We start from the raw sequence: 136,823 nt of genomic DNA on the forward strand, positions 1-136,823 counted from the left end.
TCCCCCCTCGCTTGCCCAAATTCCCGAAAACTCCAACTTTGCATTTCTGAGCGCTCCGGGGTGGGGCCGGGGTCGCTCTGGGGTCAGCGGGGTCACTGCGGGTCACCGAGCAGCTGCTCCACTCTCAATCCCCTGGAAAATCCCGGGAATTCGGGAGGATCCGTTCGCATCCCGAATAAACTCCTCAATCACCGGAAATACTTGGGAAAAGGTTAAAAAAAAAAAAAAAAGAAAAAAGGGGGGGGATTTTTCCCACCCTTTTAGGGTTTGGTAGCACCAAACTCACTGTGGTTTAAAAACGTCCCAAAGGGGTTTTAAATTTATCCCAAATCTTTCTGTTTTATCCCAACATTTTCTATTTTACCCCAAATATTTTTAGGGATATTTTTTTGCTTCCCACAAGGAAAGGGAGTGGACAAAACCATTCCCTGTAAGAGGAATAATTCAACTGGGATGGGACTAATTCATTTCTAATCCAGTTTCTGGGGGTTTTCCTGGCAAATCCGTGTATCCTCCAGGATTTCTTTCCCTTTTTTATCCCAAATCTCTCATTTCCCCCTCGAGGGTGGGAAGGGAATGCCAGCACCCCTGGATTTGGGGCAATTTCTATTAATTTCCTCTTTCCTGGGATCCAAATGGCTAAGGGGGGAATTTCCCAGGTGAGGATTGTCCCGGGAATATTTCAGGGGTTTTCTTGTGGCCTGGGAGGGTTGGGAATGTGTGAATACAGAATGTATTCACATTATGTATACATTCGCATAAATGTATATATAAATAAATGCATATAAAAATAAATAATGTGTAAAAGCATAAGCGTATACATAAAATAAATTACATATTAGATTTTAAAATAAATAAAAATCAATTACATACAAATATATAAACTTATATATAAATATATAAACAAATATACAAATACAGAAGTTCAGAAACACCCAGACGCACACACCAATAAATACTCAATTATATGCATAAATAAACACAAATACTTGGATATTCCAATATTCGGATATTCAAACATTTGGATATTCTGATATTCAGATATTCAAATATTTGAATATTTGGATATTCAGATATTTGAATATTCCAGTATTTTGATATTCCAATATTCTGATATTCAGACATTTGGATATTTGGATATTCAGATACTGCAATATTCAGATATTGGGATATTTGGGTATTCAGATATTCCAATATTTGAATATTCCCATATTCAGATATTGGGATATTCCAGTACAGACACTTCCAGGTTTTCTGGCCGAGCTCGTTCCCCAAAAAAGTCCACCCCAGGGATCCCTCAGTGGGATCCTGGAAGATCCTAATCCTTGTCTGTTCCCATCTCCAAAAAAACCCCTAAAAGAGTAAAAAACCCCAGCCAAGAGTGAGCCGTGCATTGATAACGGGAGGTGCAGGGGACACGGAAGAGTCCTGGGGCCGCAACGCCAGGAATTTGACATAAAATGAGTTTATTTGATATTAAAATAAGTTTATTTGGGATAAAAACGAGTTTATTTGGGATTAAAATGAGTTTATTCGGGAAGCACCTCCCGCCCGTACCCTGCCCACTGCAATATAAATAGAATACATGAATTAAAAATAAGTATATTTATAAATAGAAAGCATTTCCATGTCCCAAACCGCGTCCCTACAGATACACCCCGCGTGGAATCCCGAGCGGAATTTCACCCTTTTCCCAAAAAATCCCCTCCTGGCGCTCCCAGATTTCCTGGGAAATGACGTCTCCACTCATCCCCCAGCCCCCTTCCGCTCGGGGGGCTCCGGTTGCTCCCCCAGATTCCCCCTCGGGAGTTTGGGGAGAATTCCCTGCGATTTGGGGTTTTCCCGGCGCCCTTCGGGATCCCCTGGGAGGGGCAGAATTCCCGAATTTTCCTCCCCGCTCCGCTCCTCCCTCCCGGCCGAGCTCAGCCCAAAGGTAAAATGGCTCTGGCTCGGTGTGCGAAAGGGAATTTAACCCCAGGATTCCCAGAAAAGCTCCAGCGCCGCTGAAAATTTCGGGAATTTTTCATCTTGGTGGCCCCCACACCCCTTTTCCCGAACAAAGAAGGATTTGGGGGTTTTTGTTGAAAAATTCCTTTCAGGAAATTCTCTCCTGTGCGATACCAGGGGGGAAATGTGGGGGATTGGGGTGGAAAATTGGGATTTTTTTGGTGCAGGGGAGCACCCATGGGTGCTGGAAAAAGGGGGAGATCCATCCCACAGGGATCCCTCTGGGATCAGCGGGAAAAGCGATCAGGTGATCCCCGCTCGCGGATTGGAGTTGTTTTTTTGTTTTTTTTTTCTTTTTAATTTTCTTTTTTTACACTCTCGCTCAGGAATGCGCTTCCTCCTCCTCTTTTCCTCCTCCTCCTCCTTTCCTCCTCCTCCTCCTCCGGGATCGTTGCTAATTTGGGATCTCTCGTGCTCCAAAAAATCATTATCATCAAATTTCAGATTAAAATTAAAAAAAAAAAAAAAATCCAAACAACCCAAAAAAAGCCCAGAAGGAGAAGAACAAACCAAACTTTTCATGCAGGAGACAAAAAAGGGGCTGGGGAGGGAGCGGAGCCGCCGCTTCCCTGCCCCCAGGAAGGTTTCCCTGGGAACAGTTTCCCCAAAATTCGCCTCCTGAGCAGGAGCTCAGACCCGCTCCAGCGGCCTCAGGTTCAGAGGGACCCGCCACAATGGAGCCCAGCGCTTAAAATTGGATCTTTTTTATTATTTTTTCTCATTTTCACCCCTTTTGCAAAGAGGAATCTGCAGCCTGGGGTTGTTGCAGGGATTTTTGTTTGGGTTTCTTTTCTTTTCGGGATTTTTTGTTTTGGTTTTTTGTTTGTTTGTTTTTTTTTTTTTTTTTTTGAGAGGGGGGGGAAAGCACCGCGGGAGAGTTGCTAAACACCAAAGGAACCTTGGGATTTAAAGTTGGAAATAAAGTTTAGCAGCTCCGAGGTGTGAGAGAGAATTACCTGTTTTTTCCCTCTATTATTTCCCATTTTGAAAATTTATTTTCCCCTCCCTAATTTTATTTTTCTTTTTTTTTTTTTTTTTTTTTTCCTTTTTGGGGTATTTCTTTCCAAATTTTTATTTTCCTTTTTTTTTCCTTTTTTTTTTTCTTTTTTTTTTTTTCTCCTTTTTTTTTTTTTTTTTTTTTTTCCTTTTTACCTTTTTTCCTTTTAACAAAGAATTCGAACGGAAAAAAAGGACACGAAGTGAATAAAGACGATGTGGGAGTAAAATACAAAAAAGGGAAAAAAAAGAAGAATACAACTCTCTCCTAACTCTCTTTTTCTCCACCGCTGTTACTGTGGACGCCAGCTAATAAATACAATTAATTAGCAATTAATTAATAAGCTGCAGGATGAATTGTGGCCGAGGCGATGACTTCGAACAAGCCGCCTAGAAGGAACATTTTTCGTGCTTTATTAAAAATATTCCTCCACACACCCATCCCAGAGGAATCCACATTTGGGAAGGCGCAGCGACCTCTTCAACCAACCCAAAAAACCATCGAAAAATCCATTTAAACCGCGGAAACAAAGCGGAGGCGCCCGCGCTGCCGCCACCTCGGAACCTCGGTGATTTGGGGTTTTCATTTGGGGTTTTTCGAGGGGGGAACAGCGGTGCGGGGGGGTCCCCATTGTGTGCACGGGGTTTGGGAGGGGGCGCGGGGGAAATTTGGGGTTTGGGGACACCCGATGGAGCCGGGGACGGTCGCGGGGGTGCGCCCGGAGGGAACGCGGGACCCCCCCGCGCCCCCCGAGCTTTGTCCGCTCCAGCTCTCGGTTGATTTACACCGATCCCCCCCCGCCCCAAAAAAGGGGATTATTTGGGGGGCGGAGGTGGGTGCGGGGCTGGCCCGGGCGATGAGAGATGTTTGACTTCTTGATTTTTTTCTCTTTTTTTTCCTCGCCGGGGAGGGGGCAGACGAGGAGCCGAGCCCTGGAGCAGGAATTGGGTGGTCGGGAGTTGTTGCCAGTCCCCAGCCGGAGCATTTGAAAGCTAGATCGGATTTTTTGGGGGTTTTTTTGGGTTTTTTTCCCCTCTTTTCCCTGTTTTTTTTTCACCTCCCCCTCCCCCTCTGGCCCCTCTCTGGAGGGATGTGTGTGATCAGCGAGTGGAAACACAAATGTCCTGATTTTCCCTGCCCCTCTTTGAAAGGGACAAAGTAAAAAACAACAAAAAAAAAACAACCTCGCAAAAATGTTCCTGACCTGCGAGGGGACCTTGGGGATCGTTCCGGCCACCATGGACTACAACGTGCAAGCCCGGCCGGGCCATTTCCACGCTGGCTACCAACAGATCGAAGGCATCAACTTGGGCTACTTACAGATCAACGGCACCCAGATGTTCGCGCTGGCCCAGGTGCTCAGCGACCTGTTCAAGGACATCCCCAGGACCACCATCAGCAAGAAAATGGAAACCTTAAAGATCAAGAGCCGCCGCTGCGACCTGGCCGAGCTGCGGACCCTCAAGGCCATCAACTCGGTGCCCACGCGCGCCGTGAAGTGCTCGCTCATCTCCAAGGCTGACCTGGAGGCTCTCTGCACCTCCTGCAAGAGCCTCCGCCGGAGGAAGAGGAGGAGGAAGAGCAGGAGAAGGGAGCAGCTGCTGCTGCCGGGCCCCGGGGAGTTCTTCCCCTGCCCGCGGCCCCCGCCCTGCCGAGCCGGCGGCTGCTGCGGTGCCCCCGGCCGGGCCGTGCCGCCCCCTAGCCCGCAGCAGCTGCAGCCCGCCCGGGGGGGGCTCTTTGGGGGGGTCGTGGACGGCTCCCCCCGGGACCTGGCGCTGCTGGGCCCCGCGGCCGTGCACCCCTGCGCTCTCCCGGTGCCCGCGGGCCGGCACCGGCGGGGCCCGGGCTGGCCCCGGGGGCTGCTCCCGCACGGAGCGGGGCCCGCGGCCGCCAGGAAGGGCCGGTGCCGCGGCTTCCCCGCCTCCAAGCGCCAGGGAACGTCCGCCGGCTACTCCAGCGACTCGGACTCCAGCCTGGACCTCGCCGCGTCCAGCCCCGCCACCTCCAGCGACTCCTCGGAGGAGGAGGAGGAGGAAGAGGAGGAGGAGGAGGAAGGGGACAGCTCGTGCAGCAGCGAGGAGGGCAGCTCCTCGGAGTCGGAGAGCAGCTCGCTGTGCAGCGGGGACTCGGTGCAGAGCACGCGGTACCGGCAGGCGGCCCTGCCCCGCTTCCAGCCCCCCCGGGAGCCGCTCGGGGAGGAGCGGCCGGCGGAGCCCCCCCCGAGCAAAGCGCTGCGCCCCGACCCCGAGCTCCTCTTCCTCTCGCAGCACCTCTGGGCCCGCACCCTGCGAGCGTCAACTTTGGAAAGTTTGAGCGCGGCCGCAGGGCCGGGGACTCAGCCGGGGCTGTACGCGAGGCACGAGGCCTCCCCTGCCTCCTCCTCCTCCTCTTCCTCCTCCTCCTCGTCGCCTCCTCCCTCCCCGAAAAGCAGCAGCACCCGCACCCCCGGGGGGGCCCCGCCACAAAAGGAGCGCGGCTTTGGGGACGCCGGAGGGAAGGATTTGCACAAAGATGCCTCGAACAAAAGCTCCTCGTTAGAGCGGCCCGGCGGAGCCTCCCCGGGGCCGGCGCCTTCCCCCGAACCGGCCCCGGAGCTGCGGGCGAGCCCCGCTGCCCTCGGCGAGCCCCGGCCGGAGCAGTTCGACCGCTTGATCCGCCAGTCCAAGCTGTGGTGCTACGCCAAGGGATTCAACGTGGACGGGAAAAGTTTGCGGCACGGCCGGGGCAGCCCGGAGCCCTGGAGGGGAGCGGAGCTGCGCTTCCAGTCCCGCGGAGGAACCGAGAGCCCCGCGGCGCTGCGGGGCCGCCAGGACGGCAACGCCAAACGGCGGCGCCTGGCCAGGGTCAGCGAGAGGCAGCGCGGCCCCTCCAAAGCCAGGCCGCCAAAAACTCCCCGGAGGAATTCCAGGAAGGGAAACGCTCCCTGCAAAGCCAGCCCGCCTCGGAATTCCTTCAGCCTGATGGGCAACTTCCCCTGCACGCCCTCGCTGGTGGTGGGCGAGGACGGGGACCTGTGCCCGGCCTCGTCGCTGGGTGGCAAAAACTCCTGGGCGCTGTCCAAGACGCACCCGCTGTGGCGGTGGCACCTGGGGGGCAGCGCCATCCCCGTGCCCCCCAGCCTCAAATTCCGCGGCTGCGCCAGCCTGGAGGATCCCTGAGCAGCGCAGGAAAAACCCCAGGATTGCGGGAGGTGCCTGGGATGGGAGCGGGGTCAGCCCAGCCCCGCGTGGGGAAGGGGCTGCCCGGAGGAGCCGCGCGGGGATTCGGGGCTGATTTGGGGCGATTTGGAGCTGATTTTGGCTCGATTTGGGGCGTATTTGGGTCTGATTTGGGGCCTATTTGGAGCTGATTTGGGCCCGATTTGGAGCTGATATGGGGCTGGTTTGGGTGCGACTTGGGGCTCATTTGGGGCTGATTTTGGCCTGATTGCGGGACGATTTGGGTCCGATTTGGGGCTAATTTGGAGCTGATTGGGGTCGATTTGGGCCGCGTGAGCTGCGGGATGTTGGGTTTGGGAGGAGTTTTAGGGTGAGGTTAAAGCGCGCGATGGAACCCAAACAATTTCCCAAAAACTCCGCGCGCCGCTGGAAACGAGGGAGTGATTCCCAGGAAAGGGATTTAGGGATGAAACGGCTGCTGGGAGAACTGGGAATGAGCTGGGAAAACTGGGAAGGAGCTCCCGCCGCCCTCACCTCCCGACCCTACTACAAAAAAAAAAAAAAAAAAAAAAAAAGTCCCAAACCCCAGACCTCATTTCTCCTTTTTCCTCCATAAAAATTGGATTAAAACAATAAAAATTCCATGCAGGAAAGAGAAAATTCCCGTTCCTTTCAGGGCCGAGTAGATCCTGGGGAAAATTTGGAAAATCCGGAAAATCCCGGTTTTCCAGCGGGGTTTTTGTGGTGGAGGGGCAGGGAGGAAACGCCAACTTTAAAAAAAAATCGGGAATTTCGAGAGGTCAGGAGAAAGCGGGAGAGGTGGAGAGGGGGTAACTTGAAGCTGCTCCATGGAAATCTAAAGAATCTTTTTAAAAAGTGGTGGAAAATGGGAAAAATGCGAGGAATTTGTGTGATAATCATCCCTGGAAAAGGTTTGAATCCCGGGAAGAAAATCCGGGAAAATCGGGAATGAAAGGATTTGATCCTCGCTGGAATTTCCCTCCCTCCCCTGCTTGAACTTTTCCAAACCTTTGGAAATTCCCGATGGAATTTTCAGTCCATCAAGGCCCACAAATCTCTGCTTTGGAAACTTTAAAAACCCCCCAAAATCAAAGCTATTTTGGGGTTCTTTGTTTTGTTTTGTTTTTCTTGGGCTGTTTTTTTTTTTTTTTTTTTTTTTTCAGGAGGAAAAAAATTTCCCGGCTCTCTCCGGGGGTCCCGCTGGGAAAATTCTTACTTTTCTCTGCAAAATTTAGGCCCAAAACCAAAAAACAAAACAAAAAATTTTCAAAATTAAAAATCGCTGCGAGGGAAAAGGGAAGGATTGAAAGGAAAATCTCCACACGCGGCCTGCTGGATTTATTCCTATTTTTAATTTCATTTTTAAATTTCATCAGCGCCTTAAAATATAAGGAAAATAAGGGCGAAAGGGCCGGCGGGGGGAAAGGGATTTTAAAGGCCAGGAATATTTAGGATCTGCTGGGCGCCGTTTTCTCTGGAAGTGGCGAATTGGTGCTAAAAGGGGTGTTTGTTTAATTTGGGGTTTTAGTGGGTTTTTTGGGTTAAATAGGGTTTTTTTGGTTGTTTATTTCGCCCCGTCCCGCTGAGCAGAGTAGCGGGAAATTCCCTCGGCAAAATATTGGGATTTTGGAGCAGTTATTCCCCCCAAAAAATCCCCCAAACAACCTGAAAACGTGGCGAGAAAAGAAGATTTTATGGGAGGTTTTCCATGGAATTCCCATGGAATTCCGGGTGGGGTTAAAAATGTATTTTCTATTTAAAAAAAAAGGAATTTAAAATTATTTGAGGGTGGGGTTGGAAAGCAAATTCCGGGACGCACGCTGGGAATGAATATTTATATTTATATTTATAATCCTATAAAAATCATATAAATATATATTACAAATAATATAACTATATTAAGAATCCTATATGAGTATAAATATAAATATATAAATATAAATATTTAAATCCAGCAACCTTCACACCCCGCAGCTTCCCCCCAAAAAAACTCAGGAATATTTTTCCAAGGGATAAAATCACCTCGGGAATTGCGGGGGGAGTGGCCCAGATTTTTATCCCAGTAAATACGGCTAAAAATTCACTTTTTATATTAAAAATTCACATTTTGGGCAGAGATTTTGTTCATTTCTCTGTTCGTGTATGGGGTTCGGATGTAAATAATTGTGAATATTTCTGAATATTTGTAAATATTCTGTAAATCTCAATAAATTCTCTGTAAATGTTCTGTAAGTATTTGAGGGGCTGAGAAAAAAAATTCAAAATACCTCAAAGTTTTCATTAAAAAGGCCCCTGGAGCAGCAGAATTGCCCAAACAATAATCATTAAAATAAGAATTATCATCCTGATGTTAATTATGATAATTCTTGCTTTGGTTTTGAAGTGTTTAAGGGAATTTAAGCTACCAAAGAATAAAAAAAATAAACTTTCAATGAGATAGAGTGAGGGGGATGGAGTGGCAGTGGAAATAAACAGAATAAAAGAAGTATAAATTTAAAAATAAAAGAAAATACAATTTTTGGCCTGGAATCGTTTGGTTTGGGCTGAAAATCAGCAAATCTGGGGTGGTTTGGGGGTAAAATTTCACTTCCAGGAGAGCCAAAGGGAGGGGAATTTTCATTAAGTGGGAGAAAGGAGCAAAAAATTGGATTTTTTTGGTCATAAAATCCATTCTTGTGTTCATTTTTGGTTGGGGTTGGAGGAAAGCAAAACAAAGATGGGAAAAATAATGGAAAACCCCAACTTTTCTCCTCTGGAGTGGACATTCCCATTTCTTTGGGGTAAAAAATTCTCATTCCTTTGGAATAAAAATTCCCATTTCTTTGAGTTTAAAATTCCCATGTTTGAATTAAAAATTCCCATTGCTCTGGGTTAAAAATTCTTTTTTTTTTTTTTTTTTTTAATTAAAAATTTCCCTTTTTTTGAGGGAATTCCCAGCTCCAATCTGGGATGCAGGGAGGGATCGGGATGAGCTGGAGAATGATGATGGCAAAGGCAAGAGCTGCAGAATCCCATTGGGATGAGCTCCAGGCTGGGAATCCCAACGGGATGTGGTGAGGAGTGGGAATCCTGGATGAGCTGCGGGAATGATGATCCCAGAAGGATGAGGTGCAGGAATGATGATCCTCATGGGATGAGCTGCAGGATCCCACTGAGGTAAGCTCCAGGATGGGAATCCCATTGGGATGCAGTGGGGAATGGGAATCTGGGATGAGCTGTGGAATGATGATCCCAAAGGGATGAGCTGCAGGATGCCAGTGGGATCAGCTCTAGGATTGGGATCCCACTGGGATCAGCTCTAGGATTGGGATCCCAGTGGGATGAGCTCTAGGATGGGGATCCCAGTGGGATGAGCTCTAGGATGGGGATCCCAGTGGCATGAGCTCTAGGATGGGGATCCCACTGGGATCAGCTCTAGGATTGGGATCCCAGTGGGATGAGCTCTAGGATGGGGATCCCACTGGATGAGCTCTAGGATGGGGATCCCACTGGGATGAGCTGTTGGAAAAGCTCAGTCTCCTGGGGTTATTCCCAGTTCCGGGAGGTTCCTCCCTTGCCCTGCAGACCCCAGGGACCGGAGGACACCGAGGGACACCGTCCCAGTGCCCCGGGGGGCTGTGGGGACACCCGAGCTGCTGGCGCCCTCCGCAGGGCTCCCTCCCACCGCCTGCCCGGCCGCGATTTTGGGGAAAAAAAGGGCATTTTTAAGCTTCTCCCAGCAGAGGTCCCTGGCTGCCTGCCCAGAGGCGCTCCCCGGGTCTCGGGGGAATCCTCCGGCCCGAGGGGCTGGAATGGAATTCCCGGGGAATTTCTAATTCCCGATAAATTAGAATTTATCCTCAAAATTTATTCCCAAGAGAAAGAGGAATGTGGCCAGGAAACTGCTCCTGGGTTTTCTTCTGGGTCCAAGGCAAGGGGAGTTTCCTGGGATATCCCAAAGGTGTCAGGACACAGATTTTGGGATCTGCAGGTCCAATCTCAAACAAAATTTTTCCCAATATTTCAGGATTATTCCACTTCACTCATTCCCTGAAAGTGTAATCCCATAAATAAATATTCAAAATATTTCAGGATAATTTCTCTCTACTCCTTTCCTGCAGGTGCAGCCCCATAAATAAACATTCCCTGTCCCAGGATTCAGGGATTTGCCACTTCACATCCTTTATTTGGGAAGGAAATGAAAGAAATAAATTTATTTGTTTTAAAATTTGGCGAAGACACTGAGGTTACTGAAGTGACAGAACCCTCGCGGGGGAGAATGCCCCCACCCCAACACCATAAGCCAGCAGCAGAAAAGGAGAAAATGCCCCCAAAACCCCCAAATCCATCCTGGCAGAGCGGACCCTTCACAGATCCCTCTAAGCCGAGCTTTGGTGCTGCTAATCTCAGTTTCAGTTTCAGGTCCCGTCGCTATTTTGGTGTTGCCGCTGTCACCAAGGCAGGGCGGAGCGGAGGAAGGGGAGAGCAGGGGTTTGTCTAAATTAGGAAATCACCCCAAAAATCTGCAGAACAGGGCCACAGCTGCTCCACACCCTGCTCGGGACTGATGGTTTCAATTTATCCACTAATGAAATTAATGTGAAGCTTAATTAGAGCTGGTTTTAGCACCCGTGGGAAATCCTCAAACCCATCCCAAACCCCTTCACATCCATTTTGGGTAGTTTCATCAAAACTTCCCATTCCTGGGACATGCAAAGCCCCAAAATATATTTCAGCCTCGGGATAGATGTGAGTCAGGGCTGAACTGATTGGTGTCACTCATTAATTACTCGTTAATGACTCATTAGTTTGTTCTGATCCATGCTGGAGCAGTGCCAGTGACTTCTTCCACATATTTTTGGGGGGAAACCTCGAAGATGCCAGAATTTGGCTGCTTTTTGTCTGCCAAAGGCCTAGTCATGATTAATTAATTAATTAATCAGCTAATCACTCAGCAATTACTAATTTCCGGGTCACAGCCCCAGAATTCCTAATGAACAACTGAGGGGAGTGGAAAATTCCAACTCATCCAAAATCTGTCCCACCTTGTCCCCACCCTGTCCCCTCCTGCTGGGGCTTTGGGGGGGCTCCGAGTTAGGAATTTTCTGGATCTGAGGAACTGAAGGATCCTGGACGGTTTGGATAGGACAGGACCTGAAATTCCCTCCAGTGCCATCCCCGCCATGGCAGGGCCACCTCCCCATGTCCCAGGATGGCCTAAACCCTGTCACACCTGGCCTGGGACACTTCCAGGGATGGAGCAGCCACAGCTGCTTTTGAAATTCCCAGCCAGGAATTCCTGCCCAAAATTCCATCCACCCCTGCCCTGCGGGAGTGGAAGCCATTCCCTGTGTCCTGTCCCTCCATCCCTGTGTCCTGTCCCCTCTCCAGCTCTCCTGGAGCTCCTTGAGGCCCTGGAAAGGCTCCGGGGTGTCCTTGGAGCTTCTACTTGCCAGACTGGAGAATCCCAAATCTCCAACTTGTCCTGAGAGAGGAGGGATGGGATCCATGGATGGATGGATGGATGGATGGATGGATGGATGGATGATGGAGGGATGGATGGATGGATGGATGGATGGATGGATGGATGGATGGATGATGGAGGGATGGATGGCTGAGGATCCAGATGTGCCTCTTGGAGGTTCCCCTGTGTCCCTCCACTGCTCGGGGCTGCTCCTCTCTCCACCCTCCTCCCTGCTCCACTCCCCCCTCTCCCCGTTCCCCTCCCCGTTTCCTGCGCCCCCGCAGCCCCGGGCCGGATGCGGCTCCGAGCCCGAGGGGCTGCGGGCGCTTCCTGCCCGCCCCCGCCCCGGGCCCGCCCCGTGCACAGCGGGCACCGGGGACCGGGCAACGGGCACAGGACACCGGGCACAGGACACCAGAGACCTGGCAACGGGCACAGGGCACCGGGCACAGGGCACAGGGCACTGGGCACAGGACACCAGAGACCTGGCAACGGGCACAGGGCACCGGGCACAGGGCACAGGACACCAGAGACCTGGCAATGGGCACAGGGCACCGGGCACAGGGCACAGGGCACCGGGCACAGGACACCAGAGACCTGGCAATGGGCACAGAGCACCGGGCACAGGACACCAGAGACCTGGCAACGGGCACAGGACACCGGGCACAGGGCACAGGACACCAGAGACCTGGCAACGGGCACAGGGCTCCGGGCACCGGGCACAGGACACCGGGCACAGGGCACAGGACACCAGAGACCTGGCAACGGGCACAGGCACCGGGCACAGGACACAGGACACCAGAGACCTGGCAACGGGCACAGGGCACCAGGCACCGGGCACAGGGCACCAGAGACCTGGCAACGGGCACAGGGCAACGGGCACAGGACACAGGACACCAGAGACCTGGCAACGGGCACAGGGCACCGGGCACAGGACACCAGAGACCTGGCAATGGGCACAGGGCACAGGGCAGTGGGCAGTGGACACTGGGGACTGGACACCAGGCAGGAGGTGTTGGGCACCAGGTACTGGGTACTGGCCACAGCAAAGTGGTCACTGGGCACTGGGCACTGGGCAAGAGGCAGCAGACATTGGACACTGGAATTTAAATGGAATTTAAATAGAATTTATTGGAATTTAATTTCCATTAAATGGGAATTTAATCCTTTCAAAGTTCAAGTCCAAGGATCTCCACGGACAAGGGAAGGAAGGAAATCCCGAATCTGATACCGGGACAATCCCAAATCTTCAGGATACAAAGGCCAGAATTTCTTAAACACAAAAGATAAAAGGAAAAAGGGGGGAAATCCTTGGAAAAAAGGGAGTTCAGGCTGAGTGAATTCCTGCCCCTGCATGGATTTTCAGGGATTGGGATAAAGGGAAAATCGTGGGTGGAATGCTTGAGGGGTGCTCAAAAAATCAGAATTTTTGGGCTTGGGTTGAAAGAAATCGCAGGATGGGCCAGGCTGAGATTCCAGAGTTTTTTGGGATGAGGAAAAGGAGGCTCAGGATTATGTTGGAAATGTTAAAATTATAGAATATTCAGAGCAGGAAGGATGAATGGTGGGAAAACCCTATAACTCCTCAGGAATTGTGGCTGATTTGGGATTGGAGTGTTTGGGGGAGAATGTTGTGCCAGGAAATCCATCCCAAAACTCTCCAGGAGTATAAGGGGTGGGGGGATAAAAGAGCCCAGAAAAGAAATATTCCAAATATTTAGGATCTTTTCACTCATTTCCAGCATGTGTAATTCCCTAAATAAATATTCCCAATATTTCAGGATAATTTCTCTCTACTCCTTTCATACAGGTGCTATCCCCTAAATGAATATTCCGAATATTTCAAAATCCTTTCTCTTCACTCATTCCCTGCTCACACAATCCCATAAATAAATATTCCCGATATTCCAGGATAATTTCCATGCTTTCCCTCTGATTCCCACCGCCCCTCCTGCCTCTCACAAACCCCCAAGGGGGGAAGGAACATTTTTCTTGTTCCCAAGGTGCCAAGGGGTTAAATCCCTTTTCTAGAGGAGTCTCGGGCCAGGACAGCCGGTGGCGCTGGCGGAGCCGGGATCCGGGAATTTCGGGATAATGGGATTTACGGAGCGCTGCCGGCTCACCCCGGCGGAGCGCTCCATCGGGAACGCATCCTCAGCGTGATGCCAGCCGGGCACAGGAGGCTGGAGGGGGGAAAAACCCCTAAATCCTCATCCCAAAGCGCTGGGGAATGGTTCAAAAAAATCCCCAAAAAATCCAAAATATCACCCGCGCGCAAACCCGCCCGCCCGGCCGCGCCGAGATTCGTGAACCGCAAATTTTACCGGAGCGTGCGGGCGGCGCCGCCATGATTGTACCGGGGAGGGGGGGGGACGGGGACACGGGGACAAACTGGGGGGGACTGGGACAAACTGGGGGCGATGGGGACGAACCGGGGGGAACGGGGACAAGAGGGGGGACCGGGATAAACGGGAGAGACGGGAATAAACGGGGGGGACGGGAATAAACGGGAGGGGAACGAGCAGAAAGAGGGGGACAGGCAGAAAGGGAGGTGGGGACCTGCGTGGTGCGGGGCCAGATCCGCCACCCCCCGCTGTCCCCGCGCTGTCCCCCGGTCCCTTCATCAGCCCCTCGCCCCGCCCGCCCTTGCGGCTTCTCGCTGTCCCCGCTGTCCCCCCCGGCGGTCCCCCCGGGAGAGGCGGGGAGGGGGCAGCACGGAGGAGGAGGAGGAGGAGGAGGAGGAGGAGGAGGAGGAGGAGGAGGAGGAGGAGGAGGAGGAGCGCGCAGAGGGAGGCGGGGGGGCAGGAAACCCTCCTGGAAGTATGAAGGAGATGGTGGGAGGCTGCTGTGTGTGTTCCGACGAGCGCGGCTGGGCGGAGAACCCGCTCGTCTACTGCGACGGCCACGGCTGCAATGTGGCCGTGCACCAAGGTGAGCCCGGCACGGCCCCCCCGAGCCCCTCCCCGAGCCCCCCGAAACCCCCCGGGGACGGGGCGGGGTGAGGATGGGGGCGGCGGCGGCGGGGGGGGGCGCGCTTTGTTTTAGCGCTATTGTTCCAAATAACGGTGTCGCCGCCGAGGTGGCGCGGCCGCGGAGGGGGGACACGGCGGGGACACGGCCGGGGAGGAGTTGGGGCAGCAGCGGAGCCCCCCCCGGGGGTGGCGAGCGGGGGGATTTCTCCGCTGCCCCCCCGGTTTAGCGGGGAGGGGAAGGGGGGGAAGAGGCGCTGCCGCCCCCAGCCCGGCCCGGGCGTGCTGGGGGGGCGCGGGGAAAAACCGGAGGGGGCGGCGGGGCCCGGAGCTGCCTCCTGCGAGGGTAGGGAGGGAGGAAGGCAGCCTCCCTCCTCCTCCTCCTCCGCCTCCTCCGCCCGCTGCTCCCGGCGACACGGGCGATTTGCATTTTAAATGACTCCGAGCCGGCCCCCAGCGCTCGGTAGCGGGCCCGGAAAGTTTGTCCTCGGCTCGGTGAACAAAACAAATCCGGATTAAAATCGGTATTCGAGGCAGCGGAGGAGTGGCGATCCCTGCTCGGTTTGTTTGGAATGCGCCCAGGGTTCCGGGCTGCTCGGGCCGCGCTGTTTTCCCGGCTGATGTTATCCCGTTCTTGTCCCGGTTGTTGTTTTAGCCTGTCAATTTCCCAGTTGTCATTTTATCCCATCAATTTCCCAGTTGTTGTTTTTTTCCCATCAATATCCCGGTTGTTGTTTGCCCATCCCTGTCCCGGTTGTTGTTTTTAACCCATTCCCGTCCCGGTGCATCTCCAGCTCCTCCTGCTCGCTCTCGTCCATTCCCTGTGCTCGCTTCTGCTTCTGGGTGTCCGTGGGTCCGGCTCCGTCCGTGGGTCCAGCCCTGTCTGTGATCCTGTGTCCAGAACAGCTTCAGAGGGTCAGGAACAGTTTGAGAGAGGCAAGAGCTGTTCCAGAGTCTTAGGAAGAGTTTTGGATTTTCCGAACCAGATCCAGAGGGGCAGGAACAGGTTCAGATTTTCAAGAACAGTTCCGGAGCATCAGGAACAGTTTTGGATTCTCAAGAAGAGTTTTAGAAGCACAGGAGAAGTTCCAGAGGGTCAGGAACAGTTTTTAAGGATCAGGAGCAGTTTCAAATTTTCAAGAACTGTTCTAGAGCATTAGGAAGAGTTTGGGATTTTCAAAACTAGATCCAGAGGGTCAGGAAGAGTTCTGGATTTTCAAGAAGAGTTTCAGAAGTGCAGGAGCAGCTCCAGAGGGTCAGGAACAGTTTCAGATTTTCAAGAACAGCGCCAGAGCATCAGGAAGAGTTTCAGATTTTCAAGAAGAGTTCCAGAAGCACAGGAGGAATTTCAGGGGGTCAGGAACAGTTTTTAGGGGTCAGGAGCAGTTCCAGAGTGTTGGGTTGAGTTCCAAATATTCAATAACAGCTTTTAAGGGTCAGGAACAGTATCAGATTTTCAAAAACAGTTTCAGACCATCAAGAAGAGTTTCAGATTTTCAAGAGGAGTTTCAGAAGTGCAGGACCAGCTCCAGAGGGTCAGGAAAAGTCTCTGAGCCTGGTTTGAGTCTCAGTCTGTGCCTGTGGGAAGTTCAAGGAGTTTATTTGGGGTTTTTGGGGGCCCTGCAGGATGTGGTGATTCCCCTTTTGGAGCCCAGCCCAGCCCCTGTGGCTTTGGGGAAGTTTTTATTCCCCAAATAACTCAAACCCCAAAAAGGAACCCTGGGGACTCAGAGAAAAACAGGGAAGAAAACAGGAAATAAACAGCAAGAAAAAAGAGGAAAAAACAGGGATAAATGGTAAAAAACAGGGAAAGAGCAGGGGAAAATGGGGAAATCAGGGGAAAATGGGGTAAAACTGGGAAGAAAAGTGGGAAGTAAACAGGGAGAGTGAAATTCCCGGGAAGCCCCGGGTCCATCTTTAGCCCAGGCTGAGAGCCAAGAACGAGCTCAGCTGGAGCCAGTAGGGGCTGCCAGGGGAAAACAGGGAAAAACAAGGGGAAAATGCAGAATATGAGCTGAAAATAAAAATCATTAATGGCCTTAACTCCTTTGTAGAGCTCTTGTTTTCCATCAGATAGTTCTGTGAATATCCTGAATTTTTAATGAAAAGTTGTGTTCCAAAGAGGAGAAAATCCCCAAAACAAGGGGCAAAAAAAGGTCAAAAATGAGCAAAAAATACAATTTATAAATGCTCTTAATCCTTTTTAGGGGCCTACATTTACCACTCATGGTTTCCTCAATATTTTACATTTTTATTTTATTTTATTTTGTTTATTTTGTTTTTTTTTTCTCTCAAGATTTCCTTCTGCTGAGCTTGTTTTTCTCCCTGATTTTCCTCCTGTTTATTTCCAGCCTGCTCCAAACATTTTTAAACCCCCAAGAAATCAAAAATGAATGGATTTTAAATTGTTTAATTTGGGTTTTTTTGCCTTTTCCCCCAGCTTGTTATGGAATTGTCCAGGTTCCCACCGGCCCCTGGTTCTGCCGGAAATGCGAATCCCAGGAAAGAGCCGCCCGAGTGGTGAGTAGGGAAAAATAATGGATGGAGTTCTCCAAGATTTTTGGGTGTGGGGCCTTTTTAAAAATTCAAAAACCCCCAAAAAGAAATCACAGGAGAGATTTTCCTACACCAGATTTTGGGGCACCCCAAAAAACAACCCCACACCCTCTCAGCCTGGATTTGGGGTGACACCAAACTCAACTACGACCATACAACCAAAACTTCTCCTGAAAACTGGAGGGAAAAAACCTCATGAGAGGCGGAAGGAAGGAGCAGAGAGAGATAAAAACTCAATTTCTTTTTTACTCCGAGTTGCCGCTTTCGGTTTTACTCCTCAACCACAGCCCCTAAAACTGGCCCTAAAAAAGCCCCAAAAGCAAAACTTTGCCCTGGGCATTTAAGTCAAATTTTTAGGGCTTTTTTTGAGATGTTTGTTCCCCATGACCTCCTCAGTCCTCATTCCCACAGCCCTGTTCTGGCAGCAGCTCCTTTTTGGGGCAAAAATAGGGATTTTCTGGTCCTAAACTTGGAATTAAATGGATGAAATTTGAATTTTATTGATTAATTTTTATTCAATTTGAATTTTATAGATTTAATTTGAATTTTATAGATCAAATTTTATTTAATTTGAATTTTATTGATGAAATTTGCATTTTTGGGATTAAATTTCAGTTTTATTGATTAAATTTGGATTGAAATTCAAGTTTTATTGATGAAATTTCAATTTTATCCATGAAATTTGAATTTTATTGATGAAATTTCAATGTCATCAATTAAACCTAATTAAACCTGACGGAATATGAATTTTATAGCTGAAATCTGACAAATTTTATTTATTAAATTTAAATTTTATCAATTACAGCTGATGAAATTTGAATTTTATCAATGAAATCGGGCGAATTTTGGTGGTTTTTCTCCCTTCCAGAGGTGCGAGCTGTGTCCCCACAAGGATGGAGCCCTGAAGCGCACAGACAATGGGGGTGAGCCATGGAATTCCCACCTGGAAAATCCCAAAATCCACCCTCCCCCTTTTGCCCACTAAATTCCCTTTTTGGAGCCTCCACCAAAGGAGGTGTTTTTTTTCCTGCCTGAGCTTGGATTGGAATAAAAATGAGCCCAAAACTGTGGGATTTTGGGGTTGATCCCACAGGAATTTCCCAATCTGTGGGATCACGGTGGGATCCAGGCCCCATCCCAGAGGATTTTCCATGCGGGATTTTCCTGCAGGTTTTTGGGGATGGAATTTTTTGAGATGGAGGTTTTTATGGAGACAGAGGTTTTTTGGGACGGGGATTTTGGGATGGAGGTTTTTTAGGCACAGAAGCTTTTAAGGATTGAGATTTTTTGGGGGGGGGGGGGAAGAATTTTTGGGTTCCATGCCAAAATAGAGGCTATTTTGGCATGGAACTTTTTTTAGGATGGAGGATATTTTTTGCAACAGAGATGTTTTTGACGTGTAGTTTTTTTGGCATGGGGTTTTTGGGGACAGAAGATTTTTCTGGCATGGAATTTTTTTTTTGGGGGTGGTTCCTGGACTGAATTCCCATTTTCCCATCCTTTTCCAGGCTGGGCCCACGTGGTGTGTGCCCTGTACATCCCCGAGGTGCAGTTTGCCAACGTGCTCACCATGGAGCCCATCGTGCTCCAGTACGTCCCCCACGACCGCTTCAACAAGGTAAAATCTGGGATTTCGGGATTTTGGGATCATCCCGTCTCCCCATGGCTCCTTCCCGGATTATCCTGACCCCACAGCTGCTCAGATTCCATTAAAAATCAAGGAAATCCCTGGATTTGCTAAGAAATTTTTGGTCTTCCCCATCTATCTTCCCCAAATTGATGGAATTTGAGGAATTTCTTTGTGGAACGATGGGAACCAGTTGGATCCATAGAATTCGCTGTTGGATCCTCCGTATTTTTGGGAAGAAAATGGGAATTTCAGGAATTTCTTGGTGGGACGACTTGAGCCAGCTGAATCTATGGAATTCTGTGTTGGATCCTCCATATTTGGATGGGTTTTGGGGGAGAAAATGGGAATTTGAGGAACTTCATGGTGGAACAAATGGAACCAAAGGAATCCATGGAATTCCGTGTTGATTCCAATGGGGTGGTTGGGATTTTGGGGAAAAAGGAGAAGTTTTGTGTATACCACCTGGGAGTATCTTGGAATTTTCATAGAAATCCCTCAAAATTTCCTCGATGCCCCAGAAATTCCTTGACAGGAGTGGAAGGTAGGAAAGGCTGGAACTCACCAAGCTTCAAAACCCCTCCTGACCCAACACATTCCATGAGATTTGGGAATCCTTGGAGGCTTTTCCTCTTGGAAAATGTGGTTTTTTTTCCCGTTTTTTTCCCCCCTTCCCAGACCTGCTACATCTGCGAGGAACAAGGGCGGGAGAGCAAGGCGGCCTCGGGGGCCTGCATGGCCTGCAACCGGCACGGCTGCCGCCAGGCCTTCCACGTCACCTGGTGAGATCCCCGGGAGCTCCCTCTGGAATGTGCCCCCAGCTGCTCCTTCCCTGCCCTGGCTCGGGGGGCTCGTTCCCTCAGGGTCGTGGGGTTTGGGGTTGATCCCCCCCCATGGGGTTATTTAGGACTGGAATTGCCCCTTCTTCCTCCTCACCCAGGAGACTTTTCCAGGTTTTTCCAGGAAGTTCCCAAAGTTCAGGAAATTCCATTGGAACCTGTGGAATCTGATGGATTTTCCTTTTTTTTTTTTTTTTTCCCCTGCTGATTTTTCTTTTTTTTTTCCTCCATTTTCCTGCTGATTTTCTCGAGTTTCCCCTGTTTTCCTACCAATTTTCCCATTTTTCCCTGTTTTCCCTGTGATTTTCCTGGACTTTCCCTGTTTTTCCTGGGATCAGTGCACAGATGGCCGGGCTCCTGTGCGAGGAGGAGGTGCTGGAGGTCGACAATGTCAAATACTGCGGCTACTGCAAATACCACTTCAACAAAATGGTGAGATCCAGGAATTCCAGGGATTCTGGGACTTCCCAATTATTTAGAGAACTTTTATTTATTCAGGGAATTTCATTTGTTTGGGGAATTTCATTTCTTGAGGACATTTTTTATTTATTTTGGAAATTTTCATGTATTTCAGGAATTTTTATTTTATTTGGTGGGTTTGATTTATTTAGGGAATTTTATTTATTTAGGGAACTTTCATTTATTTAAAAAAAATTAATTTATTTTTCTTGCCCTTTTCTCTCTTCTCCTTTTCAATCTTTTTTCATCCTTTTTCATCTTCTTTCCCCTCTTCCTTCTTTTTTTCCCCTTTCCCTCTTTTCTTTCCCCTTTCCCCCTCTTTTTTCCCTTTTTTCTCTTTTTTCCCATTTTCCATCTTTCCTTTCCCCTTTTCCCTCTTTCTTCCCCTTCCCCCTTTTTTTCCCTTTTTCCTCATTTTCCCCCTTTTCCCTCTATTTTTTCCCCTTTCCCCTATTTCCTTTCCTCCTTTCCCTCTGTTTTTTTTTTTTTTCCTGTTTTCCCCCCCTTTTCCCCATTTTCCTCCTGTTTTCCCCCAGAAGACCTCGCGCCATTCCGGGAGCAGCTCCTTCCTCCCGGGCAGGAGGAGCCGCTCAGCATCCCCAGCCCAGGAAAAGCACCTGTCCCACCACGAGCGGCCAAAAAAGGTGAGAAAATCCCCAAAACTCTCAAAATCCCCCAAATTCACAGGATTTGTTTATGGGATCAGGTGCTGGAAAACTGCTGGAATGGGGATTTATTAAAATTTCTTTATGGGATCTGGCACTGCCCTTCCCCATGTTGGGAATTCTGGCATTCCAGAGGTTCCTGGTTTTTTTTTTCCAGAGCCGCAAGGACAAGGAGAGACCGAAGCAGAAGCACAAAAAGCGGCCGGAGTCCCCCAGTAGCCTTCCCCCAGCACCTGTGGCCGTGGCTGCTGAGAAGGTACTGGGGAAAATCCCCCAGGAAACTGGGAAAAGGGGCAGGAAAATACACCCAGAAAATCCAGCCAAAAAAAACAGGGAAAGGAGCAGGAAAATCCACCCAGAAAATAGGGAAGGCCAGGAAAATGCACCCAAAAACCCAGGGAAAGGGGACAGGAAAGTCCACCCAGAAAACTGGGAAAAGGGCAGGAAAATCCACCCAAAAAAAACGGGAAAAGGGGCAGGAAAATCCACCCCGAAAACTGGGAAAAGGGCATTCTCACCAGGCCATTCCCACCCCCAGGCCCCTCTCCCCTTCCCTTCCTGAGGAAAAATCAGGACGATTTCTCCTGCTGAGCCCATAAATCCAGGAGGGTTTAATTCCCGCATCTGGGGCTGGCAGGAGAAAATCCCAATTCTCTCTCCCCAGAATTCCCCCATTCTCATCCCCTCAAATTCCGGGCACATCTGGCGCCTGCAGCTGTCGAGGGATTAAATCCAGGGATGGACTTGGATCCCAGGATTCATCCCAAAGAGGGCTCAGTCAGGGTCAGGGATGTCAGGAAGGTCCCACATTTTGGGCTATCCCATAATTACAGGAATATTTTTAATTTTGGTTGTAATGTTACCTAAAATGGGTGACTTTGGAGCCCTTGGGTCTGGATTTGAAGGGAATTGGGATTTGAGGGATCTGGGTTTGGGTTCATCCCTCTTTCCCCCCGGCTGAATTCCAATAATTCTCCCTCTCATCCCAAAATTCTGGATTTCCTGGCATCTGCCCAGGTTCTTCACCCTCCTGTCTCCCCTGGCTCCTGCAGCTCAGCTGGAATTTGGGAACATCTGGTGTTGCTCCAACCCCCGGGAATATTCCCAGCCAGAGCTTTGGGATGGCTGCAGGGATCCCAGGGAATCTCCTGTCCCATGCCAAGGATGAGGAAATTCCCCCAGGGAATCTCTGATCCCACCCCATTCCCAAGGAGATCCCCCAGGTGGGATGGGAGTGGTGGGAGCAGCACACCTGAGGCAGGAATCTGAAATCCCCAATGGAACTGGGAGGTTTCCAAAATCCAGAGGTTTTTGGAGCTGGAGACTCCGCTCCCTTCCCCCTTTAATCCCCTGCGGTTTCCTGGGATGAGCCCAATCCCTGGGATGGAATTCTCGGCGCCACTGAGCAGCAGGAGATGTCCCAAAGTCCCTTTTGTGCCTGGAGCGACCCGAGCTGAGTAGCCCTGGGTGGGCAGAGGGGCAATTCCCACTTCAGAGGGGGGAAATTGTGGAAATTGGGAAATTTGGGAAAAATGGGAAAATCAGGAAAATGGGGAAAAAAGGAGCCCCGGCTCCTTCCCCTGCAGCCAGCTCTGGTCCCTGGGGTCACCCCAGTGTCTGTCCCCTCCCAGGGCTCCAGCAGCCACCACGAGGCCACCAAGGAGAGCTCAGAGGTGGCCAGGGCAGAGGCCAAGGGCAGGAAATCCTCGAGCCACGGCAGCAGCCACAAGGGCAAGAAGACGGGAAGCGGGAAAAGCTCCGCAGGCTTTGGATCTGCCCCAGCTGGGGGAACCTTCCAGACGGCCGGTGAGGGGCAGGAGGAGGAGGAGGGAGAGGGAGAGGGAGGAAGAAGGAAGGAGGGGGATGGAGGAGGAGGAAGAGGAGAAGGAAGAGGGAGAGGAAGGAGAAGAAAGGAGAGAGGGGAGGGAGGAAGAGGGGAGGGATGAAGGACAAAGGGAGAAGGATGGAGGAGGAAAAGGAGAGGCATGAAGGAGGAAGAGGAGTGATGGAGAAGAGGGGAAGGATGAATATGGAGGAAAAGGAGAAGAAGGAGGGAGAGGGAAAGGTGGGAGAGGAGAGATGGGAGAGGAGAGGAAGGAAGAGGGGAGGGATGGAGAAAAGGAGAGGGATGGAGGAGGAAGAGAGTGATGAAGTACAGGAGGCAAGGGATGAAGGAGAAAAGCAGAGGAATGAGGGAGAAGGAGGAGAGCAATAAAGCACCAGGACCCCTCCCCAGCCCCTCGGGCTGACCCCACGTGTCCCCAGGCTCCTCCTGCGGCCCGCCCGGCTCCCAGGACTTCGCGCCCTTCCCCAAGCTGGAGCAGGAAGACGAGAAGTTCCGCAAGGCCACCAGCTCCAGCTCCTCCTCGCACTGCTCGCCGCTCTCTGAGGGCCCCAAGGCTGATATCTTCGAGCAGAAGGTCATCTTCTCCGGCTTCGGCTCCATCATGCGCTTCTCCACCTCGGCCGTGGGCCAGCCGCGAGCCCGCGACGCCTCGCCCGTGGACTACAAAGCCTCCAGCACCCTTGGTGGCCCCGCGAGTGGCACGGGTGGCACGGCTGGCGCCACCGGGAGCGGCCACAAGCGGATGCCGTCGCTGGGTGCCGAGGAGGGAGAGGTGCTCAAGGAGAAGAAGCACAAGGGCAGCAAGAAGAACAAGCACGGCCCCGGCAGGCCCAAGGCGGGCAAAGGCAAAGAGGTTTTGGGGGCCCAGCTGGCTGGGTCCACCTCCACCTCCTCTTCTCCCTTCTCCGGGGGATCCCTCATCAGCTCCAGTGTCGGGAATTCTTCCCGGAGCTTCAGCCACCCCGGGAGTCTGCCCAGCCTCAGCATGGAGTCGCCACTGCTGGGCTCAGGTGGGTCCCCCCTTGAGGGATTCAGGTGTGCTCAGATCCCTTTTCCCGCCTTTTCCAGAATTTTCCAGTGTGTTTAGCCATGTCCAGACCTGCCTGCACAGGGTTCTGTCTCCTGAATCCATAAAAATCCACATCCTCTTCCTTCACCCTGGAATCTCCCTTGGATCAGCTTCCCAAAAGTTGAGGAATCTCCTCTCCCTTGGGAGAGGCTGTATCAAAAGGAATCTCTCCCTGGGAGGAGGCAGGATCAGAAGGGATCTCTCCCTGGGCATTAGCGGGATAAATTGGAATCTGTGTCCCGCAGGGATCTACACGAGCAACAAGGACCCGATCCCGCTGGGCGCGGCGCTGCGGGCAGTGTGCAGCACGCCGCTGCCCTCAGGGCTGCTCCCGCACCAGGGTGGCGCCGCCCTGCCCCAGCTCAGCCGCTCGCCCTTCGCCAGCTCCATCCCCGCCTCCTCCTCCGCCGGATCCACCACGCAGGTGAGGCCCGGGACGGGACGGGGCTCGAGACTGGGGGCGCGCAGGAATGGTGACAGTCAGGACTGGGAATAGTCGGGATTGGGGACAATTGGGACGGGGAATAGTCAGGATTGGGAACAGTCGGGATTGGGGACAGTCGGGATTGGGGACAGTCGGGATTGGGGACAGTCGGGATTGGGGACAGTTGGGAATGGGAACACTCAGGATTGGTAAATTTGGGATTGGGAATAGTCAGGATTGGGGAGAGTCTGGACAGGGAATAATCGGGAATGGGGACAGTCAGGATTGGGGACAGTCAGGATTGGGGACAGTTGGGAATGGGAATACTCAGGACAGGGAACACTTGGGAATGGGAACAATTGGGACAGGGAACACTCAGGATTTGGAACACTTCCACTGGGAAGAGCAATTGGATCCACACCACTCCCAGGGCTCCTGGCTCCCAGCCAGCTCTGGGAATGTGCCAAGCTGCTCACCAGACTTCCAGGAGATATTTTTAACACGGGAGCTGGGAAGAGCTGCAATAACCAGGATATTTTCCTGCTTCCCGTGCAGGTGTTTTCCCTGGCGGGTTCCACCTTCAGCCTCCCTTCCTCGCACATTTTCGGGAGCCCGCTGACGTCCGGGCTGTCCCTGAACCCCCTCCTCAGCCAGCCGGAGAGCAGCCGGGCAGGTATGTGAACTCCCAGATATGTCCGGGTTGGCATTCCCGAGGGCTCTCCCACCAGGACAGGACAGGACAGGACAGGAGGCCGCCGCTGCATTTCCAGCTTTTCCAGCTGCTGTCCGTCGGGGTGACAGCCAGGGCTGCCATGGGGGGACAGGGATGGTGTCTTTGCCAACTGCACCTCGGGAGTGTCCCTGGAGAATGGGTGTCCCTGGATCATGGGTGCCCCCTGGAAAATGGGTGTCCCTGGAGAATGAATGTCCATGGATAACAAGTGTCCCTGGATCATGGGTGTCCCTGGATGATAATGGCTGTCCCAGGATAATTGGATGTCCCTGGATAATGAGTGGCCCTGGATGATCATGGGTGACCCTGGAGAATGGATATCCCTGGAGAATGAATATCTCTGGAAAATGGATGTCTCAGGAGAATGAATGTCCATGGACAATAGGTGGCCCTGGAGAATTGGGTGGCCCTGGATAATGAGTGTCCCTAGATAATGATGCATGTCCCAGGATAACTGGGTGGCCCAGGAGAATGGATATCCCTGGATAACTGGGTGTTCCAGGAGAATGAATATCCATGGATAACGAGTAACTCTGGAAAATGAATGTCCCTGGAGAATTGGGTATTCCTGGGGAATGCGTGCCCGTGGTTTGGGTTGGGTTAAAGATGGGCAGGGACACCTCCCATTACCCCAGGGTGCTCCAAGCTGGCCTGGGACACTCTCAGGGATGGATCAGCCACAGTTTCTCTGGGAATTCCATCCCAGCCCCTCCCCACCCTTCCCGGGAGGAATTCCTTCCTAAAACCCCATCTATCCCTGCCCTATTCCAGTATAAACCCATTCCCTATGTCCTATCCATCCCTCCCTTGTCCCAAACCCCTCTCCAGCTCTCCTGGAACCAATTCCAGCACTGGAAGCTACTCCAGGATCTTGCACTGGGAGATTCTGGCCACATCCAGGAATTATGGATATAATATGGATTATTCCTGCCTGGAAGAGTGTCTCAGTAGGACATTCCCAAAGAGCCAGGATCCCCTAGCCCTGTCTGGAGGAACTGCCCAGCCCCAGCTGGGTTTGCTCATTCCCAGCAGCAGCAGGAAATCCCTGCTCTGGGTATCCTGTTAGGAATCCCGGCATTCCCTGCAGGAGATTTCCCGGATTCCTGCACGTGGGAGTGTGTGGGAAAGGAGAGGAGGGGCAGGGAGGCAGCTGAGGCTGGAGCCACCACATCTGACAGGGCTCACGGAAAAGGGGAGTGAGCGTTCCAGGGATGGGAAGATAAATAAGGATTTATCCTGGATTACCCTTGGAATGGCAGATATCCTGCACATGTGCACAGCAGCCCCATCCCAGATTTCCTGGGGCACAGGGATGGCTCTGGAGGAAGGTTCTGGATGCCAAAGCTGAGCTGGGCACTGCTGAGGGCACAGCTCAGATCCTGGGGGCAGTTTTGTGATCCTCCCAAAAAGGGCATGGAGGGATTGGAGCGTGGCCAGGGAAGGGTTTGAAGTGCCAGGAGTGGCTGAGGGAGCTGGGAATGTTTATCCTGGAGAAAAGGAGGGTCAGGAGAGACCTTCTGGATCACCACAAGTCCCTGACAGGAGGAGACAGCCATGGAGGCTGGGGTCTGCTCCCAGGGAATGGGGACAGAAGGAGAGGGAATGGCCTCAGGCCGGGCCAGGGGAGGTTTAGGTTGGATATTGGGGAAATTTCCTCATGGGAAGGGTGGTCAGGCATTGGAACAAGTCCCTGTCCCTGGAAGTGTTCCAAACCGCGTGGATGTGGCACTTGGGAACAGGCTGAGTGGGAGTAGGGCTGGGCTGGGTTAATGATTGCCCTCCTGACCTTGGAGGGCTTTTCCAACCCGAACCATTCCATGATTCCCTTGGAGCTCCTTAGGGAGCACTTGGAAACCTCCAGGAACCCGGGCCGGCTCTGGGGGAAGGATCCTCAATCCCGGCTGACATTAAAGCTCTGCTCCAACCTGATTCTGTCACTCCCTGGAGACTGACAGCCGATCCCCTGGGATTACCGCATCCAGCCGGGGCCGGGGGCAGGGCCTGCCACGGGATTTGTCCCTCCTTCCCTCCCTGCGGCCCCGTCCCCCGGCGGCTCCGGCAAAACCGGCTCCAGGCTTTGCAGAGCTCCGCCTGGCCGGGCGCAGAGCGGCGCCGGGGCGACCTTGCCGGGGTGACCGCCCCGACCGTGCCGAGGTGCCAGGCGGTGCCAGTGGCTCCTCCCCGGGGGAGGTGCCGGCGGGGCCGCCCTGCGCAGCGCGGGGCCGGCGCTGCTCGGTGCGGTGCTGCCCGCGGCTGCTCGGTGAGGCTTGGTACCCTCGGTGCTGCTCGGTGCTGCTCGGTGCTGCGCGGTGCGGTTCGCTGCGGTTCGGTGCAGTTCGGTACTTCCCGGGACTGCTGGGTTCTGGTGCCGCTCGGCACCACCCGGTGCTCCCCAGCGGGCACTCACCGGGCACACACCGGGCACACACCGAGGACTCACCGGGCACCAGGCGCCGCTGACCCCGGGCCCTCTGTCCCTGTCCCCGCGCAGAGCCCGACCTGGAGGATTGCGGCTTCGGCTGCCGAGGGACGTCCCCGCAGGAGAGCCTGTCCTCCATGTGAGTGTACCTGGGGACAGCAGGGACACCATGGGGACAGCGGGGACAGGGCACAGCCTGGGGGGTCTGAAACAGGTCCTGCCCCGCTCCTTGGGGTGTGGGATGGGATGGGATGGGATGGGATGGGATGGGACGAGACGAGACGGGACGGGATGGGATGGGATGGATGGGATGGGAGGACCCGGAGGGCTGCGGCCACTCGGCGCCAGGCAGAGGAGCCATGGGAGCAGGGAATGGAACAGGAATGGAGAGGGAATTCACTAGGAATGGAGCCGGGAGTGGAGCAGGGTCCCCCTGACGCCCCCGGCCCCCCCAGGTCCCCCATCAGCAGCCTGCCGACCCTCTTCGACCAGACCGTGTCGTGCAGCAGCAGCGGGCAGCTGGACAATGTCCCGCAGGCCACCCCCAACATCGAGCAGCTCCTGGAGAAGCAAGGCAACGGCGAGGCCGGGGTGAACAGTGAGTGTGGCCGGGGGGCGGCGGGGCAGCTCGCGGGGCTCTCGGGGTGGGAGCCGCTGGGATTTTGGGGTTGTGCCCGCGGGCAGCGGAGCCGGGCGTCGACAAAGCCCCAGTGTGTGCCAGGGGGAAGAGGGGGTGCAGCGCTGTGGGGCCGGTCCCTCCCGCTCTGGAGTTTGATTGGGAATCCTGTGATCCCCTTTCCTCTTTCCTCCCTTCCCTCTCCTCCATTTGTTCCTGCCCTCCCTCCATCCCCCGCAGTTGTGGAGATGCTGAAGGCACTGCACTCGCTGCAGAAGGAGAACCAGCGGCTGCAGGAGCAGATCATGACGCTGACGGCCAAGAAGGAGCGGCTGCAGCTGCTCAATGTCCAGCTGTCCGTCCCCTTCCCCGTAGTCACCAGCAGCAATGGCCCGGGCAGCCAGTCCCAGTACATCCTGCCTACCAATGGTGAGGGCACCAGGGCTGAGGGCACGGGAGCTGAGGGCACCCAGGGACGTGTCCCTGTGCCCCGGGGCTGGCCGAAGGGTCACAGGGGGCAGGATCTGTCCCACGGCCACCTCAGGGTCCAGCCCTGACTCTGCTGCCTCGCCCCTCTCCCCTCCCAGTCTGTGGCGGTGACTCCCTGAGCATCAGCAAGAGCCCCCCGTGCAAGAATAGCTTCGGCATCGAGAACTCGCTCTCCACGTCCTCCGAGGTACAGCGGCCCCTGCGGGCACCGGCGGCCGGGCAGGGCCTCGGGCAGGGGCAGCGCAGCAGCCCCAGGGCTCGGTAGCCAGCTGGTAAATCCTGCTAGCCCAGGCTCAGAGATCAGGTTCTCCATGCAGCGGATAGAGTAGCTGAGAGCTGGAGCGCCAGGTGAGAGCGCTTCCAGGTGATCCTGGACATCCAGCAGGGCTCTGGGACCCCTCTGAGTTCTGGGACCCCTCGTACTCGAGCCACCCGAGCTCCCCCCTTCCCACCCCGAGCTGCCCCGGGGCAGCTGCCCCAGCCCGATGCTCTGTGTCCGTTTCTCCCCCAGGACCCTCACTCGGGCTGTCCCAGCAGGAGCAGCTCCTCCCTGTCCTTCCACAGCACCCCCCCGCCCCTGCCCATGCTGCAGCCCAGCCCCGCCTCGCTGCCCCTGCCCGGGGCGCAGCAGGTGAACGGCCTGGCCAGGGCGGCGGGCGGGGGGCTGGCTGGAGTCTCGGGGGGCAGCCACGGCCTCTCGGCGGTGCCCATGGTGGACGGCCTGCTGGGCAGCCTGGCCGGAGCCCAGCAGATGCCGCTCAACGGGATCCTGGGGAGCCTGAACGGAGCGCAGCCCGCCCCGCCTCCGAGCGCGGCCCCGGCCCTGCAGCTCTCCACCAGCCTGAGCAGGTGAGGACGGGTGGCGCTGCCCTCTGCAGCCCAGCTCAGCTCCGGGGAGGGAGGGAGGGAGGGAGGGAGGGAGGGAGGGAGGGAGCGGTTCTGGCCGCGCTGGCCGCTCTGGAGAGCTGTCCCCAAGCCTGGCTTGGGGAGCCTGGCTTAATGCCCAGTGTTCACCAGCCATTGTGTCCATAGGGAGAGGACCAGCGGGAATTTTAGCAGCCACTAAATTGGACCCCTGGTCCTTCACAAGCTGCAGAATTATCCATATATCCCTGGTGAATTTACCTGCACGTGTTCCAGCAGAGAGCTGGAGAGCTCAGCCAAGGCGTTTCCCAGCTCTTGCCAAATGTTGCTTCCCACAAATACGATCCTCCCTCACTACTGCACCTGGGATGCTACTGGGCATGGAAGGAAATCTTTTCAGCTGCTGCGTCTCTCTGTGTTCCTGCAGCGTGACCAGCCTGAGCCCCCTGACGGAGCAGCAGCGGCACGTCCTGCAGCAGCATGAGCAGCAGCTGCAGCAGCTGCAGCAGCTCCTGACTTCCCAGCCACTTAACCCGGTAAGGGACGGAGGGGAGGGGAGGCTGGTGGTGCTGGGAAAAAACTCAGAACAGAGAGGAAAATCTGAAATTAAAACTGGAGGTTCTCTCCTGTCCTTGAATCCTCTGAGCCTTTTGAGTCTGAACCCACTATGGGCTGGGTGAGGGAATTCAGAGCTGGTTTGGGAATTTAGGATGAGGAAGCATCCCAAATCCTGAGGATCAAAGCTCCGGGCTGGGGGTGTGGCAGCTCCCAGGGAGGGGAGGTGGGATTTGGGCTCTTTTTATACCAAAGGACAGAAGTTTAATCTGAGTTTGCCACATCCTGAGGGGGTGAGAAGGTGGGAGCTCCGGGAAATCGAGAAGGGGAAACCGGGAGAGCCGTTTTCCCCTGGAGATGCATCCCAGGATGCAAATCCTGCTGGATCCCAGGCTGGCCCCGGGCTCCCAGGTGTCCTGGGCCAACAGGAGAGGCAGAACATGCCAAGGACCCTGCTGGGGGTTAGAGAGAGATAAAACCTGAATTGTTTCAATCCCAGGCAGCTCAGCCGTGTGTGAACACATCCACACAGAGAGCTGGAGGTGCCCAGGGGGCTCCACAGCTGGCTCAGGGTTTTGGGGTTACTGAAAGGCCCCCAAAAGGTGGCTGCTCTGGGGTTCTTGGCTCCCTGCCTGCACCCCCTGTCCCGGGAATGGAGATGGAGAGGTGGCAACAGGTCCCTGAGGTGGCAAACCCCAGCCCCTGGCCTTGCAGAGACCTCGGCGCTGTCCCCACCCTGCCTGGGGTGACACGGGAGTGCCACCAGTGCTATCACCGGGGCTGGGCTGTGCCTGTTCCACCCAGGAGCCCAGCCCACTGCTCTGGATGCATTTCTGGGTCAGGCTATTTTTATATCCCAGGAGAAGCCAATTTCCGAGGGCAGCTGATGTCACCGTGTCACCCACGGGGACAGGACAATGGCAGCTCCAGCTGCCACGAGGGTCGATCGTTGCCATAGTGATTCCTGTGGTTTTCCCGGATTTCAGGGAGGTTTTCTTGGATTTCAGGGCATCCCTTGGGATGCAAGTGAGCTCTGAGCCTGCTTCCCCTGGGTCCCGCTCACTTGGAATTCAGGAAGGAATTCAGAGCCAGTTTGGGATTTCGGGACGGTGAATTCCACAGATTTGAAATTGCTGCATTGATGGGTTGGAATTGTAGAGGATTTGTGTCAGAGCACTCTGTCTCCACTGTGTCCTCTCTGTCCCTGCTGTGTCCCCGCTCTGTCCCCACTCTGTCCCCGTGCTATCCCCACTCTATCCCTGCTCTGAGCCGTGTCCCGGCTGTTCCCGCAGGAGCAGCAGGCGCTGGTGTTCCAGATGATGCAGCAGATCCAGCAGAAGCGGGAGCTGCAGCGGCTGCAGATGTCGGGCTCGTCCCAGCTGTCCCTGCTGGCCGCCACCTCGGCCCCGCTGCACCCCAGCCCCAGCGCGCTGCTGACCTCGGCCGCGCCCAGCGGGAGCTCCCTGCTGGCCTCGCTGTCCCCGCAGCAGCTGAACCCCGGTGGGGCCCTGCTGGCCCCCCAGGCCACCCCCCCGCTGGGCTCGGGGCCAGCCATGGCCCCCAACCCTTTCCTGAGCCTGCAGCCCGACGGCAGCGCCCCGAAAGGAACGGTGGGTAGGGGGCTGGCACGGGCTGGGGCTGGGGACAGGCTGGGAGAGGGTGGGGACAGTGTGGGGATAGTCTGGGGACAGCCCTGGGGACAGCATGGGAACAGCTGGGGAAGGATACAGTTCCTTCTTCCTCCAGTCCCTGACCCTCAACCCCTGTCCCTCAGTCCCTGTCCCCCAATCCCTGTCCCCTTGCCCTGATTCCTGTCCCTGCAATTCCTTCCTCCCCCAGTCCCCGTCCCGCCAGTCCATGTCCCCTCTGATCCAGCCGTGTCCCCGTTTGTCCCACAGCCCCTGGGTGACAAGGGCGCTCCCCTGGCGCAGGACAAGGGCTAGGACCCCCCCGGCCCCGAGCCCGCAGCCAATCCTCTCCCGGGGACCGCGGCTTCCCCGCGGCACCAGCAGAGCCCGGAGCTCCAGGAATGGCCCAGGAGGAGCCTCGGGAGCCACAGTGGCTGTCACTGCCCCAGTGCCACCAGGAGTGAAGGTGGGGTCACCTGTCCCCTACTCCATGTGCTGGAGGGGACTCCAGTGGATCCTGCCAGGAGCGTGGGGAGCGCCCACGGTACCAGAGACCCCCCAGAGCCTTGGGGAAGGACGTGGTGGCACCTGGAGGTGCCCAAGAATGGGACTCTCAATGTGGCCCTGCCAGGGAAGGATGTGGTGACACCTGGAGGTGTCCAAGGATGTGCACTGCTGGAGAAGGGACATGGTGGCACCCGGCAATGTCCCAAGAGCCAACACTGGATGTTGCATTGCTGGGCAAGGATGTGATGTCACCTGGTGGTGTCCAAGGTTGTGGCCCTGGATGTGGCACTGCCAAGGGAGGACGTGGTGGCCATGCCCAGGTGGGGACATCCAGATGAATTGCCAATCTGAGGTTTCCCTGCTTTTCCCACTGGGCTTTGCTCCAGCTGGAAGACAATCCAGCCTGGAAGGACAGATGGATGAGGATGGACAGAGGTGGGAAGGAGGTGGCACCACCTGGGAGGATGTTGTCACCTGTGCCAGCTGCTGGAGGGGCGGGGCTGTCCTTCCCTCCTGGAATTCCCGAAGGCCAACATCTCAGCTGGGGCCACAGCTGGAATTGTCCGAGGTCAGGAGCTCCTGGACCTGGGAGAGGATTTCTGGACCAGAGTTTGGAGATGAAAATCTTTGTGGGGAGGAGAATCCCAAATGCAGTCCCTGCGTTTTCCCACCCACCACAAATCATTCCCACAAAACCACGTTCTTCCACTGGTCCTGGGAAGAGGGATCTCCAAGGAATGGGACAGTGACCACAGTCCTGAGCCTGGGATGGCAGAAGTTCCATTGTTCTCCACCTTTTGACCTTGATTCCATCTCCAGTCTGGAATATCCACCGGGGATCAGCTTCCTCTGAGCTGGGAGGGATGGATGGATGGATGGATGGATGGATGGATGGATGGGTGGAAGGAAGGAAGGAAGGAAGGAAGGAAGGAAGGAAGGAAGGAAGGAAGGAAGGAAGGAAGGAAGGAAGGAAGGAAGGAAGGAAGGAAGGAAGGAAGGACAGTCAGAGCAGCTCTGGGAAGGGGAACACCAACACCAAATGCACCAATGCCCAATGCCCCTCCTTCCCTCATCCCTAGTAAATCCAGGGCTCCTAGGAATGCTCCAGCTGATGGAAACTCCTTTGGGAGAACCCCAAATCCCAAATTTTTGGACCTTCATGCATGTTTAGCACATCCCCACTGCCCTTCCTGCTTTGCACTATTCCTGTTATCAGCAGTGGGGCTGCACTGATGGTGCTGGCAAAGCTCGCCCCAGGAGAAATCCTCCACTGAATTTCCTTTTTTAAAGTTTATTTTATTTGTTTTTTTTTTCTCTAAGATTCACACCACAAGGGTTGTCTTAAAAAAGAAAAAAAGAAAAAAAGAAAAAAAAAAAAAAAAAAAAAAAAACCAGAGAAAAAAATAATACCAAACCCTTTCTGCTCCCAGCTTGGAGCTCTGAACAGGACAGAGCTGCTGGCTGCTCAGAAATAGAAATATATATTAAATATATAATGGGATTTATCTATCCAGAGGTTATAACAAGCTTTAGAAGCTGTTGGGGAGCCCCATCCTTTGGGATCCCCGTCCCCAAACCTGCTCCGGCACAATTCCCTTCTTGCACTTTGAAATTCCTTTGGATTTTTCTCTTTTTCCCCCCACCCTGAGCTGGGTCATTCCCCTTTCCTTGGCACCCCTGGAGGTGCCACCCAAAATCCTCCTGGCATGGGGACACCCCTGGCACAGGGACACCCCTGGCACGGGGACCCCAGGTCTCCTCCACCTCCCTCCTGAGGAGCCTCGGGCTTGGCAGTGATGGTGAAAGCAAATTTAGTCACAAACTGGGCTAAAACGTGGAATTTTGGGGCTGTCCCCCAGCCTGTTTTGGTGTGGGGTAGCTGTGCCTGCCATTCAGCAGATCCTCGGGATTTGGGGACAGCCAAATACCAGCTTTGGGCCAGCAGGAGGATGGGCAGGGGGCTCTGCCAGCTGGGTGTAGCCAGGAGTTGGGGTTTATTTTATTTTATTTTTTGCTTTTTATCACAAATCCCAAATCCCCGCATTGCTCTGGGATCCCAAATCCCTGGAGTGCTGCCCGCAGCCTCCAGCCCCATCTGCAGCCCCAGAAACCCCAAAGTTGTGCCCATATGTTCCAGTTCTTGCAAAATCCACCCTCGGGAGATTAGAGATCCCTGTGAGGAGCAGGGAAGGAGGGCTGGGAAGGGAATTGTTCCCCCAGGACACCCAAAATCCGAGTTGGGATCACCCCCGATTTTGGGTCGGTGCCCAAATCCGTGGACAAGCCCAAGGCACCAAAGGGGTCAGTGAGAGGCACTTAGGGCACGTTTCCACAGAGGCTGGAAATGCTGGAATTGGCTCCTGCGGGAATGCTGGGGAGCCCAGGCTTTGGAAGAGGAAGGAAAGCTGGGAATTTGGGGTTTTTTAGGCAGGATCACAACCAGGGGAGCTGGATCCCTCTGGCTCCCCAGGAATTCTGGGATTCGGGGATCAGAGACAGAAAGCACTTACACCTCTCCCTGTGCCCAACCTTCCAAAGGCTCCCAAACCCCGGGAATTGTCACCTCCAGCCACCCCAAATGTCCCTTGGGCAGAGTGAGAAGGGGGAGCTGGGAAATTCCAGGTGAATCCCTGTGGAAAAAAAAAAAAAAAAACAAAAAACGGGATAACAGGGGGAAGGGAAAGGAAAAAAGGAAAAGCTAAAGATGATCTGTGTTTCAGTTGCACTGGGGTACGTTTCTTTACCCGTTTTGATGCTCTCATTTAGGATTGTTGCATGTGTCCTTTTGTGTTTTTTCTTTATTTTATTCATTTTTAGGTTGTTTGGTGGTTTTTTAATATTAAATGAAAGAGAAAAATGTGTATATTTTTGTGAATTTAAGGTAATGTAGCTAAGATATATTTTTTTCACTCTGCTTGACTGGTCTTTATTATAATAAATAATATTAATATTAATATTAATTGCGAGTTGGTTTTTAATAAGGATAAAGGGGGCAAATTTAAATGGGAATGGGATTTCCCTGCCTGGTGCTGGGAATGTGTGAAGGAATCCCAAGCCAGGGATGGTACCCAGGTAGAAATGAGTGCAAAAAGGAGGAGTTTTCCCAAAGAAACCCCAATGATTGCCCCCATTAAATCCCAAATCCTCCTGCTGTGCTGGTGAGCAGCTCCTGAATCCTCCTCTTTTCCAAGGATTTATTCCTTGGAAGCCCCAAATCCACAGGCTTGTCCAGCCCCTGCTTTGGCCTCTTTCTTGCCCAAAATCGGGTCTGGAGCCATGGGATAAGCCACTCCCATGTCAGGATTCCGGGAATTCCCACTGGAAAAGCCACTCTCAGACCCAAAATCGGGTCTGGAGCCATGGGATAAGCCACTCCCATGTCAGGATTCCGGGAATTCCCACTGGAAAAGCCACTCTCAGACAGAATTCTGGGAATTCCCATTAAAAAAAGCCCTCCCAGCCAGGATTCCGGGAATTCCCACTGGAAAAGCCACTCTCAGACAGAATTCTGGGAATTCCCAGGGCCGAGGCTGAAGGCCCGAGGGGCTCCAGGGAGGAAACTGAGGCACAGAGAGGGAGGGATGTGCTCCTGAGCCAGGTGTTCTGCCTGGGAAAGGGAGCCGCACCGGGATCAGGACAGATTGGGATATGGGGCAGTGGGAGTGGGCACCGGGAATGGGAACTGGGACCCTGCACTGGGATTGAGATCTGGACGGGGACTGGGGCCCTGGGAGTGGGTAACAGGATTGGGCACGGGGGGACCGGGCACCGGGACCGTGCAGAGGGATCAGGAATCGGGATCAGCACTTGGATGGAGCAGCGGGACCGGAACCGGTGGTGGGAACGGGCACCGTGACTGAGAGCGGGAACCGGGACCGGCACTGGGCCCGGGCACTGAGATGGAGCAGCGGGACCGGGACCGGCACCGGCGGCGGGTGACGGGGGGAGCGGCAGTACCGAGCCCCGGGACCACTCGCCCGCAGAGGCAGCGGTACCAAGCCTGGCTCGGAACGGCCCCGCACGGGGCAGCCGCGCTCCCGCCGAGCCCGCTCGGCTCTTCCGGTGGCGCCGGGAGGAGGAGGAGCCGCACGGGGAAGGTCACCGGGAGCGACACCGGGACCGGCGCCGGGACCATGCTGCGGCCCAGAGCGGCCGCGCTCCTTTCGCTGATGAGGGCGGCAGGGAGCGGCCGCCGGTACCGGGACCCCTCGGGGGGGGCGCGGGTCCCGTCGCTCTGCTCCGCGCCCCCCCCGCAGCCGGTGATCGCCGCCAAGGAGCCGTTCCCGGTGGAGCTGCAGGCGGGGAAAACCTACGGTTGGTGCGCCTGCGGGCACAGCAAGCGCCAGGTCGGGCGGGGAGACTCGGGAGAACCGGGGGGGCCGGGAGAACCGCGGGGGGGGAGGGGGGTGGAAGAACTGGGGAGGTCCAGGAGAACCGGGGGGTCTAGGAGAACCGGGGTGGGGGGGACAGGAGAACTGGGATTCCGGGAGGTTCCAGGGCGTTCCCGGGTCGGGGACTTCGCGGTGGCTCCCGGGGGGCTCCGGGGGATCTGGGATTGTGAACCCCCGGGGGGCTCTGGCGGGTCCAGGGATGAGATGGGATGGGATGGGATGGGATGGGATGGGATGGGATGGGATGGGATGGGATGGGATGGGATGGGATGGGATGGGATGGGATGGGATGGATGGGATGGGATGGTCACAGTGGCCCCGCGGGAGCATCCGCCCACCCCCAAACCCCTCCTTGACGCCGTTCCCGTTTGTCCGCAGCCCTTCTGTGACGGTTCCCACAAGAAGGAGGCCCCGGGGCTGTCCTCGCTGCGCTTCACCCCCACCCAAACCGGCCCCGCGCTGCTCTGCGGCTGCAAACGCACCCGGAGCCCCCCGTACTGCGACGGCTCCCACCGGGAGGACGCGGTGCAGGCGGCGCCGCTGCCCCCCCGCTCCTGAGCGGGGCTCGGCAGCACCGGCAGCACCGGGATCCCCATCCCGACCTCGTCATGGCCGCACGGGGGGGAGGAGAGGCTCCAAACCCCAATGAAATCCTGATTCTGGAACGCCGGGAGCCGCCCCGGACCCCAAATCAGCCCCTGGACAGTGGGATTGGAGGGAGGGGCCTAGAGCTGTGAGAGCCCTGGGGTGGGGCACCTGTGGGGTTTGGGATGCAGAGGCCAATGGGATTTGGGCACGAGGAGCCTGTGGGGTTTGAGATGAAGGGACCTGCAGGACGCAGGGTTTGGCAGGAGGCTCTGTGGGATTTGGGCTCTGTGGGATCTGTGGGATTTGGAATGGAGACACCAATGGGATTTGGCAGGAAGCTCTGTGGGATCTTTCAGGAGGCTCTGGGCAGCTGCCCCTGTGGTGTTTGTTCATTTCCAAAGCCGGTTTGCAAAGGTTGAACTGAAGAGAAGCCCTGGAGAACGGGATTATTCCCAGGAATTGGGATCGTTTCCAGAGATTGGGATCATCAACAGGACAATAAACGTGACCCGAACACACCGAGCAGTCTGGGGTGTACTGAGAGGGAAACCGGACACCAAAACGCCCCCTAACCCAAACCCAAATCATGGCCCTGCCCAGCCCGGGCAGTGTCCCCGGGCCGGGCAGTGGAATGGCTGAATTCCACACGGGAATTGTTTAATTTCACAGAGGAACTGATGAATTCCATGGAAGAATTGTTGAATTCCACAGAGGAATTGTTGGATTCCCTGCAGGAATTGTTGAACTAGACACAGGAATTGTTGAATTTCGCAGAGAAATTGATTAATTCCATGCAGGAATTGCTTCATTCCCTGCAGGAATTTCCTCCCTTCCCATGCTCGTCCCTCTCTGGAGCCTCCTGGCCAAAAGCGCTGAAACCTGATTTTTATTTTTCTTTTCTTTTATTACAAACGCACCGTGAGGGCAGGAGGAGAGGCTGAGAAGGGCGATACACAAAAAAAAAAAAAAAAAAAAAAACCAAAAAACCAAAAACAAACAAAAAACCCAACAAAACAAAACAAAATAAAAAAAAAAAAGAAAATTGATATCATGGGAAACAGGGAGCAGCTCCATCCCAACCTTTGGGTGCCCCCAAATTTTCCTGGAGCCATCAGGACTTTGGGAAGAGAAAATAATCCAGGGGATTTGTGCTGCCACCACCAAGCTGGAGGAAAATATCCCCAAAACCCCCGAATTTACTGTGCAGAAGGGCAGAGCCCACAGGGAAAGCAAAGAAATCCCCCCAAAAATACCCAGGATGAGATCTGGGAACAGCTGGAGCTGCTGGAGCTGAGTGCTCCAAGGTGGGGTGTGAAAGCCCATGAAAAAAACAAAAAAACCCCAAAAGTGGGAAATAAAACCCTGCAGCAGAGTCCAGAGAGGCTGGGGGGTGGTTGGGGTTTTTGGGGTTTTGGGTTTTTGGGCCTTTTGGGGTTTTGGGTTCTGTGCTTGGCCCTCACCTGTGCAGCCATGGCACTGGTGGAGAGGGAGGAGGAGGAGAGGGAAAAACCTCTGGGAAAAGTGGGAATGTGGGAATGGAGGAACATGGGAATGTGGGAATTTAGGAATTTGGAAATGTGGGAATTTGGGAGTGTGGCAGCTCCCAGCTCCTGGGGTGGGATGAGGGAGGGGCCTGCAGCTTCCCCAAGTCAAAGCCAAACCTAAAAGCCCCACAAAAAAACCCACAAAACCAAACAAAAAAACCAAACAAAACCAACCCAAAGCACATTTAAAAATATCTGCCGCCATTTCTGCATCTTCTCTACGTTTTTAAATTAGAAAATAATTCTGTAGAACTCTGCTGTGTCCCTATGTACACACCCACATTTATAGAGGTCTGCAGAGGGTTTCAGGAATCCCTGGAGGGGTTTTAGGAATCCCAGGAGGATTTTTAGGAATCCCTGGGGGTTCTTAGCAGTCCCGGGAGGGTCTGCAGGAGTTCCAGGAAGATTTTTAGTAGTTCCAGGAGGATTTTTAGCAGCCCCTGCAGGGTTTTTCAGAGTCCCTGGAGGGGTTGTGGGAGTCCCTGGAGGATTTTCCAGAGTCCAGGAGGGTTTTCAGAGTCTCAGGAAGATTTTCCAGAGTCCCAGGAGGATTTTCAGAATCCCAGGATGATTTTCCAGAGTTCCAGGAGGGTTTCCAGCAGTGCCTGGAGGTTTTTAGCTCAGGGCCGAGCCCGCGCTGCCGTTCAGGGCGGTTTTGCGGCCGCGGGCGGGTGGCACCGGGTGGCAGCTGGGTGGCAGCTGGTGACAGTTCGAGGCGGAGCCGTTCAGGGCAGGCCCAGGGGGGCCGTGCCCGGGGCTGGGCAGGGCAGGGGGCGATGCCAGCCCGGGGGGCGACACCAGCCCCGGGCTCTGCGCTTTGTCACTGCCCGACTCGCACTCGGAGGCGCCGCTAGTGTTGGTGCCCTCGGATGGCAGCGCCGGGCACAGCTTGAGCCGCTTGCAGGAGGGCTGGACGCGGTACTTGAGTGCCAGGGGACCACTCTGGGGACACGGGGTACAACTGGCAGTGCGCGGGGACACCGTGGAGACACTGGCACTGCCACCCCCCATTCCCTGGGGACACCGTGGGGACACCAGCACTGCCACCGCCGATGCCCTGGGAACGCTTGCATTGCCACCATTTCCCCCCCCCCCTCTGGGATTTGTTATGGGAAAAGCTCCCCCGGGACCAATTTTCCCACTTTTCCTCTAGGACAGATTTTTCCAGGACAGGTTCCCTGTTTTATCCCCCCAAATCAGATTTTCCCAGTTTTCCCAGTCTAGATATTCCCAGTTTCCCCAGTACAGGTTTTCCCAGTATTCCCAGTACAGCTTTTCCTGGTTTTTCCAGTTTCCCCGTTTACTCACCCTCCTCCAGGGGTAGATGTAGGCAATGTCCATCAGGGTGTAATATTCCTTCAGGGGCTCATCCTCATACAGCACCTCCACCTGGAGAGAGGAAAGGATGGATCCAAACCCCAGGAAAAACTCCAAGAAAGGATGAATCCAGACCCTGGGAAAGGAGGGATCCAAACCCCCAGAAATTAGGGATCCAAACCCAGGGAAAGGAAAGACCCAGACTCAGGGAAAGGATGGATCTGGCCATGGGAAAAAGAAGGCTCCAGCCCCAGGGAAGGGACAGCCCAGCAGGAATATTTGGGACAAGCAGGAATCAGCAGTGGAGGCAACGCTGAGGAGACAAAACGGCCCCTCTGAGCTGAGCCAAGCATGGCAGAATCCACGCAATACCCCCCGAGCATTCCCAAGCACTCCAAAGCATTCCCAAGCACTCCAAAGCATTCCCAAGCATTCCTGAGCATTCCCGACCATTCCCAAACATTCAGAAGCACTCTCAAACATTCCTGATCATTTCTGAACGTTCCTGACCATTCCCGACCATTCTGGAACATTCCGGAACGTTCCTGACCATTTGCGACCATTCCCAAACACACATTCCAGAACGTTCCTGAGTGTTCCTGAACATTCCTGACTGTTCCGGAAGGTTCCGGAGTGCTGCTCACCCGGTACTTGCTGGGCACGTCCATCTTGTTGCGCAGGAACTTGGCCAGGTGCAGCACGGTCATGGCCGCGGGGCAGCGCAGGAACCGCAGCCCAGGGCTGGGCGGGCACGGCGGTGCCTGGGGAGGGACGGCTCTGGGGGACCGGGTCTGGGGGACCCGGCCTAGGGGGACCCGGGTTTGGGGTGTCCTGGGTTTGGGGGGATCCGGGTTCGGCGTGTCCCAGGGCTCAGTGAGCATGGCGGGGCCTGAGGAGCACCGGGTTTAGGGTGTCCCAGGTTTCGGATGACCCAGGTTTGGAGAGTCCAGGATTTGGGGAGTTCTGGGTTTGGGGTGTTCTGGGTTTGGGGTGACCCGGGTTGGGGATGTCCCAGGTTTGGGGAGTCCTGGGGATTGGGGGGTCCAAGGTTTGGGGTGTCCACAATTCGGGGAATGCTGGGTTTGGGGTGACCCAGGTTTGGGAAGTCCCAGTTTGGAGTGTCTAGAGTTTGTGGTGTCCCAGGTTTGGAAAGTCCTGGGGCTTGGGGAGACCTGGGTTTGGAGTATGTGGGGTTTGGGGTGTCCTGGGTTTGGGCTGTCACCCTGTGCCCCGCAGGACCCCTCCTAGGCAGCTGGGCACAAATGGCTCTGTGCCACCACAGTGCCACCGAGGTGCCACCTCTTGCTCACCTTGTCCTTGTCCAGGTCCCCGTTCTCCACGGCGCCTTTCTGCTCCTCCCTGGAGCGGGACACAGGACAGGGATTGGGGAAAGGGGGATCAGGGATGGCACTGCTGTGATCTGGATCACACTGGGATCAGGGATGGCACTGCTGGGGACAGGGAGCCGTAGGCGGTTCCAGGGCTCCAGGCAGCACCCAGAGCCCCGGGTGGTACCGGAGCTGGCCATACCTGCAGTCCCGGTGGAACTCAATGGACAGACTGACGATCTCATCCTCGGGCCCCACGCCCTGGTCCCGCTCAGCCACCTCGCCATGCTCCTCCTGTGAGCCCAGGGGAACTGCGGGACAGGGACACAGGCTGGGACATGGGGACATGGACACTGACACCTACAGTGTGACACTGACACTGACAGTGTGACATTGACACAGATACTGTGACACTGACACTGTGAGATTGACATTCACACTTGACATTGTGACCCTGTGACATGTGACACTGACACTGAGACATGTGACACTCACCCTCGGCCACCGGGTACGCAGCGTAGAAATCACGCCTCCTCTTCATCTCATCTGTGGTGACAGGGACAGGGACAGGGATGGGGACAGGAACAGGAACAGGGATGGGGACAGGGACATGAGTGGGGACAGCTGTCCCTGGGGAGGGTGACAGCAAGGGGGCACAGGGGACACCCCAGAATGGCTAGGAAATTCCTGTGGGAGCTCCAGCAGGAGCCATCCCATAAACCCTGGAGTGGCACCCAATCCTGAGGGGTTTTGGGTCCCCACACCCCAAATCCTGAATTTTTTCCCATTCCTAAGGCACTCGGAGCAGATCCAGAGCTCCTGCTCCCAGACTGTCCCAAAGTTTGGGATGGGTGCCATGTCCATGTGTCCTGCTGTCCCTGTGGGAATGGGAAATCCCTGGGAAGATCCCGGGAATTCAGGGGAATGGGAGTGAGTTACAAAGACCCCAAATTCCAAAATTCTCCCCATCCTTGGCTGTACCTTTGAAAAGCCCCGGGACAAGCTTGTACACGATGTCCTGGAGGGTTTTGTCCGACCTGGACAGGGGGAAGCAGGAAAAGTGGAAGAAATCAGTGGGATTCAGGAGCAGTTTTTGCACCTCTGGGCACAAACTCCCCCCAGCTCCCCTCTGGGTTTCCCATCCCAAACCCTAAATCCTCAATTCCCCATTCAAAATCCCCCAAACCCCAAATCCCCACTTTCTCACCCCAAAGCCTCAAATCTCCAAGTTTTCCCCACTTTTTCCCATTTTTCCCACATTTTTCCCCACGTTGGGACCATGTGGAGGTGCCACCACATCCCAGGACTCGGGGACAGTGGTGGCTCCATCCCCGCAGGAGGAGATAGAGACTCTAGAGGAGCCATGGGAGTGTAAATATTATAGCAAGCCAGAGAAAATGGGGGAAAAAGGGAAAAAAGGATGGATGGATGCATGGATGCATGGATGGATGGATGGATGGATGGATGGATGGATGGATGGACGGATGGACGGATGGACCAGTGGGGTCCAGGATCTCAGGAATGGACACAGGGCACCCATCCCACCATCTTTCTGCTGCCACACAGATGTCCCCAAGTGCTGCTCTCTCTGTGGTGGCGTCTCTCCCTGTCTCTACTCCCCTCCCACCTGGGACACAAATGGGACTGGGATGGAGGTGTCACAGGGATGGGGACACCAGTGGGACCAGGATGGAACTGCTCCTGGGCTGGCAGCAGAGCCCCAGGGTCCCCCTGCTCCAAGTGCTTGGGGCTGTCCTCTGGAACAGGAACAAGGAGTGAGTGGCCCTGTGAGCCCTCTGAGTCCCCCGAGCCCCCTGAGCCTCCTGAGCCCCCCAAGGCCCCCCAAAGGAGCCCCCCGAGCTCCCCCAGAGGAGCCCTTCGGGCTCACCGGATGCTGAGCAGGGGCCGGGTTTTGTGCACCTGCACGTCGCACATGGGGCAGTACTTGTTGGTCTCCAGGTAACGAACGATGCAGGTTTTACAGACTGTGGGGACAGAGGGAGCCTCTGTGAGTGGGGGGACAAGGGGACAGAGCCCCTGGGACCCCCACACCAGCGTGGGGACAAGATCCCTGCCCAGTGCAGCCCCCTGCAGCTCCACAGGGCCTGGCACAGGGTGGGCACTGTGAGAGGGGCTTTGGGACGCCCAGAGGGTCCTTGGGGACACGCGGGACACTCACAGGAGTGCAGGCACTCCACGATGGTGGTGGCGTCGATGAAGTAGCCGCCGCAGAGGGCGCACATCAGGTGCGGGTTCAGCTCCGTGATCTTTATCCGGGTGGTCCTGTGCATCTTGGAGCAGCCTCAGGGCGGATCCTCCCTGCGGGAAACCCCCGCGGTCCCCTCGGGTGGGACCTGCAGGGACCGCTGGAGGGGACGCGGTGGGGACTGTCACTTGTCACTCCCAGTCCTGCAGCCAGGCTCCAGGAGCCGCCCAGCCCCCTCTGCCTCACCCCTGGGTGCCCCCAAGTAGGTCCCCAACACGCTGGGACATCTCCGAGCAGCGACAAATCCTCCCTGTTAGCAAATCCCCACCTGTGGCTGTGCACACACACACCCAAAAAAGTGCATTTTGGGTTGTTTCCATGGAAAAGGCATTTCCAGCCAAAATTCCATGGGTTTTCCTACAGAAAATCCCCAAGCCCCGTGTCTGGCACCTCCCCCGGGCAGGGACGCCCAGCGGGGCCCGGTGGGCACGGCGGACGCGGGTGACACCGGGAGCCGCCGGCGCTTTGCCGGTTCCAGCGGGAGCCGCCGGAGCGCGGGATAGCCGTAGTTTCGTTGTTTCCATGGTAACCCCGACACTTGGAGAGCAGTCGGGATATTGTCACTGCCGCCCGAGGCCAGGCGACAGGCGGCGAGGAGCCCCGGGGTCGTGGAGATGAGCGGGACACGGCGGCGGCAGGGCCGTAGCACCGGCGGTGGCACCGCACGGCTGCGGGGACACGCGTGTGACACACGGAGACACAGAGAGGGACACACAGTGACACACATGTGACACACAGGGACACGCATGTGACACACTGGGATACACAGTGACACACGTGTGAACCCAGGGACATGTGTGTGACACACAGGGACACACGTGTGACACACAGGGACACGTATGGGCTACAGTACACATGCATAAGGACACCAGCACCAGGGATGGAGACACTGCTGGGATGTTTCAGGAGCAGGATGTCACTGGGACTGGGATTGGGGTGCCACAGGGACAGGGACACCATTGGCACTGGGATGGAGGTGTTGCAGGAGTGGGCACATCACAGGGACACCTTTGGCACTGGGATGGAGGTGCCACGGGGATGGGGACACCACTGAGACCGGGATGGGGACATCACCGTGCTGGAGGGACAGCAGCCAAGGGGGGCCCAGGAGCCCCGGAGGCGTTGGGGAGCCCCAGAACCCCCTCCCAGCCCAGCCCCCCTCCTCCGGGTGCTGCTCCCAGCCCCAGGGGATGGAGGGGGGCGCTGCCAGCCCCTCCCCGTGTCGGGGGTCCCGCGGTGCCCTGTCTCAGTACCCCCCGCACGGGACCGGGCAGCCTCGCCAGGCAGCGGGAAGCCACGGCTGTATTTTGGGGGGATTTCGCCGCTTTCGGCGCTCGCAGCCGCCAATGGCGGACCCGGGGCTCGGCGGGAGGGGGGAGCCCGAGCCTCCGGCGCGAACCGGTTCTAATAACCCGGACGATAACGGCCGCGCTTTCCCATGCCAGGGAGAGGGGGAACAAAGCCCCAGAGCCCCCGGAACCCCGGCCCCGCCGCAGCGCCCAGGGCCGTCGCGTTCCGCCGGTGGCTCCCGCATCCCCGGCCGCGACTTTCGGGCTCTTTTGTCTCCGTGGGCGGTGGCCCGGCGCGGTGTCCCCCCCTCCTCGAAGCCCCCGGGCCGGGCACGGGCGAGGAAGGGCGTTTCAAAGTCACCGCCAACTCGGGCCCCCACCCGCGGGACCCCCGAGGGCGGCGAGCGCGGGGCTGAAGAAATGCCCTGGGACGGCTCCCCCGGCACGGCCCAGGCCTCGCACGGCGCCCACGGGACCCGGAGCGCCGGGAAGGCGAGGGGACAGCCCCGGGAACACGAGGGGACAGCCCCGGAGGGCGGCCCTGCCACCCCCGGCAGCACCCGCCGGGACCCCCCTCCAGTCCCGGCGTGCGGGACGCGGCACCGGAGCTGCGGGGATGGGGAGGGAGCCCCGCTGGACACGAGTGACCACAGAGCATGTGGGGACAAGGACACGCTACACGGCACCGGGAGCGGCGGCGGGACGGGACCGCGGGGCGTGACACCCGGAGGACACGGACACGGGGGGGACACGGACACCGAGGGGGACAGGAACACCGGGGGGGGGACACGAACACCCGGAAGACACGGACACCAGGGATGGCACTGACACACGGGGGACACGAACACGGGGTGGCCTCGGCCACGCGTGCCCCGCGCTGTGCCCGGGGCATGCCCGGCCGCGCCCCCGGCAGCTCCCGCCGCCTCCGGGGCCGCACGGCCGTGGTGGGGCCGGGGGTGGGGCGGCCCCGGTAGCCCCGGGGCGTCCCCTTTGTACTCGGGGCCGGCTGTCAGCGCGGCCCGGCCCCTCCGCCCTCCCCGGAGGGGTCCCGCCGCGCCCCCCCGGCCCCGCAGCGGCCTCGGCGCGCCGGGCGCGGTGCGGAGGCGGCGCGGGCCCCCCTCGGGGCTCTCGGGGCTCCTCAGCCGCCGCCGGTGCGGCCGGGGGGGTCCCGGGGCACAAAGCGGGAGCGGCGGCGGCCATCGCCATCTTTGGGGCTGGCGGGGCGGGGGGGCCGCGGAGGGGCCCGGGCCGGGCGGGGGGCACTGGGGCCGGTCCCTACCTGGTGGCGGCGGCAGCGGCGGCCCCGCGGCCGCCCCTCCGCTCCCGCGGCTCGGCTCGGCAAGGCTCGGGCGGCGCTGCGGCCGCGGCCCTTTTTTATTTTTTCCCCTCCACTCTCCCTCTCCTTTTTTTTTTTTTTTTTTTTTTCCTTCTTTTTATCCCCCCCCCTCCTTCCTCCTCCTTTTTTTTTTTTTTTTTAATTTTTTCCTCTTTTTTTAAATTTTTTTTTTTATTTTTTCCCACCTCCAGCCGCCTCCAGGCCCCGCCCGCCTCACGTGACCTCATTCCTTTGGGGGACTGCGGAGGAGGGAGCGAGGGGCCGAGACTGGGGAGACCCCCCAGGAACCCCCCAGCCCCAGTCATCGCAGAGACCCCCGGGGGGGAAAAGAGCAAGCCCCAGAAACCTCTGGAACGGCCCCAAAATGCGGTCTCCGGTGGAAGCTCCGGGCGCGGTGTCCCCCTCACCGGGAACGCCGTTTTGGCCCCAAATTGTGACCCGGGACGAGCGGGATCCTCTGCGGGACCCTCGGGGGAAGGAAAGGGAAGAGGAGTAAAAAGAAAGAAAGAAAAAAAAAATAAAAGGAATTTCAAGAGGGAAAATGGAAAACTGGAGGAAGGGGACAGAAAAGAAGGGGGGAAAAAGGGAAAAAATAGGGGGGAAATGAAAGAAAGAAAAGGAAAAGGGAAATTGAGAGGGGGGAAAGGGAGGAAATAAAAGAAAGGGAAGAAAAATAGAGGGAAATTAGAGAAAGGGAAAAAGTGGAAAAGAAGGAGGGGAAAAGAAGAAAAACAGGGAAATTAGAAAAAAGGGAGAAGTGGACAAGAAGGGGGGAAAGGAAGATGAAAAAACCAAGGAAAATAAAAAATAGGGAAGAAAGGGAAAACGGGAAAATCGGGGGAAAAGGAATGGAAAAAAAGTAAGGTAAGAAAAAAATTGAGGGAAATTAGAGAAACATGGAAAACGATAAGGAGAAGGAAGGGAAGAAAACTGGGAAAATGAGAGGAAAAAAAAGGAAAAGGAAGAAAAAAGAACAAGACAAAAGGAAAGGAAAAAGGAAGAACAGGAAGGAGGGAGAGAAAAAAAGGCAGGAAAAGAGAAGAGAAAAAAAAATAAATTGAAAAGCCGGGAAGGAAATAAAGGAGGGGAAAGGGGCAGGAGGAGGAACGGGAGGCGCTGAGCGAGCGCGGCTCTCACATGCCCGGGATCACCGGCGGCTCCCGCACACCCGGGAGTACCGGCAGCTCCCCTCCCCGCCCGCTGCCGGCGCTCGCAGCCCGGCCCCGTCCTGGTGGCCCCGTGCCCGGGTGTTCCCGGTGAGCCGCTCTCCGTGCCGCTGTCTCGGTCCCGGGATCGCGGGGTCGGTGCCTGCTGGAGCTGTTACCGGTGCCGGTCTCAGTGCTCGGTTGCCCCGGTCCCGGTGTCCCAGTGCCGGTGTCGAGTGTCCCTGTGCTTGGGGCCGGTGTCTGGTGTCCTGTTCCCGCTGTCCGTTGCCGGTGCCTGTTCCCCATTCCCGTTCTTCCTTTCCCTGTATCCTGTCCCCTTATCCCGTTCTCGGTGTCCCGATTCCATTATCGGTGTCCCGTTTCCATTCCCAGTGTCCCATTCCCAATGTTCCGTTCCCTTTCCCGGTATTCCCGGTGTCCCGTTCCCGGTATTCCCGGTATTTCGTTCCCGTTCCCGGTGTCCCGTTCCTTGTGTCCCGATATTCTCGCTGTTCAATTCCCGTCACTGGTATCCCGTTTCCATTCTCGGTGTCCCGTTCCTGGTGTCCCGTTCCCGGTGTCCCGTTCCTTTCCCGCTGTCGCGGTCTCGTTCCCGGTGTCCCGTTCCCATTCCCAGTGTCCGGGTCCCGGTATTCCGGGTATCCCGTCCCCGTTCCCGGTATCCCGTTTCCATTCCCGGTGTCCCGTTCCCGGTATTCCGTTCCCGGTATTTCGTTTCCGTTCCCGATGTTTTGTTCCAGTTCCTACACTGACAGCAGTGCGCGCAAGGGCTCTCCAGCGCCGTCTCTGTGGCGCAATCGGTTAGCGCGTTCGGCTGTTAACCGAAAGGTTGGTGGTTCGAGCCCACCCAGGGACGCAGTTGCGTGTTTTTGCCCCCGCCGCTCCTTTTCCCGGGAGGAGCGGAACCGGACACGGAGAACGTTCTCTTGCCAGGGATCCGCTCCCGGTGCTCCCTCCGATCTGCAGAAGCAGCTCCCGGTGTCCCCAGACCATCCCCGCTGTGCTTCCACGAGGACGTTTTGGGACATTAAGATCGCACCTGGTTTTCTGTTTCCATCCAAATCCCGTATTTTGCCTCAAAATTAAACTGAAGGGGGTCCCAAGGGTGCCAGATCGAGCTTCCTCTCTCTGAAAACTCCAGTAAGTTCCATTTCTCTGCCCTGAGACGATGGAATTCCCGAACTGCCGGAATTCCTGTTAAACCCCTGGCACGAGGCCATGCTGGGATCGATCCCGAGGATTCTCCCCTGGCTCTGCCCGGGGCTGCTCCCTCCGGGCGGAGCGCGGGCTCCGGCTCCCGCCAGGTACTTTTTGTGACGGAAAACCCCTCAAAAATGAACTTTAAAACTAGGATTTAAAAATGAGATTTAAAACTGCAGCGGGCACGGGCCGGGCTCCGCCTGCACATCGAGGCCGGGATGTGCCGTGACCCCAGAGTGACCCCAACCCCCCCTCCCCGTGCCGGCGCTTCCCGAGGAGATTTTTTGGGAGAATCCCCTTTGGATCGGCGAGCTCGGGGCTGTGTCCCCACCCTTGGAGATACGGCTATGGCCCGCATCCAGCTGTGCCCCGATTGATCCAGCTGTTCCCCAATCCAGCTGTGCATCCATTGATCCATTTGCTCCCCATTGCTCCAGCTGTTCCCTCACTGATCCAGATGTGCCCTCATTTATTCAGTCCTGCCCCGATCCAGCTGTTTCCCCATTTTTCCGGCTGTTCCCATTTACCAGCTGTTTCCCCATTTTCCAGCCGTTCCCGTTTATCCAGACATTCCCATTTTTTTCCAGTTTTCCCCATTTTTCCAGCTGTTTCCCCATTTTCCAGCTGTTTCCCCCTTTTTCCAGATGTTACCCCTCCCGCACTCCCGTCATGCCTCGCGCGCTCACTGTGACTCGTCACTTTCCCGCCCCTCCCACCCCCCCTGCCTCAGCCAATCACCTGAGCGCCCCAGCCTCTCCCGCCAATCCCCAGCAGCCTCCGGCTCCAGGCGGCGGCGGCGGCCAATGGCGAGCGTGGAAGGCGAAATCGCTGGGGGCGGCCACCAATGGAAAGCGTTGGGGTGAGAGCGGCAGTGGTAGTGACCAATGGGAAGCGGGGAGGGCGGGAGCGGCGGCGGCGCGGCGCGGCCGGAGCGGGGCCTGGGCAGAGACCGGGCCGGGAGCGGAGCGGGGGCGGTGCGGGGACACGGCGGTGACACAGCAGTGACAGAGCGGTAACAGAACGGTGACCGAACAGCCGCCGCCATGGTGAGACTCGGGACGGCAGCTCCGGGGCCCAGCACAGCGCGGGACGAGGCCGCTCCGTGAGGGGAGGCCCCTGGGCAGCGGGGCAGGGAGCGGCTGGGGCTGAACCTCAGCTCGGGGTGGCGGTACCGGAGGTGCCCCGAGGGCCGCTCAGTGAGGGGAGGACCGTGGGGAGCGGGGGAGGGAGCGGTCGGGGCTGAACCCCAGCCCCGGCGGGCGGTACCGGAGGTACCCCGGGGGTCCGTCCAGTGTTCCTGAGCCGTCGCTCCGTGAGGGGAGGCCCGTGGGGAGCCGGACAGGGAGCGGCGGGGGCTGAACCCCAGCTCGGGGTGGCGATACCGGGACACCCCGGAGGCCGCTCCGGTGCCTTGAGCCGCCGCTCTGTGCAGTCGATTATGTCGTACAACGGCGGGGCCGTGATGGCCATGCGGGGCCGGGGCTGCGTGGCCATCGCCGCGGACCGGCGCTTCGGCGTGCAGGCGCAGACCGTAACCACCGACTTCCAGAAGATTTTCCCCATGGGCCAGAGACTCTACATCGGCCTGGCCGGGCTGGCCACGGACGTGCAGACCGTGTAAGTGAGGGCCCGGCAGGGCTGGGGATTTGGGTTAATGGGAAATAATGGGAATTAACGGTGCCGGTGCTGCTGTGCCTGGTTCTGCTGCTGGGAGAGGTTTGAAAATAAAGCAGCGTGATTGGGATCACGTCGCTGCTGGAGTTGGGATTTCACTGCTAGACTTGGGATTTTGCGGCTGGAGTTGGGATTTCACTGCAAAAATTCAACTTGCACCGCAGAAACGAAACTTTTACTGCTAAAACAGAACTTTCACTGCTAAAATTCAACTTTAACTGCTAAAATTCACCTTTCACTGCTGAAATTCAATTTTAACTCCTAAAGTTGAACTCTCACTGCTAAAATTCCACTTTCACCCCTGAAATTCAGCTTTTCCTCTCACAGTTCCAGCTCAGCTCCAGCAGCAGCTGTGTGTGCAGCCTTTGGTGCTGGTGTCTGTTAGCAGCAGAAGCAGCCAGGCCTGGCTGAGGGGAAGCAGCAGGACCCTGCTTTGCTTTAAGCCCAGCTCTGATCTCTTGCAGGGCCCAGAGGCTGAAGTTTAGGCTGAACCTCTACGAGCTGAAGGAGGGGAGGCAGATCAAGCCCCAGACCTTCATGAGCATGGTGTCCAACCTGCTCTACGAGAGGAGGTAAAACTGCAAAGCTGCAATATCTGTGTGGTGCCAAGGAGGGCTGAGGGTGCTGGGGTGGCCAGAGGAGCCTGGATCATTTCCTGCTGTCACCACCCCCTCCCTGAGCAGGTTTTTGTTCTCTTGGGGTGACATTTCCTCCCCAAATTCAAACAGAATCAGTTGTCAAAGCAGAATGAACTCCTGCTGCTTCAGGGTGGTCTGCTGTGCCAAAACCATTGCAGGCCTCTCCCTGAAAGGAGCTGTGGGATGGTTTCTGTGCCAGGAAAACATTTCTGAGGACGTGGGACTGCACCAGGGCTTGGACTGGGGACAGCTCTGGGGACTGGAGGGAATGTCTGGGTTGGAAATTCAGGGAAGAGAGGGTGAGCTCTGGGAATGGTGATCCCAAAGCTCCAGAGTCAGAGCTCCAGGAGTGTTTGGACACTGCTGCTGGGCACAGGCTGGGATTTTGGGGATTGTCCTGTGCTGGGATGATCCCTGTGGTCCCAGAAGAGCAGGGTGATCCTTGTGGTTCCTCCTGGGCTGTCCCTGTCCCCAGGGCTGTCCTGAGCCCAGCTGTGTCCCCAGGTTTGGTCCCTACTACACGGAGCCGGTGATCGCGGGGCTGGACCCGCTCAGCCACGAGCCCTTCATCTGCTCCCTGGACCTCATCGGCTGCCCCATGGTCACTGATGACTTCGTGGTCAGTGGCACCTGCTCCGAGCAGATGTATGGGATGTGCGAGTCCCTGTGGGAACCCGACATGGTCAGTGGGGTTGGGGTTACCTGGGATAGCCTGGGGTCAGCTGGGATAGCCTGCGGTCACCTAGGGTCCCCTACCTGGCATCTCCTGGGATCACCTGGGATAGCTTGCAGTCACCTGGGGTCTCCTGGGGTCTGTGGATTCAGGAGTTCTCCCTCCTGTGCTCACTGGAGACGCTTCATTCCAGCTGTGCCTTGTGCAGCCTGAGAGAGGAAGCTTGCAGGGTTTTGGGGGGCTTGGGTGAAATTTCTGGGGGGATGTGCAGCCCAGGTGAAGCCCTGTACTCCCTGTGTGCCCCAGGAGCCCGAGCACCTCTTCGAGACCATCTCGCAGGCCATGCTCAACGCCGTGGACAGAGACGCCATCTCTGGGATGGGCGTGGTGGTGCACGTCATGTGAGTGCTGGGGCTCCTGGGGGCTGGGCACTGCCTTCCCTTCCTTCCCTCAGGGATCCCCAAATCCAGGGCCTGGGCACTGTCATTCCTTCCCTCAGGGATCCCCCAAATCCTGCCCCTCCTCAGCTAGGCTCTGTTCCTTCCTAGGGTTTGATTTTGCTGGAGCAGTTCCTTGCTGGAGCCAAGAAATTACTCCTGGAGTTTGAGTCCCTCTGCTCAATTCCCTGGCTGCATTCCCATGGGATTGAGGAACTCTGCCCCTCATGAATACAGCATTAACTCTCACCTCTGTCACCAGCTGCCTTTGGAAAATCCCATTTTGCCCCTGCAGCAACCCAACCCTGGAAGCTCCCCACAATGAAGGGTTTATTTATTGTTGTCACAATCACCTGAGCTCCTGCCTGTGAACGTGGGACTTCTCAAGGCAGGACAAGCTCTAGGAAGGGTTTAAACCTGAGTTTAGCAGTAAATAATCTCATCTTTTTCTCTTTCCAGAGAGAAAGACAAGATCACCACCAGGACCCTGAAAGCTCGCATGGATTAGCCCAGCCCAGCTGCTCTGTGCCACTTGGGACTTTTTAAAATAAAACTCTGCCCTCAACTTCCCTTTTGGTTCCTTTGAGCAGGGTCAGGCTATCACCCTGGCTGCCAGGATACAGAGGTGGCTCCAGGAGTGTCACCCTTCATCCAGTCCATCCCTTCAGCACCTCCCAAATTGGGATGGAAATACAAATTATCCCAAGCAAGCAGAGGGAAAACCTAACCCTGTCCAGTGACAGGGACACCTTGACAGTCCCAGGGTGCTCCAGCCTGGCCTGGGATACTTCCAGGGATGGATCAGCCACAGCTGCTCTGGGAATTCCATCCCAGCCCCTCCCAGGGGGGGAATTCCTTCCCAAAATCCCATTCAAACCCTGCCCCTCTCCCAGTTTTCCCCCATCCTGCCTCCCCCCAGGCCTCCCCATGCTGGAGGAGCAGCTGAGGGTGACCCCTCAAAGAGCACAGCAGGGAGGACCCAGATGTACACAAAGTTTTAATTTCTTTTTTTTTTCTCTGGTTGGAGACTCATCTTGTAACATGCATGCATTTCAAAACAGTAACAGTGTCTCAAACTGCTCCTAGCAAACAGACAAGCACAGAGGACTTCAAATTCCTATTTAAAAAACAGCAGTGAAAAAACCTAAAATGTTCTTTTTTTTTTTTTTTACTTTTAAATATTTTTTTTTTAGTTTTTTTAGGTTTTTATTTTGTTTAGTTTTTAGATTAAACTTAATTTATTCACATTTTTTTCCTTTCAATTCAGTTTCACTGATTAGCCCTGCCCACCCTCGTGACCTGTGTGTGGAATCTGCTCTCTCCACTCCCATTCAGCTGCTTAGGCAGCCCCAGAGCAGCAGAAATTTTGAGTGGTTTCCACTAAAAATGATGTGTCCAGAGCTCTGCCATCCCAGTTATCCATGGGATCCATACCACAGAGCCAGGACCAAGGGGCGGGGGCTGAGGGGGACACTGGGAGTGGCTCTGCAGGAAGGGGACATTTGGGAATTTGCAGGAAGGGGACATTTGGGAATTTGGGGCTGTGGCCATGCTGGGGACACTCCCCTGGTTTTGGGGGAAAATTCTTCAGCTGGGGGTGAAATTCCAGGTGCAGCTGGAAGGGAGGCCTGGGAAAGGACTGCATAGTAGTCATGGATTGGGAATATCCACCACCACAACCTCCTCACCTCCCTGAGCCTGCCCTGGCTGGGAAAGAAGGGATTTCCTCCCAAAATACCAGTAACAAAACCAAATAAACAAAAAACCATCCAAACAAACAAAAAACTCAAAAAAACCCAAAAAAAAAACCAACAAAAGGAAATAAGACTCAGAGTGGTTCCGATTTCCTTGCTGATTGTGCTGATCCAGATTCCAAGCTGGGACTGTGGGAGTATGGCCTCCTCCTGCTGCCCCATGGGCTGAACTCTGTCCCCAGTGGGGTGAATTCCATGCCTGTGGGATAAATTCCATCCCAGCAGGATGAATTCCACCTCCATAGGATGAATTCTGTCCCCACAGGATCAATTCCATCCCCACAGAAGGAATTCCATCCCTACATGGTGAATTCCATCCCCACATGGTGAATTTGGTCCCCATGGGATGATTTCTGTCGCCAGTGGGGTAAATTTTATCCCCACAGGATGAACTCCATCCCCATGGGGTAAATTCCCAATTAATTCCATGATTGTGGCTCAGGATGGAGCCTGGGCCAGGCAGGGATGAGGAGGGACCAAGGGAAGGCTCCCACAGCTCCTGGGGCTGTTCCCCAAATCCCAGCCCTGGGGAGCCCCTGGAACCCCCAGTTCCCAGTCCAGTTCCCAGCCCAGCAGCTCTGCAGTGCATTTATTGCACTCCTGGAGCACAGCTGGCTCTGCCTCCCCTCTCCCACTCTGATTTCAGGGCTGTCCCAGCAGGGAAGATGGGAATTCCCAACTCAAAGCATATTTCGGGGGTTTTAAATCCCTTAGGAATGTGGATCCTGCAGCTCCTCCTGCCTCAGGCACTGCAGAGGGGGAGATGCTGCTCACTGATTATTTGGAGTTCCACTCGACCAAATTTTGCTTTATTTTGTCCAAAAAAACCCTGAATTCTGCTGCAAATCCTGTCAGTTAAATGTGTTCTGCAGGGTTCATGCTAAGGACAGGGACATCTACATTCAGCAAAAACTAGAATTAAATCCACACCAAAAACAGACAACAAACTAGCACAAGCAGTTGTAAAACCAGAACTGAAAGTGCTGGATTTTCCTTTTTTTTTTTGTTTTTTAAATACTTGAGTTAAAAAAGTGACCTAAAAAGATTTAAAAGAAAAAGAAAAACCCAACAAAACAAAACAAAGCAAAGCAAAGCAAAAAAAACCCCGAAACAAACAGAAAGAAAAAGTCCCTTTTAAAAACAAATCAAAATATTTGCAGCTTCACTTCTTGTTCTGGTAGTAAAAAATACTGTCTAGAAACAAAATTTAGCATTTTTAAGGTAATGCTACTTCTGCACATGTAAACAATATACAAAAATGCTTCTGTTAAACGAAGTTACATACCTGGGTAATACATCATTAGGTGAGAAAATTGCATTTAATCACTTTAATACACAATATGGCAACTGGACAGAAGGGGCAGAATCTTTGTGGGACACCCCCAGATTCACCTGGAACAGCCAAATTTAATCCCAGCAGGAGTTTGAAGTAAGAAATTATTTCCCGCTCTCAATTTTTCTCAGAACTCTGTAAGAATTTCTGCAGGAATTCCCTGGTTTTTGACTGGATTCCTTATTCATTATTCTGGAATTCACTAAAGGAGATTTTTTTGCCATCTTCACTCCCCTTTCTCTGGGTTTGCTCTGTTGTGGTGTTCACCCACCTCCTGCTCTCTTCCTCTCCCCTTTTTCTCCTCTTTATTTATTTACGTTTGGTTTTTTTTTTTTTTTTAATAGATGATTTCAAGATAAAACAACTTCCAAGCTACTCTCCCCAAAAGGAGAAGGGCAAACTTACCAGGTCAAAGTTGCAGATTCAATGCAGTTTTTTTTTTTTTTTTAACTGTCAGGAATAAAAAGTGATTGGTGTTTAATTCCTAATTAGCAGTAAACTTAAGTGCTTATTAAGAGAGAAGCAACCAACATAATGCCCACAAAATGAAGCTGATGATGCCCTCCAAGTCCTCCCTTTTTTTTTTTTCTTTTAAAGTATTTTTTAGCTGCATTTGGGTCGTGGCTTTTCCAGCTCCACAGCTTAAAACCCCTCCAGCCTCCCACACCAAAGGGGCAGCAGAAATTTGTGCCACGCCAAAGGGAAGGACCAAAAATCCTCAAATCCCATCAGGACTCCTAATTTTTCATTTCTCCAAAATTCTATTTACAGTGCACCCTCAGGGGCTTCAATTTCAGCCCCTCCCAAGGTGAGACCTGTGGGGGGATTCACATCAGGGGGGGAAATGGGGAGGGGGTGATGAGGAAATAGAAACCAAAAAATTCCCCCAAACCCCACATTCAGAATCCAGCCAGAGGCAGGGTTAATTTAGGGGAATTACCAGGGTGTGATGAGCACCAGTTATGTCTCAAAAAGGACCAAAATTCCACACAGCAAGAACTGTTACAGCACAGGACAGACACTCCCAACAGCTTATTCCCCAAACAAAGGCGTGTGTGAAAAACAGTTCCAAGGCAGATTAAGCAACATGTTTCAACTGCAAAGAGGTTTGTTCAAGACTCTAAATCCTGCTTAAAAAGAGAAAGAAAATTAAAATTAAAAATCCAAACAACAAATCCCAAAACAAAGAACCAAAAGTTTTGTTGTGCAGCAGAGCTAACGAAACCCACAGCGAGGCTGCCGAGCTTGGCTGTGAAAAGGTTAAAGGAGACAAAACAGGACGATTTCAGTCACTCCAATCAGTCCCAAAATCCTTCAGGGGGGGGCTGGAAAAGAAATCTGGTGTGAGAGTTCAACCATTTCCACTCCTGGAGGGTCACTCAGGGGGTTGGGAGCAGGATGAGCCCAGCCTCCAGCACTCCCCCCTGGCAGCCAGGCCAATTCCTTCTGTGCAAGTCACATTTTTTAAAAATAAAACACAAAAAAACCAACCCAGCAACCTCTGTCAGGACACAGATTCAAGTACCTGTTGCAGGTGAGGTGGGGAAGGAAGACTGAATAATTAGTTAGCTAATTAACACTGGCAGGATTGTGATGGTGACCTCAGAGCCATTCCTGGCTGAGGAAGTGGCCCAAAATCTTAGCCTGGATCTACAGGTACAAAAATGCCTTTTTTAAAATTTTTTTTTTTCCTCTTCTTTTAAGAAAATCTTCAGAGCTGGCCAATTAAAATCACCCCAGGTCCGAGCACATAATGAGCTGAGGTTGGTCAATGCCTCTCTCAGTTCTCTGCTTGTTTTTGAGTTATACCTTTTTTTTTTCAGACATCATCTTTGGTAGATGTTCATTTCCCTCACCTTTCTTGTAAATCAAGTGCAGTTACAAAAAAGTGGTTTGTTTTTTTTTTTTCCTTTTCTTTTTCGTTACTTAAATTAACCAAAAAAATAGAAAGTGTCCCAGTCTGAATTTACCTAAAGTTCAGCGACTCCTCCTTTTTATCAGTTATATTTTCCATCCTTGAAATGGTGAGCTATTTTCCTTCCAATTCCTACCGAGAGGGAAATAAAGGTTTTTTTTTTTTTTCTTTTTCTGGCCAAGCCAGTCCAATAAAACAACAACAACAACAACACAAAAAACAAGGAGTGGTTTGTGAGTTAGGCACTGCTGAATGTGACCCCTTGGGGACAGTGCCACACGTGTCCCAGCCCCTCAGCAGAGAAGAAAAAACGTCACTGGGCAGAAAGAGCAGTGCTGGAACAATGCACTTGGCTTGTTTGGAAAAGCCCTCAAATCTGAGATCTGGGCACTTCTGGAACGCCAAACCCAGAGGTGCAGCGGGCGCAGCGAGGATGAGGATGGGTTTTGTCACACGGTGCCACACGTGCCCCACAGGTGTGCCCCGGTGCTGCTGCAGTGTCTGTGCTGTCTCAGGCTGCAGGAGCAGCCCCCAGGCCTGCCTGCAGCCCTGCAGCAGGATGTGCCCCTATGTCAGGATGCTGGAGATGAACTCGTTGAAGCGCTTTGAGTACTGCTCCGGATTCACCGTGGAGATCTCTGCCCCGGCCTGCAGAGAGACAGCGGGTCAGAGGGTAGCGGGGGGTCAAGGAGGGGTCAAGAAAGGGTCAGAGGGGCAGGGAGGGGGCAGCCGCACAGCCCCTCTGTTGGGGAGGACCCACGGCTAAGGGAAAACCTAAGGTCTGGAGAGATCTCCAAGGAAAATTACTTCGGCTCCAGCTGCATGTCCAGTCAGGGCACTGTGAACCTTCATGGCTCACAGGTTTAGGAGCATGAGAGCTCCCAGAGTTGAGTCAGGGAGGGTGAGGAAAGATTTCAGGAAAAAGGTTTTTCAGACAGAGGGGGTCTGAGCACTGGAACAGCTCCCCAGGGAATGGTCTGGCCTCAGGGCTGCCAGGGTGGGATTTGGAGTCTGTGATGGGTCCCCTCCACGCCAGCACATTCCAGCATTCCACACAAACTCCCCAGGGTGCTGGCTGGGCTGGACTCCTTCTTAAAGATAATTCCAACCTCAGCAACGCCCTGATTCCATGTCCTGCTAGGCTGGGCTTTCCCAAGCCCTGCTGGGAGCCCAGGGGGACTGCCAGGACACAGAGGTGACCCAGGGGTGTCACCCTTCATGCAGTCCATCCCTCCAGCACCTCTCAAATTGGGATGAAAATACAAATTACCCCAATCAAGCAGAGGGAAAACCTAACCCTGAGGTGATATGGAGGGAAGTGTTAACCCCGGGGCTGGAGAATTCCCACCCTGGCAGGAAGATCAGTGCTGGGGACACCTTCCACCCCAGGAGATGCTACAGAGCAGAAGCCCCAGATCCAAGAGCCCCCCTGGGTCAGGCTCACCCCATGTTTCACTGTCTTGGCAGCGTGTGCAGCTTTCTTCTTGGTGTCGTAGGGTGTGAGGATGTCGATGATGGCCATGAAATAAACCTCCTTCCTGGGGGCACCTGGGGGCACGGCAGGGGCTCAGTCCCCTGGGAACAGCCAACTGCACCCCCCCCCCTCCAAAAAAAACCCCTGGGCACACCCAGCTTCATCCCCCTCCTCCAAAAACACCCCCTTCCAGCCAACACAAGGGACTGTCCAGCAAAGCAGGGACAGTCCTCCTGTCTCCTGGACTCCACCTCAAAGGTCTTTTCCAACCTCAGCAATGAGCTGATTCCTTGTCCTGCTAGGCTGGGCTTTTCCCAAGGCCAGCTGGAAAGCTCAGCGTGGCTGCCAGGACACAGGAATGGCCTCAGGGGTGTCACCCTGGCTGCCAGTACTGAACCACCTCACTTAGCCTGGGACACCTCCCCTTTCCCTGCCCTCCATCCTTCCTCCACAGTTCACTCACATCCCCTCTACCCTCCACAGCTCCATCACATCTTCCTTGCCCTCCCCAGCTCCCCACACTCACTGTCGTGGCTCTTCATGGCATACACATCCACGGAGGGGTCGAACTCCCCGGGCCCGAAGAACCGGGGGTAGTTGAGGAGGTTGCCGGGGCTGTCGGGGGGGGTCCCATAGGAGGAGATGGGGTTCCCCCCCAGCCCATCATTCTCACACTCCTCATCCTCTGCCCGCTCCTCCACCTCCATCTCCTCCTGTTCGGCCCGGTCCACATCGTGGATGCCCACCAGCAGGCTGTAATCCATGATCTTCAGCTGGGCTAAAAACTGGGAGAGAGGCAGCAGTGAGAGCTGGCACCCACACGGGGTGGGGGAGGCTCAGCCCTACCCTGCAGTGCCTCCCTAGGGCTGGCATTGAGAGCTAAACTCTCCTGAGACACCAGAGGAGTCTGCACAGGCCCCCTGCCCTCAGCAGGACAAGGCTGGTGCAGGAGGAGTGACTCTGCAGCCCTGAACCAGCAGTGAGGATACACGTGGCAGCAGCTCTCTGGCCACAGGGAGCAGCAGACAACTTTCCCAGGCCTTTCTGGGGAAAGGCTGTGAGAAGATTAGAGAAAAGAATGGTAAATAATTCTTATCTTCACTTGTTCCACTTGTTGTTGTGTACTGTTGGCTGGGGGTCTGTACAAATCACAAATGGGGTGGAACATCTCTCAAGCTGTTGTATTTTCCAGCATCAGTCTCATTACATGGTTATGACAATGGGAAGATGCCAGCAGCTCACATTTTTGGTAGTAGATGAAGAACTCAATGTAACAACTTACTTTAAAAGTTTTTTGACCAATCACACAAAGCAAAAGCACATTGACAGTAGTTCTATCCAACCACTATAAGCACACATACCTTTGGTTAAATAATGCCTGCTTATTTTGAATACAATACCTGCTTGTAAGCCTTCAAACACAATGCACAGAGCTCCATTATTAAACTTAGAACTTCCTAACATCTTGCTAGATAGACTTTTCTGTAGCTCAGGGAGTGAGGGGATGCAGTGAGGGGAGACAGAGCAGAGCTGTCCCCCAGGAAATTACCTCCACATCCCGCTTCAGCTTCTCAAGGAAGTTCTTTTTACTGTCTTCTCCAACATGCAGCTTCTGACCCTCATTCAAGAAGTCGTTGTCCTTGAAGGTCGGGAGGTCCTTGGCCTGCAACAAAAAGCCTGAGGTGAAATTCCCCAGCCCGCTGCCAGGGGAGGGCTGGCACATAGGTGTGGCTGCAAAAGCCCTTGCTCAGTCTGGGCTTTTAGGGTGCCCCAAGTCCACTGAGGATGGAAAGGGCATCAGGCAGAGCACAGGAAGTGTCAGGGAATCTGTGGGCTCAGCTGGTCCTACAGGGAAGCTCAAGGGAGACGTGGAGCAAATCAGCTTCAAAAACTGCATAGCTGGGCCAGGGATGCTCCAAGCAGCTCCCAGAATTGAAATGAAATTCATGAAATAAATTCATTTTCTTGGTTTCTGACTGCAGGGGGAAAGGGGTGAAGGCTTGGGGGAAAAAAAAAACCAAACAAATCTTCTCTTCCTAAAGATCTGAGGAAAGCATTCAAGCCATGGTTTTTTGAAGGATCTGCCTGCAGCAGGCCCTGAGGATTCTGGGCATGTGGGAGAACTTAGAGCCCCTTAGTGCCTCAGGGTTTCAATTCTTTAGTGACACAGGAGGGTAGCGCGGCTCTGTGAGCTCACATGAACCACCCAACTGCATGGGCCAAGGAGTTATCAGGGGATTTAGGGCAAATGGGAGTTCCTTGGCTGCTGGCTGGCATCTTTTAGGGCAGGCTGGAGCAGACTCCAACCCTGAAAATCCTACGTGCAGAACATGGACCAGCACGGGGCACTGCTGGGATTTCCACAGGGATTACAAGGCAGCAGCATAGAAGTCCTGCAGGGGAAGGAAGCTTAGCCCTAAATTCCCCCACTCAAGCCAGTTTTAGGAATGTGCCAAGGATCTAATTTATAAATCTTCTGGTGGAAGATCTACCCCTGACCTGCCTGGGGTTGGTAGCTAGGGTGCTGTGAGGAAACCCTTCCTCAGGGACAGCACTGCCCTCAGGTGGGGTTTGGTTCTGCTGGGACTGTCCCCCAGCCCTGGTAGTGCCACCAGAACACAGTAGGGCAGGCAGAGCCAGCTCCCTCCCAGCCTGAAAGGGGGGACAGAGACAGGGGGAACTCAGGGCCTGAGGAACCTCCCGTGCTCAATACCCCAGGAAAAGGAAATGGAAAAAGGAACTCAGTTGGATCTGTCTGCTTCCAAGCACCAGGAGAAAGGAAAGGCTGGCCAGGGATGCCTCCATACCTTCTCTTTATCACTTGCTTCCCTGGATACTGTTGAGCCCTAATAAAGAAAAAAAAAAAAAAAAAAAAAAAAAAAAAAAAAAAAAAAAAAAAAAAGAAAATATCATTACTGCACTCTGGGTCACACTCCCAATGGACCAACATTGAACCACCATGCACAGCCCCCTTAGACCTGATCCCCTGAGCAGTCCCCAAAGCCCAGAACCCTGACAAGGGGGTTCCAAGTCCAGCCCCCAGAGTTCTGATACCTCAGGTTTCAGTTTTTATATTTTTCAGATTTTGTTATGCTTTAGTGTGTGGGTCTGTGCTCCATATTATGGGATGGTAAGCTCTCTTCACAGAGCAGGGAGACAAAAGAATTTCTTCTCCATTCTGTAACTCTGCCTGGCCTCTGCTGTAGGTCAGGCTGGATAAGGCCTCACCCCAGCCCCCCAGGGCCTCACCTTCAGGTCGTACTTCCTGTGCACAGTCAGCCTGTGGCTGAAGACGTTTCTGGTGACCACCATGTAGGTCTCCACGCCGTCCACGGTGAGCCGGTACATGCCCAGGAACTGGGGCAGCAGTGTGTTCCCATGGCACTCCACAATGAACTGGGGGACAGCAGGGAAGGACAGAGCTCTGTCACACAAAGCCCAGCTCTGACAGGACACAAACTCGCTGAGGTGCTGCAGCCAAGGCACCCACAGGAAAGGAAAGGAGGATTGGAACAGCTCCTGGGGTCTCCAGGAAAGGAGTGAGGATGTGAGAATCCCATTCCCTGAGCAAGCTGGTCCAGGGAGTGCCAGCCTGCCCATGGCAGGGAGCTGGGACATCTCTAAGGCATTTCTCAATCCTGGGATTCTGTAACTCTGTGTATGGAGCTGGGAGATCTCCAAGGCTCCTTCCAGTCCTGGGATCCTGTGACCCTGTGTGTGTCCAGCCTGCTGTGACAGGCAGGTGTGCACTGGCACTGCCCAGCTTCACTTCTCGTGGTTACCTCGCTGTGCCTGGAACTCCGGGCCTGTTAAACACCCCCTGCTCGGAACCCCTGCAGAGCAGATAGGCTGGAAACCAGCACCTGGACCAGGACATTTCCAGCTGTCCCACTGTGACCCCACTTCCCTCCAGCCCCTCTGGAAGGTCTGCGGCAACAAATGAGGAGCCTGTTTGCAGCTCTGATCTACCAGGGATCCATAATTTATTGACACAAGGGCCAGGATGAGCTGGGAAGGGGCTCAGCACCACAAACAGCTGCTGGGTTGTCCCTCAGACATTCGTCCCTCAGATTTTTGTCCCTCAGACCCTAAAGACCATTTTTCCCACAAAACCTGCGTTCAAGCTCTGCCAGCTGTGAATCCAAGCTTCGGACCCCCAGCAGATCCCCAGGTGCGCACGGGGGTCTCCAGACTCACCGTACCTGGTGGTACTTCTTGAGGATGTTGTGCATCTCTGCCACGTCCTCGCTGGACACGGCCTTGATGACGAACCTCCTGTCGTAGGTGGTGAGGAAGCGCGCGCCACAGCGGCCCTGGCTGTCGCTGTTCACTGGAGCGCTGCGTGTCACCGAGTTCTGGGGGACAGACATGGTGTGGGGATGGTGCCAGGAGCTGTCACCTCCCTCAGCAGCAGGGTCAGCCCCACAGGAACCCCTGAGCAGCTCTGGGAAGCAGGGCCAGCCCCACAGGACCAGCTCAACCACCCACTCTGGCTGTGAACTCCAGATTTGGTGCTGCTGAGGGTAAAATCCAATTGTTTAAAAGTCTGGACGTATTTTTAGGGCTTCCAGATGGCCCTCTGATTTGCTGGCAGGTTTTACTCCAACACCTGGGGTGTGTTTTTGGAAGGTGTTTTTTACAGAAGGTTTTTTACAGGTGTAGGATACATAGGCCAAAAGCTCTCAGCATTTCCTCTCAGGGATTTAAGAACAGTCAGGATATTCCTAAGGCTTAAGGAAAACCAGACCAAAACAAACTGAAATTTCCCTCAAAAAGCAGCTTAGTCTGGCCAAAACCTCAGTGTCTGGGGATTCTTCACAGGTCATCCTGCACCAAAAGCCACCCTCAGGCTCTGCTATTCTTACTCCTGGACCTACAAGATGAGTATAAATAGCTTGGTTGTTCTTCTGACAACCAGCAGCATCTGCCTTTAGATCCCTGTCTCCACCCATAGCAACCAGACAGTGCAGCAGGGCTGGAAAATCCCAGGAAAACAGCAGAGCAGGGATCAATTCCCTGAGCCACAACACCAGCTCTTTGTTCTAATGCCTCTCCCCAGGTAGCAGGGCCTGCTGTGAGCTTCTCCCTCAGCCCCAGTCACTGCTGCTCACACCTCAAGCTGTCACCTGTCCCCTGTCTGTCCTCTCCACCTGCCCACAAGTCATTTTATCAACCAGCAACCTCTCACCAGCATTTCCTGTTGGGGAGGGCTATGAAACACAGCAGCACCAACACTGGTCCTTAAGTTTTCCAGCATTTCTGCCCTGGACATTGTGTTTCAGGCTGGATTATTTAGTTTTTTTAGGTGGCAGTGGCACTGCTGGGTCCCCCTCGCTCAGCTCTGGCAGCAGAGAGAGCCTGCAGCAGAGCCTGCTCTGAGAGAGAGACTTACCATGCCATGCTGCAAGTGAGCCTAGAGGTTTCCTTTCAGAATGAAGCATTTAAAGCTTGTAAAACTTTAATGAAGCAGGGGAAAAACTCTGCTGCTGCCAACAGCTTTAGAGAGCATCAGGAAAATAAAGGCAAACAGAAAAATCCCCTTTGCTGCTTGCTGACATTTGCAAAGGGGTCTGTGCCAGGCAGTTTAATCAGCCCTCACGTCAAAACCACAGAGGTTTTCTTCTGGAGCTGGGAAGCAGAAATCGTGACCACACAGAGCATTACCAAACTCACAGCCCTCAGCTCCCTTCCTGTCACTCCCACTTTTCCCACGGTTGGGGTGTTAAGTTCAGCCTCCTGGCTCTGTTCCCACTCAAGCCATCACACTTTACCCACCTGAATTTAACTCAATTAACATTTTCTGTTCCAGCTGAACAGAAAACACTTTTAAAAAAGCCAAAGCAGCCCAGAGATGGGGGAAGCAATTCCTCAGAACAAGAGGGGGAGTGTAAATGATGAACTACAGAGAGTGTGGGTCACACCTGGGGAGGGTGTCATCACAAAGGGCTGTGACACGGGCACAGGGGGAGGCAGTGTGGGACCAGCCCCGCTCCAGCTGCTCTCTCCACCGGGCAGGGAGCATGTGGAGGGAACAGGGAGGCTGCAGCACTCCCCCACGTGCCTCTGCAGTCAGAGTGTTCCAGGGGATGCCCCTGGCACTGTTCCCGCTCTGTCACCACTTGCTGGGGACACTCCAGCTCCCTGACACCCAGCCTGCTCAGGGCTACGTGGCCACCACTGCCCCCCTGGCCCTGCTCTGGGTGATCTCCCAGCCCTGAGCTGCCTCTGCTCAGCTCCTTGTGCTCAGGGCTCAGAGCTGGCTGAGGAAGGGTGGCCCTGCTGCAGCAAGCCAGAGTTGTGACATCCCCAGAGTCCTCAGAGCTGAGCCCAGCAGTGTTAACAGCAGACTCCTCCCCAAGAAAATCAGCCCCTCTAGCATTAGGGGATGGATCCCAAAGCACGAGCCACCTTGATACACCCAATTCAACAACACACACTTGATTGAGAGCAGCAGATTCATCTGAATCTGTACAAACACTACAGACTCATTTTCCTTGCAGATATTCCAGGCTGGATCATTGTTATTCTCCACCTCCTGCCGGTCCACAGCCACCTGTGCCCCCATTTCATGCCTTGGGAGCAGGGATCACCATCTCCTCCTACTGCCCTGTGCTTGGCACAGCAAGATGCACTGCACTGCTGTGGTTCTGGTGGAACCACTCAAACACCAATTATAAACCCAGAAAAGCTGCTGGCAGCAACATATGCAGCATGGTTTCTCTGCCAGGATGGCTGCTCTGTCCTAGAAGAGAAGATAGGGTACCTGGTAGTCCTGGTCATCGATCCCAAATCTCTCCCGGAGGTTCCGGAACACCAGGGGACAATACTCCTTGAATTTGAAGCGGCTGGGCAGGTTCTCCCTAGGGCAGGGCAGAGATGTCAGCAGTGCCACCCAATGCCATGCTGGCTCCCCCTCCCTGCCAGCCCCCCAGGACACCCCAGCCTTGCCCTCGGCAGGGCAGCTCCTTGCTTTGGATGTCCACAAAACCCATCTCTCACAGGGAACTCTGCAAGATCCTGGCTAACAGGGAGCGTGGAGCTCGTGTGGCTGCCAGGGCAACCCTGCCACAGGCAACTCTGAGGGAGCCATCCTGCTTGTGCCCTCCTCGGTGGCTTTGGCACACTGGCACACAGCTGTCCCTGTACATGCTGTCACCACTGTCACAGAGCTGTCCCCGCACACACTGTCCCGGCACACTAGGCAGAGCTGCAGGAGCAGAGGGGCTGGGCTCTGGCTTCAGCTCCCACCACAGCACCAGAAGGGTCAAGGCCCCAGAGAGCAGCTCAGCCGCAGCACCCAGGAGAGGGGGGATCAGCTCCAGCCTGGCTCTGCTGCCCCCAGGCACAGGACAGGGGACAATGACAGCATTCCCTGTCACTGAGGGAGCTGCATCTGCTCCTCCCACAGCCCTGAACCTGCACAGGGAGAGAAGCAGAGTTTGGTCCTGCTTGGACACAGTGGGAGAATTTGGCAGCTCCTTCTCAATGAGAAACCCAGGCAGTGACAGGTGGGGAGCTCAGATCTTCTCTGGAGGAGAAGGGAGACAGCAGATCCTGCATGTTGGACGTGCCAGGAGAGACAAACTTCCCAATCACCTCCCACTCTGCAAAGCTGATCCCTGTGAAGCTTGGGGAAAACGAAGGATTAATCAGGGAACACTGCAGCCCTGCAGAGCAGGGATGGAGAGAGAACACAGCTCTGAGCACCAGCCACAACCACGACTTCAAAAAAGCTTCCAAAAATGGATTTTTTGGGAAAAGGCGACAGGGGCAACTCCAGAGAGACTCCATGAGCACAGCACATCTACAGAGCTGCCTCCTGTGAACAGTTTAATCCCTCAAAGGATGCAAACCAACCACCACAGAGTATCTCAGTGACAGACTGACCACACCATGGCCTGTCCAGGGTCTGGGCAGGGTACAGGGCATGGATCCTCCTGGCCGTAGAGCTGGGAACAACCCAGAAGGCCTCCCCGAGGCCAGTTTGCCTCACAGCACAGAGCTCTGACCACAGAGAGGCTGGGAAGCTCCTACTTACTTGTTGAATAGATGATTGTCCACCTTAATCTTACTGTAGGCTTTAAAGTCATCGGGCATTAGCATGACGGGGACGGGAACATTGCTGAGCTCATTGATCTGCAAGAGAGAGGAAAGGGAGACTCAAACCCAGGTCCCACTGCCCTGGGGACCTGCAGGGATGTCCAACACCTCAGGGGATGAGTTTGGGGCACCGTGACCCATCAGACAGAAACAGCTGGGGAACACTGTGGTGACAGGCCACAGCAGCACCTTGTTCCACAACATGGTCAATCCTCCTGAGACAACCTTTCCCCCTCCACTGACCATCCAAGACACAGCTGAGAACCCAGACAAACCCATAGGCTAAGAACCAGCATATTTCATGTTTTAACCACCTCACTGAGAAAATGTTCCAATTTTAATTATTCCTGCTACAAACCAGGATGACCAAAGCCTTTGCTGCAGCCCAGCACAGCTCCCCGTGGATGCTGTTTCCATGCTGGCTGTCTCCTGTTGCTCCCATCCCACCTTCTCTGGAGGGATGAGTCACTCACTAGATTGTTTTTGCTCCTTAGTCATGTGGGGCAGCCACAGGAACACGGGGTAGCAGAAGAATGAATGCTCAGCTACTATTGTACAGGCGGGCTCATACTGCAGCACCCAGTAGTGCCAGCATTAATAATAATAATAATAATAACAACATAATAATAATAAAGATCCACCTCTGGACTGTGTCTGGCTGCCCTGCTCCAGTCACTGAGAAGACTATGCCAGAATCCAGAAGTTTCTGAGCTGCCTTTTCTGAAGATGGCCTAGTGCCACCTCCCCCAGGGACTCCCCACAGCCCCATCTCATTGAACTCCTGTTAACAGCCTGGATTCAGGAAACAATTCCATTCCAGCTCTGTTCCCACGACTGCTGTGCCAAGCAGGTAGTGCAGGAGAGGGAGGCGGACAACGCTGGTACCAGCGGGGGTTGGCTCCAAGTCAGCTCTGGGGGCTGTTCCCAGCACCAAAACCTCCAGCAGGTCAAGTGACTCCCAGCACACTGGGAAAGCTGCTGGAAAACTTCCCTGCTGGCTGGGAGCAGGGGCCAGGCTCAGGAAAAGGATCCAGCTCTGGGATTCCCTGCGTGCAGCAGGACACACAACACTGCCCAAAGTGCTGCCACATCCCTGCTGGGCTCCGCAGGGTTCAGCCCTGGGGACGTGCCATGAGCCAATTCCATGCAGCCCATATTTATCCCACCCTTTCTCCATCGTTACCACGAAAATCCAGACCAGATTTAACACACGTCAGACTGGGAAGAAAGACACATCCCAGTGACAGGAGGGAAGGTGGCTATTTTCAGAGCCAGCCATCCCACGCAACAGACAGAAGCGGGAAGCGAAGCGTTCGCGGCTCCTGGAGGGAGCGGAGCTGCAGCTCTGCAGAGCCCTGCTCTGCAAAGCCCTGCTCTGTAGCACACAGCTGATGCCTTAAGGTTTAGCTTTTATATTTTTCAGATCCTGTGCTAGATTGGGGTATGATTCTGAACTCCATACAGAGTGTAAGTTCTCATCACAGTTTGAGCAGATAAAACAATCCTTCCAGGCCTGAGAACCAAAGCCACCATCACAGCCTCAGGCCTGAAAAGTATGAACAGGAATTAATGGGAGAGGGGGAGAGCAAACTGGGGGACTGTGACTTCATTACCTGAAGCTGTAATTGGACAATTAACCCCTGATATCCCGAAAAACTCCTGACTGTCATCCATCTCAGGTGTAGCCTCTGCACTGCCCAAGGTGTATCTGTAAAAGCCTTTAATAAATACCTACTTTATTCTCCAACTCTGTCTAGCCTCTGTTCTAGGTATCCAGCCCAAGGCATCACAGCGCTGCCACAAACCCTGTGGGATGCATGGAAAAGGCTGCACAGACGAACGAATGAATAAATAACGGCAATATCCCCCACCGGCAGCATCCCCGAGCAGGGAGAGCCCGACGCCTCCCCGGGTTTGGCTCAATCCTGCACGGAGCCAACCCCTGAGCCAGAGGGGAGGGAAAAGGGAACAGACTCCAGGTGAGGAAGGGATCTCCCAGCTCGCAGCCACTGCAGGGAGCTGCATCAGAGTCCCACGCAGAGATTTCCCCTCGGGGAGAGGAGAAAACAGCTCATTCTGCACTGAGACAGAGGCGCTGCCTCCAGCCACTAATTATTGCTGTCTGCCAGGAGGGGAAGCCTGACAGCTCCTGCCACACGCCTGCTCCCATCCCAGCCTGCTCCCAGCCCTCTTCCCGCCGTGGGGAAGGCACAAACAAGCCATTATCAGCTCCTTGCCGAGCGGAGGAAGGATGCTGACGGCTGAGAGGGAACAGCGATTCGGAGGCTGCCTCCTCGCTGGCAGCAATTCCGACACAAATGTCCTGAGGCCTCGCTGGGTGCCCTCGTTTCTGCAACGGCACAAACCTCAAAGCGAGTGTGGGACCTGTTGCGAGGCTCCTGAGTGGCAGAAATGGTGCACCAGGATAGCTCTGAACCGTTTCAGAAGCGCTATCACTCCTCACAAGATAAAAGAGCCCAAAAAATCCTTCCTGTGGAAGTCTTTCCCCCTTTCCAGCAGAGCTGGCTGGATGCTTTGGGATCCGGCTTTGGAGGAGACAGGGAAAAGGAAGGGGGGTGTGCTGGGCACCAAGATGTGGATGAAGGGCTGGACTGCTCATTTTTAGACCCAGCACTCCCCACCTACCCTCCCCCATGTTAGCTCTGGGCCAGTGGTCACTGGGCCTCTGCTCCTGGCACCAGTCTGGAAGAAAACACAGATTTATTCAGTTTAGTTTTGTTGTTCCATCAGCTTTTTTAAATTTCAATTTTTTGTCGTTTCAGCACTGTGTGCTCCCACAGCAACACCCATGCCTGACACTTTCCCAAGAGAGAGGAACAAAAAGCCCCCACACACCTCGGGAAAGGGATATCCCAACCCCTCCCTTCTCACAGCACAAGCCTCAGCATCCAGCCCCCTTCCCAAGGATTATCCAGCCAAATCCTGAAACACCAGGGGCCCTTCCCAAAGGAAAGCCTGGCCAGCAGCACCTATCACCTCTCCAGAGGGATCCTCTCCTCAGGCTCATCCTGGGGGAATCTGAGCAGCCTCCTGGAGGGAGCAACGTGACAAACACCAGGCACATGTTTGCTCTCTCACCTTCTCCCTGGAGAGAGGCGTGGAGCAGCAAATTATATATAGCAGAGTGTGTGTGAGTGTGTGTCCCGGGGTATTTATGCTCCAGGAGGCAAGGTCACAGCAAGGTGCATGGCAGGGAGGTGCTCAGCTCCTGGGGAGCACATTCCCAGGGATCTGTGCCCAAAAAGAGGAGGAACTCTGCCTGGAGCAGGATCTCTGGGGCTGTGGGTACCAGGGAGATGCTGGGTGTGGTTCTGGAGGAGACAGGGACAGAGGGCAGAGATGCAGCAGCACCACAAACATATATGGACCCTGACAGGCTGTATTGGGCATCACAGACACTGCAAGGCGCAGGAGCAGCAGGCTGTGCCACACCTCTACCACATCACAGGTCCCCAAAGTGTGGACAGAATCTGATCTGTGGTCCTGATCTGCTCTTAAACCCACTTCACTTTGTGGCCCAGCAGCACCACTCAGGATTCTAGGCTGAAGATTTCTCTTCACCACCAAAGCCTATTCCTTTCCCAATAAAAGCCACATCAATATTCTGTGTCATTCAGGGACAGCTGTTGGGAGGAATGGGCCAGGAATAATTTTGTTTCAAAACCTGACTGTAGCCTCAAAGTGGCAATTAGCATTAGTAAATTGATGGGAAAATGCGATTTGTTTACTAACAAGATGCAGCTGATGGAGTGTGTGAGCCCACTCTCAGGGATTCTCAGCAACAGGAATTTGCTCAGGAAAATAAAGATACTTTGTTCCCCTCAAAGCTTTCCTATTAGGCATCTCGGTAAGTATTAGTTAAACTTTATTATGCACTGTGGAAGGAGGTGAAAGACACATGGGAAAATCACTTTAGCATGGAGACAAACCCACAGCTGTGGCAAAACTTCACTGCTGCTTAGCACAGAGCAAAAAAAACCTGTTTTCCATGAATTAGAGCATGATTAATCAGTATCCATGCTAACAACCCCCTGTGCAAAGTGAGGGAAGAGTGAATCTTGCAGTCAATAATTCCTCTGGGGACACCAGGATGCTTTAAGATGGAAAAAAAAAAAGCATCCCCTGGTGAGAGCAAACCCATGTATTCCTGAAAAAAAAGTACTCGGAAAGCTGCTGGAAAGGATTCCTGGCTGCATAACAGGGACCAGGCAGTGCCACTCTCCTGTCCCCAGTCCTGTCAGCCTCAGGGTCACTGTTCTCCCTGTTGTGGGAGCATGTTATCCATGCTCCCAGTTCTCTCACAGGTGAGCAGAGCTGATGCATCCCTCGGTCCAAAAAAGCTGAGAAATGGGAAAATTCAACAACCAACCCATGGTCATGGCAGTCAGCAGAAATGAGCCCTGTTCTCCTCACTGAACAACCCAGGAAAATCCTCCTTTGTCCCCCAAAAAGGAAAAGGGCTCCTGCAATGGGGATTTGAACAGGAAAGGGCTCCTGAATGAGCAGTTGGCAGCCAGGCCCTCGGTCATTCCAGGGGCTGGCACAGCCCTGGCCATATGCTGCTCTTTCCAGAGGTCAATTAGAGCTAGGCTGGGAAGGGAGAGATCCAGGCTGTTCCCACCATGCCAGGAGCAATTTCTGGGATCTGAGTGTTTGATATGTGGCAGATGCTGCTCTGGCAGCATGGAAGGCAAGGCTGCAAAGCAGGGAGCGCCATGCTCCACTCCCAGCACTGCTGTTTCCCTGGAATACTAACGAGCTCTGCTCCTGCTGGCAGTGCTCCTGAGGGCTTGGGAGATGGCTGCTGCTCCAGCCAGGAACTAGAGCCTCTGGAGCTGCCTCGAGCAAGATCCATGCAGCCAACAGATCTCCCCATTCCCACAAGAACGGGACGTTTGTGCCTTTCCCCTGCCAGAGCCACTGGAATCTTTTCCAGGTTAGGAACTGGCAGCCCTACAGACACAGATCCCAAATACCTCTTTGGGATCCCAGAGCCTTCCATCCCTACAGACACAGATCCTCAATCTCCTCCCTGGGATCCCAGAGCCTTTCATCAGCAGCACCTTACAACTGTTTCCATGGTTCCCAGAGCATCACACAACACTCTGTTCATCTCTCTGGCTGGGAGGTGGCTGCTGCCTTCCAGAACCGTCCCAACTTTCCCATCCTGTGCACATGGATCCATCCAGGGCATGGAAAACACACCTGGAGCACCACACACAGACCCTACCCCCAGGAGCTGCAGCTCCTCTCCCAGTGCCGTGACAGCAGCAGGAGAAGCTTCCCCAGGAACCATCCCCACATCTGCTGGATTAAGGGTCTAACAGAAAACTCAGAAATCGAGGCTGAGCCATGGTGGCTCCACTTTTACACAAGTTCTCCCCTCCCCTCCGTGGTTTTCTGGTCCAAAATTCAAATTGTTTGCATCATACTACCCCTGTCTGGCCCTGCTCACAGCAGCCCCACCCCAATCCAAATCCCACCCCTGGCTGGGACCACCAGGACCCAGTTACTGAAACGCTCCAAAGTGGTATTCCAGAAGGCAGCTCCTGCTCTCGGGGTACTCCTGGATCCTCTCCAGAGCCAGCCCTGCCTGTGCTCAGCAGCCTCTTTAAGGCTGTTCCAGACTGGGAGAAGGGCCCATGGGGATTTCTGCAGCACATTGCACAAAACGGTTGTTTGTTTGATTTCTCCGTGAAAAAGTTCACCCCATATCCAAACAATTCTGACAGGATCCTCCTGGCACAGCCCCGGGCTTGTGCTGAGAACTGTTTTCCCCTCCTCCCACTGCAAGGATCCCAGGGCAGAACTCCACGGACACAGCCTACAGTCTCCTCACTCACCCACCCCTCCTTGTCCAAAGCAGCCAAATATTAAACAAATTCAAGGATTTCCAACAAAGCTTAAAGGTATTCCAAACCCCTTAGGTGGAGGCACCTAATTCCAATTCCCACCTAAGCAAGGCACTGGAATCATCTCCCATCCACAGCTGCCACCAAACTCTCACCCCAATGTGGCAGAGAGGTGGAGGGATTTACTGGGAAATCTTAAACGCCTTCCCAAAAGTCAGGAGGTCACAGCCGAACTTTTCTCACCCCCCTTCCCAGCCCCTCAGCTCCTTCCTGGCAGCAATTTCTTCCTAATACACATCCGATATAATCTCATTACCAGCTTAGTGTCAGCTTGCCTTCCTCCCTTTGCCCAAATATCTCACAGCCAAATGCTCCCAAAGTTACTCAGTCCTTATCCGGGGCCTCAAATTCCTGCCAGGCTCCTACTGCCCAGACAGCTACAACAAAGAAAAACACACCCCCAGCCCCCCCCAAAAGGCCAATTACCAGCAAGTAAACCGTCACAATGAGGCCACAAATTAAACTCGGAAAAATCCCACAATTTCCATTTCTTCGGGGCTGCTAATGGCACCACTGATCAAAGGCCGATTAAAGTCATTATCCTGCTTCCTGGGCAAGGCTGGGAGCACTCGGAACATCCTTTGCCTCAAAGCCAGCACGGTGCTGAACCACATTTGCAAGCTTTCACTCCAGCCAGGCAGGCCAGGAGGATTTTTTTTTTTTTTTAAATTCTTGATGTGTTATTTGTTTTGGGGAAAAAAAATGAGCCTGAATCCTTTCACTCTCTAGGAAACATTCACTAATCCACTGGAGAAATAGGTGTGTCTGAGCCCTAAAAGTGGATTAATTGAGGAAGGGATGAGGCTTCTGGCTTCTTTGGCCAAGAACGGCACCCAGCAGCCACATCCGAAGATCAATCCTCGTGCCTGCCATCATAAATCCGGGAGAAGTTTCCAGAGAAAAGACAGGGATGGTCTTAGGAATTCCCAAAGGAGGTGGATCAGAACTGAGCCATCACAGACATTCCCAAGGGATCCTCTCACAACTCGGTCCCAAAGGAACTGAGGCCAAGAGGACACGCATGGCCCGAGTCCTGCAATCAAAGGGGACAAACCCGGGCCAAACCCCTCATTTTGGGGGATGGAGATGGGAGACACATTGTCCAATGTCCTCTGGGCTGTGACACAGGGGAATCCCTCACTGGGACAGCCATAGGGACAGTCCTGGTGGACACCCGGGGGTTGGAGCAGGGGGACAGGGCTGTGGGTGCCAAATTCGCGTCCACCCCAGTGCCAGAGGGGAGACTGTGCCACAGCAATATCACACAAAAAGGTATCAGTCCCCCTGCCCAGTCCGGGAAAATGGGTGTGGAAAAGGTGTCGGGGTGGGGACACAGGGACGTGCCTGGCAGGGACACCCCGACCTGGGGATCCCCAAACCGCCTGGAGACACAGAACCAGCAAAAAGGGACCACAGAGCCCAAGGAGGGCTGGATCAGGGCTGGGATGCAAAGGGAAGGCAGCGGGGTTGAGAGGGAAAAGGCCCAGAACCGAGGGGGAGCGGGGAAGGGTCGGATCTGAGGGAGTCGAGCATTGCTAAGGGGGATGAGGGGGCGAGGCCCCGCTCCCGGGGTGCTCTGAGGGGCGGGGGTTTGGGGTGGGCTGGGGGGCCGCGCCGCCCGCTCTCACCGTGTGGTTCGCCCCCCACATAAGGACGCTGAGCAGCGGCTCCGAGGCCCGGAACAGCTTCACCTTCTGGCACACGAAGTGTTTCTTCTTGGTCTTAGTCTTGCTGGCGCTCAGGGCCGAGCCCACGGCGGCGACGGCTCCCGCCGCCGTCCCCGCGGCCCCCGCGCAGTTCGCGGCCATGGCGGACCCGACCGACCCCCTCCCCGCGCCCCCCTACCAGCGCCTCCACATGGTTCCGCCCGGCCCGGCTCGCCCCCCCCCCCCCCGCAGTGGTACCGCCCGGCCCCTTAAGCTTTCCCCTCGCCGGCTCTGCCCCAGCCCCCCCCCCCCCGCTGCCACGGTGGTTTGGTCCTTGCCCCCCCCCCCCCCGGTGGTTCGCTCCGGCCTCGCGCCGAGGAGGCGCCAAGATGGCGGCGGCTGAGGGGGTGGGGAGCGGGAGGTGCCATGTCCCGCCCGAGCCGGGGGAACGGCGGGCGCTGGCGGCGGGAGAGCCTCGGCTTGGGCTGCGGCAGGAGCGGGGAGAGACGCGGCACGCACTGGGCTATGAGAGGGAACAACGGAGAGGGATAGCGGACGGAGGAGACAAAGGGGAAAAAGCCCTATTTCCTCCTCCTGCTCCCGGAGATGGTCTCGCCCAGTCGGCGTGACGCGCCGGCCAACGCCACGCCCCTCTGGGAACGGACCACTCAGCAGCGAGGCGGCTGGAATTATGAATGGGCAGTTACAACGTCATGCGCCGCCGTTTAAAGGGCCCGCAGCCGCTTGGGGTCCCCGCCGGGACCCTCGGGGGACAACGGGGACACCCCCGGCCCCGGGGCGCGGCCTGCGGGCTGGACATACCCGGGAAGGGGCTGCTGCGGCCTCCCGAACCCTCACCGACCCTTCCCTCCCACAGCCAATCCACCCCTGCCCCTCCCATCTCCCCCAGACCACAAAGGACATTTAACAAATGACAGTGAAGTTTCTTAATCAAAAAGGTAAAATAAATCTACACTGCTGTACATATTACTTACATTACAAAATCCCAGAGAAATGTTTGCTGTGTCAGCTACGCTCTGCTCATTCCCTTTTTCCCCCTCAGAAACTGCTTCCTTTGGGTCAGAGATCAATGAAATAAATCTGTGAGCCACCAAATGCCAGCCACAGACACCCCACTGTGAAGTGTGGGTGCAAAGGGTGAGAGTGTGGAACAGGGTTGGTGTAGTTCTGTCAAATTCCATGGGATTACCTCACGTGTGCATCGGTTCTGCTCTGGATTTTAAGGATTAGCAAAAGTAGATCTTCAGCTCTGGCACAGGAGGAAGCAGAGCTTGGTAATGATGTACAAAAGTGACATCAGTCGGGATGGGGAGAGGAGGAGAAGCTCTGGCAATAGGTTAGAAATGGAACACAAAGGCCCCAAATGCAGAGGGCTCCAAGGGCTCAGCTCCGGGATCCTCTGAGGGAGCTGGAATTGTTCCTGGAGAGCTCTCACCTCTGGGAACAAACATCCACTGAGCTCCTGCCCAGGGTAGGACCAGGACAGGCTTCACCTCTGCATAAAGTTCTTTTCCAGGGCAGCAGGAGTCCTCTGCAGGGAGTGGATGTTGCGCTTGACCCGATCCTCCAGGCTGGAGGTGGAGGCACTCTCCAGCTTCAAACGGCTGCAGGGAACAGGAGCAGAGACAGAAATCACAACCCTGACTGAAGGAGAGCAGACAATTTCTACATTATTCTTAATAATTTATAAATATAATAATAAATATATTTAAATAAATATAATATATCATTTTATATTATTTCTGAATTATTATCTGCATATAAAACACTCCCAGAGTGGCAGAACATCAGCAATGCCCAGCTTGGGTCTGACTCCCAATCAGCAAGAGCCATTTTTTGGGCAGAGGGGAAAATTCGGGAACAGCAGCTCTGTCAGCCACAGGGGAGATATGCAATCCCATGATCTGAACACTGAGGCCATCCCTCAGAAGCTGAATTCCCCTTGGATGAGGAGGGGGTAAAAGACTCACTGGAAGAATTTCCCATCCCTGGAGTCGAGTTTCTCCAGCTCCTTCTCCAGCTCCTCCTCCTTGCGGTGCTTCCTGAGGTTGTTGGCTCTCTCCTCTTCCCTCCACTTGGCATTTTCCATCATTTCCTGACGTTTTCGCTCCAGCTCCTCAGGAGAGATCTTTCTGTTTGGAGAGAGAGACACACTTCATAAAACCATTTTCACAACGACCAGAGTTTGGCAGAGACAAAATTCTGCCAAGCTATAAATTGAAGTAAGGCACCTGCAGGAGTAAGATTAATTAAAAAAGGAAAATCAGCGATTGTTTAGTTAGATTCTGAGAGGGAACAGAACCATCACATAGAGAATTTCCACCACCCTTTAATATCCTAATGAGAACGGGATTTATTTTGATGCAAATATCAAAATAAAAGAGTAATTGACAGTAGCCACAAGAGAGGTCAAAGGTTATAGGACATAATCTATACAGGAAAACATTTCTGGAGATATTTTTCTGTGAAGCAGCAGCACCCCAGGCACCTCATCTTCCTCACTTTGGGATGGTGGAATTGTTCATGTTGGAAAAGGCTCAGATCAACCAAAGCTGGTTCACATTCCCCAGATGAGGGGGATTTAACACAGGTTTGCCTTTGGCAGCCGAGCTTGTGAGGACATTTTAAAAATTTCCCTCTTTTTTAAAATATTCCACCTCCCCACATCCCAGCAGGAGGCTCTTTTCTCTCTCTTGGATTTAATTTTAATCCCTCTTTGATTTAATTGATCTCCTAATTGGTTTTAATTCCAAGATGATGCTGTCAGGATCCTTTTTTCGCCTGACGGAACAGAACCTCCTAATTAGAGAATTCACAGAAACACTGGGTTGGAAGAGACCTTCAAGATCATTGAGTGCAACCCAGCCCCAACACCTCAATAAACCCTGGCATCCAGTGCCACATCCAGGCTTTGTTAAACACTCCCAGGGATGGTGACTCCACCAATTAACCAATTCCCATTCCCGCCCTGCAGGAGAAGCAGCACCACGAGCACTGCTGTGGGAAGGTGCCACCCACCAGCCAGCAGTACCAGGTGAGCCATGAGGCCCCTGTGTGTGATTTTCTGGGCATTTCACCTGTCCCCTCCAACCACCAGAGGAAATCTGGTGCCCAGGTGCCTCCCAGGGGTCTGTCCTCCAGCACAGCGACAGGGGACAGGACAGGGTGCCACTGACCTGGTGTAGCCCGGGGGGTGCTGGCGTCGGAAGCTCTTTTTGGGGGAAGGGCTCCTGGCTCTGCCCTTCTCCTCACGGCTGCTGTGCCTGCAACCCCAGAATTACCCTCATTAACACCAAAATCCACATTTGACTAGATCGTGATCACATTTATAAACATTCCTGGGGGTTTTAACACATCCTGAGGCTGAGGTGGCTCCCACAGCTGCAGGGCTGTTACCTGGCCACTCTAGGAACAATCCTAAATTGACAGACTCTGACTCCCAAGAGAGCACTGCATTTGACCTGAGGCTGTGAAGGCTTCCAAAACTGATAGATAGCCCTGGGATTATGGGTGTGGAGTTGGTTAGAAGTGTGTAACATCACAGGGTGAAAAATTAGAGTTTGGGGTTTTAGAATATAGTAATCAGTATGAAGCAAGATGGTTGTTTTAGGGCAGAAGCAAGCTGTTCTTCACCTTTTTCTTTCTTCGTGGGTTTGGGTGGTATTTTGTAATTGGACAGAAACGTCCACACTGCGGGCTTCGAGCAACCAGTTATTGGGTTAGGAGTGAAAATAATCTAGGCGTAATTTCTTAATTGGATAGTTTAGCCTTAAAAGACCTTGTAACAAGAGATAGTTGGCCATTTTGTGCCTAGTTAATGAGAGACTGCAGAGCTCCCTGCTGTGAGACTGTAACATTGATAATAAACAATAAACCCCTGAGTCTGAACGTGAACCATTGTCTCAAGTGCCTTCAATCCCGACCCCGACAGAGTCAGAAAAGGGAAGCAGAGACCCCACAGGATTGCAGGGAACTCCCGTGCTTTCACCCACTCACTGTTTGCTGTGCCCGGAGGGGGATGCTGAGCTCCTCTGGGGGTTCCTCCTGCTGGAATGGCTCTGGGGAGAGCGGGATGGGCTCCGGGAGCGCTCCCGGGGGCGCGGCCCCGCCTCGGGGTCCCTCACCTGGAATCCAGAGGGAACACAGGGGTGGAAGCAGCCCCCACACAGGGCACAGGGGGTGAAGTTTGTGGCTGGCACAGCTGAGGGAGGGAATTCCTCCCTGGGGTGGCAGTCTCAGACGAGCTGTGGCTGCTCCTGGATGCCTGGAAGTGGCCCAGGACAGGCTGGAGCAGCCTGAGACAGTGGGAGCCCATGGGACAGGATGGGTTTTGATGTCCCTTCCCACCCATTCCATGGATAATGAGGAGCATCTGAACAACCTCATCCTGAATTCCTTATCCCAAATTCCAAGCAAAAGTCTGGCTGAGCTTGGAATAATTTGAATTTCAAGGCTCAGATGGCCTCAAATTGAATTTAAAATTTATTCATTCCTGTTCCAGCTGCTGCAGCTATTCCCAAAACCCCTGGTTCTCCCCCCTCCCCAGGGTGTACCTGTAAGCCATAACCCGGGATTTTGGAAGGAGCAGCCTTCCAGGAGGAACTATCCACCCTCTTCTGAGATCTAGAAAGAAAATAAAGCCCTTTTGAAGCAAGCAAATGGAAAGAATAAATCCATTTTTACCACTCATTAATGATGCAAAACAAATGAAGCAACAATTTAATGAAATACTTAATTAAAAGCATTAATTAGATAGAAAAATCTGAGAGCAGGTGAAAAACCAGCAGGAATGGGGGCAGTCTTAGGAAAAAAAAAAAAAAAGTAAAACTCACTTATTTCTGGGCCTCTCCTTCTCAGAGCTGGAGCTGGACACGCTGGAGCTGTGCCGCCGGTGCTTCTTGTGCTTCTTCTTCTTCTCCTTCTTCTTCTTCCTCTCCTTTTTATCCAAACTGTTCTGCAGCTGCAAAGCCAAAAACTCCCTCAGGACCACGCAGAAAACACCACAATTCCACATTTTCCACACATTTCCAATGTGTGGAAAAGCACAAAACCTGAAGCCAAACAAATCTCTAAAAATTATTTTTTCATATTTAAAAGTGCAAAAATGTTTTTGCAGTATTTACAAGAGAAATATCTTTATAGAAATGCAAAGATGCTTATAAAAACTTACAGTCATTTATAGATTTCAAGCCAGAAAATCTCATTTAATGAGATTTATAAATTTACAGCAATTTATAAATGGGAATTTTTGATTATAAGAAAAGGGGAAACCCATCTTTATAGCCATTTATAAATTGCAATCTACAGATACATAAATTTAAATGTATGGATATATAAATTTAAATTAATAGGCATATAAATCTCGTTTAATGAGATTTTCTCTCAGAATTGAGGAGTGTAAGGAGCAAACAGAGCTTGGCTCCTTGTCCTGGACAATAAAAATTCTGATTTTTGCTCCTCCCCTGCCTCACACCTACCAAGGCTTTGATTTTCTTCATTTTCACCGGGTTGTTTAAAACTTCTCTTTTCTTTTCCTCCTCCCTCTTCCTAAAGCAGGAAAAAGAAAATCAGTTTTTTTAATCACATTTCCACAAAGAGGATCCAGCAAGTGCAAGCTCTAAGAACAGAGAAAGCAGGAACAAAGAGAAATGTTGTGTATTTAGCAAAACTGAAGAGGAGTTGCCCCTTTTCTTATAATCAATTGAACTGCTTTTGATATAGGAACATTTCTAATCAATTCAACTGCTACTGATATAGGAAAATATGTATATTTATAGGGTATATAAGATATATATATATATTGGGATATTTATAGGATATATATAAAATCGGATATATATTTATAGGATAATATAATATTTATAATAAATTGGATTGCTTTTGATATAGGATAATATATGTATTTATAGGATACATATATTAGGATATTTATAGATTATAGGATATATATGTATAGGACAGTATAATATTTATAATCAATTGTTTTTCATATAGGATAATATATATATTTATAGGATACATAGGAGACATTTTAGAACATTTATAAGATAGATATATATATTAAAAGATATATATATATATACAGGATATGATATTTCTAATCAATTCAACTGGTTTTGATACAGGACAGTATATATATTAACAGGACATATATATTAAAGGAGATATATATATATATATACATATATATATAAAAGGATAATATAATACATAATATCAATTTAAGTGCTTTTGAGACAGGCTAATTTGTAGTTTTTGAGTGCCCTTGTCTCTGCACACCTGATCATGAAGAGGGGGTCCTCACGGATCTTGGTGGCCATGTCCAGCACGGAGCTGGCCCCTGCCCTGGCGAAGATGGAGCCGGGCAGCAGCCCCGTGTCCCCAGTGCTGTCCTTGTCCCCAACCTTGTCCAGGATGAACTTGTCCACAGGGCGACCCAGCAGGTACTCGTCCCTGTTCACCATCCCCCCGGGGCCCTGGTACATCCACTCCAGCTTCTCCTCACGCTTCCTGTGCCAAAAAGAAAGTTTCATTCCTCCTCCGGCTGCCTCCAGGGCTTGGCTCGAAGGTGAGCAGGGACAGTTTGGGGTTGGACTGTGGGACATGGCCCCAAGGATGGGATTGTTCAGCCTGGGAACGTTTTGGGGTTGTTCAGTGCCTGACTGGGGCTCCAGGAGAACTGGAGAAGGATTTGGGACCAGGGGAATGGATTTGAATTGACAGAGGGCAGGGTGGGATAACGTTTTAGGAAGGAATTCCTCCCTGGCAAGGAGGGGAGGGGATGGAACAGAAACCCCAGAGCAGCTGTGGCTGCCCCTGGATTCCTAGCAGTGCCCAAGGCCAGGTTGGACACTGGGGCTTGAAGCACTGGGACACTGGGAGATGTCCCTGCCATGGCAGGGGAGGCACTGGAGGGGCTTTGTTATCCCTTCCACCCCAACCTTTGTGCTGTCCTCATGCTCTCCCCACGCTGTCCCTGTACTGTCCCCATGCAGTCCCTATGCTGTCCCCTGGCTCACAGCACGGTGCCTGTGTCCCTGTGCTGTTACACACAGTGCCCACGTCCCCATGCCAATGTCCCCGTGTCCCTGCTCACTGCACGGTGGCCGTGTCCCCGTGCCCTCACCACATGGTGCCCATGTCCCTGTGCCTGTGTCCCCATGCTCTCACCACATGGTGCCTCTGTACTCGTGCCCTCACCGCACGGTGCCCCTGTCCCTGAGCCCATATCCCTGCACCCTCACCACACGGTCGGTGCCCCTGTCCCTGTGCCCTCACCGCACGGTGCCCATGTCCTCAGCATAGCGCTGCATCTCCTCCCGTGCCCGCTCCTCCTGCAGCTCCCGCTGCAGCTCCTCGATCTTCCTCCTCTCAGCCTCATGCTTCTGCTCTGCCTTCCACACCTTCTCCACATTGCGCAGTGTCTGTGGGTGCCAGCTCTTTTTCAGGTTCTGTGGAAAGAGGGGATTGGCACAGGGGATTGGTACCAGGACCGGCACCGAGGGGCCAGGGCAGCCCAGCGATGCCGGCAGCTGGGCCCAGAGAACGGACCCGCGGCTCCCACTGGCCCCGCGAGTGGCCTCAGTCCCGGGGCAGCGGCACATCCTGGCCCTGCAGCCCCTCCTTAGCCCCCCGGGACGCCTCCAAACGCCCCCCCCCTCTGACCCCTGCTACAGCCCCGGCCCCTTCAGCACCCACTGACCCCTCTCAGTCTCCCCCCCCAGAAGCCCCACGCCCTCCTCCCGACCCCTCTCCCCTCCCCAGCTCCTCTCAGCCCTTCCAGGCCCTCTCCCTCCCCGCCACCGGCCCAACCCCCTTCAGGCTCGCCCGCCCGCTCTCACCCGCCCCACCCTAGTTCCCCTCAGGCCACCCGAACCCTGTAAGCCCCCCCGGACCCCTGAGACTCCTCAGTGCCCTCTCAGCCCCCGCCTTCTGTCAAGCCCCTCGACCCCCTTCACGCTCCCCCGGCCACTGTGAACCCCCCCCGGTTCCCTCATTCCCCCTCATTACCCCGGCCCCTCTCAGCTCCCTCGTCTCCCATCATTTTTCCCTCTGCCTCCCCAGGTTCCGTCCGATTCTCCCCGGTTCCCCTCACCAGGTCTCCCCCCCCCATCGCGGCCGGCGGGCGAGCGCGTCCCCCGCCGCTACCGGGACAGGAAATACGTCACCGACACGCGCCGCCGCTCGGGTTTCTGCGCCGCTTCCTCCTCAGTGCGTCACGGGTGGAGGGGGAGGAAGAGAAAGAAGCGGCGGAGATGCCCCTCGGTGCCGAGCCTGAGAGGTGTTTTCATTCCGTGTATGGAATCCAGAATGGTTTGGGTGGGAAGGGACCCCAAAGCTCTCCAGTTCCATCCCTGCCATAGTTAGGGACGGGACACCTTCCACTTTCCCAGGTTGCCCCATCTACCTGGCCTTGGACGCTGCCAGGGAATTCAGACAAGATCTGAGCCTGTTTCAAATGGGGCTGGTTACAGCAATACCAAAGAAACGCCTGGTAATGATGAAGAGAGTAATTACAAAAGCACTTAAAGCCACGGGACGAGTCTGTCCGGCTGTGCCCGTCACGGCGACGCGCGGAGCGGGGGGGCAGCGCCTTTGGGTCGGATCTTGAGGGTCGAAGCGTTCCGGCCCCGTGTCCAGTTACGCACAACTTGGCCCGGGGCAGAGCCCGGCCGGTGCCGTCAACTGCGGTGGTGCCCGGCTGGGTCAGAATCTGGCACCTCCCAGTCCGTCGTCGGGCGCAAGGAAGGATTTCCTGTGCCGGGGCGGGTCAGAGCTGGCGATTTCGCGGGACAGAGCTGGCGAACCTCTCTAGATAGAGCCAGTGATCCCCCAGCATACCGGCAGTATTCTCTCGGGATAACAGCTGTGATCTCCCGCGACAGAATTGCCATTTACCCTTTTGGAGCCAGGCGGGGCTCGAACCTGGAACTCTGAGGTTCCCGGCCCAGAGCGCTGTCCCTGCGCCGTCCTCCCGGCGCGCCCCCCGCCACGCCCCCATCTCCGCGGCCGGGGCGTGGCTCAGGGGCAGCGCCGCCGTCTGCGGGGCTGCGGGTTAGAGGTTCGAGCCCCGGGGCTGCCTAGATGGCGAGCTGTGGCATCGTAGCCACCCAACCGGCCTGGAGTTCAGAGCCTGGAGGAAACAGCTCAGCGCGGCTGTGACTGCTAGGAACGCGTTATGCACATCATTCACTGTGTAAATTAAGGGCAATTACTCGTACAGGAAAAACTCGAGCTGCAGCTGTTGGGTTTGTGTGTTTCCTGCACAACTCAGGCAAACAGAATGGAAAAATGGGAGTTCAGGTTTGGCAAAACATCACCAATGATTTCCAACACTTCAGAGGGGTGGGGTAAGAAAAGCTCTCTGTGCTTTCTGAATGAGAAAATTGTGGAAGAAAAAAGGGTGAAAAGGCAGCAAAAGATAAGGGGGTACCTGGAGTTGAACCAGGGACCTCTTGATCTGTAGTCAAATGCTCTACTACTGAGCTATACCCCCCAGTGCAGCAGTTCTACCTGGGAGATTAGAAAATGTTTCTTGGGAAAGAAAAATCTTTTGCTGTCCACAAATTGGATTTCTTTCCTTCACACTCCCCTGTGCAGCTCAGGGAGTGCCTCGTAAAGCTACAGGGAGTTAAATGTGCTAAATGGTGGTAAAAATGAGAAATTCTGGTAGATCCGATGCCTGCAGTGAATTTCAAACACAGAAAAGCTCAAACAGGCAGGGAGTCGTTCTCACACATGGCACAACCCCTGCATTTCCCCAACACTCAGGGATTGCATTCAGAAGCTCAGAACCAATTCCGAGTGCACAGAGCCAGCTTATGGCTCCTACTAGAGCTCTCCACGTGTTTTCTGGGAAAGATTTGGGCAAAAGGCAGGTGGAAAGAGGAAAAGAAGAGGGGGCACCTGGAGTTGAACCAGGGACCTCTTGATCTGCAGTCAAATGCTCTACCACTGAGCTATACCCCCTGACCCAGCTGTTGCACCTGGGAGACTTGAAAACATTTCTTGGGAAGGAAAAATCTTTTTTTGTCCATGAATTGGATTTCTTTCCTTGACAGCTCCAGGGAGCGCCTGATAAAGCTACACGGAGTTAAATGTGATAAATGATGGTAAAAATGAAATTTTACTTACAATTTAATAAATAAAATAAATGATTAAGAAATAAAATCAAATAATAAATAAGATAAAAAAAGCAGTTCTGTTGGTGATTACAGAGACTTAAGGTCAGAGAAGAGCACACACAGTGAGTGGTTAGAGCAGAATCCCAAAACTTTTCCAGCTGAACTTCTGTTCCTTGGATGCTGGAGCTCAGAACCAGCTCCCCACAAGTTCAGAGCTCTCCATCGATTTTTTCACGTGGCAAATTTTTGGCAAAAGGCAGGTGGAAAGAAGGAAAAAAAGAAAAGAGGGGGCACCTGGAGTTGAACCAGGGACCTCTTGATCTGCAGTCAAATGCTCTACCACTGAGCTATACCCCCTCCTATTTTCTCAGCACAATAAAACACTTCAAGGATGTTTTTCCCCAAATCCCTGAGTTCTCTGTGCCTGAGGATTTGGTTTGCGCTGCAGAACCTGTGGGGCAGCAGCAGCCACAGAGTCATTGCACTCCAGCATGGGTCCTTGGCCCAGTTCCTTCCTAGCTCCTTCCCTTCCTCGGAAAAAACATAAGAAACAATGAAAAATAAGGGCAAAAAATATAAGTAGTAGAAAAAAAGTGGAAAAATTATAAGAAAAAGGCCTCATAAAATCAGGTCTGCTCTGTTATGTTGTAATTTCTTCTGAAGAAAGCCTACGCCGTGCAGGTTCCCATGTCAAAGCAATCCTCTGTGAGCAGTTGGTTACCATAACAACCTATTCCTGGGTGAAAAAACAACCTACACCTGAATAAACTGTTTTTACACTGTTAGAAAAATGAAAATTATGTCTCACAAACAACTTTTCCTGCATGTACCCACTGGGGGTTTAAGTTACCAATCAATACAGAATAACAACTTGATACTAACCAATAATTGGCAAAAGAGCTGCTGACCAGTTAGTCACACATGAGGTCTGTAAAACTGTATAAAAACTGTATTAAATATATAAAATAGTATAAAAATGTATAAAATTTATAAAAACATAACTTTATTAGTTACGTGACTGAAGAATGGGCATTTTCCATCACGAAGAAAATGGAGTCCTGAGTGGTTTATTCCAATACCGTCCCAGTCTGTCACCTGAGTGCTCTGAACCTTGGAGTCCCTGACATTTTCCCCAGATTTCATCTCAGTCTGCAACAGGGAAAAGAATGAGCAGGAGAAGACGCTGAGCTGCCATTCCAGCGACCACACCCCCAAAATCCCCAGGGAAAAGCAGCCAAAAAGGAGGGGGCACCTGGAGTTGAACCAGGGACCTCTTGATCTGCAGTCAAATGCTCTACCACTGAGCTATACCCCCAATGCAGCAGCTCCCCTGGGAGATAGGAAAATGTTTCTTATGAAAGAAAAATCTTCTGTTGCCTACAAACTGGATTTTTTTCCTTGACACCCCCCTGTGCACCTTAATGTACCTACCAAAAGCTGTACATGGAGTTAAATGTGCTAAATGGTGGTAAAAATGAGAAATTCTGGTAGATCTGGTGTCTGTAGAGAATTAAAGACCAGCAAAGCTCACACAGACAGCGAGTGGTCACTCAGACATAGAACAACCCCTGCACTCACCCAACACTCCAGCCCTCCTTCCTTACATGCTGGAGCTCAGAACCAACTCAGAGTGCACAGCACAAGTTCAGAGCTCTCCATCGATTTTTCCCGAGGCAAATTTTTGGCAAAAGGCAGGTGGAAAGAAGGAAAAAAAGAGGGGGCACCTGGAGTTGAACCAGGGACCTCTTGATCTGCAGTCAAATGCTGTACCACTGAGCTATACCCCCTGTTGTGGGGGGGGGAAAGGTGGGGGGCTCACTAGAAAAACTAAAAAGCGTTTCCTGGAAAAGAGAGAAACTCTTTCTTTATGTAGGTTGGATCCCCGTCCTTGACAGCTCCTGTGCAGCCCAATGTCCCTGGTGAAGGTACAGGGAGTTAAATGGGATAAAAGATGGCAAGTGTGTTTGCTTTCATTCCATTTCCCATTCCTGATCCAGTCCAGGATTTCCCCCATTCCATCTCCTGCCTGGATCCAGCTCAGGTTTCCTCCCATTCTGTATAGTGGCTATTATCCCATCCGGGTTTTCCTCCCAACCATATCCCACCCTGATCTAATCCAGGTTTTCACCCATTCCATCTATCGGCTGCAATTCAGTCCAGGTTTTCACCAAAAAATCCATATTCCAGGCATGATCCAGTGCAGGTTTTCCAGGTCTCCGCCCCAATCCAGTCTGGGTTTTCTTCCATTCCTATCACATCCAAATCCTGTCCAGGCGTTCCTCTCTTCCATTTCCTGACTCCGATCCAGTCTGGGTTTTGGGATCCTGCCTCTAATCCTGTCCCAAAACTTCCCAATTCTGCATTCCAGCCCAGATACAGTAGAGTATTTTTAGGGTCTTATCAGGGCACTTTGAGGATTTTTAGGGTAATTTCAGAGGCCCTTTAAGACTACTCAGGGTATTTTTAGGAACTTTTTTAAAAGGTTTGATGTCTTACCAGTTTCCTGTTCTTCTGCTCTAAGTAGTCAATGTAAAAAGAAAGCACTGCTATTTTTCTGAAGAGCTTCCTTCTATAACAAGCCCTTTACGCCCCTTGAATTCAAGTCAGAGAGGCCAAACAGCTGCAGCTGCTCTGAGGGCTTTTATACCCGGTGGGATTTGCCCCCTCCCTTTTCCTGGGTGCCATGGGAACGAGAGGCGGGCACAATCAGGGGTATATTAACCCCAGCCGTGGCTGAGGGGCTTCATTCCCTCTCTGGGATGTGCTGGGTTAAGGGCTCTCCTCTCATTTCAGTGAAGAGGCTCTTTCAGCTTGTTTTCAGCAGGGGTTTCTGGGCATCTAAAGCAACAGAGGCTTGGAAGATTCTGTGAAGAGAATACCATGGAATACAGGGAGTATTTAGGTTCATAACTTTGGGGTTTGTGTTTAGGGTTGATAAAGCACATTTGTCTTTTTGGGTTCGTTCTTATTTTGTTTTGTCTTTTTTTTTTTTTTTTTTTTTAGGAGGAGCACAGCTTCCAGAGACTTCAGGTTGTGTTAAGAATAACACTTTTTTCAGCAGATTCATCGTGTCACAAGAGGGATCTGCCCAGTGTCAAAGATATTTGAGATTGTGGCTTCAGGTGAGTTGAGGGTTGTGATTAAGAGAGGGAGGGTGACCAGGTATCCAGTTAGGAGTTAATTGTGGGCAGGGGGAGGGAGGTTTGAAGGCAGCAGGTTGGGAAAGGGTGTTTATTTAAGGACACTTCCCTCCCCCCCCCCCCCAAGGCTTCTCAGAAGCCTAGCAGAGGCATTCCCATGTCTTACAGCACACAAGGTCATCCACTGCACTCACAGGAATGCCATTTAACTTTGCCTTTCTCTAACCCAGGTGCCACTCTTAATGAAGGCCACAGCCTTGGAATCAGGATGAAGCTGGAGCCTGAAGGAGCCAGGCACACTCAGGAGAGGGCAAGTAGCTGACTTGCTAGGATTTGGCCCACATAAGTCTGAACTCATACTTTGGTTTTGGTTTTTTTATTTGTAGCTGACCAAGAGGCTAACAGGCCATCACAGGGCCCTCTGAGGCAGACTCATTTTAGGTGCAACATGGATCCACATCACTGATCATTCAAAAGATAAGTTGGGGGCCACGACCTGGAGATGGGATGATGGGAGAGTAGCAGATTGGGAGTTCTTGAGATAGATTTAAAAATCAGCAGAGGGAAAAGCAATCTTCTCCAAGGGCCTCTTAGGACAGCTAAAGGGAGAGCTCTACTTTTGATGGCAGCTTTGAGGCAGGCAGTGCAGAACAGTTCTGGTCTGTGTCGTGTTGTCCGGTGTGCCGTGTTACCTAGTGTGTCTTTGGGGTCCCTTTTGCCTTCTCCCCTCGAGGCCCTCACCACAAGCATGATGTGTCGTGTTTCATGTCCCCCCGTTTGTCACGTTCTGTGTCACGGGTGCGTGCAGACATTTGTGCCGGAGGTGTTCTGCCCTGCCGCATAGCCTGCTGCAATAGGACAAGTCCCAGAGACTTGATGCTTATGGGGTATTGCCAGACTCTAGATGATACTCCTAGATAGACACAAGATGTTTGGAGCTGTGAAGTTATCCTGCAGCCCTTTGACTTTTGTCCTCACTTTCAGATGCAGAGGATAAAATCCAGTGCAAAATCCATCCCCCCATCCTGGGGGAGGAGGTTCCCCCGAGCAGGTCAGTCGCTGTTTGTCTCTGCAGGGGGAGTGTAAAGTGTGACTCTGTTACAGCACTGTTCTTTTTCTTTTTAGGAAGGTAAGCTGGATATCAGCAGTCAAGGTTAGATGGGCAAGGCTAGCATTGAGTAGCTTACAGAAGCAGTTGTTATTGCTCAAGTCTGACTTTCTGGTGCAACTCTAAGCATCTATTCCTGTTTCTGCACTTTAGGCAATCCACTCAGAGCATGCCAAGCCCCAGTTACCCACCGGCCGATGTGCTGGCTTTGCCGCTCTCCTGAGCCCTGCAGAAGTATCACAGCACTGTGATGAAGCCTCTGCCTTTTCTATTTAAAGGTGTCACCAGGGTGGCCTTCAGCAATGGCGGAGGAGTTGCGGTGAGTCAGGGAAGTAGGGAGGAGGAGCAAGGGTCCACTCAGGTTTCAGCAATGCCACATAACCTCCTCTCCTCTTATCCCAGGCCTACCCTGCGATAACGGTGTCAGCCTCTGAGCGAGGCCGAAGCATACGGCCCCAGGAGCTGGGCATTCTTAGGAGAATGGTGAGTAGCAGAATTGTTGGGTTTTGGCCAGTGTACCGTTGAGATCGTGCATTGATATTTGGTTTTCTTTAATGTAGCTGGCTAAGAAACAACAGGAGGTTGTTGAACAACAGTGCCAGCAGGAACTTCCCAGATGTAGAGGCCGCCATCTTTTACACATGACATGGACCTGCATCCCCAGATATCTGAGAGATAAGTAGAGGGCTAAGACCCACAGAGGGGATGAAAGCAGGGTGCTGGTTTGGGAATTACTGGGAGGGGTTTCTGAGTCTGCTTTGGAGGTGGGGGGTGTTCATGAAGTGGCCCCTTAGCCCCCATAAAAGCAAAGTCTCACTTTTGATCACGGTGCTGAGGTGTGCAGGGCAGAGCAGTCCTGGTGTGTCTCGTGTCACTTGTCTATTGTGCATTGTGTGTTGTTTGGGTATCTTATGTCTTTTACCTTAGGCCTTTGATGGGCCTGTCAGAAGCCCTGGCATCATTCTTAGCATCTGTGATCTCTGCCTTCCTTGGCCTGGCACCCAGGCCATAGAACTTTTGACTTGGGTTATCAGACAGGCATCAGACTCTCTTTTCTCTTTAGAAGCATCCAGTCAGATGTCTTTTCAGGTCTTGTTCTCAGCTGTATGGACAGCTATGGCCCGCCAGGATCCTTTATGGTGGATTAGGGCTTGTAGTAATATGAGGTTAGGTAGAGGATTCTGACCATAGGATTCCTAGGCATCCATCTTTGCTGTTCTTGGAATAAATCATTCAGTTTAGCATCTTCTACCTCCAGGGTTCTCTGAGCCTCATCAGCTCACCATCAGTCTCACCTCGGTCATCTTGTTTTGCATTCTCTGTGTTTGCAGCCATTTTCCTTGCTAAGAGATTTCTGTGTCTTGTGTTCTTTGTTTGTCACGTCCTGTCCTGTGTCACGGGTGTCAGCACACATTTCTGCCGGAGCTGCTCTGCCCTGCTGCATAGCCTGGTGCAATAGGAGAGGGCCCAGGGACTTGGAATTTGTAATGTGTGGTGTAGTTGGACTCTAGATGGGATTTGTAGATGGACACAGGGTATCTGGAGCTCTTCAGTTATCATGCAACAGTGTGACTCTTGTCCTAACTTGTTTTTCAGATTCAGATGTATTAAATCTGTGCCCGAGGGCCCCATCCCGGGTGAGGGGATTCCCCGAGCAGGGGAGGCATCATTTGTCTCTGCAGCAGAAGTGTGTATGGTGACTGTGTTACAGGTCTGTTCTTTGTCTTTCTTTTTAGGAAGTCAATCTGGATACCAGCAGCTAAGGTGAGCAGCGGAGAGAAGTAGTTGTTATTGCTCAGCTCTTAGGCATAACGATTTTTCAGCAGATTCATCATGTCACAAGAGGGATCTGCCCAGTGTCAAGGATGATGTTTGAGATTGAGGCTTCAGGTGAGTTGAGGATTGTGACTGGGAGAGGGAGAGAGAGCAGGTATCCAGTTTAGGAGTTCTTGGGAGGGGGTTTGCAGGCAGCAGGGTGAGAAAGGGTGCTTGAGGGCCCCCCCACACAAGGCTTCTCAGAAGCCTAACAGAGGCGTTCCCATGTCTTACAGCATACAAGGTCCTCCACTGCACTCACAGGAATGCCATTTAACTTTGCCTTTCTCTAAGCCAGGTGCCACCACTAATGAAAGCCACCGCCTGGGAATCGGGATGAAGCTGGAGCCTGAAGGAGCCAGTCACACTCAGGAGAGGGCAAGTAGCTGCCTTGCAGGTATCTGGCCCACATAATTCTTGGCCCATGCGGTGCCAAGATCAGGCACTGATGTTTGGTTCTCTTTATTATAGCTGTCTGAGAGACACCAGCGCGGTGCCAGCAGGACCTTCCCCGCTGATGAGGTGGCCTTTCTTTGCACCTGACAGGGACAAGCATCCCCAGATGTCTGAGAGATAAGTAGAGGGCTGCGACCTGGGGAGGGGATGACAGTGGGGTGCTGGTTTGGGAATTACCGGGAGGGGTTTTTGAGTCCAAATTGGAGGTGTGGGGCATTCATTAAACGGCTTCTTTGGCCCCATGAAAGCCAAGTCTCACATTTGGTCACAGTGCTGAAGTGCGCAGGGCAGAGCAGTCTCGGTGTGTCTCGGGTCACTTGTCTGTTGTGCATTATGTGTTGGTTTTGTATGCCATGTCTTTTACTTTAGGCAGGCCTTTTGGAAACCTTGGCATCATTGGTAGCATCTGTGATCTGTGCATTCCTTGGGCTGGCACGCCGGCCATAGAACTTCTGACTCGGGAGCTCAGACAGGCATCAGACTCTCTTCTCTGTTTGGAAGCATTCCATGTGGTCTCTTTTTAGGTCTTGTTCTGAGCTGTATGGACAGCTATGCCCCACCTGGATCCATTGTGGTGGATTAGGACTTGTAATAATATGAGGTTAGGTAGAGGATTCTGACCATAAGATTTCTAGGCATCCCTCTTTGCTGTTCTTGCAATAAATCATTGAGTTAGCTGCTTCTTCCTCCAGGGCTCTCTGAGTCTCAGCAGCTGACCTTCAGTTTCAAGTCAGTCATCTCCTTTTGCATTCTCTCGGTCCTTGCAGCCATTTTCCTTGCCAAGAGATTTTTGTCTGTGGGTTGTACCCTTTGTTTGTCACGTCCTGTCTGTCCTGTGTCACGGGTGTCAGCACACATTTGGGCCGGAGCTGCTCTGCCCTGCCGCATAGCCTGGTGCGGTAGGACAAGTCCTGGGGGCTTGGGATGTGTAATGTGGGGTGTAGTTTGATCCTAGATGGGATTTGTAGATGGACACAGGATGTGTGGAGCTCATCAGTTATCCTGCAGCAGTTTGAGTCTTGTCCTAACTTTTTTTCAGATTCAGATGGATTAGATCAGTGCCCGAGGGCCCCATCCAGGGTGAGGGGATTCCCACAAGCAGGTGAGGCATCATTTGTCTCAGCAGCGGAAGTGTTCCGATGACTCTGTTACAGCTCTGTTCTTTGTTTTTCTTTTTAGGAAGTCAATCTGGATACCAGCAGTCAAGGTGAGCAGTAGAGAGTAGTAGTTGCTATTGTTCAACTCTCAATTGTTGATGCAGTTCAAAGTTTCCATTCTCATTGGTGTGCTTTAGACAATCTACTTGGAGCATGCCAAGCCCCTGTCGCCACCCGGCCGATGCACTGGGTTTCCTGCAGATGCGAGTCCTGCGGATGTATTACAGGACCCGGTGATGAAGCCCTGAACTTCTCTAATGGCGCTATCTGCGTGGCCTTTGGCAACTGCCAAGATGTTTTGGTGAGTGGTGGAAGTAGGGAGGAGGAGCGAGGGTTCGCTCAGGTTTCAGCTGTGCCAAATCACCTTATTCTCTCTTAATCCAGGTGTCCCCTGTGACTACGGCCTCGGTCTCTGAGCGTGCGCGAAGTGTGCAGCCTGAGCCGCCGGGCATTCCTAGGGGCACGGTGAGTAGCAGACTGGTGGGGTTTTGGGCAATGGGGTGCCATGGTCAGGCACTCATGTTTTGTTTTCTTTAATACACGTGTCTGAGAGACACCAGCCCAGTGCCAGCAGGACCTTCCCAGCCAACGAGGTGGCTTTTTTTGCACCTGACAGGGACCAGCATCCCCCGATGTCTCAGATAAGTAGAGGGATGTGACCCGCAGAGGGGATGAAAGCGGGGTGCCGGTTTGCGAATTACCGGGAGGGGTTTCTGAGTCTGCTTTGTAGGTGGCGGGTGTTCAGGAAGTGGCCCCTTAGGCCCCATAAAAGCCAACTCACTTTTGATCACGGTGCTGAGGTGTGCACGGCAGAGCAGTCCCGGTGTGTCTTGTGTCACTTGTCTGTTGTGCATTATGTGTTGTTTATCTCATGTCTTGTACCTTAGCCCTTTGAGGGGCCTGTCAGAAACCCTGGCATCGTTCTTCGCATCTGTGATCTCTGCATTCCCTGGTCTGGCACTGAGGCCATAGAACTTCTGACCTGGGAGCTCAGACAGGCATCAGACTCTCTTCCCTCTTTGGAAGCATCCCATCTGATGTCTTTTTAGGTCTTGTTCTGAGCTGTATGGACAGCTATGTCCCCACCTGGATTCATTGTGGTGGATTAGGACTTGTGATTATATGATGTTAGGTAGAGGATTCTGACCGTAGGATTCCTAGGCATCCATCTGTGCTGTTCTTGGAATAAGTCATTCAGTTTGCATCTTCTTCTTCCAGGGCTCTCTGAGCCTCATCAGCTCACCATTGCTGTCAGCTCGGTCATCTCCTTTTGCATTCTCTCCGTCCTTGCAGCCATTTTCCTTGCCAAGAGATTTCTGTCTGTGTGTTGTGCCCATTGTTTGTCCTGTCCTGTCTGTCCTGTGTCACGGGTGTCTGCACACATTTGTAGCGGAGCTGCTCTGCCCTGTTGCCTAGCCTGGTGTAATAGGACCAATCCTGGGGACTTGGAATTTGTAATGTTGGGTGTACTTGGACTCTAGATGATATTCCTAGGTTGATAGAAGGTTTTTGCAGCTTTTGCGTTATCCTGCGTGTGTTTGACCTATGTTCTTACTTTCTTGCAGGTGCATCGCATCCATGGCTGTGCACCCCATCCTGGGTGAGAGGGTTCCCGAAATCAGGTCAGTCACCATTTGTCTGTGCAGGGTGTGTGGCAAGCGTGACCCTGTTACAGGTCTGTTCTTTGTCTTTATTTTTAGGAAGCATAGCTGGATCTCAGCAGTCAAGGTCAAGAAGGCAAGGTTTGCAGTGACCAGTAGCCTTCATTGTTGCAGAGGTCTCAATTCCTGGGGCAAGTCTAAGTCTCCATTCTTGTTTGTGTGCCTTAGTCAAGCCACTCTGAGCACGTCAAGCCGCCATCCCCCACCAGGTGATGGACCGGGTTCGCTGCCCTTGTCAGCCCTGTCTTCTGGGTAGCTGTTGGGAACCGCTGAGGAATTGCGGTAAGTCGGGCAAGTAGGGATGAGGAGTGAGGGTCCACTCAGTTTTCAGCAATCCCACGTCATCTCCTGTCCTGTTCATGCAGGTGTACTCTGTGATGCTGGCATCGGTGTCTGAGAATAGCTGACGTGTGGGACTCCAGGAGATCGGCCATTGTTAGGAGAATGGTGAGTAGCAGACTTCTGGCTTTTGGCCGATGCGGTGGCAAGATCAGGCACCGATGTTTGGTTTTCTTTAATCTAGCTGTCTGAGAGACAACAGCCCGGTGGCAGCAGGAACTCCCCAGCCGGTAAGGCGGCCTTCCTTCGCACCCGATACAGACCAGCATCACCAGATGTCTGAGAGATAAGTAGAGGGCTATGAACCACAGAGGGGATGAAAGTGGGGTGCTAGGTCAGACTCCCAGGGTGGGGGGTTTGAATTGGCTCTGGAGATGAGGGTAGCCAAGATGTGGCCCCTTAGGCCTCATAAAAGCAAAGTCTCAGTTTTGGTTACGGTGCTGAGCTGGGCAGCAGGGCAGAGCAGTCCCGGTGTGTCTTGTGTCACTTGTCTTTTGTGTGTTGTCTGGATATGTCATGTCTCTTATGTTAGCCCTCTGAGGGGGCCTCTCAGAAACCTTTCCTAGCATCCGTGATCTCAGCGTTCTTTGCCCTGGCACCCGTGCCATGGAACTCTTGACCCGGGAGCCCAGACAGGCATCAGAATTGCATCTCTTTTTAGAAGCACCCCGTCAGATGTCTTTTCAGGTCTTGTTCTCAGCTGTGTGGACAACTGCACCCTGCAAGGTTCCATTATGGCTGATTAGGACTTGTGAGAATGTGAGGTCAGGTAGAGCATTGTGACTGTAGGGCTCCTGGGCATTCATCTTTGCAGTCCTTGGACTGGATCATTAAGTTTAGCATCTTCTTTTTCCAGGGATCTCTGAGCCTCATCAGCTCACCATCAGTCTCACCTTGGTCATCTCCTTTGGCATCCTCTCAGTCCTTGTAGTCATTTTCCTTGCCTAGAGGTTTCTGTGTGTGTTTTGTCCCCGTTGTTTGTCACGTCCTGTCCTGTGTCACGGGTGTCTGCACAGATTTGTGCCGGAGCTGCTCTGCCCTGCCCCGTAGCCTGGTGCAATCGGAGGCGTCTTGGGGGCTTGTAATTTGTAATGTGGGGTGTAGTTGGACTCTAGATGGGATTTGTAGATGGACACGTGATTTCTGGAGCCCCTAAGTTATCCTGCAGCCCTTTGACTTTCATCCTAACTCTCTTTCAGATGCAGAAGGATAAAATCCAGGGCAGAGCCCCCCATCCCGGGTGAGGGGATTCCCCCAAGCAGGTCAGTCACTGTTTTCCTCGGTAGAGGAAGCATGAATGATGGCTGTCACAGCTCTGTTGCCTTTCCTTTTAGGAAGTCAAGGCAGAGAGCTGCAGTCCAGGCCAGTGGGCAAGGTGAGCATTGCGTAGCGTGCACAAGCAGTTTTATTGCTGAGGTCTCAGTTTGTGGTGCACCTCTAACTATCTCCTCTTGTTTTTTTATTTTTTTTTTTTTATTATTTTAGGTGGTCCACTTGTGATCTATCCTGGCTGAGCATGCTCATGCCAGGTGGGTGCGAGCTTAAGGTATCGGTGTGGCATACTTGTCACGGTAGGGAGGTTGTGTTTTCACAGTATATCAGCATGCTTTTTTGCTTTGCTTCTTTGCAGGTGCTGTCGCTGCCCTAAGCATGACCAAGGAACAGAGGAGGGCAGGTGAGTCGGTGTTTAGGCAGGCTGACTCATAGGGGAGCGTTATGCAGCAGCATGCTAAGCGTGTACATTTTCTTTTTGCAGGTGTCTTCTGGGCAGCCTCCGGAGTCAAATCAAGTTTTGAGGTGAGCTGGGGCAGGGGTGCGGAGGAGTCCCGGGGATTACTGTTTTTGAGGGCAATAGTCACGGTTTCTGTTGTGTCTTAGGTACCCTGAGGAGGCTCGTAGCCACAGCTTGGAAGCGGCAGCACTGAAGCACACACATTGAGAACATCTCAACGTCCACGTCCGACCGAGGATGGATTTTGTCCGCTCGTCTTCCAAAAGCTAAGTGTCGGGGCCAGCGGTTGGGAGAATGGGAAAAGCCTTTACTATCACAGGGGGCAGTTTCATGTCAGCTTAGCGGAGAGGTCTGTAGCGGGCCGGGCTCTCTGGAATTAAAGAGAGAGGGTTTGTCCTCAGCCTCACCAGAGCCTTTGCCGGGCAGGGCAGTTCCGACCCATCTCCACGTTCTTGTGAACTTTGCATCGTCAGCCTTCCTCGAGTCAGCATAGTCACGGCTCTTTCCCCCGAGGGGCTTGCCTTCGGGTCCGGAGCAATCGCCATGGTCATCCAGCCATCTGCTTCCTTCTCTAGGCTTGCTGAGCGTCTCGAGCGTCTTCCTAACTGCTTTGACACTAACTTGTTTTTGTGAGCTACATTTCATCATCACGTGCCATCATCATAGGGCTTCCTTTCCTTTGGCATCATCAGCCTGTGGCTCATTTTGTGTTTGCAATCTCAGATCCCTAAGGGGAAAGTTCCCACTTGTCTTTGTGTTAGGTCATCTGCGTCCGTTATGTTGTCCGTGTCTGTATTACGTAGTCTGTGTCCATTGTCTTTCACGTCATAAGGCCTTTCTTACATCTCGACGCTTTGTCGGCACTATTCTGCGCCATATTGCCTATATTCTACTCATGTCCTTTCTGGATCTTCCTTATTGTGCCCAGTTTATATTTTGACTCTTTGAGCCAGGTAGGATTACAGAAGATGTTCTCATCAGTCTTCCTTGTCACTACCAGCTTTGGTAGTGCCTTTTTTCTCCACGACGTTTTCTTGGACTTCTAGAGCGGTGTCTTATACCCTCCTCACGTGACTGCAGTAGTTCTATAGGTTCCATCTTCTGAAAGGGTATAGGTCTCAGGAATTCATCTTGCAGAGTTATCTTAAGTCCTGTTTTATATTGTATCTATCTACCTATATTGCGTGTACCTGTGTTGGCTTATACTGTATGCACTTATATTGTATGTACCTGTGTTGGCTTATACTGTATGTAGTTATGTTGCATGTACCTGTGTTGGCTTATACTGTATGTACCTGTGTTGGCGTATACTGTATGTACTTATACTGTATGTACTTATGTTGGCTTATACTGTATGTACTTATACTGTATGTACCTGTGTTGGCTTATACTGTATGTACTTATACTGTATGTACCTGTGTTGGCTTATACTGTATGTACTTACACTGTATGTACTTATGTTGCGTGTACCTGTGTTGGCTTATGTTGCGTGTACCTGTGTTGGCTTATACTGTATGTAGTTACGTTGCATGTACCTGTGTTGGCTTATACTGTATGTAGTTACGTTGCATGTACCTGTGTTGGCTTATACTGTATGTACTTACGTTGCATGTACCTGTGTTGGCTTATACTGTATGTACTTACGTTGCATGTACCTGTGTTGGCTTATACTGTATGTAGTTACGTTGCATGTACCTGTGTTGGCTTATATTGTATGTACTTATGTTGCATGTACCTGTGTTGGCTTACACTGTATGTACCTATACTGTATGTCCCTATGTTGGCTTATACTGTATGTCCCTATGTTGCATGTACCTGTGTTGGCTTATACTGTATGTACTTAAAATGTATGTAAGTGCATTGCCTTATATTGTCTGTACTTGCACTGTATGCATTGGCTTATATGGTGTGTACCTATGTTGTAGCACTTATGGTCGGAGCTGCCCTGCCTTGGCAGCTAGTCACAGTTAGGTGGAACAGTTATAGAAATTTTCCTGTTGATCTGTGTTTTGTGGGATTTTGGGTAGAAAACCTATTGGTTCAGAGTGGGGACAATTCCTGGCTGTCAGATTGGCACTTGTTGACCACTTTTTGTTGTCTCACAGGTCCCTGAGCCTACCGATTTTCCTAATCTACCATTTGATGTCAGGGAGAGGCAGCCAGAAGATGTGTCGAAGCACGTTCTTCAGCGTCGCAGGTAAGGGCTGCAGCGAGTGTGTAAGTGGGAAGAGTGTGTGAGCATGTGTGAGAGCACGTGGCTGTGTTTGTCTGTGTGCGCTTGTCTCTCTGTGTGTGAGCACAGGGTGAGTGGATTTAACCTTGTGTGTGTGACTTTTGCTTTCCAGGTTTTGCAACTCCTTGTTAAATTTAGAATAAAAAATCCCCAGCTGCCTTCCACCCTGGCTGATTTTTTTTTTTGGTCCCGGCCAAGTAAAAACCCAGAAAAATACCACAAGATAGGCTAGAAAAGTACCAAAAAACCAAGAAAAAAAAACCAATATGGGTGAGAATACCGAGAAAAAAACCCCCAAGATGGGCAAGAAAAAAATGCAGAAAACACCCACAGAAAACCAAGAAAAAAACCCCAGGATGGGCAAGAAGAATCCCAGAAAAACAATGCTACATGGACCAGAAAAAATCCAGGAAAAAGCAGAAAAAAAAACGGAAAAAAAAGGGAAAAAAATCCAAAGATGGGCAAGGAAAAAAACCCCCCCAAAAAAAACCACCGGCCGTAAAGCGCGACTGTCGTAAAGACAGCCGTAAAGCGCGACTGTCGTAAAAGGTGCCGTAAAGCGCGACTGTCGTAAAACCAGCCGTAAAGCGCGGCTGTCGTAAAGACGGCCGTAAAGCGCGACTGTCGTAAAATCGGCCGTAAAGCGCGACTGTCGTAAAAGGTGCCGTAAAGCGCGACTGTCGTAAAATCGGCCGTAAAGCGCGACTGTCGTAAAATCGGCCGTAAAGCGCGACTGTCGTAAAATCGGCCGTAAAGCGCGACTGTCGTAAAAGGTGCCGTAAAGCGCGACTGTCGTAAAAGGTGCCGTAAAGCGCGACTGTCGTAAAAGGTGCCGTAAAGCGCGACTGTCGTAAAATCGGCCGTAAAGCGCGACTGTCGTAAAAGGTGCCGTAAAGCGCGACTGTCGTAAAAGGTGCCGTAAAGCGCGAATGTCGTAAAATCGGCCGTAAAGCGCGACTGTCGTAAAAGGTGCCGTAAAGCGCGACTGTCGTAAAATCGGCCGTAAAGCGCGACTGTCGTAAAAGGTGCCGTAAAGCGCGACTGTCGTAAAAGGTGCCGTAAAGCGCGACTGTCGTAAAATCGGCCGTAAAGCGCGACTGTCGTAAAATCGGCCGTAAAGCGCGACTGTCGTAAAAGGTGCCGTAAAGCGCGACTGTCGTAAAAGGTGCCGTAAAGCGCGACTGTCGTAAAAGGTGCCGTAAAGCGCGACTGTCGTAAAAGGTGCCGTAAAGCGCGACTGTCGTAAAAGGTGCCGTAAAGCGCGACTGTCGTAAAAGGTGCCGTAAAGCGCGAATGTCGTAAAATCGGCCGTAAAGCGCGACTGTCGTAAAAGGTGCCGTAAAGCGCGACTGTCGTAAAATCGGCCGTAAAGCGCGACTGTCGTAAAAGGTGCCGTAAAGCGCGACTGTCGTAAAAGGTGCCGTAAAGCGCGACTGTCGTAAAATCGGCCGTAAAGCGCGACTGTCGTAAAAGGCGCCGTAAAGCGCGACTGTCGTAAAAGGCGCCGTAAAGCGCGACTGTCGTAAAATCGGCCGTAAAGCGCGACTGTCGTAAAATCGGCCGTAAAGCGCGACTGTCGTAAAATCGGCCGTAAAGCGCGACTGTCGTAAAAGGTGCCGTAAAGCGCGACTGTCGTAAAAGGTGCCGTAAAGCGCGACTGTCGTAAAATCGGCCGTAAAGCGCGACTGTCGTAAAATCGGCCGTAAAGCGCGACTGTCGTAAAAGGTGCCGTAAAGCGCGACTGTCGTAAAAGGTGCCGTAAAGCGCGACTGTCGTAAAAGGTGCCGTAAAGCGCGACTGTCGTAAAAGGTGCCGTAAAGCGCGACTGTCGTAAAAGGTGCCGTAAAGCGCGACTGTCGTAAAAGGTGCCGTAAAGCGCGACTGTCGTAAAATCGGCCGTAAAGCGCGACTGTCGTAAAAGGTGCCGTAAAGCGCGACTGTCGTAAAAGGTGCCGTAAAGCGCGACTGTCGTAAAATCGGCCGTAAAGCGCGACTGTCGTAAAAGGTGCCGTAAAGCGCGACTGTCGTAAAAGGTGCCGTAAAGCGCGACTGTCGTAAAATCGGCCGTAAAGCGCGACTGTCGTAAAATCGGCCGTAAAGCGCGACTGTCGTAAAAGGTGCCGTAAAGCGCGACTGTCGTAAAAGGTGCCGTAAAGCGCGACTGTCGTAAAAGGTGCCGTAAAGCGCGACTGTCGTAAAAGGTGCCGTAAAACGCGACTGTCGTAAAAGGTGCCGTAAAGCGCGACTGTCGTAAAAGGTGCCGTAAAGCGCGACTGTCGTAAAAGGTGCCGTAAAGCGCGACTGTCGTAAAAGGTGCCGTAAAGCGCGACTGTCGTAAAATCGGCCGTAAAGCGCGACTGTCGTAAAATCGGCCGTAAAGCGCGACTGTCGTAAAAGGTGCCGTAAAGCGCGACTGTCGTAAAAGGTGCCGTAAAGCGCGACTGTCGTAAAAGGTGCCGTAAAGCGCGACTGTCGTAAAAGGTGCCGTAAAGCGCGACTGTCGTAAAAGGTGACGTAAAGCGCGACTGTCGTAAAAGGTGCCGTAAAGCGCGACTGTCGTAAAAGGTGCCGTAAAGCGCGACTGTCGTAAAAGGTGCCGTAAAGCGCGACTGTCGTAAAAGGTGCCGTAAAGCGCGACTGTCGTAAAATCGGCCGTAAAGCGCGACTGTCGTAAAATCGGCCGTAAAGCGCGACTGTCGTAAAAGGTGCCGTAAAGCGCGACTGTCGTAAAAGGTGCCGTAAAGCGCGACTGTCGTAAAATCGGCCGTAAAGCGCGACTGTCGTAAAAGGTGCCGTAAAGCGCGACTGTCGTAAAAGGTGCCGTAAAGCGCGACTGTCGTAAAATCGGCCGTAAAGCGCGACTGTCGTAAAATCGGCCGTAAAGCGCGACTGTCGTAAAAGGTGCCGTAAAGCGCGACTGTCGTAAAAGGTGCCGTAAAGCGCGACTGTCGTAAAAGGTGCCGTAAAGCGCGACTGTCGTAAAAGGTGCCGTAAAGCGCGACTGTCGTAAAATCGGCCGTAAAGCGCGACTGTCGTAAAATCGGCCGTAAAGCGCGACTGTCGTAAAAGGTGCCGTAAAGCGCGACTGTCGTAAAAGGTGCCGTAAAGCGCGACTGTCGTAAAAGGTGCCGTAAAGCGCGACTGTCGTAAAAGGTGCCGTAAAGCGCGACTGTCGTAAAAGGTGCCGTAAAGCGCGACTGTCGTAAAAGGTGCCGTAAAGCGCGACTGTCGTAAAAGGTGCCGTAAAGCGCGACTGTCGTAAAATCGGCCGTAAAGCGCGACTGTCGTAAAATCGGCCGTAAAGCGCGACTGTCGTAAAAGGTGCCGTAAAGCGCGACTGTCGTAAAAGGTGCCGTAAAGCGCGACTGTCGTAAAAGGTGCCGTAAAGCGCGACTGTCGTAAAAGGTGCCGTAAAGCGCGACTGTCGTAAAAGGTGCCGTAAAGCGCGACTGTCGTAAAAGGTGCCGTAAAGCGCGACTGTCGTAAAAGGTGCCGTAAAGCGCGACTGTCGTAAAAGGTGCCGTAAAGCGCGACTGTCGTAAAAGGTGCCGTAAAGCGCGACTGTCGTAAAAGGTGCCGTAAAGCGCGACTGTCGTAAAAGGTGCCGTAAAACGCGACTGTCGTAAAAGGTGCCGTAAAGCGCGACTGTCGTAAAAGGTGCCGTAAAGCGCGACTGTCGTAAAAGGTGCCGTAAAGCGCGACTGTCGTAAAAGGTGCCGTAAAGCGCGACTGTCGTAAAATCGGCCGTAAAGCGCGACTGTCGTAAAATCGGCCGTAAAGCGCGACTGTCGTAAAATCGGCCGTAAAGCGCGACTGTCGTAAAAGGTGCCGTAAAGCGCGACTGTCGTAAAATCGGCCGTAAAGCGCGACTGTCGTAAAATCGGCCGTAAAGCGCGACTGTCGTAAAAGGTGCCGTAAAGCGCGACTGTCGTAAAAGGTGCCGTAAAGCGCGACTGTCGTAAAAGGTGCCGTAAAGCGCGACTGTCGTAAAAGGTGACGTAAAGCGCGACTGTCGTAAAATCGGCCGTAAAGCGCGACTGTCGTAAAAGGTGCCGTAAAGCGCGACTGTCGTAAAAGGTGCCGTAAAGCGCGACTGTCGTAAAAGGTGCCGTAAAGCGCGACTGTCGTAAAATCGGCCGTAAAGCGCGACTGTCGTAAAAGGTGCCGTAAAGCGCGACTGTCGTAAAAGGTGCCGTAAAGCGCGACTGTCGTAAAAGGTGCCGTAAAGCGCGACTGTCGTAAAAGGTGCCGTAAAGCGCGACTGTCGTAAAATCGGCCGTAAAGCGCGACTGTCGTAAAAGGTGCCGTAAAGCGCGACTGTCGTAAAAGGTGCCGTAAAGCGCGACTGTCGTAAAATCGGCCGTAAAGCGCGACTGTCGTAAAAGGTGCCGTAAAGCGCGACTGTCGTAAAAGGTGCCGTAAAGCGCGACTGTCGTAAAAGGTGCCGTAAACCGCGACTGTCGTAAAAGGTGCCGTAAAGCGCGACTGTCGTAAAAGGTGCCGTAAAGCGCGACTGTCGTAAAACCGGCCGTAAAGCACGACTGTCGTAAAAGGTGCCGTAAACCGCGACTGTCGTAAAACCGGCCGTAAAGCGCGACTGTCGTAAAAGGTGCCGTAAAGCGCGACTGTCGTAAAAGGCCCCAGGTAGGTTCTAGATACAGTTCTAGGTCTTGTTCTAGGTGCGTTCTAGGTATGTTCTAGATGTAGTTCCGTACACTGAATATGGTCTGGGTGTGGTCTAGATTACGTCATAGGTGCGTTCTAGACTGCGTTCTAGACTGCGTTCTAGGCATGTTCTGGGTTACGCTCTAAGTTTGTCCTAGAGCGCATTCTAGGTATGTTCTAGATTGTGTTCCAGGCGCGTTCTAGATTGCGTTCTAGGTGTGCTCTAGATTGCGCTACAGACGTGTTCTAGATTGCGTTCTAGATTGCGTTCTAGGTACGTTCTAGAGCGCATTCTGTATTGCGTTCTAGGTGCGTCCTAGATTGCGTTCTAGAGCGCGTTCTAGGTATGTTCTAGATTGCGTTCTAAGCGTGTTCTAGAGCGCGTTCTAGGTATGTTCTAGATTGCGTTCTAGGTTGCGTTCTAAGCGTGTTCCAGAGCGCGTTCTAGGTATGTTCTAGATTGCGTTGTAGGTGTGTTCTAGATTGTGTTCTAGAGCGCGTTCTAGGTATGTTCTAGAGCGCGTTCTAGGTATGTTCTAGAGCGCGTTCTGGATTGCATTCTAGGTGTGTTCTAGAGCGCGTTCTAGGTGTGTTCTAGAGCGCGTTCTGGATTGCATTCTAGGTGTGTTCTAGAGCGCGTTCTAGGCGTGTACTAGATTGTGTTCTAGAGCGCGTTCTAGGCATGTTCTAGAGCGCGTTCTGGATTGCGTTCTAGGTGTGTTCTAGAGCGCGTTCTAGGCGTGTACTAGATCGTGTTCTAGGTGTGTTCTAAAGCGCGTTATAGCTATGTTCTAGATTCCGTTCTAGGTGGGCGCTAGATTGTGTTCTAGGCACGTTCTAGACTCTAAATTGCGTTCTATATTGCTTTGTATTGGGCTCTAGATTTGCGATCTAGGTGCGTTCTAGACATGTTCTAGACTCTACGAATATTTGTAGATTGTGTTCTAGGTGTGTTCTGGGTTCCGTTCTAGATACAGTTCTAGGTACGTTCCAGAATGTTATGTTCTGTATATCTACTAGATATGTATTAAGTATGCTTCCGGATACGGTTCTAGGTATGGCTCTATGTTATCTAGAATTATGTATAATATATATTCATAATATATAATACATACAATATATAATTCTATATAATCTATATAATACTATATATAAAGTATATATTCTATTTACAAATATTAATTAGTTTCACTCCAAGTATGAATTGAATTTGGCTGCTCAGTCATGCAACAAGCCGGTCCTTCATCTGAATGGATGTGCTTGCTTGAATGCTTGCCAGTGCCTGATGGCTGGAAGGCAAATGAAACTTTCCCTCACAAAACTGTGCAGTGGTATCATGGGTTGACTGGCAAAAAATAATGTATTTTCCTATGCCCGTTTGAGTTACTGATGATTATTTTCAGATTCAGAATAGAAGCATAAATTGTCAAAGCAAAATACCAGGTGAGAATTCTCTGAGGAAGAAGGAAAAGCCAGGCGTTTTTATAATCCCTAAAAGTTTGTGTTTTGAAGAATCCAAACATAAACTTAACTCTTGAGCATTTATGTTTATACAATTCATTGTACTCACAGGAAATAACATTAGGAATTGATTACTGCTGGTATCACCCCCTTCATAGCTGTGTGGACTAAGTTGATTCCAGTCATGTACAGAACTTGTGGCATTTTACTTCTTCAATTGTAATTGTTGTCCCAACCTCAATTTGAACCTGAAATGTCACCAGACTATCCTTTTTAGGTTAAAATAGAAAATAAAATATTGGAGCCTTTTGACTTCAGTAGTCTAACTCTGCTGAGTTTTCAGGATCCATCTGTAAATTAGTTTGGCTTTCAGCTTCCACTGTCCATAACATGTTCACTGTTCATAATTTTAACTTCAGACAGGGAACTGATGTTCAGGCAAAAATGGATGGTTTAACACATAGCTCTAGATATAGCTCTAGATATATAGAATTAGATATAATATATATTAATAATATATAATATATAAAATATATAATTATATATAACAATAGATATAATATTATCTATAAAGTATATATTCTATATAAGATATATTTCTATGAATACTATATATTTATATACATATTTTCAACTGCTTCTCAGATGAAAATGATTCAAGAACACTCCTCTTTCCAGACCAGTGACAAAATTGGATTTTCAGCAGAACAAAACACATGTGAGCTCTCAGGTGGGGAGCTCCTGAGTCCTGAGCCCCCAGCTGATTCCAGTGCTGCCTTCTGTCTAATCCCAGCCTGTGTTGGCAACCTGCCCTCCCATTTCAGCAGAAATTCAGAGAGGTGAGCTGGAGTCACTGGGCACAGCACAGTGGCTGGAGCTCATCAGCCTGTTCCATACAGAAACCAGCTCTAGCAGAGTTATTCTGCTCCTGTGGTGTGCTCAGCTGGGCTGAGGTGAATCAGTCTGTTTGAATGGATTGCCTGGGAGCATCATGCAGTAATAGTCTCAAAGTGCATTGTCACCATATCCTTACCTGCTCAAGGAAAATTCCTTGGAGCTTTGAGTGCTAAGAACATGGAGTGCATGGAGGAATGGTTTCCTTCAGGCTCTCTGGTTTCCCAATATGTTTTTGGTGGCGACTGGTTCATGGAGAGGATGAGAAACAAGTATGATGTTCTATAGAAGAAGGTTTATTAGTTCTGTTGGTCTCTGACTATATTTCTGTTATTAATCTGTTTTAGTTAGTAATTGGACAGGTCACCTGTGCATAGGACTGGGAGTTGTTATAACTCCTCTAGGTGAGGCTGTAGCATGTTTCTTCAATCCTTGGCATAGAGAGGAGTCAATACCATGTTATTTAATGGAGGCTGAAGAGTGTTTGTGCTCCTAAAGTATTTGAGACAAGGAAGATCCTGTCCATAGTGATTTGATAAAGGACAGGGATCCTACCCTTTCTGTCTGTCAGTGCTGACTCACATGTGTTTGTTATTTGCACCATACCACTGCCTGTGTAGCTCTTAAGACCCCCTTAGGCATCCAGACACAGTCTGTATCTCAAACAGCCTAAAAATTCAATGATGGGATGAATTCTTTTGGAGACTATTTTTCTCTTATTAGGTTCCTATCTCAAGTGAACAAACTGCTTGATTTACAGCACTGTTGTTTGAGAGGTTCCCTTGTGTAGCTGAAGATTCGTGTAATTGCTACTTTGCAGCAAATAAAAAACATTTCTCTGGTTCAAACTGCAATTTGACTATTTCTGCTGTGTAGAGCCCATTATCAGAGCCTTGATGAGGCGCAGAACAGATTTGGATGAAAATGATGAGATTTGGATGAAATGGCCCTCCATCAGGGCAGGCTACAAAGATCCTCCTCTTTGAGGTATTGGCCCTTTTGATGCATAAAATGCATGAAAATTTGCTTGAAAAGTGCAAGTTGATGAGTAAAAGAGAATTCACAGTAATTGTAGTGAAATGAAAAAAGAAAACAAGGCAAAAGCATTGGAAAGAATATGTTTAATTGCATGTAATTACTTGATGTGGGTTTCAGTCAGGGAAAAAAGGAGAAAGGAACATGCTAAATAGCGCTGGTGTGGCAATTACTCTTTGATGATTTTCTCAAATGACTGAACTTTGTGTATTATTAAAAAAAATAAAGATACAGCAACAACAAAAACAAAAAAAAAAAAAAAAACCCAACCAGGAAAACCACACACACTACTTTATGTTGTAAGAACTTTGCTGTATCAGTCAAAATGCTCTGCCACGTCTTTCACCTCATGATTTTTGCATGTATAGACAAAATAAACTTTGTTTCCTGGTAATGCTGTGTCAACATGCTAGGTGGGATGCAAGTTTAATAGTTTTAACTATCAGGGTGTGAGTAAAACATTGCCTGGGTTATCTGATAGCCTAAGCACTTTGAGATGGAGCTTCTCAGTTGAACAATTTTTTGACATGCCAGGTTTGCTGACAAACAAATCTGAACAAGTTGCAGTCTGGTGAAATAAAAATACAAGAGAAGCAGAAATAGAGGTCCAATAGAGGTGGGACAAGGTTCCTAGCACTAATTCAAATGGTTTTGTCTCTAAACAAGTAATCAGACTGTGGTGGTGTTTGAGGGTCCCCAGGACAAGGGAAGAAATGACATCTGATAATACCTCATCTTCCCTGAGGAGGCTTCCAGTAAGGAAAGGACAAATGCGGGAGTCTGGGGCTTCCCTTCTGGGAAATTGAAAATCGAGGAAGAAAACTAGATAGGGACAAAGAAAACTGATGCTATCCTTCTGATAACAGAACTGAAGTCATAAATGAATTTAGGACTGGTTCTCAGCATCTTTTAGGATTCTGTCAATGCACCTGTGACTGAGACTGGCAGTGATTTTCCCAGGTACAAAAGTACAACTTCATTTCAATGTGAAGGATCAGTCAAGGTCCAGCGGTATTTTGCTTGGGAAAAAATTCTGCCTGCTATATCTGCACCAGAACAGGCTTATTGGTGGAATTCTTTTCTGCAGATGTGGCAATTTTTGGGGGGGCTGTTTTTGGTCCTAATCTGGATTATTTCTTCTGGTTTTTGTGATAACTTTCACAGATAGGCAGGTAACTGGTAGTATTCTCCCAGTCTAAGTAGGTTTCTAGGAAAATGGAGTAGTAATAAAAAAGTAGGCATAGCAAGCTAAGGAAAGAAAAGACCTGTAGCCTTTTTTTTTATTTCACTGTGATGGAACACCACTCAGCTGAGTAGGGAAATATTGTCCAGTTCAGACTGTAATTGAGTAGAATCTGGCTTATTTGGGGCTGAACACAAAAGTGAGGATAAATCAAGGAATTAGCAAGACCAAGAGAACAGACTCTACTTTCCAAATCCCAGAGTGCCAGTGCTGGAAAGTTTATTGTAATGGAATTTCAAGCCAGGATTTCCAGGCTCAGGAGGTTTAGTTATTTTGGATGCATTTCAGATCAGCAGTGCCTGCTTGGCATGCTGTCTGCTCCTGTTGCAGCATTTAGTTTTGTGACAGGTTCTGTGTGAGAAACAAGAATGGCCCATATCAGCACACCTTGGCAGCTTTATTTCAGCTGTAGCATTTTCAAGGAGAAGTTCCACAGCTGTTATTCCTTGTAACCCTGGGCCGGTGTCTTTGCTTGAAATGGTTGAAAAGGACGTGCAAACTGAAGGCTCTTCCCCATAGAAAGGTGTCAGCTCAGCTGCTGTCGCTCCCAACGTGTGCAGAGTTACAAACACAGAGCCCTGGGGCAGCAATGCCATCAGCTGGCAGTTCAGCAGTTATAATTTACCACAGGGGATGGAATGGTTTTTTTGTGAGGGTTATCTTAGCAAGGCGCTCACTGGGGGACCCATCTGTTTCTGCTCATGTGCTTCCAAGGGTGACGTTTGCTAGCAGGGCCAAAAACCCCCCGGGAAACTGCATGTGAGCACAGTTCTCATGCGTAACCCATTGTAACTACATTTCCTCCTGTCTGTGATCTGCAGAACTCATCTGATAGGGAGTTTCTTTCCCAGTACTTTGGGTGAGTAGACTCACTAAATCCTGCTTCCTCTGTTTCTGCACTAGGGTTCATCCAGCACTGAGTACTGTGGGAATGCGTAAAATCAGAGGGGTTTGGGAAAGCTGCAAAAGGCAGGCCTCAGAGACAGCAGAACTGTGATCAGAGCTGAGCAGCAGCCATGAGATTGGTCAGCAGAAAAACTATTTAAACTGTGGAAAAGCAAGAACAAATGGAACAATGGTCTGTGTATTAACACTTGCCTAGAATAACTCCCTAAGCTACAGAAAGTTTATCTAGCAAGATATTAGGAAGTTCTAGGCTTAATACTGGAGCTCTGTGCATTGTGTTTAAGGCTCACAAGCAGGTATTGTATTTGAAATAAGCAAGCATTGTTTAACCAAAGGTACCTGTGCTTACAGTGGTTGGATAGAGCTACTGTCAATGTGCTTTTGCTTTGTGTGATTGGGCAAAAAACTGATAAAGTGAGTTGTGACATTGAGTTCTTGGTCTGCTGCCTGGGATGTGAGCTGGTGGCATCTTCCCATTGCCGTAACCATGGAATGAGGCTGATGCTGGAAAATCAAACGGCTCAAGGCAGTTCCCAGCAGCCCTGCCCTGTTTGTGATTTGTGCACAGACCCCTGCCAGTGTCAAGTACTTGGCACAGAGCTATGGTGAGAGGCACTGTGAAACTCCTGATCTCCTGCCTTCCTGCTTCCTCCCCATTTCCCTGATCCCTGAAAGCGTTTAGCCATGACAGCACTTCTCTTCACTTTAGCCATGACAGCACTGCACTTCATGTCCTAACAAGTGTTGGTTGCACAGAGGTAGTGCTGAAACTGTTGATGGTGCTGTTATTAGATGACCCCTGACACCGACTAACTGAGAAACTGGACACCATGAATTTCCCATTTCTCCTGAAATCACTTTCTTTCAGAAACCGCTGCACAGTCTTCCACACAACGCATTACTTAAAGGCAGAGATGAGAATTCAGGGAGTGGGGTCTGACTTCCAGCTGAGGTAATTGTGCAAGGCTACTGCCAGGGAAGAAGCGAGGCAATCCTCACTGGATTGAAGGCTGCCTCACAGTGAGCAACCCCTGAACCTGGAGAGAACATCTGAGTGCTTGTTAGGCTGCTGAGAGTTGGGTCTGACAGCTGCTCCTTGTGTGCATAAAGACACAGAAAGCACACAGTCCTGAGGAAGGGAAAGTTGGATGTTAATTGGCTCCGAGTGACTTCTGGTGCCAGGAATGCTCAGTATGGGATGATGCTGGGGATGTAAATGGCAGGAGAGAATTAATTGCATATTGTGAGTGAGGAAGGACTATGGTGCTCAGAAATGAGTTTAGCTTGTTTTGTTGGTTTTCTGGTAATTTTTCTACTTTGGGTTAATTTTGTGGTAGTGATTACGCCTAAATGTTTTTCTAAGTCTGAAATTAGTACTGTGGTTATCTGTTGAAAAAGTTCTTAGTCTCTTATCAGGTTGTTTTTGTATATATATATTTGTATATATTTATTTAAATTAAATAAATATAAGTAAAAAAATATGATACAGAAAATATATATCTATTATTATATTAGAAGGTATTCTCTCTAATATATATAATATCTATGAATAAAATAAATAAAAATATCCATATAAATATCATTAAATTTTGAAAAATAAATTTACTTCCTAAATTTTAAATCTGGTTCAAATAAAGGGGTGTCCTTGGTTTTTATTTGGTTAGAGGCAGGAGTTTTATTTTAAATAATATAAGTAATATAGAAATGTGGATCTTAAGATAGAAATATATAATAAATATATAAAGAGAAATTGCTAAAGTATGAATATAAATTTATATATAAATATATGTAAGTAATATGAAGAGTTGTAGTATAGAATATAAATAACATTATATGGGAATATAAATATAAAAATACGTAAATATAGTTTAAAAGAAAGGGAATGTTTTGGCTTTTATTTAAGTAGAGGCAGGGGTTTTATTTTGAATATTATAAGTGTTAGAGAAGTAAAAATCTTGACGCAGAAATATTTAATCAATGCATAAAAATATGTATAAAATATATAAATAACTACTCGCATCAGATGTAATATAGAATATAAATTTATTTATAACTTGACATTGGTAAAGATAAATGTATAAGTAAGCAATAGACATTAATATACATTATAAATACAAATATGAATATAAAAATCAGACATAAGGATAAAACATATTTAAATATTTTTTAAAAGAAAGGGTTGGGGTCTTTTTTATTATTGGGTTAGAGGCAGGGTTTTTATTTTAAATAATATTAATGTAGATATTATTGTTATATATTTCTAAATATTGAGATATAAAATCAAGATATAAATATATATATATAAACACAAAATGTAAGTAAATATAAACAATAGGAAGAGATGTAATGGAGAATACAAATAAGAGTATACATTAGTATACATTTTAAATGTAAAAGTGAATATGAACCTGAAAAACAGAATTTTAAAAAATATTTAAATACAGTTGAGAAGACTGAGGTTCTTTTTGGCTTTAATGTGGGTAGAGGCAGGGGTTTTATTTTAAATAATGTAAGTGTTACAGATGTAAAAATCCTAACACAGAAAGATATAATAAATATATAAAGATATGAATAAAAGTATATAAAAATATAAGTAATAGGAACACATGTAACATAGAATATAAATTTATAAATAAATCGCTAAATATAAATGCAAAATCGATCATACATCAGTAAACATTTTAAATATAAATTTGAAAAATGTTTTTTTAAAAAAATTAAATACAGTTGAGATGAAAGGGGGTTTTATTTGCCATGTATGGGGTAGAGGCAGGGGTTTTATTTTGAGTACTGCGAGTGTTACAGAAGTAAAAATCCTAACAGAAATATATACTTACTATGTAAAAATATGTATAAACATATAAAAATAAATTTAAGTTTTAGGGATATATGCAATATGGAATAGAAATGTATTCATAAAAACAAATGTATAAATGGACAGTGTACATCAATATACATTGTAAATAGAAATGTGAATATTAATATGAAAAAAATATTTTTTTAAATATTTAATTTTTTTTTAAAAGAAATTGTTGAGGTTTTGTTTTGTTTTGTTCTATTAGATTAGAGGCAGAAGTTTTTTTTTTCCTCTTCCCGGTTGTTTTGGGGCATTTATTTCAGAGCAGTTTTCGGCGGGGATCGCCCCTGTTCTTTTTTGCCGTCTTCGCTGCCCGCAGCCCCGAGGCGCGCTGCGCCCCCGGCTGGGGCGGGCGGCAGTGCTGCCGCCTTGTGGGCAGAGCGCGGTACTGCAGCCCTGCGCCGAGAGGCCGCCACCTTGGGAGTGGCGCGTCGCGGATGTCGCGGACTTTTGGTTGACCTTCTCAACAGGGCGGCGAAAAGGGCGGGGAAGTGGAGGACCGGGGTGGGTGTCAGTGGACTGCCTGCATGGAATACCGACCCCGGCGCGGCCCCGGTGGTATTTTCTGTGACGTTTCAAGTGTACCCGACACATGCTGTCGTCTCAGCGGCGCCGCGGGCGGGCGTATTTCGGCGGGTTTGTGACAGGCATGTGGGGAAACGCCTCGCTGTGCCGGGGTCCTCTGACAGCCGCTTTCCCGCCCTGAGGGAGCCGAGCCGGGCCGAATAGTTCCGAAGAGCCGAAGAGCCGAGTGTGGGCGAAAACAGCCGAGTTTCCCCGAAGAGCCGAGTGTGGCCGAAAACAGCCGAGTTTCACCGAAGAGCCGAGTGTGGCCGAAAATAGCCGAGTTTCACCGAAGAGCCGAGTATGGCCGAACAGCCGACTTGAGACGAAGAGCCGAGTGTAGCCGAACACAGCCGACTTGAGACGAAGAGCCCATGATAGCCGAGTGTAACCGATAGCCGACTGTAGCCGACATTGGCCGCATTTAGACAAAGAGCCGAATATGACCGACTTTAGCCCAACCGGGCCGAGTTCAGCCGAAGAGCCGGAAAAGCCGAATTTAGACGAAAAGCCGAACCGAAACGATTTTAGACCTAAGCCGAACCAAGCCTAATTTAGCCGAGTTTATTTAAACAGAACCGAACGACGCCGCAGCACTCTGCCTGCAGAGCGCCGGTGCAGACGGCAGGGGGCGGTGTATAAAGCGAGTATAAAATATCAACTGTATATAAGAAGGAATAAAAAGCTCTGTGTCATGTGCAGCAGTAGAAAATTTCAGGCTCCCAGGGAATAAATAGTTTTCTTTCAATCATTATAGTTTTGGGGTTTTTTTTACTCCCAGGTAGCCAGAAAGTTACTACTGCTGCTTTTTGATTCTAAAGCTAGGAAGGAAAACCAAGATTACAAATACAAGAAAAAGAAAGGGAAAGGGAAAGGGAAGGGGAAAAAAAGGAAAGGAAAGGAAAGAAAGCAGGAGAGCAGAAGGGAAGGGAAGGGAAAGGGGTGAAAAACAGCGTTAAAAAAAGAAAAAGAGTTGGAGGGGAAAAGAGAGGGCATTCGGGAGGAGCGGTCCTGCCTCAGGTCCTTCCCCGCCCTGGGGCGAAGGACCCGTTTGATGCCCGGGAGGGACTGCAGCTCCCGGTGGCGGGGGACGGAGCCGTGGCTGTCAGCCCGAGACTACAACTCCCGGCAGGCCCTGCTGCCGGCGCGGCGTGTGACGCAACGGCTATCGCGGCACATGAGTGGCTACCAGCCCGAGACTCCAACTCCCGGCAGGCCCTGCTGCCGGCGCGACGTGTGCCGCAACGGCCGACGCTGCCCGGGATTTTTCTCTAAATCGGCAGTAAATACAGCTGAGTAAAATTAGCTTGGTTTTCTTCCTTCTTTTTTAACTGAATTGTTTTTATTAAAAATACCATTTGAATATGTAGAAAAAGTGGGGATGTCCTGTACTATATCCTAGCTTTTCTTGTTTATAGGGTGCTCAGAAAACATGCGTCCCTTAGAGTCCCTCAGAAAGGTTCTCAGTGCGATCTCTACCAAGGTATGTATTTACTAATAAGTGATCCCTTTAGATATTTGCCTGTGTACCTTTTCCTGTAATTCAGAGCTTGCGTTCTGTGGGTTTTATGATAAACCTGTAAAATATGTAAGACTGCTTTTGCAAGTCTGAATCGTTGAAGGCAGCAGTAAGTGGATTTAGAGCCTGTTCTTGACCAGACAACGGGAAAAAGTGTGACTTTGATGCTGAACTTGTTTTTTTCATTTTTCATTTGACTTGTCTGGAATGATTTAGGAATAGAGAGAGCTAGAAAAAGAGAGAAATAGAATTGATTATTGAGCACTCCTCAAATGCTCACCACGATTCAGTGTAGAGCCGAAGTGAAGGGTGATGGAACAGAGCTCTGTGCTTTAGAAGGAAATAAATTTAAACCTGACCTCCGCACAGAGTCTCACTAACTTCTTTTGTTTTAAAATACAAAATATTATTAGGAAGTGTTGGAAGTTAGTGTTTTGGGAAAGAAACGGCAGTTCCACAGAACATTCCATTTAACAGAGGCTCTGGGAACGATTCATGTTGTAACTGCTGTCACTGCAATCAGTTGGTGGTTCAGCCTTGAAATGTGCACTTGCCCTTCTATAAAGCACTGTTTTGTTTGCCTTTCAGTGCTATGAGTCTTGATAAATTGGAGAAGAGCCCAAGAGCAATTTTTCATCCCTTGATATAAAAGGTAGGAAGTGACTTTTTTTGGTTTGGTTCTTTTTCTTTATTATTTCCTGGAAATAAAAGTAATTAAGTATAGGTACTATTGGTTTGTTTCTTCCAGTAGCAGATGATAACAATAGCAGTAGTAATAGTAAAAATAATAATAGAAATAATAATAATAGCAATGTAATACTACTTAAACTGTCTTTATCCATTGAACTGGCCATTTCAAATCAAAACTTCTAAACACAAATCAAACCATCATCCTCGTAGAATCTTTCACAGCAGTGGGCCATAGATCCTGGTTTTGTTGACAGGATTTATTGGTTCTGGAATAGCAAGAGGGAAGTACAAGCCTAACTACTTCTAGCTCACAGACCCATCCAGTGAATACTGCTTTGTGTTTTGGTGGGCTTGTGATGACTTTGAAATCAATTGCTCATTCCAGTAAAAAAAATTAATGTTTTTTTGAACCTGACAGCAGAAATAACTTTAGGCACCAACTTAATAATAACAGATCACCAATTTAAGTTCATAATTTTATGCTGTACTATCAAAGTTTAAAGGTAAATTTTTACTTATTAGGAGATGGTATAAAGTGTATGTTCCAATGTGTTGGATGTATGCAAAGGTACATACGTACCCGAAAGTCCTTAGAGGAAACAAATTTTTACGTCTGCTGTTTGATTGTTTATCATACAATATTTGGTTTTATTTCCCAGGGATCGGTGAATTTTAACTTTGGAGTCCTCTGTGCTAAGGATGCTCAGCCTACAGATGATGAAATGTTCAGTAATGGTGAGTTTTTCACCTTCTCTTTAATTGCTATGCTGATCTGAATAAGAAAAAAACAAAAGCAAGAGAAAAAAAAAGGATGGTTTATTATTTTTTACGCTGTTATGTTTGTTTCCTCAGTATTTGCTGCAGCTCTGCGAACCCAAGCTTTGGGTTCCTTCTGTCCCACTGGGAGTTGCCCAGTTTGGTTGCATCTGGTGAAATTCACCCTGAGACCTTACAGAGCTAGCTCAAACTACGTGAGAGCCATTTGCAGTTCTCTCCAGACACCTGGAGAATGGGTGATGTTTCTGAGGGTCTGGCAAGTATACTTCTATCAAAACTCAGTCTGTGAAATTTCTGGGGAAAACCCTTCTGTGTCCTGAAGGGTTCAAACTCTGGTGAGGATCCAGTTATCAGGTGCTCACCTGGATGGTTCCAGCTCTTAAAGTGAACACTTGTACTCTTACCCTGTAGTTTACATCTATTGTATTTTTGTTATTTTGCAAGATTTTACGGCTTTGCAAAATATTGTGCATTTCACTCTTTGGAACCTCTCAGATCGTTCTTTGGTGCAGCACCACCTCATGGGACACTTGGCTGCCGTCCTGAAGGGGTTGGTCGCTAGAATTGTAAATCCTGGAGAGTTTGTAAGTCTTCTGTCCCCAGGGAGGTACCATGCTTTGTTTACTTTTGTTCTGTTTGTAAGGCGCTGCTTCTCATTGGAAGTATGAATTTCAAACTACCCTGTTCTTATTTTAACTGTTTTCCTGGTTCTCTCCCTACGGCAGGGAAAGACTCTCGTATCCTTGTCGTCGGGCTCGGTGCTGTCCAAGAAGATGCAGAGTCTAAAAAAATCATAAGAAGCAAAATATGACTGCAGGGAAAACAAGCTGGAGAGAACAAAAGGTGATATTGTTATCCTTACCCTGTATTAGAAACATCCGCTGTGCTTTGATGCTGGCAGCTGCCAGGGGCTTGTTAGCTCTTTGTAGGCAGGTGTAGGTGTTCACTTGTAGGTTTTTTCTCTGGACAAGTCAATTCAAACTTTGCTAAGCTTATATTTGCAAATTACTCTCTAGCACAGTCCAGCATGACATTTTTGAATGTTGTAAAAATACCATGTTACTTGGAAATTGCTAATGATGAGAAGCTTTAGGGAAAAATAAGATGTCAGGGTTGGGAGATGTGAGAAGAATTTTGAGGGGATGTTAGACTGAAATAAAGCACACTTGAAGCTGGACTGGCACGCTGGCAGATCCCCTATTAAACAGTAGTGCTGAGATTAGCCTGGGGGTTGCCCATTGTTTCTGTAGAAATAAATGTTTTCTGGTCTTCAGAGGTAAGCTGCTTTGAAAAGCTGGAAGGCACAGCATAGTGACAATCCGTGTGCTTCGCATTAAAAATAGATTTCAGAAGGGTCCTAGGCTTTTGTCTTTTCCTAGAAGTCGATGTAATCCTATTGAGGAGTTTTTAATTCTGTGCTGCCATGTCATCGATCAGGGCCCTGTCGTACTAATCATCATACAGATGCAAAACAAAAAATCAGACCCTGTCCCGACCACTTAGAGCCCAGAACACGATTTCCTCAGGCTGCCATTTGTGTGCCATCGGTACTCACCATGGAAGCGAGCTGGGGATTGTTGCACCCGTTGGGAACAAACCGCTTCTCGTCACACAGAAATGGAATTGGGACGACGCCTCAGCCAGCCTCTCTCTCCTGAATCTGCAGCAGAGCAGTTCCAGTCCATGCGGGCAATCCAGTTCCTGACGATCTGAGCGCACGGAGCAGCGCTCAGCTGCTGTGGGGGGCTCAGGGAGGGCAGAGTGTGCATTGTCATCTTCCTGAACCTACAGACGCGAATCAAAGTGAGAAGCCACAGGGTGGAAATCAGTCGCATATATGCTAAATAAAACTTGCAGGTTTTTTTTAAGAATTGTTTTTGCTTGTTCTTTGTTGTGCTTCTGTGCTTAGAAAACCTCCCTTTACAATCAGTTCAATTCATCAATTGAACCTTTGTTTGCAGACTCTCACTGAGCAGAATTTGTTGCAGACTCAGTGCACGCTGTGCAGGCCTCCCGGGAGTGTGAGGAGCTCATGTGTGCTACTTTTTGCTTTAGGACGCTCTGAGGTATTTATTCCTTTTGGGATACATGATGAGAATTCCCAAGAGAGGTAGTTATAAGGTATGACATCGGGAAAAAGCCTGTGTGGTTGGAATGTTGTTGCTGTCAAAAGTTAATTTTTTCTTAGCCAGTAGTTAGCTTTTTGCTTTATTTTTGTGGTATCAATATTTTATTGTTTAAAAAATTCCTTCAAAATAACTTCAGTGGTCGCCCACCAGTACCTTGTTCAGATTTGCCTATTTGCTTGTAGCTGAAATGTTCACATCTTGTTTATCATTCTATTTAAGAAACTGCTGCCCAGCCAACTAATAACTGAATATCCATCTGTCTAGGACACGGGGAGAGGATTTAGGTAATGTCTTTATTTCCAGAAAAAAGTTCCAGTGTAGTTTCTAAATAGAGGAGAAGGGGGTGAAGACTCGGGGCTCTGATGCCGTTGGGGCACCCCAAGGTCCCCAGGAGAGGGGGCCCCACTGCGGTGCAGGAGCAGGTGTGTTCTCATGTAATATTGAACAAATTATAAATATAAATATGAAAATTATAAACATGAAAATATTTTTAAAATACTTAAATAAAGCGGGTTTTCTTTATTGGTCAATAGGCAGTGTTTTGATTGTAAAAATTATAAATGCAAATAATATAAAGGTAGAAATCTAAGTTTAGAAATATATAATAAATACATACAGATAAATATAAAAATTTAAAATATCAGAAAAAATTAGTTGTAGCAGTAGATATTATACATAATTTAAATAATAATTTAAATCTATTTTAAAATTTTATATATATAATATATCATTATTAATGTAATACATCCAAAGAAACGATAAATTAAAATATGAATGTATAATTATACAAAGTATAAATAAAAAATATTTCAGTATCCTTTAAAAGAAGGGTTTTTTTATTTATTTGGTTAGAGACGGGGTTTTTATTTGGAATAATGGAAGTATTATAGAAGTATAAAATTAAATATAGAAATATACAGTCAATATAGAAAGATATTTGTAAAAACACGAGCGAACGACGCCTCCTTCGGCCGAACCAAGGCGAGACCGGCGGAACCTGACGGCCTCGAGCGAACCGAGGCCAGGCTTGCGAGGCTGCCTGAACGGAGCCGAGCTCAGCCGAACCGAGCCCGCTGCTCTCGTGCGCGCTAATTAGCGCGAGTGCGGTCACTGCCCAATGAGCTCCTGTGCCACGCCGCGCTCCCGATCGTGTCCGTGCGATGGCCGGGCCGCCCGCGGGACGCGGCAGCAGGAGAGCCCCGAGCCGGGCGAGTTTAACGTGAGGCGGCGCCGCTTGCCCGCCGTCAGGGAGCCGACCCGAGGCGAGCTCAGCCGAACGCGGAGAGAGCGGCTCCGAGTTGGGCCGAAGCGAGCCGAGCCGCGCCGAGGGCAGAGAGCGGCTCCGAGTTCGGCCGAAGCGAGCCGAGGCGCGCCGAGCGCACTGATCGGCTCCGAGTTCGGCCGAAGCGAGCCGAGCCGCGCCGGGCGCACTGATCGGCTCCGAGTTCGGCCGAAGCGAGCCGAGCCGCGCCGGGCGCAGAGAGCGGCTCCGAGTTCGGCCGAAGCGAGCCGAGCCGCGCCGGGCGCACTGATCGGCTCCGAGTTCGGCCGAAGCGAGCCGAGCCGCGCCGGGCGCACTGATCGGCTCCGAGTTCGGCCGAAGCGAGCCGAGCCGCGCCGGGCGCAGAGAGCGGCTCCGAGTTCGGCCGAAGCGAGCCGAGCCGCGCCGGGCGCACAGAGAGGCTCCGAGTTCGGCCGAAGCGAGCCGAGCCGCGCCGGGCGCAGAGAGCGGCTCCGAGTTCGGCCGAAGCGAGCCGAGCCGCGCCGGGCGCACTGATCGGCTCCGAGTTCGGCCGAAGCGAGCCGAGCCGCGCCGGGCGCAGAGAGCGGCTCCGAGTTCGGCCGAAGCGAGCCGAGCCGCGCCGGGCGCAGAGAGCGGCTCCGAGTTCGGCCGAAGCGAGCCGAGCCGCGCCGGGCGCACTGATCGGCTCCGAGTTCGGCCGAAGCGAGCCGAGCCGCGCCGGGCGCAGAGAGCGGCTCCGAGTTCGGCCGAAGCGAGCCGAGCCGCGCCGGGCGCACTGATCGGCTCCGAGTTCGGCCGAAGCGAGCCGAGGCGCGCCGGGCGCACTGATCGGCTCCGAGTTCGGCCGAAGCGAGCCGAGCCGCGCCGGGCGCAGAGAGCGGCTCCGAGTTCGGCCGAAGCGAGCCGAGCCGCGCCGGGCGCACTGATCGGCTCCGAGTTCGGCCGAAGCGAGCCGAGCCGCGCCGAGCGCAGAGAGCGGCTCCGAGTTCGGCCGAAGCGAGGCGATCCGTGCCGAAGGGTCGAGTCCAGCCGAATGCAGATGACAATGGCCGAGTTTAGCCGATTACAGCCGCATTTAGCCGAGCAGCTGTGAGCCTTGCACGCTTGAGGTGAGCGTGCATCGTTGCCGGCCTGGGATTGAGTGAAATGCACTAAGGAAACCAGCTCTGGGGAGGGAGGCAGGGAAATCCTCTCTTAACGTTTACCAATTCGTCCGTCAAACTCATCACGGCAGGACAGAGTGAAGACTGAAAGTGTAAGAAGATGTGGAGGGAAACAGAGAATCTGGCAGGAGCATCGAACGCACAAGTGCACGAATTTTGCTTTTTGCTTGGATGTAAACTCAGAAGTTGTAAGGAATTTGGGAAGGAGAAGGGACATTTCAGAAGGAGAAGAAGTTGTTGTTGGAGTCCTGGCAAAAGCTTTAAAAAAAAAAAAAAAAGTGGTTTCTTTTTTCTTCACTATTATATTCTTTGGTGGTATATGGTGTGCTGTTTTATTTCTTGGTGTTATTAGCTCTGTGTAAATTGTTTATTGAGTCAAGCTAACTTTGCATGGGTTGTTTTGTATTTGAGGTAGGATCAATTTCAAGAGGTTTCTTTCACAGACTTCTGATAGGTATTACTGGGATTTTGGTTTTGTTTACTGTATGCATAAACATAGAGATTTGGTAGGGCCAGCTGGGCTGCTGGAGTTTTGGGTGTGAATTTATTAGATGGCTTTTGGTAAACACAGAATAATTATGTAAGGTAACAGCAAATTACCCAATTACCCAATTGATCTAGCTATGTAACCTTACCACAAAGTTTTATATCTTGCCAGTTTTCTGTTCTTCTGCTCCAAGTAGTTGTTGCAAAAAAAGAAAGCACTGTTACTTTTCTGAAAAGTTTTCTTCTATAACAAGCCCTTTACAGCCCTTGAATGTGAGTCAGAGGAGCCAAACAGCTGCAGCTGCTCTGAGGGCTTGGTGGGATTTGCCCCCTCCCTTTTCCTGGGTGGCATGGGAACGAGAGGCGGGCACAATCAGGGGTATATTAACTCCAGCCGTGGCTGAGGGGCTTCATTCCCTCTCTGGGATGTGCTGGGTTAAGAGCTCTCCTCATTTCAGTGAAGAGGCTTTTTCAGCCCGTCTCAGCATCTTTTCAGCAGGTGTTTCTGGGCATCTAAAGCACAGAGGCTTGGAAGATTCTGTGAAGAAAACAGCATGGAATACAGGGAGTATTTAGGTTTGTGATTTTGGGTTTTGTGTTTAGGAGTGGTAAGGTGCTTTTGTAATTTTTAGTTTTGCTCTGGTTGTTTTTTTGGTTGGATTTCTTTTGGTGGAATTTTTGGTTTTTTTTGGTTTTCATTTTGGGGTTTTTAGTTGGTTTTTGTGGGGGTTTTGGATTTTTTGATGTTTTCTGTGGTTTTTTTGTTTCTGTGGGGAGTTAGGTGTTTTGGGATTTATTGTTTGTGTGGGTTTTGTTTGTTTGGTTTTTTTTCTTTGTTTGTTTTTGGGATTGGTTTTGTTGGGTTTTTTTTGTTTTGTTTTTTTTTTTAATTGAGGAGTGCAACTCCCTGAAATTCCAAGCTGTGTCAAGCACAACATTTTATTCAGCAGATTGATCATGTCACAAGAGGGATCTGCCCAAGGTCCAAGATGATGTTTGAGATTGAGGCTTCAGGTGAGTTGAGGATTGTGATTGGGAGAGGGAGGGTGAGCAGTTAGGAGTTCTTGGGAGGGAGTTTGCAGGCAGCAGGGTGAGAAAGGGTCTTTATTTGTTTATTTGAGGCCTCCCCCACACAAGGCTTCTCAGAAGCCTAGCAGAGGCATTCCCATGTCTTACAGCACACAAGGTCATCCACTGCACTCAGGGGAATGCCATTTAACTTTGCCTTTCTCTAACCCAGGTGCCACTCCTAATGAAGGCCTTGGAATCATGATGAAGCTGGAGCCTGAAGGAGCCAGGCACACTCAGGAGAGGGCAAGTAGCTGCCTTGGTGGGATTTGGCCCACATAACTCTGGACTCATACTTTGGTTTTGGTTTTCTTTATTGTAGCTCACCGAGAGGCTCACAGGCCATCACGAGGCCCTCCGAGGCAGACTCATTTCAGGTGCAACGTGGATTCCCCTCACCGATCATCCAAAAGATAAGTCGAGGGCCTTGGCCTGGAGATGAGAGAATAGTGGGTTGGGAGTTCTTGGGGCAGATTTGAAAATTGGCAGCCGGAAAAGCAATCTTCTCCAAGGGCCTCTTAGGACAGCTAAAGGGAGAGGCTCTACTTTTGATGGCAGCTTTCAGGCGGGCAGTGCAGAACAGCTCCGGTCTGTGTTGTGTTGTCCAGTGTTCTGTGTTCCCTAGTGTGTCTTTGGGGTCCCTTTTGCCTTCTCCCCTCGAGACCCTCACCACAAGCATGATGTGTCGTGTTTCATGTCCCCCCTGTTTGCCACTTTCTGTGTCACGGGTGTGTGCACGCATTTGTGCCGGAGCTGTTCTGCCCTGCCGCATGGCCTGCTGCAGTAGGAGAAACCGTGGGGCGTTGGAATTTGTAATGCTGGCTGTACTTGGGCTCTAGATGCTATTCCTAGATTGACATAAGGTGTTTGCAGCTTGTGAGTTATCCTGGTGGTGTTTGGCATATGTTGTAACTTTCTTTCAGGTGCAGACGCATTCCATGTGTGGCAGGGGGTCAGAGTTAGGAGGTGTCGGGCCTTCTTAGGAGCGCGGTGAGTAGCTGAGTGGTGGGGTTTTGGCCGATGCGGTGCCAAGATCAGGGACTGATGTTTGGTTCTCTTTAATACAGCTGTCTGAGAGACACCAGCCTGGTGCCAGCAGGACCTTCCCAGCTGACGAGGTGGCCTTTCTTTGCACCTGACAGGGACCAGCATCCCCAGATGTCTGAGAGATAAGTAGAGGGCTGTGACCCACAGAGGGGATGAAAGCAGGGTGCTGGTTTGGGAATTCCTGGGAGGGGGTTTTGAGTCCAGTTTTGGGGGGGGGGGTGTGGTGTGTTCATGAAGTGGCCCCTTAGGCCCCATAAAAGCCAAGTCTCACTTTTGATTGCAGTGCTGAGGTGTGCAGCAGGGCAGAGCAGTCCCGGTGTGTCTCGTGTCACTTGTCTATTGTGCATTATGTGTTGTTTGCGTATGCCATATCTTTCACTTAGGGGGGCCTGTGAGAAACCCTGGCATCATTGTTAGCCTCTGTGATCTCTGCACTCCTTGGCCTGGCGCCCAGGCCACAGGACTTTTGACTAGGGAGCTCAGACAAGCATCAGACTCTCTTCTCTCTTTGGAAGCATCCAGTCAGACGTCTTTTCAGGTCTTGTTCTGAGCTGTATGGACAGCTGTGCCCCACCTGGATCCATTATGGTGGATTAGGACTTGTAATATTACGAGGTTAGGTAGAGGATTTTGACTGTAGGATTCCTAGGCATCAGTCTTTGCTGTTCTTGGAATAAATCATTCAGTAATCATCTTCTTCCTCCAGGGTTCTCTGAGCCTCATCAGCTCACCATCGGTCTCAGCTCACTCATCTCCTTTTGCATTCTCTCAGTCCTTGCAGCCGTTTTCCTTGCCAAGAGATTTCTGTTCCTGTTGTGTCCCCGTTGTCTGTCCTATCCTGTGTCATGGCTCTCAGCACACATTTGTGCCCGAGCTGCTCTGCCGTGCTGCACAGCCTGGTGCGATAGGAGAAGTCCCAGGGACTTGGAGTTTGTAATGTGGGGTGTAGTTGGACTCTAGATGGGATTTGTAGATGGGCACATCATATCTGGAGCTCATCAGTTATCCTGCCACAGTGTGACTCTTGTCCTAACTTTTTTTTCAGGTTCAGATGGATTAAATGTGTGCCAGAGGGCCCCATGCCAGGTGTGGGGATTCTCCTGAGTAGGTGAGGCCCCATTTGCCTCTGCAGCAGACTCTGTTACACCTCTCAACTGACTCTGTTACACTGCTGTTCTTTGTCTTTCTTTTAGGAAGTAAATCTGGATGCCAGCAGTCAACGTGAGCAGTGGAGAGAATTGGTTGTTATTGCTCAGCTCTCAAGCACAACAATTTTGCAGCAGATTCATCGTGTCACAAGAGGGATCTGCCCAGTGTCAAGGATGATGTTTGAGATTGAGGCTTCAGGTGAGTTGAGGATGGTTACTGGGAGAGGGAGGGTGAGCAGGCATCCAGTTAGGAGTTCTTGAGAGGGGGTTTGCAGGCAGCAGGGTGAGAAAGGGTCTTTATTTGTTTATTTGAGAGCCCCTCCCAAGGTGTCTCAGAAGCCTAGCAGAGGCATTCCCATGGCTTACAGCATACAAGGTGATCCACTGCACTCAGAGCCACTTAACTTTGTCTTTCTGTAACCCAGGTGCCACTGCTAATAAAGGCCACAGCCTTGGAATCAGGATGAAGCTGGAGCCTGAAGGAGCCAGGCACACTCAGGAGAGGGCAAGTAGCTGACTTGCAGGGATTTGGCCCACATAACTCTGGACTCACTCTTTGGTTTTGGTTTTCTTTATTGCAGCTGACCGAGAGGCTCACAGGCCATCACAGAGCCCTCCAAGGCAGACTCATTTCAGGTGCAGCGTGGATTCCCCTCACCGATCATCCAAAAGATAAGTCGGGGGCCACAGCCTGGAGATGGTGGAGTAGCAGGTTGGGAGTTTTTGGGACAGATTCAAAAATGAGCAGAGAGGAAAGCAATCTTCTCCAAAGGCCTTTTAGGACAGCTAAAGGGAGAGGCTCTACTTTTGATGGCAGCTTTCAGGCGGGCAGTGCAGAACAGCTCTGGTCTGTATCCTGTTGTCCGGTGTGCTGTGTTCCCTAGTGTGTCTTTGGGGTCCCTTTTGCCTTCTCCCCTCGAGACCCTCACCACAAGCATGATGTGTCGTGTTTCATGTCACTTTCTGTGTCACGGGTGTGTGCACAGATTTGTGCCAGAGCTGTTCTTCCCTGCCGCATGGCCTGCTGCAATAAGACGAACCATAGGGAGGGGGAATTTGTAATGTTGGCTGTACTTGGGCTCTAGATGCTATTCCTAGATTGACATAAGGTGTTTGCAGCTTGTGAGTTATCCTGGTGGTGTTTGGCATATGTTGTAACTTTCTTTCAGGTGCAGACGCATTCCATGTGTGGCAGGGGGTCAGAGTTAGGAGGTGTCGGGCCTTCTTAGGAGTGCGGTGAGTAGCAGAGTGGTGGGGTTTTGGCCGATGCGGTGCCAAGATCAGGGACTGATGTTTGGTTCTCTTTACTCTAGCTGTCTCAGAGACACCAGCCCAGTGCCAGCAGGACCTTCCCAGCTGACGAGGTGGCCTTTCTTTGCACCTGACAGGGACCAGCATCCCCAGATGTCTGAGAGATAAGTAGAGGGCTGTGACCCACAGAGGGGATGAAAGCAGGGTGCTGGTTTGGGAATTCCTGGGAGGGGGTTTTGAGTCCAGTTTTGGGGGGGGGGTGTGGTGTGTTCATGAAGTGGCCCCTTAGGCCCCATAAAAGCCAAGTCTCACTTTTGATTGCAGTGCTGAGGTGTGCAGCAGGGCAGAGCAGTCCCGGTGTGCATCGTGTCACTTGTCTATTGTGCATTATGTGTTGTTTGCGTATGCCATATCTTTCACTTAGGGGGGCCTGTGAGAAACCCTGGCATCATTGTTAGCCTCTGTGATCTCTGCACTCCTTGGCCTGGCGCCCAGGCCACAGAACTTTTGACTAGGGAGCTCAGACAAGCATCAGACTCTCTTCTCTCTTTGGAAGCATCCAGTCAGACGTCTTTTCAGGTCTTGTTCTGAGCTGTATGGACAGCTGTGCCCCACCTGGATCCATTATGGTGGATTAGGACTTGTAATATTACGAGGTTAGGTAGAGGATTTTGACTGTAGGATTCCTAGGCATCAGTCTTTGCTGTTCTTGGAATAAATCATTCAGTAATCATCTTCTTCCTCCAGGGTTCTCTGAGCCTCATCAGCTCACCATCGGTCTCAGCTCACTCATCTCCTTTTGCATTCTCTCAGTCCTTGCAGCCGTTTTCCTTGCCAAGAGATTTCTGTTCCTGTTGTGTCCCCGTTGTCTGTCCTATCCTGTGTCATGGCTCTCAGCACACATTTGTGCCCGAGCTGCTCTGCCGTGCTGCACAGCCTGGTGCGATAGGAGAAGTCCCAGGGACTTGGAGTTTGTAATGTGGGGTGTAGTTGGACTCTAGATGGGATTTGTAGATGGGCACATCATATCTGGAGCTCATCAGTTATCCTGCCACAGTGTGACTCTTGTCCTAACTTTTTTTTCAGGTTCAGATGGATTAAATGTGTGCCAGAGGGCCCCATGCCAGGTGTGGGGATTCTCCTGAGTAGGTGAGGCCCCATTTGCCTCTGCAGCAGACTCTGTTACACCTCTCAACTGACTCTGTTACACTGCTGTTCTTTGTCTTTCTTTTAGGAAGTAAATCTGGATGCCAGCAGTCAACGTGAGCAGTGGAGAGAATTGGTTGTTATTGCTCAGCTCTCAAGCACAACAATTTTGCAGCAGATTCATCGTGTCACAAGAGGGATCTGCCCAGTGTCAAGGATGATGTTTGAGATTGAGGCTTCAGGTGAGTTGAGGATGGTTACTGGGAGAGGGAGGGTGAGCAGGCATCCAGTTAGGAGTTCTTGAGAGGGGGTTTGCAGGCAGCAGGGTGAGAAAGGGTCTTTATTTGTTTATTTGAGAGCCCCTCCCAAGGTGTCTCAGAAGCCTAGCAGAGGCATTCCCATGGCTTACAGCATACAAGGTGATCCACTGCACTCAGAGCCACTTAACTTTGTCTTTCTGTAACCCAGGTGCCACTGCTAATAAAGGCCACAGCCTTGGAATCAGGATGAAGCTGGAGCCTGAAGGAGCCAGGCACACTCAGGAGAGGGCAAGTAGCTGACTTGCAGGGATTTGGCCCACATAACTCTGGACTCACTCTTTGGTTTTGGTTTTCTTTATTGCAGCTGACCGAGAGGCTCACAGGCCATCACAGAGCCCTCCAAGGCAGACTCATTTCAGGTGCAGCGTGGATTCCCCTCACCGATCATCCAAAAGATAAGTCGGGGGCCACGGCCTGGAGATGGTGGAGTAGCAGGTTGGGAGTTTTTGGGACAGATTCAAAAATGAGCAGAGAGGAAAGCAATCTTCTCCAAAGGCCTTTTAGGACAGCTAAAGGGAGAGGCTCTACTTTTGATGGCAGCTTTCAGGCGGGCAGTGCAGAACAGCTCTGGTCTGTATCCTGTTGTCCGGTGTGCTGTGTTCCCTAGTGTGTCTTTGGGGTCCCTTTTGCCTTCTCCCCTCGAGACCCTCACCACAAGCATGATGTGTCGTGTTTCATGTCACTTTCTGTGTCACGGGTGTGTGCACAGATTTGTGCCAGAGCTGTTCTTCCCTGCCGCATGGCCTGCTGCAATAAGACGAACCATAGGGAGGGGGAATTTGTAATGTTGGCTGTACTTGGGCTCTAGATGCTATTCCTAGATTGACATAAGGTGTTTGCAGCTTGTGAGTAACCCTGGTGGTGTTTGACATATGTTCTAACTTTCTTTCAGGTGCAGATGCATTCCACGTGTGCCAGAGGGTCAGGGTTAGGAGGTGCCGGGCCTTCTTAGGAGCGCGGCGAGTAGCAGAGCGGTGGGGTTTTGGCCGATGCGGTGCCAAGATCAGGCCCTGATGTTTGGTTCTCTTTACTCTAGCTGTCTCAGAGACACCAGCCCGGTGCCAGCAGGACCTTCCCGTTTGACAAGGTGAGCTTGCTTTGCACCCGAGACCCGCATCCCCAGCTGTATGAGAGATAAGTAGAGGGCTACGACCCACAGTGGGGATGAAGTCATGGTGCTGTTTCGGGAAATACTGGGTGGAGTTTTTGATTCAGCTTTGGAGGTGGGGGATGTTCATGAGGTGGCCTCTTAGGCCTCATAAAAGCAAAGTCTCACTTTTGATCACAGTGCTGAGGTGTGCAGGGCAGAGCAGTCCCGGTGTGTCTCGTGTCACTTGTCTGTTGTGCATTATGTGTTGTTTGTGTATCCCATGTCTTTTACCTTTGGAGGGCCCTGTCAGTACCCCTGGCATCATTGTTAGCATCTCTGATCTCTGCATTCCCTGGCCTGGCACCCAGGCCATATATGAGTTTCTGATACCTGTCTGAGCTCCCCAGTCAAAAGTTACCTCTTTGGAAGCATCCAGTCAGATTTCTTGTCAGGTCTAGTTCTGAGCTGTATGGACAGCTATGCCCCACCTGGATCCATTGTGGTGGATTAGGACTTGTAATAATATGAGGTTAGGTACAGCATTCTGACAGTAGGATTCCTAGGCATCCATCTTTGCTGTTCTTGGAATTAATCATTCAGTTATCATCTTCGTCCCCCAGGGTTTTCTGAGCCTCATCAGCTCACCATCGGTCTCAGCTCACTCATCTCCTTTTGCATTCTCTCAGTCCTTGCAGCCATTTTCCTTGCCAAGAGATTTCTTTTCCTGTTGTGTCCCCTGTTGTTGTCTGTCCTGTCTGTCCTGTGTCACGGGTGTCTGCACACATTTGGGATGGGGCTGCTCTGCCGTGCTGCACAGCCTGGTGCGATAGGAGAAGTCTTGGAGACTTGGAATGTGTAATGTGGGGTGTAGTTGGACACTAGATGGGATCTGTGGATGGGCACAGGGCATCTGGAGCTCATCAGTTATCCTACAAGAGTGTGACTCTTGTCCTAACTTTTTTTTCAGATTCAGATGGATTAAATGTGTGCCAGAGGGCCCCATCCCGGGTGAGGGGATTGCCCCGAGCAGGTGAGGCCCCATTTGTCTCTGCAGCAGAAGTGTGTATGGTGAGTGTGTTACAGCTCTGTTCTTTGTCTTTCTTTTCAGGAAGTCAATCTGGATGCCAGCAGTCAAGGTGAGCAGTGGAGAGAATTGGCTGTTATTGCTCAGCTCTCAAGCACAACTATTTTTCAGCAGATTCATCGTGTCACAAGAGGGATTTGCCCAGTGTCAAGGATGATGTTTGAGATTGAGGCTTCAGGTGAGTTGAGGATGGTGCCTGGGAGAGGGAGGGTGATCAGGTATCCAGTTTAGGATTTCTTGGGAGCGGGTTTGCAAGCAGCAGGGTGAGAAAGGGTGTTTATTTGAGGGCCCCCCCACACAAAGCTGTTCAGAAGCCTAGCAGAGGCATTCCCATGGCTTACAGCATACAAGGTGATCCACTGCACTCAGAGGAATGCCATTTAACTTTGTCTTTCTGTAACCCAGGTGCCACTGCTAATAAAGGCCACAGCCTTGGAATCAGGATGAAGCTGGAGCCTGAAGGAGCCAGGCACACTCAGGAGAGGGCAAGTAGCTGACTTGCAGGGATTTGGCCCACATAACTCTGGACTCATACTTTGGTTTTGGTTTTCTTGATTGCAAGTGACCGAGAGGCTCACAGGCCATCACAGAGCCCTCCAAGGCAGACTCATTTCAGGTGCAGCGTGGATTCCCCTCACCGATCATCCAAAAGATAAGTCGGGGGCCACGGTCTGGAGATGGTGGAGTAGCAGGTTGGGAGTTTTTGGGACAGATTCAAAAATGAACAGAGGGGAAAGCAATCTTCTCCAAAGGCCTCTTAGGACAGCTAAAGGGAGAGGCTCTACTTTTGATGGCAGCTTTCAGGCGGGCAATGCAGAACAGCTCCGGTCTGTGTCGTGTTGTCCGGTGTGCCGTGCTCCCTGGTGTGTCTTTGGGGTCCCTTTTGCCTTTTCCCCTCGAGGCCCTCACCACAAGCATGATGTGTCGTGTTTCATGTCCCCCCTGTTTGTCACTTTCTGTGTCACGGGTGTGTGCACAGATTTGTGCCAGAGCTGTTCTTCCCTGCCGCATGGCCTGCTGCAATAGGACGAGCCTTGGGGAGTTGAAATTTGTAATGTGGGCTGTACTTGGGCTCTAGATGTTGTTCCTAGATTGACATATGGTGTTTGCAGCTTGTGAGTTATCCTGGTGATGTTTGACATGTGTTTTAACTTTCTTTCAGGTGCAGATGCATTCCACGTGTGGCAGAGGGTCAGGGTTAGGAGGTGCCGGGCCTTCTTAGGAGCGCGGTGAGTAGCAGAGTGGTGGGGTTTTGGCCGATGCGGTGCCAAGTTCAGGCACTGATGTTTGGTTCTCTTTAATCTAGCTGTCTGAGAGACACCAGCCCGGTGCCAGCAGGACCTTCCCATCTGATGAGGTGGCCTTTCTTTGCACCTGACAGGGACCAGCATCCCCAGATGTATGAGAGATAAGTAGAGGGCCATGACCCACAGAGGGGCTGAAAGCACGGTGCTGGTTTGGGGATTACAGGGAGGGGGTTTTGAGTCCAGTTTGGAGGTGGGGGGGTGTTAATGAAGTGGCCCCTTAGGCCCCATAGAAGCCAAGTCTCACTTTTGATCACAGTGCTGAGGTGTGCAGCAGGGCAGAGCAGTCCCGGTGTGTCTCGTGTCACTTGTCTGTTGTGAATTGTGTGTTGTTTGTGTATCCCATGTCTTTTACCTTAGGGGTGCCTGTCATTAATCTTGGCATCATTGTTAGCATCTGTGATCTCTGCATGCCCTGTCCTGGCACCCAGGCCACAGAACTTTTGACTGGGGAGCTCAGACAGGCGTCAGACTCTCTTCTGTCTTTGGAAGCATCGCATCTGATGTCTTGTCAGGTCTTGGTCTGGGCTGTATGGACAGCTATGCCCCCACCTGGATCCATTTTGGTGGATTAGGACTTGGCGTAATATGAGGTTAGGTAGAGGATTCTGACCGTAGGATTCCTAGGCATCCATCTTTGCAGTTCTTAGAAGAAATCATTCAGTTATCATCTTCTTCCTTCGGGGTTCTCTGAGCCTCATCAGCTCACCATCAGTTTGAACTCGGTCATCTCCTTTTGCATTCTCTCAGTCCTTGCAGCCATTTTCCTTGCCTAGAATTTTCTGTCTGTGTTGTGTCCCCGTTGTCTGTCCTGTCCTGTCCATCCTGTGTCACGGCTGTCAGCACACATTTGTGCCCGAGCTGCTCTGCCCTGCCACATAGCCTGGTGCAATAGGAGAGGGCCCGGGGATTTGTAATGTGCAGTGTGGGGTGTAGTTGGACTCTAGATGGGATTTGTAGATGGACACAGGATATCTGGAGCTCTTCAGTTATCATTGAACCGTCTGACTGTTGTCCTAACTTTTTTTTCAGATGCACCTCCTCAGATGACTGCAGTAGTTGTGTAGGTTCCTTCTTCTGAAAGGGAATAGGGCGCAAGAATTCATCTTCCAGAGAATTTTTGCAAGTCCTGGCTTGTATTGTATCTGCCTATGGTGGCTTATGTTCTATGTACCTATACATCTGTCTTCTATTGGATTTTGGGTAGAAAATTTATCAGTCCAGAGAGGAGACAAGTCCTAGCTGTCAGATAGCCACTCGTTGACCCTTCCTGTCGTCTCACAGGTCCCCGAGGCTGCTGATTTCCCCAGGATCTGCCATTTTACCTCAAGGAGCGGCAGCCAGAAGATGTGTCACAGCACGTTCTTCAGCATCTCGAGTAAGGGCCGCAGTGAGCATTTAAGTGGAAAGATTGTGTGAGCGTGTGTGAGAGCACGTGGCTGTGTCTGTCTGTGTCTGCTCGTTTCTGCGTGTGTGAATGCATGCTGACTGGATTTAACCTTGTGTGTGTGACTTTTGCTTTCCAGGTTTTGCGACTCCTTGTTAAATTTAGAATAAAAAATCCCCAGCCGGGTTGTATTGCATGAACTGACATGATATGTACCGATTTTGGCTTAAAACCCAGAAAACCAGACGAAGATGAGCAGGAAAAAACCAGAAAAAAACCACATGATGGACAAGAAAAAAACCCAGAAAAAGCCCAGGATGGGCAAGAAAGCAACGAGAAAAAAACCCCAGAAAATAATCCCAGATGGGCAAGAAAAAAACGTAGAAAAACCCCAGAAAATCACCCAAGATGGGCAAGAAAAAAACCCAGAAAAAACCCCCAAAAAAAAACTCTGAGATGGGCAAGAAAAAAACCAGAAAAAAGTCTGAAGATGGGCAAGAAAAAACCCAGAAAAAACCCCCAAGATGGACAAGAAATAACCCAGAAAAAAATTCGAAGAAGGGCAAGAAAAGACCCAGAAAACACCCAGAAAAAAATCGCAACCCAAGTATAAATATAGAAATGTTTGTCAAGTATATGCAAATATATAAAGAAATGTTAAATTATTTGAAATATAAAATAACATAAATATAACATTTATACAGTATTACTTGTGTTATGGAACCCTGATTTTTATTTATTTCCCATAATACACTACAATATTTATATCAATTTTACATCTATCATATCTATCATTTGTTATATGTTATACCAGATTGATATACTCTAGGTTTTTTTAAGTAGTTTAAAATAAAGGGGATTTTTTTTTTATTTGGCAAAAGCAGGTGTTTTAGTATAAACATTATAAATACAAATAATATAAAGGTAGAAATCTAAGAATAGAAATAGATCATAAATAGCTGAAGGTTAATATAAAAATTAAAAATGTAAGGAAAAATAAGTTGTAGCAGCAGATATGGTACATAATTAGGAAAATAATTTATCTCTTATTTGAATAGGATACATGTTATACATAATGATTAATATAATACTTAAGTATAAACTGCAAATATAAATGTGAATATAGTCATGAGCGCTATAAATATAAAAATATTTCAATGTAGTTTAAAAGAATAGAGCTTTTTTGTATTTATTTAGTTAGGATGGGATTTGTATTTTAAATAGTGAAAGCATGATAGAAATGTAATTTTAGACATAGAAATATGCAATCAATGTGGAAAGATATTTATAAAAGCACAAAATATAAGTAAATATAAATAATAGAAATAGAATAATGTTATATAAATTACATGCTACATCAATGTCCACTATAGCTATGCATGTGAATATAAATACGAAAAATGGAAATAAAAAATTTATTTAAACATGGCTTTAAAGCAAGGGGCCTTGTTTGATTCTGGTGGGGTAAGAGGCAGGTTTTTGGCATTTATTTCAGAGCAGTTTTTGGCGGGGGTCGCCCCTGTTCTTTTTTGCCACCTTGCTTGCCCGCAGCCCCGAGGCGCGCTGCGCCCCCGGCTGGGGCGGGCGGCAGTGCTGCCGCCTTGTGGGCAGAGCGCGGTACTGCAGCCCTGCGCCGAGAGGCCGCCACCTTGGGAGTGGCGCGTCGCGGATGTCGCGGACTTTTGGTTGACCTTCTCAACAGGGCGGCGAAAAGGGCGGGGAAGTGGAGGACCGGGGTGGGTGTCAGTGGACTGCCTGCATGGAATACCGACCCCGGCGCGGCCCCGGTGGTATTTTCTGTGACGTTTCAAGTGTACCCGACACATGCTGTCGTCTCAGCGGCGCCGCGGGCGGGCGTATTTCGGCGGGTTTGTGACAGGCATGTGGGGAAACGCCTCGCTGTGCCGGGGTCCTCTGACAGCCGCTTTCCCGCCCTGAGGGAGCCGAGCCGGGCCGAATAGTTCCGAAGAGCCGAGTGTGGGCGAAAACAGCCGAGTTTCCCCGAAGAGCCGAGTGTGGCCGAAAACAGCCGAGTTTCACCGAAGAGCCGAGTGTGGCCGAAAATAGCCGAGTTTCACCGAAGAGCCGAGTGTGGCCGAACAGCCGACTTGAGACGAAGAGCCGAGTGTAGCCGAACACAGCCGACTTGAGACGAAGAGCCCATGATAGCCGAGTGTAACCGATAGCCGACTGTAGCCGACATTGGCCGCATTTAGACAAAGAGCCGAATATGACCGACTTTAGCCCAACCGGGCCGAGTTCAGCCGAAGAGCCGGAAAAGCCGAATTTAGACGAAAAGCCGAACCGAAACGATTTTAGACCTAAGCCGAACCAAGCCTAATTTAGCCGAGTTTATTTAAACAGAACCGAACGACGCCGCAGCACTCTGCCTGCAGAGCGCCGGTGCAGACGGCAGGGGGCGGTGTATAAAGCGAGTATAAAATATCAACTGTATATAAGAAGGAATAAAAAGCTCTGTGTCATGTGCAGCAGTAGAAAATTTCAGGCTCCCAGGGAATAAATAGTTTTCTTTCAATCATTATAGTTTTGGGGTTTTTTTTACTCCCAGGTAGCCAGAAAGTTACTACTGCTGCTTTTTGATTCTAAAGCTAGGAAGGAAAACCAAGATTACAAATACAAGAAAAAGAAAGGGAAAGGGAAAGGGAAGGGGAAAAAAAGGAAAGGAAAGGAAAGAAAGCAGGAGAGCAGAAGGGAAGGGAAGGGAAAGGGGTGAAAAACAGCGTTAAAAAAAGAAAAAGAGTTGGAGGGGAAAAGAGAGGGCATTCGGGAGGAGCGGTCCTGCCTCAGGTCCTTCCCCGCCCTGGGGCGAAGGACCCGTTTGATGCCCGGGAGGGACTGCAGCTCCCGGTGGCGGGGGACGGAGCCGTGGCTGTCAGCCCGAGACTACAACTCCCGGCAGGCCCTGCTGCCGGCGCGGCGTGTGACGCAACGGCTATCGCGGCACATGAGTGGCTACCAGCCCGAGACTCCAACTCCCGGCAGGCCCTGCTGCCGGCGCGACGTGTGCCGCAACGGCCGACGCTGCCCGGGATTTTTCTCTAAATCGGCAGTAAATACAGCTGAGTAAAATTAGCTTGGTTTTCTTCCTTCTTTTTTAACTGAATTGTTTTTATTAAAAATACCATTTGAATATGTAGAAAAAGTGGGGATGTCCTGTACTATATCCTAGCTTTTCTTGTTTATAGGGTGCTCAGAAAACATGCGTCCCTTAGAGTCCCTCAGAAAGGTTCTCAGTGCGATCTCTACCAAGGTATGTATTTACTAATAAGTGATCCCTTTAGATATTTGCCTGTGTACCTTTTCCTGTAATTCAGAGCTTGCGTTCTGTGGGTTTTATGATAAACCTGTAAAATATGTAAGACTGCTTTTGCAAGTCTGAATCGTTGAAGGCAGCAGTAAGTGGATTTAGAGCCTGTTCTTGACCAGACAACGGGAAAAAGTGTGACTTTGATGCTGAACTTGTTTTTTTCATTTTTCATTTGACTTGTCTGGAATGATTTAGGAATAGAGAGAGCTAGAAAAAGAGAGAAATAGAATTGATTATTGAGCACTCCTCAAATGCTCACCACGATTCAGTGTAGAGCCGAAGTGAAGGGTGATGGAACAGAGCTCTGTGCTTTAGAAGGAAATAAATTTAAACCTGACCTCCGCACAGAGTCTCACTAACTTCTTTTGTTTTAAAATACAAAATATTATTAGGAAGTGTTGGAAGTTAGTGTTTTGGGAAAGAAACGGCAGTTCCACAGAACATTCCATTTAACAGAGGCTCTGGGAACGATTCATGTTGTAACTGCTGTCACTGCAATCAGTTGGTGGTTCAGCCTTGAAATGTGCACTTGCCCTTCTATAAAGCACTGTTTTGTTTGCCTTTCAGTGCTATGAGTCTTGATAAATTGGAGAAGAGCCCAAGAGCAATTTTTCATCCCTTGATATAAAAGGTAGGAAGTGACTTTTTTTGGTTTGGTTCTTTTTCTTTATTATTTCCTGGAAATAAAAATAATTAAGTATAGGTACTATTGGTTTGTTTCTTCCAGTAGCAGATGATAACAATAGCAGTAGTAATAGTAAAAATAATAATAGAAATAATAATAATAGCAATGTAATACTACTTAAACTGTCTTTATCCATTGAACTGGCCATTTCAAATCAAAACTTCTAAACACAAATCAAACCATCATCCTCGTAGAATCTTTCACAGCAGTGGGCCATAGATCCTGGTTTTGTTGACAGGATTTATTGGTTCTGGAATAGCAAGAGGGAAGTACAAGCCTAACTACTTCTAGCTCACAGACCCATCCAGTGAATACTGCTTTGTGTTTTGGTGGGCTTGTGATGACTTTGAAATCAATTGCTCATTCCAGTAAAAAAAATTAATGTTTTTTTGAACCTGACAGCAGAAATAACTTTAGGCACCAACTTAATAATAACAGATCACCAATTTAAGTTCATAATTTTATGCTGTACTATCAAAGTTTAAAGGTAAATTTTTACTTATTAGGAGATGGTATAAAGTGTATGTTCCAATGTGTTGGATGTATGCAAAGGTACATACGTACCCGAAAGTCCTTAGAGGAAACAAATTTTTACGTCTGCTGTTTGATTGTTTATCATACAATATTTGGTTTTATTTCCCAGGGATCGGTGAATTTTAACTTTGGAGTCCTCTGTGCTAAGGATGCTCAGCCTACAGATGATGAAATGTTCAGTAATGGTGAGTTTTTCACCTTCTCTTTAATTGCTATGCTGATCTGAATAAGAAAAAAACAAAAGCAAGAGAAAAAAAAAGGATGGTTTATTATTTTTTACGCTGTTATGTTTGTTTCCTCAGTATTTGCTGCAGCTCTGCGAACCCAAGCTTTGGGTTCCTTCTGTCCCACTGGGAGTTGCCCAGTTTGGTTGCATCTGGTGAAATTCACCCTGAGACCTTACAGAGCTAGCTCAAACTACGTGAGAGCCATTTGCAGTTCTCTCCAGACACCTGGAGAATGGGTGATGTTTCTGAGGGTCTGGCAAGTATACTTCTATCAAAACTCAGTCTGTGAAATTTCTGGGGAAAACCCTTCTGTGTCCTGAAGGGTTCAAACTCTGGTGAGGATCCAGTTATCAGGTGCTCACCTGGATGGTTCCAGCTCTTAAAGTGAACACTTGTACTCTTACCCTGTAGTTTACATCTATTGTATTTTTGTTATTTTGCAAGATTTTACGGCTTTGCAAAATATTGTGCATTTCACTCTTTGGAACCTCTCAGATCGTTCTTTGGTGCAGCACCACCTCATGGGACACTTGGCTGCCGTCCTGAAGGGGTTGGTCGCTAGAATTGTAAATCCTGGAGAGTTTGTAAGTCTTCTGTCCCCAGGGAGGTACCATGCTTTGTTTACTTTTGTTCTGTTTGTAAGGCGCTGCTTCTCATTGGAAGTATGAATTTCAAACTACCCTGTTCTTATTTTAACTGTTTTCCTGGTTCTCTCCCTACGGCAGGGAAAGACTCTCGTATCCTTGTCGTCGGGCTCGGTGCTGTCCAAGAAGATGCAGAGACTAAAAAAATCATAAGAAGCAAAATATGACTGCAGGGAAAACAAGCTGGAGAGAACAAAAGGTGATATTGTTATCCTTACCCTGTATTAGAAACATCCGCTGTGCTTTGATGCTGGCAGCTGCCAGGGGCTTGTTAGCTCTTTGTAGGCAGGTGTAGGTGTTCACTTGTAGGTTTTTTCTCTGGACAAGTCAATTCAAACTTTGCTAAGCTTATATTTGCAAATTACTCTCTAGCACAGTCCAGCATGACATTTTTGAATGTTGTAAAAATACCATGTTACTTGGAAATTGCTAATGATGAGAAGCTTTAGGGAAAAATAAGATGTCAGGGTTGGGAGATGTGAGAAGAATTTTGAGGGGATGTTAGACTGAAATAAAGCACACTTGAAGCTGGACTGGCACGCTGGCAGATCCCCTATTAAACAGTAGTGCTGAGATTAGCCTGGGGGTTGCCCATTGTTTCTGTAGAAATAAATGTTTTCTGGTCTTCAGAGGTAAGCTGCTTTGAAAAGCTGGAAGGCACAGCATAGTGACAATCCGTGTGCTTCGCATTAAAAATAGATTTCAGAAGGGTCCTAGGCTTTTGTCTTTTCCTAGAAGTCGATGTAATCCTATTGAGGAGTTTTTAATTCTGTGCTGCCATGTCATCGATCAGGGCCCTGTCGTACTAATCATCATACAGATGCAAAACAAAAAATCAGACCCTGTCCCGACCACTTAGAGCCCAGAACACGATTTCCTCAGGCTGCCATTTGTGTGCCATCGGTACTCACCATGGAAGCGAGCTGGGGATTGTTGCACCCGTTGGGAACAAACCGCTTCTCGTCACACAGAAATGGAATTGGGACGACGCCTCAGCCAGCCTCTCTCTCCTGAATCTGCAGCAGAGCAGTTCCAGTCCATGCGGGCAATCCAGTTCCTGACGATCTGAGCGCACGGAGCAGCGCTCAGCTGCTGTGGGGGGCTCAGGGAGGGCAGAGTGTGCATTGTCATCTTCCTGAACCTACAGACGCGAATCAAAGTGAGAAGCCACAGGGTGGAAATCAGTCGCATATATGCTAAATAAAACTTGCAGGTTTTTTTTAAGAATTGTTTTTGCTTGTTCTTTGTT

General features: G+C 51.2%; 7 protein-coding genes, 2 long non-coding RNA genes and 6 other non-coding genes across 20 annotated transcripts; 7 read left to right on the top strand and 8 right to left on the bottom strand.

The window, feature by feature from the left end:
* The first annotated feature begins 4,197 nt into the window (after positions 1 to 4,197).
* Positions 4,198 to 6,956, top strand: EPOP (elongin BC and polycomb repressive complex 2 associated protein). Its single transcript, XM_058820561.1, has one exon. It carries the CDS (start codon positions 4,198 to 4,200, stop codon positions 6,160 to 6,162), a length of 1,965 nt encoding a protein of 654 aa, XP_058676544.1. The 3' UTR covers positions 6,163 to 6,956.
* Positions 6,957 to 14,434: 7,478 nt separating this feature from the next.
* On the top strand, positions 14,435 to 32,885 carry MLLT6 (MLLT6, PHD finger containing). Its single transcript, XM_058820604.1, has 20 exons — positions 14,435 to 14,557; positions 17,036 to 17,115; positions 18,020 to 18,074; positions 18,660 to 18,769; positions 19,457 to 19,560; positions 19,956 to 20,049; positions 20,613 to 20,720; positions 20,899 to 20,997; positions 22,373 to 22,547; positions 23,007 to 23,597; positions 23,902 to 24,080; positions 24,636 to 24,753; positions 27,305 to 27,371; positions 27,688 to 27,830; positions 28,089 to 28,277; positions 28,436 to 28,524; positions 28,849 to 29,186; positions 29,629 to 29,737; positions 31,049 to 31,366; positions 31,655 to 32,885. The coding sequence occupies exons 1-20, from the start codon at positions 14,449 to 14,451 to the stop codon at positions 31,697 to 31,699; spliced, it is 3,120 nt and encodes a 1,039-aa protein (XP_058676587.1). The 5' UTR covers positions 14,435 to 14,448; the 3' UTR covers positions 31,700 to 32,885.
* A 3,102-nt stretch (positions 32,886 to 35,987) lies between these two features.
* Positions 35,988 to 37,388, top strand: CISD3 (CDGSH iron sulfur domain 3). Its single transcript, XM_058820701.1, has 2 exons — positions 35,988 to 36,237; positions 36,661 to 37,388. The coding sequence occupies exons 1-2, from the start codon at positions 36,025 to 36,027 to the stop codon at positions 36,838 to 36,840; spliced, it is 393 nt and encodes a 130-aa protein (XP_058676684.1). The 5' UTR covers positions 35,988 to 36,024; the 3' UTR covers positions 36,841 to 37,388.
* A 494-nt stretch (positions 37,389 to 37,882) lies between these two features.
* PCGF2 (polycomb group ring finger 2) lies at positions 37,883 to 43,407 on the bottom strand. Its single transcript, XM_058820621.1, has 9 exons — positions 43,239 to 43,407; positions 42,948 to 43,044; positions 42,041 to 42,096; positions 41,555 to 41,605; positions 41,262 to 41,370; positions 41,042 to 41,090; positions 40,376 to 40,492; positions 39,723 to 39,803; positions 37,883 to 39,356 (listed from the first exon to the last, which is right to left on the bottom strand). Exons 1-9 carry the CDS (start codon positions 43,348 to 43,350, stop codon positions 39,030 to 39,032), a joined length of 999 nt encoding a protein of 332 aa, XP_058676604.1. The 5' UTR covers positions 43,351 to 43,407; the 3' UTR covers positions 37,883 to 39,029.
* A 4,491-nt stretch (positions 43,408 to 47,898) lies between these two features.
* Positions 47,899 to 47,972, top strand: TRNAN-GUU (transfer RNA asparagine (anticodon GUU)). Its single transcript has one exon. It is a non-coding gene; the product is annotated as a tRNA-Asn (tRNA).
* A 1,268-nt stretch (positions 47,973 to 49,240) lies between these two features.
* Positions 49,241 to 52,303, top strand: PSMB3 (proteasome 20S subunit beta 3). The gene is made up of 6 exons (XM_058820427.1): positions 49,241 to 49,362; positions 49,749 to 49,933; positions 50,455 to 50,562; positions 51,133 to 51,310; positions 51,608 to 51,702; positions 52,198 to 52,303. Exons 1-6 carry the CDS (start codon positions 49,360 to 49,362, stop codon positions 52,244 to 52,246), a joined length of 618 nt encoding a protein of 205 aa, XP_058676410.1. The 5' UTR covers positions 49,241 to 49,359; the 3' UTR covers positions 52,247 to 52,303.
* A 435-nt stretch (positions 52,304 to 52,738) lies between these two features.
* PIP4K2B (phosphatidylinositol-5-phosphate 4-kinase type 2 beta) lies at positions 52,739 to 74,072 on the bottom strand. Its single transcript, XM_058820426.1, has 10 exons — positions 73,876 to 74,072; positions 66,253 to 66,350; positions 64,978 to 65,074; positions 62,417 to 62,569; positions 61,464 to 61,610; positions 61,022 to 61,060; positions 59,764 to 59,877; positions 58,741 to 58,999; positions 58,185 to 58,288; positions 52,739 to 57,388 (listed from the first exon to the last, which is right to left on the bottom strand). The coding sequence occupies exons 1-10, from the start codon at positions 74,053 to 74,055 to the stop codon at positions 57,308 to 57,310; spliced, it is 1,272 nt and encodes a 423-aa protein (XP_058676409.1). The 5' UTR covers positions 74,056 to 74,072; the 3' UTR covers positions 52,739 to 57,307.
* Positions 74,073 to 74,875: 803 nt separating this feature from the next.
* Positions 74,876 to 82,091, bottom strand: CWC25 (CWC25 spliceosome associated protein homolog). 2 transcript variants are annotated; one of them, XM_058820624.1, is made up of 10 exons: positions 82,010 to 82,091; positions 81,193 to 81,365; positions 80,194 to 80,424; positions 79,392 to 79,461; positions 78,747 to 78,874; positions 78,468 to 78,537; positions 77,911 to 78,038; positions 77,091 to 77,177; positions 75,885 to 76,046; positions 74,876 to 75,518 (listed from the first exon to the last, which is right to left on the bottom strand). In XM_058820624.1, exons 1-10 carry the CDS (start codon positions 82,025 to 82,027, stop codon positions 75,404 to 75,406), a joined length of 1,182 nt encoding a protein of 393 aa, XP_058676607.1. In that variant the 5' UTR covers positions 82,028 to 82,091; the 3' UTR covers positions 74,876 to 75,403. The 2 variants fall into 2 exon arrangements, with proteins under 2 accessions (XP_058676607.1, XP_058676608.1); XM_058820625.1 differs by lacking the exon at positions 82,010 to 82,091 and adding an exon at positions 81,925 to 81,982.
* A 1,247-nt stretch (positions 82,092 to 83,338) lies between these two features.
* TRNAC-ACA (transfer RNA cysteine (anticodon ACA)) lies at positions 83,339 to 83,410 on the bottom strand. Its single transcript has one exon. It is a non-coding gene; the product is annotated as a tRNA-Cys (tRNA).
* Positions 83,411 to 83,811: 401 nt separating this feature from the next.
* TRNAC-GCA (transfer RNA cysteine (anticodon GCA)) lies at positions 83,812 to 83,883 on the bottom strand. The gene has a single exon. It is a non-coding gene; the product is annotated as a tRNA-Cys (tRNA).
* A 440-nt stretch (positions 83,884 to 84,323) lies between these two features.
* On the bottom strand, positions 84,324 to 84,395 carry TRNAC-GCA (transfer RNA cysteine (anticodon GCA)). Its single transcript has one exon. It is a non-coding gene; the product is annotated as a tRNA-Cys (tRNA).
* An 886-nt stretch (positions 84,396 to 85,281) lies between these two features.
* On the bottom strand, positions 85,282 to 85,353 carry TRNAC-GCA (transfer RNA cysteine (anticodon GCA)). Its single transcript has one exon. It is a non-coding gene; the product is annotated as a tRNA-Cys (tRNA).
* Positions 85,354 to 85,753: 400 nt separating this feature from the next.
* Positions 85,754 to 85,825, bottom strand: TRNAC-GCA (transfer RNA cysteine (anticodon GCA)). Its single transcript has one exon. It is a non-coding gene; the product is annotated as a tRNA-Cys (tRNA).
* A 26,841-nt stretch (positions 85,826 to 112,666) lies between these two features.
* LOC131568566 (uncharacterized) lies at positions 112,667 to 116,125 on the top strand. 4 transcript variants are annotated; one of them, XR_009275735.1, is made up of 5 exons: positions 112,667 to 112,787; positions 113,412 to 113,475; positions 114,173 to 114,248; positions 114,366 to 115,133; positions 115,906 to 116,125. It is a non-coding gene; the product is annotated as an uncharacterized LOC131568566 (long non-coding RNA). The 4 variants fall into 4 exon arrangements; XR_009275732.1 differs by having other exon boundaries at positions 114,173 to 115,133; XR_009275734.1 differs by having other exon boundaries at positions 114,173 to 115,133; positions 115,728 to 116,102.
* Positions 116,126 to 133,306: 17,181 nt separating this feature from the next.
* Positions 133,307 to 136,722, top strand: LOC131568592 (uncharacterized). Of its 2 annotated transcripts, none has more exons than XR_009275739.1 (4): positions 133,307 to 133,427; positions 134,052 to 134,115; positions 134,813 to 135,773; positions 136,546 to 136,722. It is a non-coding gene; the product is annotated as an uncharacterized LOC131568592 (long non-coding RNA). The 2 variants fall into 2 exon arrangements; XR_009275738.1 differs by having other exon boundaries at positions 136,457 to 136,713.
* Positions 136,723 to 136,823: the final 101 nt, after the last annotated feature.

This window comes from Ammospiza caudacuta, chromosome 27 (genome assembly GCF_027887145.1).
Source record: "Ammospiza caudacuta isolate bAmmCau1 chromosome 27, bAmmCau1.pri, whole genome shotgun sequence".
Taxonomy (NCBI): Eukaryota; Metazoa; Chordata; class Aves; order Passeriformes; family Passerellidae; genus Ammospiza; species Ammospiza caudacuta.

Bases quoted from the DNA above. Each gene is read 5' to 3' on its own strand.
- PSMB3 (XM_058820427.1), top strand. The intron at 51,311-51,607 runs GTCAGTGGGGTT...TGTGTGCCCCAG, and splicing joins CCCTGTGGGAACCCGACATG to GAGCCCGAGCACCTCTTCGA. The intron at 51,703-52,197 runs GTGAGTGCTGGG...TTCTCTTTCCAG, and splicing joins GGCGTGGTGGTGCACGTCAT to AGAGAAAGACAAGATCACCA.
- EPOP (XM_058820561.1), top strand. From the start codon at position 4,198: ATGTTCCTGACCTGCGAGGGGACCTTGGGGATCGTTCCGGCCACCATG.
- PIP4K2B (XM_058820426.1), bottom strand. From the start codon at position 74,055: ATGGCCGCGAACTGCGCGGGGGCCGCGGGGACGGCGGCGGGAGCCGTC. The intron at 66,351-73,875 runs GTGAGAGCGGGC...TCTCTCTTGCAG, and splicing joins TGTGGGGGGCGAACCACACG to ATCAATGAGCTCAGCAATGT. The intron at 59,000-59,763 runs GTAATTTCCTGG...CCTCTCTCCCAG, and splicing joins AGCTGAAGCGGGATGTGGAG to TTTTTAGCCCAGCTGAAGAT.
- CWC25 (XM_058820624.1), bottom strand. The intron at 78,039-78,467 runs GTACACCCTGGG...TCTGGATTCCAG, and splicing joins TCCCGGGTTATGGCTTACAG to GTGAGGGACCCCGAGGCGGG. The intron at 77,178-77,910 runs GTGAGTGGGTGA...CTGGGGTTGCAG, and splicing joins CCCTCCGGGCACAGCAAACA to GCACAGCAGCCGTGAGGAGA.
- CISD3 (XM_058820701.1), top strand. From the start codon at position 36,025: ATGCTGCGGCCCAGAGCGGCCGCGCTCCTTTCGCTGATGAGGGCGGCA. The intron at 36,238-36,660 runs GTCGGGCGGGGA...GTTTGTCCGCAG, and splicing joins GCGGGCACAGCAAGCGCCAG to CCCTTCTGTGACGGTTCCCA.
- PCGF2 (XM_058820621.1), bottom strand. From the start codon at position 43,350: ATGCACAGGACCACCCGGATAAAGATCACGGAGCTGAACCCGCACCTG. The intron at 41,606-42,040 runs GTACAGCCAAGG...CTGTCACCACAG, and splicing joins TGTCCCGGGGCTTTTCAAAG to ATGAGATGAAGAGGAGGCGT. The intron at 41,091-41,261 runs GTATGGCCAGCT...GTCCCGCTCCAG, and splicing joins GAGTTCCACCGGGACTGCAG to GGAGGAGCAGAAAGGCGCCG.
- MLLT6 (XM_058820604.1), top strand. From the start codon at position 14,449: ATGAAGGAGATGGTGGGAGGCTGCTGTGTGTGTTCCGACGAGCGCGGC. The intron at 18,770-19,456 runs GTAAAATCTGGG...CCCCCTTCCCAG, and splicing joins CCCACGACCGCTTCAACAAG to ACCTGCTACATCTGCGAGGA. The intron at 24,754-27,304 runs GTATGTGAACTC...GTCCCCGCGCAG, and splicing joins GCCGGAGAGCAGCCGGGCAG to AGCCCGACCTGGAGGATTGC.